The sequence below is a fragment of the Lissotriton helveticus genome, chromosome 2_1 (genome assembly GCF_964261635.1).
Source record: "Lissotriton helveticus chromosome 2_1, aLisHel1.1, whole genome shotgun sequence".
Classification (NCBI taxonomy): Eukaryota; Metazoa; Chordata; class Amphibia; order Caudata; family Salamandridae; genus Lissotriton; species Lissotriton helveticus.
The window spans coordinates 6,031,950-6,153,845 of record NC_136059.1 but is presented as its reverse complement, the minus strand read 5'-3'; the positions used below and the strand labels follow the sequence as shown (position 1 = coordinate 6,153,845).

At 49.0% G+C, this 121,896-nt stretch overlaps 1 protein-coding gene across 2 annotated transcripts; it reads right to left on the bottom strand.

The window, feature by feature from the left end:
* Nucleotides 1-10,354: 10,354 nt before the first annotated feature.
* Nucleotides 10,355-95,435, bottom strand: LOC144817663 (uncharacterized). 2 transcript variants are annotated; one of them, XM_078674393.1, is made up of 4 exons: nucleotides 94,570-95,435; nucleotides 26,255-26,560; nucleotides 12,727-19,640; nucleotides 10,355-10,840 (listed from the first exon to the last, which is right to left on the bottom strand). In XM_078674393.1, the coding sequence occupies exons 1-3, from the start codon at nucleotides 95,204-95,206 to the stop codon at nucleotides 18,880-18,882; spliced, it is 1,704 nt and encodes a 567-aa protein (XP_078530519.1). In that variant the 5' UTR covers nucleotides 95,207-95,435; the 3' UTR covers nucleotides 10,355-10,840; nucleotides 12,727-18,879. The 2 variants fall into 2 exon arrangements, with proteins under 2 accessions (XP_078530519.1, XP_078530517.1); XM_078674391.1 differs by lacking the exons at nucleotides 26,255-26,560; nucleotides 94,570-95,435 and having other exon boundaries at nucleotides 12,727-18,874.
* Between the last annotated feature and the right edge of the window lie 26,461 nt (nucleotides 95,436-121,896).

Below are 121,896 nucleotides of genomic sequence, written 5' to 3'. Positions count from 1 at the left end.
AGAGCTAGTTTATCTAGCCCGCATATCCTGAGGCGCTGCAGGAGTAGTGGAAGGGCTACAGTGTCAAATGCGGCACTGAGGTCCAAGAGAACTAGCGCAACCGTCTGGCCCTCGCCGACCTGTTTACGAATCATTTCAGTTGACAGGAGCAATGTTGATTCAGTCGAGTAAATTGCTCGAAAACCCAATTGCATAGGGTGCAATACGATGTGCCGGTTAAAGTGGTCCGTCAGTTGTATATTGACCACTTTTTCGGCTACTTTCGCAAAATATGGCAGGAGTGAGACTAGTTGAAGGTTCTCCAGTTGACTCTCACTCAGATTCGGCTTTTTTATGGGGAGGACAATCGCTTCTTTCCATCTTTTTGGGACCACTCCCGACTCAAAGGAGAGTTCAAGGCGTTGCCTAATATAAGGTACTAAGATATCCAGGCTGTCGCTTAGAACTTTAGGAGTAGTGGGGTCCCTACATGAGCCGGATTTTATACTTGAGGCTATGCCTTGGAGGTCATCACAGGAGGGAGCTCAAATCTGGTGAGGCAATCTGCCTCATCCACAATGGCCCTCCCCTCGCTATCGGAACTCCCCTTACGTGCCTCATCCGGGAAGGTAGTGTAAATCCTTGCTACCTTCTCTGTAAAGAAGTCTGCCACCAGATTGCACGACTCAACTGATCCGCCTTTGGAGGCCGAGGTTCTAGCTAGTGACGAGATGTCTTTGAAATTTTAGAAACGTTCTCTAGAAGAGTTCTCAGCTTGTTCTATCTTAGCACTGTTATAGGCAGCACACGTTTTTCTTATGAGGGAGTGATAGTGCTTAAGACTGGTTTTGTATGCAGCCTTCCTGTAGTCTGAGAAGTCTCTCCTCCATACTCGTTCTAGCCTCTTGCAGGAAGTCTTATCTGCTTTGTGTTCTACATTAAACCATGGGGCCAATTTTAACTGTCTCCCAGGCGCTCTAGAGGACGAAGGGGACACTCTGTCTAGTGCCTCAGTAATTCACTCATCTAATAAGCTACAGGCTGCCTCCATGTCTTTACCACCCGCTGGGCCGCCCTGTTGGAGTGCGCGATTGAAGTTTGCTGTTGAGATTCTAGCCTACTTCCTCAGCCTCGTCACAGCACCCAACGACTTTGGCATAGGGGTATTAGGTATCAAAACGCTAAAGGGCACCAAATAATGATCAGTCCAAGGAATTGCAACAGGGCTTTCAGTTATTAGATCCCCCAGTTGTGCGAAAACTGGGTCTAGTAGGTGGCCTAGTTGGTGGGTTGGGAGAGGAGATTGTCAGGAACTGGCCGCCTTACAGCTGGTGTTGCAAAGTCCTTGTGCTCCGGTATTAGCCATCACATCCAGGTGTAGGTTCATGTCCCCAATACCAGCACTTTATTATACCTAAGAGCGGGTTGTATCACCTGTTCCATTAGGCTCGATACAAACTGGGTGTTGGGACCTGGTTTTCTGTAGATTAAGATGTCTCTGATAATCTATTTAGTGGCAGCTGTGATTGTAAAAATACCAGCTTCGCACGCATCAATGTTAGCTAACTCTAAATCGCATTGAACTGATAACTTATGAATAAGGCTCCCGGTTTTCCGTTTTTACGGATTTTTACAGATAATTACAGACAGAAAACAAAGTGTTTCCTGGCTGTATTTATTTTTAGAAGTGGAAAAATGCAGGAAAGTGTGCTTCTTGTGGGTGACTCTCCATGCTGTTTTTCGTGATTTCTAGGACAATAGCTGAGCAGATAGGCAGCATAGAAAGTTAAAAATATGTTGAGATTTTCCTAAATGCAGGTATATGGTAACATATATTTGTTTTATAATGCTCATATTTACCCGACTGTACTGTTTTGCTATATTTGGCTGCTTAATGTGCTTAAACGCGACAGGTAGCAGAGTGTGAGTGCATGTTTAGAAGTTAAATAAATGAGGAAATATATACTATTTTATGACTCCATATATTCACAAAACACTAAATAAATATGGATTAATACCAATACGTTGGGAAAAAAATAAATATGGATAAATACAGACAGAAATGTTAAAAAATTAAATACCATAAAACCGGGAGTCCTACTTATGAATAATGGCACACTCCTAAATGAATCAATTCACCTCATACTCCCTTTGTGCACTACGATAATCAATGCCTCGCACTCCCAGGGCAACCTACCAGACTGCCTAAAAACTGGCCAAGTTACCCCGGTTTAAAAAAAAAAAAAAACTCTGACCTGTTCGATTCCAACAGGTAATGCCCCATCTCCAACATACCTACTCTGGCCAAACTCCTAGACAAATGTGTGCAGTTACAGCTCCTCAATCACATTGAACCCTTCCAACTCCCCGACCTTTACCAATCCGGAGTCCGTTCAGGTCACAGCACTGAACCGGTATGGTCCATATTGTCGATGATGCCCCACGCTCGCTTGACTGGAGTGAATCTTGTCTCTTGATCCTATTGGATCTGTCGGCAGCCTTTGACCCCATCAACCACGCTACCCTCCTCGACATCCTAGAACACAGGATGGGCCTCTCCGGCACTGAGCTAAAATGGTTCACCCCCTGTCTACAGAACATGTCTCCGTGCTTCCTTATTATTCACACTCGATCCGAGCAGGCCCCACGATCGCTGAGCATCCCCCAAGGCTCTATGCTCTACACAACATTGCTCAATCACTGCATGGAGCCCCTAACTGATATCCTCAAATGCTCCCACATCTCCTACCGCATGTATGCAGATGACACAACTCTATATGAAAATAACCATCCACACCCACAATAACACCCTAACATTAACACAGCAATGGCTGACTCTGCAATCACCTCAAACTCAATGCCATTAAAACAGAATTCTTCCTGATCGCTCCATCCCCTCCGCTACTAACATCAAAGATTGGCTTCCTCGTCTCTCTGACTTGAATTGCACCCCACACATCGCCATCTCTGCCAAATCCCTAGGCATCACCCTCTCCATGCAAAAACACAGTAGTGCCAGCACTAGAGGAGCCAACCTTTAGCTGCATATCCTTAGGAAAATTAAACCTTTTCTACCCAAGGCTGACCTCAAAATTGCAACTCAGGCACTTGTGCTTCCGAAGCTAGACTAGGGTGGTGCTACCTTTGTGGGCTTCCCGAAAGTCTCACTTGTCCCTCTTAAGGCTACTCTCAATGCAGCAGCCAGGCTCATCACAGGATAAAAAAATGTGAGGACATAACCACTGACCTACAATCTGTAAATTGGTTACCACTCGAGGCCAGGATGCATCCTAAAATTGCTTTCATGACACCACAAAACCCCTTCCTACCTGTCCCTGGAACTCTCTCCCTACTGACATCGCATGTAACCCATCCACATCCTTCTTCAAGAAAGACGTAAAAACATTCCAGTCCAACAAATTCCTTTCTCGTTGTGGACCTGGCAATGCCCTCGCTCTCTGGTTGACCCCGCCCTCGATTTGTCAGCTGCTTCCGTCACTCCTTAACATGCTGTAAGTCTTCGACATATGCTTCACTTCACCCCCTCTCGAAACTCTACTCATCGCTACCTCTGGGAATACTCTGCCTCTTGTCTGTACACCATGCAACCCCCTTCCATAACTACTTCAGCTCTCTTATGTGCACTGTTACTCATACTCTTCTGTGATTAATTGTCTATTTGTAGGGCTTTTTACACTTTTATATAACTTGTATAACGCTGCTATTCCGTTTATGTATCCCAATACGCACTGCGTGCTCTATATTCTTCTTTTGCTTTCAATGTACCTCGTATGACTGATATTGTTCTACTTTGTAAAGTGCCACGCTGCCGTGCACGTTAGCTCTAAGATGCCATATGCGTTCATCTGTTTGGGTGAATCTATGCAGCTACTCTGCCTACCCTTGGCCACATTTTTTATACAATTGTTGTTGTGTATTATTATTATTTTTATTGGCACTTTGCGTAACACCTGTATGTGCTGCTAATTTGTTGCATATCCCACTATACGTGCTTTGCTTTTTTTTAACCATTTTATATAGATATAGATATATATGTACCTCATGCTATTACTGTTGTGCTTACTCTGTAAAGTGCTCCGATACCTTCGGGTCATGTTCGCGCGAAACAAAACTCTCAAATGAATAAAGAGGTGTGAGCAGTCTGCTCCTGAAGATCAACAGTCTATCAGCAGCCACACTTGATGGCGATTAAGAAAAGAGACAACAGCCGCTCCCCTACTAGAGGATACTTTGCACCCCGACACAGACACTGCAGGCCCACTCCTCACCCCGGCCATCCCCCAAATGTCACTTGTTAGAAAGGCAGTCCCTGGGGAGGCAGAAGATGTCTGACTGACCACCCCGAGACCCACCTCTCCGTATGGAGTTGGCCGAGCGCCGTCGAGAGGCCTCCTGGGTGAGGCTCCTCTCCTAGAATCGTAACAGCAGAGCAATCACACCACTACAAAGGGATACCACACAAGAGGATGACTTCTTAGAATCTTTATCAGCAATAACGATTGGTTCTCTCGGCAATATGTACAAGCGGATCGAGGGATCCGTAAAGTCTTGGTAACTGAGGGTAAAGGGTAGCGGGACAGTCTTAGGACCAGCAAGGTTGGGCCGCGGCAGCGCCAGCAGGACTCCAAGATGGTTTCAGCGAGGTTTCAGCAACGAGTTCTTCTTGGGGCCAGCCGCGACAGCGTCAGCAGGGCTTTGACTCCAGGATACAACTGCCGACTCATTGCAGAGCTGCCCCAGATATAGGTCTGGAGTCCTTTGATGTCCGGACCCTCGCGCCTGGGGGTCAGAGGGGCCGGGATGAGAGTGTCCAGACACCCAGCAGGGGGGTGGAGCCAGCGCCCAGGGAGGCCGGAGGGCGATCGAAACCAGGCGTCCGGGGACGGTTGGAGGGCCATCGAAACTCCCCTCCTCCTTGAACCGTCAAGTGGCCGTTTTACCACCTGGTCGGATCTTGGTGCCTCGATGTCGGGGCTTCGCTGGGGTTGCGGCCGAGGACGGTCGAGGCCACGTGGTCCGGACGTGGAGGGTCCAAGATGGAGTCGGGCCTGAGATGGCGCCCCGGTTGGTGCCTGGGCCAGCAGAGAGGGGCGAACAGGGGTCGCCGTGTGCTCGAGGGGGAGAGCCGGGGGTAGCCAGGAGTGGCGGCTCTCGTCGAGGGTTGGAGAGGTAGCTTCGTCGGGGAGGACAGGGGTAGCTGCTGTCCCGGGCCCGCCATGCGGGGAGGCGCGGGACCACGCCACGAGGCCGGGTCCAACACACGTCCCCCAGCTGAAGGCCGGGAAAGTCACCCATCTTCTTGGGGGCTCTCCTCGTCGAGGCGGAAGAAGCGGGACAGGCCGTCGGCATTGGCGTGGTCGTTGTCGGGGCGATGTTCCACAGTGAAGTCCATCCCTTGGAGGGAGATGGACCATCGCAGCAACTTGGGGTTCTCTCCTCGCATCTGCATCAACCACCGCAAGGGCCGGTGGTCCGTTTGCACCCGGAAGTGGGTGCCGAAGAGATAGGGTCGGAATTTCTTGAGGGCCCACACCACTGCGAAGGCCTCTAGTTCAATGGTGCTCCAGCGTTGCTCTCAGGCCAGCAGACGTCGCTGATGAAGGCCACAGGTTGATCAATTCCTTCGGGGTTGAGTTGGGAAAGGACCTCCCCGACACCGTGCTCCGAGGCATCTGTTTGTACTATGAACTCCCGGCTGTAGTCGGGGGTTTGGAGCACGGGGCGGTACACATCGGTGTCTTCAGAGTCTCAAAGGTGGCCTGACACTCGGGGGTCCAGTGCACCTTCTGTGGCTGTCTCTTGGAAGTGAGTTCGGTGAGGGGGCCAACAATGCTCCCATAGTTCTTCACGAAGCGCCGGTAATACCCAGTGAGCCCCAGGAAGGCTCTGACTGCGGTCTGTGTGACCGGGGGCTCCCAGGCCAGGATGGCGTCAATCTTGGGTTGGAGGGGCGCCACCTGGCCGCTCCTCACTTGGTGTCCCAGATAGGTCACGGAACCTTGGCCTATCTGGCACTTGCTGGCTTTTATTGTCAGTCCGGCTCGTCGGAGGGCCGACAGGACCTCCCAGAGGTGCTTAAGGTGCTCAGCCCAGTGGAGGCTGTATACCGCAATATCGTCCAGGTAGGCGGCGCTGAACTCTTCTAGCCCCGCCAGTACCTTGTTCACCAGCCTCTGGAAGGTTGCGGGGGCGTTCTTCATCCCGAAGAGCATCACCCTGAAGTGGTAGTGGCCGTCGGGGGTTGAGAAGGCGGAGCGCTCTTGGGCGCCCGGGGTGAGTCCGATCTGCCAGTAGCCGGAGGTTAGATCGAAGGTGCTCAGGTAGCGGGCCGCCCCCAGGCGGTCGATCAGTTCATCAGCCCAGGGAATGGGATGAGCATCGGTCCGGGTGACGGCGTTCAAACCCCGGTATTCTACACAAAACCTCATTTCAGGAGGGGCGCCCGGGGCGGCGGCCTTGGGGACCAGGACAACAGGACTGGCCCACGGACTGTCCGAGGGTTCGACTACCCCCAGGGCCAGCATCTTGGAGACCTCGGATTGGATGCAGGTCCGGACTCGGTCGGGAACTCGGTAGGTCTGGTGCCGCACCGGTGGGCTGTCCCCGGTGTCGACATCGTGGACAAACCACTGGGTGACTCCGGGGGTGAGAGAAAACAAGTCCGCAAATTGACTCAACAGCTCCTGGCAGTCTTGGCGCTGTGCGGGGGTCAGGGCAGAGGAGAGGGTGACCCCCCTCGACAGAGCCGTCCTTCTCGGAGGGGCTCAGGAGGTCCAGTAGGGGCTCGGAGTCGTCTTCGGCCCCGTCATCAGTAGCCATCAGCAGGCTAAGCTCTGTTCTGACAAAGTGGGGTTTGAGCCGGTTGGTGTGGAGGTCCCGGAGGGGGTTCCTGGGGGACTCCATGTCCACCAGGTAGGTGACAGGGCTCTTGCGCTCCACCCCCTTGAAGGGCCCCGTCCATTTGTCCTGGAGGGCACAGGGTTCGACTGGGGACATGACCCAGACTGTTGTCTCGGCTCGAACTCAATAGAGGAGGCGTTTTGATCGTACCAGCGTTTCATCTCCTCCTGGCTGGCGTCGAGGTTGGCTTCGGCAAGTTCCCGGAACTTCCGCGTCTGATTGCGAAGGGTCAGGAGGTATCGGTAGACGTCGGGGGGAGCATCTTGGACTGCAACCTCCCAGCCTTCCTTGACCAGGCTGAGGGGACCCCGGACGGGGTGTCCGTACAATAGTTCAAAGGGGATGAATCCCAGGGACTTCTGGGGGGGCCTCCCGATAGGCGAAGAGGAGGCAGGGCAGCAGCACGTCCCACTGGCGTCGCAAGGGCTCCTCCAGGCCAATGATCATCCCCTTGAGAGTTCGAATGAAATGCTCCACCAGCCCATTCCCTTGGGGGTGGTAGGGGGTCGTAAACTTATACGTGACCCCGCACTGTTGCCACAGGGACTTCATGTATCGAGAAATAAAGTTCGTACCCCGGTCACTGATGACCTCTCGAGGGAAGCCCACCCTGGAGAAGATCCCCATCAGCGCTCGACCCACCACGGGGGCTGTTACAGTCCGGAGAGGGATGGCTTCGGGATAGCGGGTGGCATGGTCCACCAGGACGAGAATAAACCGGTGTCATTGGGAGGTGCGAGGCTCCAGAGGCCCCACAATGTCTATCCCGACCCGCTCGAAGGTGGTGTTGGCGACTGGGAAGGGCTGGAGGGGGGCCTTGTGCTTCCCTCCACTCTTCCCGTGGCTTGGCAGGTGGGGCAAGTCCGGCAGTGATTGTTCACATCGTTTCTCATCTTTGGCCAGTAGAAATGGGTCACCAGGCGGCTGTAGGTTTTGTCCTGCCCCAGGTGCCCGGTGAGAGGCACATCGTGTGCCAGGTTCAGGAGGAAGTCCCGGAATCGGAGGGGGACCACCAGCACACGGCCGGCCCCCAGTTCGGCGATCTTTTATTCGCTATAGAGGAGGTCGTGGTCCCAGTAGACCCAGTGGGACCCCGATGGGTCTCCGGCGGCTTGAGTGGCGGCTTGCTGTCGGATTCCCTCGAGGGAGGGACAGGTTTTCTGCTCTTGCCGGAACTGTTCTCGAGTGGGGCCGCCTTCTTGGCGCCATTGGGCTAGTTCTGGGAGGTGGCCGAGCTCAGCAATTTCTCCACCGTCGGGCCCCAGGGGCTCTGGCTCGGGGTCTTCGGACACGGCGGCCGGCCGAGGGGCGGGCCACTCCGGTTCTTCAGTCGGGGTGTCTTCCGTCGGAGCGGTGGTTCGGGTGGCCATGGAGCGGGTGGTTGCGCAAACCCACTCGGGAAGGCGTAGCATCCCCAGATCCTCTCTCCGCTCTACGTGGGCCCAGGGGGAACTTTCTAGGTCGTTCCCGAGGAGGCAATCTACAGGGGCATCGTCCCGGACGGTCACTTTCAGCATGCCCGACACCCCTCCCCACTCGAAGGGGATACGGGCCATTTGGCACAGGCTCTCCGAATTGTCCGCAGACCGCACTGGGCACAGCACATTGGGCAGGATTTGGTCGGGGGTCACCAAGTGGCCACGGGCGGCCGTTACGCTGGCTCCGGTGTCGCGGAGGGCTTCCGCCCGGCGTCCATTAATGGTGACCCACTGGCGGTACTTTTGGGTGTTGCCCGGGATCGGGCCCGGGGGATCATGTCTCTTTCTCCTAGGCACACTAGGGACATAGCGGCGGGCTCCCACTCGGTCTGCTCGTGGTCATAGTTCTCTTCTTCGCCCCTTTCTTCTCCCAGGGCGGCGGCGGCGAGCTGGCGGAGTGGAGGACCGGTGGTGCCGGGTCGTTGGTTCATTGGGCAGAGGGGGTCATTGGCATAGTGATCGGGCCGCTGACATCTGTGGCAGGTCACGTTCGGGCGGGGCCCCGGCCGTGCAGGGGGGGGGGCCCTCTCCTGGCCAGGGATGGCGATGTAGAGGTCGGGGTGGCCCCGCGGGGGAGTCTCTGGTCCGGTTCTGGCCCCACCCGCCGCCTCGCGGGCGGTGGTTCCCCGGGGAACCTTGGCCGGAGTCCCCCATCGGGCTCCGGGGGACCCGGGCGCTCACCCATCGATCGGCCTCGACGGCGAGTTTACGTGGCTCGGTCAGTTTGCTGTCGAGGAGATGCTGCCTGAGTTCGATAAAACAGTTGTTGGAGAGATGCTCCCATACAATGAGGTTGAACAGCTGCTCGTAGGTGGTGACCCGGCTGCCCTTGATCCACCCCTCTAGGGCCCTACTATAGAAGTTCACGTACTCCACCCATGTAGTACCGGGGAGTTTCTTACAGTCTCGGAACCGCTGACGGTACATCTCAGGGGTGAGTCCATAGCGCGTAAGGAGGGCAGCTTTCATGTGTTCATACGAGGTCATTTCGGCGTCGGGGAGCTCCAGCAGGGCGTCTCTCCCTTCGTTGACGAACTTCCCCCACAAGCCGGCGCCCCAGTCTTTGGCGGGTATTCGATGGGAGGCCATGGCCACTTCGCGAGCCTTAAACCATTGCTGGATGTCGTCGTTTTTGTAGTATTCTTTGACGACATCTTTGGGGATGTGGACCTTCGTGTCCGCAGGAGGAGGCGGGCTCGGGTTCCCGGAAGCGCTGGCCTCGCCATTTTTGATCTTGATCTCAAGTTCTTTTAAGCCCTGCTCGTGCTCGAACGTGAGCTTCTTCTCCTCTAAATCTCTCTGCCTTCGTTTCTCCTCTAGGTCGCCTTGTAGTCTTAGTTGCTCAAGAGCTATCTTCTTCTCGGCTAGCTGTAGTTCTCCGTCCAGGCGGAGTCGGGCGAGCTCCAACTCATGGAGCCGGCTCTTTTCTCGCTCTCGGGCGTCTTCGTGGGAGAGGCCCGTGTCTACGTTGGTATTTCATCCTTCCGCTGCGGTTGTGAGGTTACTCCGGTGCCCATCTGGGACCGTGTTTTCTCCGCCCTGGGGTGGCGTCGCTCCTGCCTCCACCCATGTTTGTAGGGCTAGCTTAAAATCTTCCTTGGTGCTTAGTCCAGTGGTAGCGATGCCGAGGTCTTTGCAAAATTGTTTCAGTTCTTTATGATTATAATCTTCTAATCGTTCCTTTTGGACCTCAGTGGTCAGTCCGGTTTCTTTGGTAGTCATGGTTGCGGTGTGTTTCTGTCAGCAGTGGGCGAGTCACTCTCCGTACGATTTGCGTCGGCTCGGATCCCACCGCCTGCCACTAATGTTAGAAAGGCAGTCCCTGGGGAGGCAGAAGATGTCTGACTTCCCTGAGACCCACCTCTCCGTATGGAGTTGGCCGTGCGCCGTCGAGAGGCCTCCTGGGTGAGGCTCCTCTCCTAGAATCGTAACAGCAGAGCAATCACACCACTACAAAGGGATACCACACAAGAGGATGACTTCTTAGAATCTTTATCAGCAATAACGATTGGTTCTCTCGGCAATATGTACAAGCGGATCGAGGTACAGGGTTGTTGTGATTCTAATAAATACACTGTTTATTTTCATAACACTTGTGTGGTGTCCTTTCACGGGGTGTTCAAGGGGTAATGTGATGGTAAAACAGCTGGCTTAACACGCCCTCTAGAGTCTTAGCCTTGGACTGCTCGTATCCATGCTACTAGGATAGCTGGTCTATAAGGTTGACTTACAACTTAAGTATTTTCTCTAAGATCCGTAAAGTCTTGGTAACTGAGGGTAAGGGGTAGCGGGACAGTCTTAGGACCAGCAAGGTTGGGCCGCGGCAGCGCCAGCAGGCTCCGAAGATGGTTTCAGTGAGGTTGGGCCGTGGCAGCGCCAGCAGGACTCCAAGATGGTTTCAGCGAGGTTGGGCCGCGGCAGCGCCAGCAGGCTCCGAAGATGGTTTCAGCGAGGTTGGGCCGCTGCAGCGCCAGCAGGCTCCGAAGATGGTTTCAGCAACGAGTTCTTCTCGGGGCCAGCCGCGACAGTGTCAGCAGGGCTTCGACTCCAGGATACAACTGCCGACTCATTCCAGAGCTGCCCCAGATATAGGTCTGGAGTCCTTTGATGTCCGGACCCTCGCGCCTGGGGGTCAGAGAGGCCGGGATGAGAGTGTCCAGACACCCAGCAGGGGGTGGAGCCAGCGCCCAGGGAGGCCGGAGGGCGATCGAAACCAGGCGTCCGGGGACGGTTGGAGGGCCATCGAAACTCCCCTCATTGAACCGTCAAGTGGCCGTTTTACCACCTGGTCGGATCTTGGTGCCTCGATGTCGGGGCTTCGCTGGGGTTGCGGCCGAGGACGGTCGAGGCCACGTGGTCCGGACGTGGAGGGTCCAAGATGGAGTCGGGCCTGAGATGGCGGCCCGGGTAGTGCCTGGGCCAGCAGAGTGGGGCGAACAGGGGTCGCCGTGTTCTCGAGGGTGAGAGCCGGGGGTCGCCAGGAGTGGCGGCTCTCGTCGAGGGTTGGCGAGGTAGCTTCGTCCGGGAGGACAGGGGTCGCTGCTGTCCCGGGCCCGCCATGCGGGGAGGCGCGGGACCACGCCACGAGGCCGGGTCCAACATCACTCAGGAACAGTAATCCGCAGTCCTCTTTATCATAAAGGACCTGGTTGAATTTCTAACCGGAAGCCCGCCTCCTCCTTCCTCACACAGTGTCTGGGTTCCCCCCCTCTAGTCTGAGGAATGTCAGCCGGCACTTTCACTCTGTGGGAAAGCAACCGGACCTCCATCTTGTGCACATGAATGGGCCAGAGGCTTCCAAGATGGATCCCGCGGTTCCAGGGGCATGGATCTTGGTGCAAGGATCCGGGCCCACGGCTAATAGACCTTTCGATGCATGGGCCAGTAGGCTACCATTCACCCAACATAAGCAAAGAGGCCATGTCATACTTTAAACTAGGACCCCAGATACTTGGAGTCAGGCCGCAAGCAGGGGAAACGACTGGACACCATCAGGGGACATTCCGGTCGCAACATCCAGCATGGCAATTTAAGGGATTTATGAAAAAGCTGTCGGATAATAATAGCTACTGTGCATGTGTTGGAACTGCAAGTCCCCAATGAAGCCTTCACTCTCGAACTGTCTCTGGGTTTTAAAATTGAGCCATATGAATCTTCGCACACAATTTTTAATGTTCGGCATTCAGTCCGTGTTCAGGATTTAGACTTGTTGGGTTAAATACATGATCTAGATGCCACTGCTACATTGGGAATATTTTTAATTTATTTTACAAAAAGGACAGTTTTTTAGATATTTCCAATTGATGTGTTCTACTCTAAAATGCCGCATGTTTTAGGGATTTGCTAATGAAAACATTTGAGTAAACGTGAAGTTGAAGTGAGTTTGTCAGGGATATCTTCTTTTCAATTGTTCCATATCCATTTGACCAGGGCCTGTAAATTGTTCCTGTTGAAAATTCTCTGAGTAACTTCTTAGGTTTTAAATATGCAACAAAGAAAAGTCTCGACCACATGAAACCGGCAGGGTTTGTGTCCCGCCCTCAGGGTCTCCTGTGTGACCTACTCAAACTGGAACCAAGAACTACATTGTCCATTGGCCAACTCCAGCTCACACCGTTGTCATAGACGGGGTCCACCACGCGCTCCTTATGGTGTCGGCCATCGGGCCACATGCAAGGAACCATCCTTGAGAGAGAAGGGAGCGAGTCTGACGTTTGTGTGCGCCAGTCAGCGACATTGGAATCAGCAAAGGTAAAGTACATCACCTTCAAATCTTATTCCAAAGACCAACATCCCGAGAAAATGAAAAACTTGACGAAAAGACAGAAGATGCATCAGAACACTTGACAGGAAGTGCATCTCTTCAGCGAGAGAATGTATTACTGCTGCTACCACCAAGGGGACTGTGCAGGTGGGCACAGCTCAGGAACTAGCACGATGAGTTAACTACAAAAACATCTTTTGAAACACTAAGAGCTATCTTTAAAATGTATGTAACACTGCTATTATCTAAACTCCTTATAAACTGAAATAACCTCCAGTTAGCTTTGCTTGGTAACTTCAGCTAGTCCTCGGCTAAGGGGCTATTTTCCATCTCCATTTGTCTTTTTGTAGCAGATTTGAGTTCAGTGTGGGGAGGGCTGGGTCAGGGAGGGAGTTATGGTCAACACGAGGAGTAGGGACGTCGCTCGGGTCCCGCTGCTGCGGTGGTAAAGGAGTAGGTTACGGGCCAGAGAGCGGACAAGGGTTGGGTAAGTGAAGAGGGTTGTGGTCAATGCAAGGGATAGGGTGATGGATCAGATGTAGCTGGGGTACGGATTAAGGTGAGGATGAAAGGTCAGTGTGGTGAAGGCTTGGGTTAGGGGTATGGTTGTCGTTATGGTTAACATGAGGATTAGGGTTATGGGTCGTTATGGCTTGGGTAAGTATTAAAAAGAGGGTTAAAAGTTAGATGATGTTGAAGGGCTGGGTTAGGCGTACAGTTTACATGAGGGTCAGGGTTATGAAAAGGTTATGGTTAAGATTAATGTGAAAGTTAGAGCATGATGAAAGGCTGGGATAAGGATAAGGTTTTGGTTAATAAGATGATTGTTTATGAATGGTTCATGGATAAGGTGCGGATTAATATGAGGGTTGGAATATTGTGAAGGATTGGGTTAGGAAGAGGGTTATTGTTACCATGAGGGCTAGGGTTAAGAATAGGTTATGATATGGATGAATGTGAAGGCTAGAGTACGATGAAAGGCTGGAATATGGATAAGGTTATGGATAATATGAGGGTTGTTTATGAATAATTCATGGATTAATGTGAGGGTTGAATAATGTGAAAGACTGGGTTGGGAAGCGGGCTATGGTGAAAATAAAGGCTAAGGTTATGAATAGGTTATGGTATGGATTCATGTGAAGGTTCGAGTACGGTGAAAGGCTGGGATATGGATAAGGTTATGGATGACAGTAGGGGTAGGGTTATGAATAGGTTACGGTAAGGATAATGACGGGTGGGAGTATTGTGAAAGGTTGGGTTAGGAAGAAAGTTATGGTTAACATGAGTGTTAGAAACGGGGTCTCTGGCTGGCCAAGGCTTGCGCCAACGCCAGTCAGAGACCACCACTTCCAAGTCAGGGCAAGGGAGTCACACACCAAGATAACCCCCGCTCACCCTCTAGGTAACGTGGCGCGAGCAGCAAGGCTAATCTCGGAGGCGATGTGTAAAGCGTTTGCGCACGCACTTTCACTCTGGGACACAGGGAAAAAAGTGCGCAGAGACCCAAAAATCACTACACAGGGCCATAAATAAAAGCGAAAAGATTAGGGGTGAACCTGCCCTAAGGCCCAAGTCCAACACAACCCCCTTCCAGCCAAAACGCAGGGCAGACCAATCACCACCGTGATGGACTTCCCTGCTTGGGGCGATAAAACAAGGACGCGGGCCCACAACTGCAGGGACACCCTCCTGTTTTACGCCACGGTGAACCCCTAGGGTTCCTTCTAAAACTACTGTAGGGACTAACTGGGCTACCCCACTGGTACTCTCCAGCTGCCCTCGGCGAGGACCAGGCCCTAGGCCACCCAGGTACCACTGGATCCTGCCTACTCACAAAGTGGGGGGTAGTAACCCCTGGCACATAATAGCCATGCTCCACTCTTCCTGTCTGCAAGACAAGGCTAGACTGCCACTGGTTCTCCAGCCTAGGGTCTACAACCTCAGGCGGACCAGGAGTCTCAGGGAAGGCTCTCCTCCCCCTACCTCTTCTTCTAGGGTTGCTCCTCCTCCTGCGAGGGGTCCCCTCAAAACACTCTTCTCCCAACCTAGGGTTTAACCCCTCAGGTGGTACCGGGGTCAGAGGTGGGCTCTCCCACCCTCTGCACCCCCTTCCAGAGTCCTGCTCCCTCCCAACCGGGGCGGTACCTCTGGAAAAAGAACTGGTCAGGACACTGATTACAGTAGTCCCACCCTTCAGGTCAGGCGGATCCTGAACCTGGCCTTCCAACCTCTGGTCTAAAACCTTTGGTGCAACCAATGCCTGGCACTCCAGGACTTCTGGGGACTCACATACTATTCCCCAATCACTCCTTTTGCTGGACTCCTGTACCATCCCCACTGGAGCGGTACTGCCAGACTCTAGAACCATAGAAGCTCCGCTTACAGATGCTCCAGGTCCTCTACACACTAGGAGATCTCCCTCAAGTGAACTAACAGGCAAGCTTAGGTTCCCATCCTGGTGTTCCCTAAAGGAACCATCCAGGCTCTGTGACAGGGCTTCGGGCATCTGGGGACTCTCGGTCACACACTCACTCCCGCTCCACTGAGACAGGCAGTCAGCCCCTACACCCTCCTCACTAACCTGGGACCTAGCTGGGCTACTCTCACCCTCCTCCACCACACTGGGCTGGAAGACACCTGACCCACTATTGTTGGAATCACTCACTAGTGACTCAAAAGAACCTCTCGCACTGTCCCAGCGTTCTGCTTCCTTTGCGAGGGTGTCTGGATCAGTCAACCCATATTCCAACAGGTGTTGGCGCAACCCTGGCAAACAACTATTGAGCACCTGCTCTCTTAGAACCAGATCAAATAGCTTGGTAAACTCAGTTCCCATGTGAACCTCTAGCCAATCAGACAGTGCATCTTGACATTCATCCACAAACTCTTCCCAAGACTGGCGAGACAGTTTCCTAAGGTTCCTGAACCTCAACCTATTCTCCTCCTCTGGGGAAACAGGTACCATACTCGGGGAACTGGGAGTGGGACTGTCTACACTAACACTTAAATAGCTGCCACCACTGGATTCAACCCTCCCTGGGGAATCCAGAAAACCACAACTGCACTCAGGGGATAACCTACCCTCTAGGGTTACCTTCTCCCTGAACAAGGCCCTTTCAGCCTCTAGCTTGGCGTGCTCCAACCTGAGCTGTTCCATCGCTAGCTGATGCTCCCGCTCTTCCCTCCTATCTAACCACTCCTCTGGGGACAGGACAAGGGATGGGGCGCTGGTACGGACACTGGGCTCAGCAAGGGACTCCCTACCTATGCGGTCCTCACTATCTGCTGATATCCATCCACTGTCATCATCATACAACTCACATTCTTCAGGGCTCTCCACAGACTCACCACCCTCATGGCGTGCGGCCCGGGCCCTATCTCTCTCACTGCGCTCAAGATCCCATTGACCCTTTTGCCATAGGATCAGGCTGCTCCTAAGTTCGGACTGAGTATCTGACTCATCCACCCCTATGTCTCTCTCTTCACAGAATCTGACCAACTCCAACATACTGTATCTAAACAGATCACAGAAATCAAAATTAGGCTCCATTTTGGCGGACGTTCTCAAGAAGAGTTTGACACAGAGAACCTGGGGGTCTGAGCTAAACAGGAGTATACAATTAACACAATTCAGCAAGATTCCTATCTCAGAGAACTTGCACTCCACTGTCCAGTGTAACACAACACTCATTCACACACACCCTCCCCTCGGACTGGTAAGGCAGTTTCTACCACCCCTGATTTTCTCAACATGACCACAAGTGACACAGGTACCAAACTCTGGAAGCAGGGCGGGGAACAAATGTACTGAACAGAAATTACAAAATGACACCTTTCAGAAGAAGCAAAACTGAACTTCCCTAAAAAACAATAATCCCCAAAATGCGGTTATCTAAAACTATAGAGCTTTGTAGTGTGGCCTGTCGCCACTGTGGTACAACGCAAACGCAAGTCCAATCCCACCGCTAGCCACCAATGTTAGAAACGGGGTCTCTGGCTGGCCAAGGCTTGCGCCAACGCCAGTCAGAGACCACCACTTCCAAGTCAGGGCAAGGGAGTCACACACCAAGATAACCCCCGTTCACCCTCTAGGTAACGTGGCGCGAGCAGCAAGGCTAATCTCGGAGGCGATGTGTAAAGCGTTTGCGCACGCACTTTCACTCTGGGACACAGGGAAAAAAGTGCGCAGAGACCCAAAAATCACTACACAGGGCCATACATAAAAGCGAAACGATTAGGGGTGAACCTGCCCTAAGGCCCAAGTCCAACAATGAGGATTTAGGTGATGTGTCAAATATGGCTAGGTTAAGGATTAAGGAGAAGGTTAAAGATTAGCGGTTAAGGTTGGTGGATGCTGAAAGGCTGGGTGATGGTCGGCGGATGGTCAATGGGAGGGTTAGGGTAATGTACTGGTTATGGCTGGGGTAGGGGTGATGGTGTAGGTTGCTGGTTAGAGAGTGTTCGATGGTTGGGTCAGTGAGAGGGTTATGGTCAACACGCGGGTTAAGGTTATGTCTGGAGTTAGGTTTAAGGTGTAGGTTACTTGTGTTTGTGTCATGTTTAGGGTTAAGCAGGGAGTTGGAGACAGTAGATGTGGGTGAGTAAAAACCATTTTCTTCAAGATCATTTTGCGGGATTATTGCGTCACATGAAGCAAAGGTAGTTTTGGTTGCGGTGAATTCTCTATAATGTTAGAATCTCTAAAAAACAAATCACTCTTAGAATACACAGTATTTAAATTAATTCTGAGCTGGAATATTACCTTAAAAGAGGTATCTAAAACATGGTTTAAGATATTGACATGTCTTTTGTTTGCCAAAATACAAGCTTGGCTTCAGCCATGGGGGTGGGCTTGACCAGTCTCGAAGAGAATAATCTGTCAAATGGAATCAACAGCGTTTTGCGAAGGGTTCAAAAAGGAGGTCCAAGCTGACAGCGCGTTTCCCATCAATCCTAATAATCTAAGAAGTCCCCTCCAGCTGGATTCTGCAGGTGAAAGTCCGTCTAGGTCCCTGTTAACTGAAGGCAGCGCACATTTGAATGAAAGTTTTGGAAACTGCAGCAAATTCCTAAAGGCAGCAGGCGATGTTTAACCCATCTCTCTTGGTACGTTTTAAAGCTTTCAAGCAACGCAGTGCTGTGCAGTACCTGGGGCTACAATGCCAAGGGAGTGGGAGGGATAGGGCAGGAACTGGTACAACACAGCAAGGGGGGAAGGGTCCCAAAAGAGCCTGGTCTTCAGGTGAGGAGATCAGAGCGTTGGGTGAACGTCGTCAGCTGAAGCAAAGTGCGGATCAGTCTCAGAAGCGTTTACCCTTCCACCAGGTCGCCTTTGATGATGACCACAGAGCAGCCCTTCCTCCCATTCGCGGGTCTGAGGTCGCATCGGTGAGGAAACACCAAGGAGATGCTGCAGCGGGGTGGATTTGCTCTCTTACTTTCAGACAGGTTCACTGGTTGAAAAGCGGCATTCATTATTGCTAATTCAGCTCTTTTTGTGCCACCCACAAGCATTTCAACATTGTTTATGTGTGCAGCACAGTTGGCAGGTACCAACAGTAGATACTTTAAAAGATCAATTTCTTTGCCTGATTATTCATTTTTTTAAATTATAATTAAATTAAATGTATAAGGCGCTCAGCTACCCGGAGGTTGCCCGGCGCCTTGGGCACTATCTTCTGTGGCGGCTGTCAAACCCTTGCATCATCCTGTAGACAGGTCTGGTCGGGGCCCCTGTGCAGCGTCCTTGGGCGAGCTAGGCACTCCAGTTCTGAATACACGGCTCTTGGGTGCTGAGCACATTATACCCACAGGGCACGGGCGCCCATGGCTTTTACCGTTAGTCTCTCAAGCACAGGTGTGTTTATTGCACATGGCACCCTTCCTTCTTAGGCAAATAACTGAGTAGCTTCTAAAACAGCCAGAAAACACAAGTCTGCAATGCACCACCTTCAGCATTTGCACACACACATACATTTGGGTTTTGTGGTAGACCCTAGTGTAGCGTAAACAATGCAGATGACTTGCATGTACTTTTCTCCAGTTGCATCTCTTCCCATGTGATAATCATCTGCTTTCCCCCGCAGGGACTGACACCGACATAAGGGTACTCTACTGCGATCAGCCTAACCATAGGTGCATATCCATCTTCAACTACTGTTCTCTGGTACAGAGCTAGCCTAGTGGATAAAAGGACTCCTCGGGCCGGTCCAGCTACTCTGCCAAGCCCCTGTGAGCTCATTCTTTCTGCCACTGGCACATTGCACCAAGAAAGGAGGTCGGGGAATGTCTCCAACGCTGCATGGCGGAGCCTTCCATCGGCGGCTTCGTTGTCGGGCTTTTCTTGCCAGTGTGCAATCTCTGGTGAGTTGCTAAGTGTGATGACTGGCTGAAGTTTTTCCCACACACATTACAAACAAATGGTCTCTCGCCAGTATGTATTCGATGGTGTCGAACTAGAAGTGAAGGCCACCGAAAGCTCTTGCCACATTCATAGCATGTGTGTCGTTTATCTCCCATTTGGATCTGGTCATGCGTGACCTGGAGTGTTGAATTGTTGGTGCTCTTATCAAAGACATGGTACATGTATGGTTTTGTTCTTGAGTGCATCTGCTGGTGCATGATCAGAGTCGATGTTCGGCTAAAACCCGTCTCGTGTTGGCTGTACGCCAAAGGCACTTGCTGATATGGAACCGGATTGGATAAATTGTTCAAATTATTACCAGAGTCACCAAAATCCTGTTCTTGTTTGTGTGTGCATGTCCCTTTTTGTTCACAGCAGTCATCTGATCTACTGATATCACTTGCACATTCAGGGGGCTCGGCTGGTCCTTCTCCACCAGATGCCACCTGCTTTCTTCGTGCTGCACCCAGACGCTTGTTGGATTCCCCCATCTCCAGACTCAAGGGAACATTTCCTTTGAATCTTCCCATAATTCTCTCGCCTGATTCTTGTGTTACAGTAAATCCTTCAATATTGTTCTGATAGATGTCGTGCTCTGTGGATTGAAAGAAATACACAAACCATCTATTAACCAAAGCGCTATTCAACAATCATATGACAATTCCAGAGTATAGGGAATTGAATACGCTCGTTTGCAGCGGGCAGCCAGGCTTCAGACCGCCACCAGAAACAACTGGCAATGGAAGACATGAGAAAAGAAAGTGGAGACAGGAACAGCACCAACACATCCACACCTCAAGGAGAACACTACTGTCACACACCAGGGAACAGGAGCAGTGTCAATACTCTCAAATATTAGGTTTAAGGAACACGGGCAACTCTGTCACACCTCACAGAGGAGGAAGAGATGGAAACCTTTCACACATCACGAAGAAGGACGACAGAGAAGGCTTTGAAACATCACAGAGATGGAAGAGACATAACACTGTCCCACCTCACAGAGGAATAGATACAAACCTTTCACACATCATGGTGTAGGAAGACACAACACGCTGTAACATATCACGGTGGAGGAAAAGAAACAAGGCTGTGACACTTCACGGACGCGGAAGAGATACAAGGATGTCATACATTATGGAGGAGAAATAGCGACAAGACTGGCAAAAATCATCAAAGCCTCCTTCTCAGCTGAAGGCCGAGGTCATCCCTCTTCGCTGTGCACACCTCGCAGATCACAATGCCGAGAGCACGCTAGGACCCTCATGCACTCCCTGCAGTGGATCCATAGATTCCCCTAGGACAAGGGCCAACAAACAGGACATGAGCTGCCACAATAAATCTGGCACAGGAGTCCGGGTGACATAAAGCAGGACTCACTGCACGTACTTTTGCAACATTGTAATGCACCCAGGGTCAGGGGTGAGAGATCAAAACTAGCGGCCATTCTAGGTGCGCATTGAAGATACAGGATCCGCATCCAAACCAGAAGAGCATCAGGAAGCAGTGGGATCGTACGCATGCTCCTGGGTGGGATCATACGCGTGCTCCTGGGTGGGATCGTACGCGTGCTCCTGGGTGGGATCGTACGCGTGCTCCTGGGTGGGATCGTACGCGTGCTCCTGGGTGGGATCGTACGCGTGCTCCTGGGTTGGGTGGGATCGTATTCGTGCTCCTGGGTTGGGTGGGATCGTACGCGTGCTCCTGGGTTGGGTGGGATCGTACGCGTGCTCCTGGGTTGGGTGGGATCGTACGCGTGCTCCTGGGTTGGGTGGGATCGTACGCGTGCTCCTGGGTTGGGTGGGATCGTACGCGTGCTCCTGGGTTGGGTGGGATCGTACGCGTGCTCCTGGGTTGGGTGGGATCGTACGCGTGCTCCTGGGTTGGGTGGGATCGTACGCGTGCTCCTGGGTTGGGTGGGATCGTACGCGTGCTCCTGGGTTGGGTGGGATCGTACGCGTGCTCCTGGGTTGGGTGGGATCGTACGCGTGCTCCTGGGTGGGATCGTACGCGTGCTCCTGGGTGGGATCGTTCGCGTGCTCCTGGGTGGGATCGTTCGCGTGCTCCTGGGTGGGATCGTTCGCGTGCTCCTGGGTGGGATCGTTCGCGTGCTCCTGGGTGGGATCGTACGCGTGCTTCTGGGTGGGATCATACGCATGCTCCTGGGTGGGATCATACGCATGCTCCTGGGTGGGATCATACGCATGCTCCTGGGTGGGATCATACGCATGCTCCTGGGTGGGATCATACGCATGCTCCTGGGTGGGATCATACGCATGCTCCTGGGTGGGATCATACGCATGCCTCTGGGTGGGATCGTACGCATGCTCCTGGGTGGGATCGTACGCATGCTCCTGGGTGGGATCGTACGCATGCTCCTGGGTGGGATCGTACGCATGCTCCTGGGTGGGATCATACGCATGCTCCTGGGTGGGATCATACGCATGCTCCTGGGTGGGATCATACGCATGCTTCTGGGTGGGATCATACGCATGCTTCTGGGTGAATATGAACCCCCTCGGTCTTACTGCAAGTACAAAAGAATCTTGGTAAGAAGGCGCAGGGATGAAGCCTTCCTTTCAAGTAACCATTACCTATGGGGACAGCACCAAGCTCAAAACAAAAAGCAAATAAGCTGGGTAAGAACTCTCAATATTATTCTACTTAGGGTCCCTACTGTTTGCGCGATAAACACACTTAAATAGGATACATAAAGTTGAGAAACAAGAAGTAGCAACAGGACGTAATGGACCAAGTATCCCTCCCCAAGATTACTGCGGTCATTTTCCTGTTTTCCAACTCACAATCCTCTTTAGCCGGTTTATAACCCAACATTGCTGTTGGCCGACTGTTAAACACAACATACTGATCAATTCAGTAAACTCAGATGTATCCCATTGCTCAGAAGTGGGGTGAGGGGGGCCTGATCTGCTCTACAGAAGAGTATCTACCTCCATATTTCAATAAATGAGAGAAGATACACGCAGTAGAGACTTTCATGAGAAGATGTGCATAGAGCTCTATAATCAGGGCTATGGGTCCCCTTCCTCCGGGTGGTCGTCGTGCCAGGCCTGTCCTCTAAGTATCTATCACCCTCTATGGGTGTAGCTAAAGATCTGAGCTGAAGTCCTACCAGTGTGGTATTGCTCCAGTGGGGAGCACTGGTAACAGCGTTACCGAAAGCGGCAGCTGGACCCTACCCCTGGTTTCCGATTTCCAGTCTGAAGTGGCAGAAGTTGTCTTTCCTGTGTGTGCCATCCCTGCTCTGTGCTCCTCCACCAATCAAAGATCATGGCAATGACTGGCGAGTTTAAAAATAAGGGCAGCAGAATTTGGTACATCCGGGGGACAACCTTTGAGTGCAGCCTCTTTCCAGCACCTGTAGCCCCTGAACATGCACCGTGATAAAGTCAGGACTTTGTAAACCAGCCGTTTTCACCCAACGTCTTGTCTTCTACTGCATCTCAGGTGGTAGATGTTTGGGCATATTTGTTTTTGGAGAGTTTTGCTGGAAACTCATCTGGGTTTGTCCAGGGATGTTGAGAAAATTGGTCAGAGGGCAGACATTTTGAACCCAGCAGGATACATTGCATTCTGCCTGGAGCCTCCGCCCAGTGACTGGCACCAAGAGACAAACATGGTGAATTCACTAGGGCAGCCAAGGACAGACAAACCTTTCCTCAAAGACTAAGAGTACTGTTAGACCTGGCACCATTGGCGTGGGTCTCCCTACCATTTTTGTTGTTGCCTCATGTATTTTTCCTGGTGTTAGATGCTTTGGGCACTGTGCCACTGTGCAAGTACGCCCTACTGTAAATTATTGTATTAATCAGTAGTTCCATGTTTGGCTATATGGTTTACTTGTCAGACCCTAGTCGAGTGCACTGAGTGTGCCCAGGGCGTGTAAAACCAAATGCTGCTGGTGGGCCTGCAGCACTGGTTGTGCCACCCACAGACACAGTCTTGTAAATTATGTCTAAGGTCTGCCATACCAGAGATTGCGTGCAGTGTGGTACTGTCATGCTGACTGGGCAAGTGAACCCACTTCCCAGTCCCTAAAAGGTCCCTTTTTTTCATATCAATCACCCCTATGGTAGGCCCAAGAGCAGGGTGTATTGTAAGTATAAGGTAGGACAAGCCCTGATGTGTGTGGCATGTCCTAATAGTGAATTACAGCCATTTTCGTTTTTCACTATTGCAAGGCTACCTGTTCTCCATAGGCCAGAATGGGCTGGTAGAGTAATTACATTTTATAATCCTAACTGTCTCAGAGAAAATGGTAGAAATTCGAGTTTAGTATGCCGGAACTCAGAATAATAAAATGCATCTTTTAGTAAAGTTTATTTTAATATTCTGTGTTTGCAAATACCACTTTTAGAAAGTAGGTATTTGCTTGTCTAACCATTCAAACCTGCCCCTGCTAGGTTGTGTACTCCTATGTCTGGTTTTGTCAGTGACTGGGCTGGGGAATTCCAGGAGACAGGCAGAGTCCCCCAGTGGTGAATAGAGAGATCTGCATCTTGATGGGAGGGAGGAGTGCACCTGAACTCTGAATAGGGCTGTGCCTGCCTTCCACAATGCTGGCTCCACCCCCTGGGGAGCGGACGATGTCTCTGCCCTGCACACTGAAAGAAGAGAAGGAGTCCTGTAAACAGAGTGCTCCAGGACTGTACATGGCTTCCACAATGCTGGCTCCACCTCTTGTGGGGCGTCTGATGTGCCTGCCCTGCACTGTGAAAGGAAAGGAGAAGTCTGGTAAACAGAGTGCTTCAGAACTGGTTTGGACTGGGCAAAGGCCCCTCTCCCCTCAGAAAACAAAGAATTATGGGGTATAAATATTGGGACCCTGATCCCATGAAATTAAATCACTTTTGGACTACAAGAATAAACCTTTACTGAGGAGAGGAACCTGAAGAAACTGAGGAGAGACTATTCCCAAGCTGAATTGCTGCTTGGGGGATTGGCCTGCAGTGGTTGCCTTACTGCCAAAGGAAGGAGAAAGGAACTTTGTAACTTTGCTTTCAACTTGTGAAGGATCTCCAAGGGCGTGGAAAAGTGATTGCCTCCTGCTGAAGTCTCAGGAACAACAGACTTCAGCCCCAGCTCCCCAGAGTTCTTTTGGAAGTGCCTTCTGCTGTTTTGGGCCTTCTGAGGAACTGCGTGTCGCAAGGAGCTGGAAGCGCGACTCAACGAGAAGAAGCGTGTCGCCATTGCTGGGCCTGCCGTCGCATCTCCAAAGGAGGGTGTCGCCACTGGAACTGTCGCACTGCACCGCATCGGGGAGAAGCGTGCCACAACGAAGAGGAAGCAGGTAGCTGTAGCTGCTGCTGCCGTCGCAACTCTGAAGGAGGGTGTCGCCGCTGGAGCTGTCGCACTGCACCGCATCAGGAGAAGAATCTCGCAACGAGATCGGAGCGTGTCGCTGTCGCTGGGCCTGCCGTCGCAACTCCGAAGGAGGGTGTCGCCGCTGGAACTGTCGCACTGCACCGCATCGACCAAGAGCACCTTGCATCCCGGAGAAGCGCGCCACCGTTGGACCTGCTGCCGTCGCATCTTGGATGTCGCCGCTGTAGTTGTCGCATCGAGCGGAAGCTTCCCGCATCGTGGGAGAAGAGCTTCGCCGCTGGAGCTGTTGCCGTAAGGGTGTCGCCCTGCAGTCTATGCATCGAACCGTGAACTTCTTGCATCCCCGAGAAGCGTGCCGCATCTGGAAGTTCTTCACTTCTTTATTTCTTTGTATCTGAACTTTGCCGCATTTCCCATCGCTGCGACATTGCTTGTCGTGGAAGCGCAACGTAACTTAAGGTATATTGACGCAGAGTGTCGCATCTAAGAACTGAACTGAACTAAGCTTAAATCTAAATCTACTATCTTAAAGTAATCATAGTGGTATTTTTGTTGTTTATGGTCTTGTGGTAACTCTATATAAAGTCTACTTATTTTTTATATAAAACCTGTGTGGTGTCCATTTTTAGTGTTGTCACTGGGTTACTGTATGTGGTCACAACTGCTTAACTTACAACGCCTCTGAAGTAAAGCCCTTCTGCTCGTGTCAAGCTACCAAGGGGGTGAGCAGGGGTTATTTTGGGAGTGTAATCCCCTTATCCTGACTAGAGGAGAGGGTCCCTATTTGTCACAAGTGCCTACCTGTGCCAGCTAGAGACCCCTAAATCTAACAAGTACCCACAGGTACCCAGGTTGTTAGTAATATAGCACATTATCGTTTCATTGCTGCAAGTGTGTACAGTTGTATCGCGCTATTTACATGATCTTCATGTTAAACGACCATCTCCCGTAAAAGCAAACACAGATAGAAACATTATAAAGTTATACCTTTGACTAAGAGGGTAACTGCTGCAGTCACCCGTCTTCCGAGATTCAAACCTTCCCATACCTGTAGCAATCCTTGAATGCTTGAGTGATTACCACACCCACACACCTCTCACACCCCTCTGATGATCACTGGAGAGTCAAGTGTATAAGGGACCATGGCAACAACCCAACTAAAGTGGAACAGTCCCAAAGGCACGTTGACGTGGGCGATACAGGACATTGCACAGTATGCAGAGACAGCGCCTGTTCTCGGACACAACAGAACCTATTGCACTGGTGGCTTCTCATCTCGATAACTTTAAGGCCCTTTATCTTGGCCTATCGGGTACCCACTCCAGCATCACTAAGTGGTGCAGACCTGTGCTGCCCCTTTGTTACTCTGTCTACCACCCAAAGCCCCCAACTCCAACCACCTCTTTAGCGCCAAGTGGAGCAACACATTCTTTACAGAAGACTTTGCCACCCTTTAAATGCCTTGTACGACCCAGACCCAGCATTCAACAAACAACTGTTTACTTGGTATATTCCATCAAGCAATCTAAGCTCCTCTTCAACCACCTCTTTCCGATTCCCAAGAACAAGAAAGCACATCCGGTAAATTGCTTGCTTCCTGGCCAACTGAGGAGCCAGACCGAATGGATTAGAAACAGACAACTTGTTTTTTTCCTCAGTATCTTCCTGTGCTTAACTTTGCCAGATCACGGCTGGTGCAAGAACACCTTCTGGTAATCACGTGCTTAACAAATTCCATGAATTAAAGAAATAAATACACAAACAAACAAATATACAACAGAAGGGCATGCCATGAGTGTCTTAAACCAAGAGGTACACAGGATACCTCACTCTGACAGCACCCTTAATTAAATACCTATATCTCACCATTAAAGGAGTTTTGAATGCTTTCCTTGGAGTCAAAGTCATTCTCTTCTTTAATCCGCAAATTCCCTGTATCCAGGTGATCGCAGGCCGACAGCGCCTCGTGGCGCTTTATTTTCAGCCGTTTGGGGTCCGGGGGATCGCAGGCAGAGTGCGACTTCTTGACTACTGGGCAACTCTGGTGTTCACTGAAGAATGAGGTGTCTTCTTCCTCAGTTCGTAAGACATCAGAAGAATAGTGACTGCTGATGGACAGTTCCACCTCCTCCTTAATCTTTGGAGTCAACTCAGGAATCACAGGAAGCACCCCTGAAAAAGAAGCAGAGCATGTGTGACTGTGCACAGCCAGGGCCTGCCTGCTGAACACTAGCATTCGGTATCACCGCACATCTAGAGTATTCATCTTAACAAGCACTCCCGGTGTGACTCAACACAAAGCTTCTTCTGAATAGTCACATCCTGCGTCACTGCCCCGCCTCTGAATAGTCACATCCTGTGTCACTGCCCCGCCTCTGAACATTCACATCCTGTGTCACTGCCCCTAATGCTTCCTATGAACATTCACATCCTGTGTCACTGCCCCTAATGCTTCCTCTGAACATTCACATCCTGTGTCACTGCCCCTAATGCTTCCTCTGAACATTCACATCCTGTGTCACTGCCCCTAATGCTTCCTCTGAACATTCACATCCTGTGTCACTGCCCCGCCTCTGAACATTCACATCCTGTGTCACTGCCCCGCCTCTGAACATTCACATCCTGTGTCACTGCCCCGCCTCTGAACATTCACATCCAGTGTCACTGCCCCGCCTCTGAACATTCACATCCTGTGTCACTGAACAAAATGCTTACACTGAACATTCACATCCTGTGTCACTGCCCCTAATGCTTCCTCTGAACATTCACATCCTGTGTCACTGCCCCGCCTCTGAACATTCACATCCTGTGTCACTGCCCCTAATGCTTCCTCTGAACATTCACATCCTGCGTCACTGCCCCTAATGCTTCCTCTGAACATTCACATCTTGTGACACTGCCCCTAATGCTTCCTCTGAACATTCACATCCTGTGACACTGCCCCTAATGCTTCCTCTGAACATTCACATCCTGTGTCACTGAACAAAAAGCTTCCTCTGAACATTCACATCCTGTGTCACTGAACAAAAAGCTTCCTCTGAACATTCACATCCTGTGTCACTGCCCCTAATGCTTCCTCTGAACATTCACATCCTGTGTCACTGCCCCTAATGCTTCCTCTGAACATTCACATCCTGTGTCACTGCCCCTAATGCTTCCTCTGAACATTCACATCCTGTGACACTGAACAAAATGCTTATACTGAACATTCACATCCTGTGTCACTGAACAAAAAGCTTACACTGAACAAAATGCTTACACTGAACATTCACATCCTGTGTCACTGCCCCTAATGCTTCCTCTGAACATTCACATCTTGTGACACTGCCCCTAATGCTTCCTCTGAACATTCACATCCTGTGTCACTGAACAAAAAGCTTACACTGAACATTCACATCCTGTGTCACTGCCCCTAATGCTTCCTCTGAACATTCACATCCTGTGACACTGAACAAAATGCTTACACTGAACATTCACATCCTGTGTCACTGCCCCTAATGCTTCCTCTGAACATTCACATCTTGTGACACTGCCCCTAATGCTTCCTCTGAACATTCACATCCTGTGACACTGCCCCTAATGCTTCCTCTGAACATTCACATCCTGTGTCACTGAACAAAAAGCTTACACTGAACACTCACATCCTGTGTCACTGAACAAAAAGCTTACACTGAACATTCACATCCTGTGTCACTGCCCCTAATGCTTCCTCTGGACATTCACATCCTGTGTCACTGCCCCTAATGCTTCTTCTGAATAGTCACATCCTGTGTCACTGCCCCGCCTCTGAACATTCACATCCTGTGTCACTGCCCCTAATGCTTCCTCTGAACATTCACATCCTGTGTCACTGAACAAAAAGCTTTCTCTGAACATTCACATCTTGTGTCACTGCCCCGCCTCTGAACATTCACATCCTGTGTCACTGCCCCTAATGCTTCCTCTGAACATTCACATCCTGTGTCACTGCCCCTAATGCTTCCTCTGAACATTCACATCCTGTGTCACTGAACAAAAAGCTTACACTGAACATTCACATCCTGTGTCACTGCCCCGAATGCTTCGTATAAACATTCACATCCTGTGTCACTGCCCCTAATGCTTCCTCTGAACATTCACATCCTGTGACACTGCCCCTAATGCTTCCTCTGAACATTCACATCCTGTGTCACTGCCCCTAATGCTTCCTCTGAACATTCACATCCTGGGTAACTGCCCCTAATGCTTCCTCTGAACATTCATATCCTGTGTCACTGCCCCTAATGCTTCCTCTGAACATTCACATCCTGTGTCACTGCCCCTAATGCTTCCTCTGAACATTCATATCCTGTGTCACTGCCCATAATGCTTCCTCTGAACATTCACATCCTGTGTCACTGCCCCTAATGCTTCCTCTGAACATTCACATCCTGCGTCACTGAACAAAAAGCTTACACTGAACATTCACATCCTGTGTCACTGCCCCTAATGCTTCCTCTGAACATTCACATCCTGTGTCACTGAACAAAAAGCTTACACTGAACATTCACATCCTGTGTCACTGCCCCTACTGCTTCCTCTGAACATTCACATCCTGTGTCACTGCCCCTAATGCTTCCTCTGAACATTCACATCCTGTGCCACTGCCCCTAATGCTTCCTCTGAACATTCCCATCCTGTGTCACTGCCCCTAATGCTTCCTCTGAACATTCACATCCTGTGACACTGAACAAAATGCTTACACTGAACATTCACATCCTGTGTCACTGCCCCTAATGCTTCCTCTGAACATTCACATCTTGTGACACTGCCCCTAATGCTTCCTCTGAACATTCACATCCTGTGACACTGCCCCTAATGCTTCCTCTGAACATTCACATCCTGTGTCACTGAACAAAAAGCTTCCTCTGAACATTCACATCCTGTGTCACTGAACAAAAAGCTTCCTCTGAACATTCACATCCTGTGTCACTGCCCCTAATGCTTCCTCTGAACATTCACATCCTGTGTCACTGCCCCTAATGCTTCCTCTGAACATTCACATCCTGTGTCACTGAACAAAAAGCTTCCTCTGAACATTCACATCCTGTGTCACTGAACAAAAAGCATCCTCTGAACATTCACACCCAGTGTCACTGCCCCTAATGCTTCCTCTGAACATTCACATCCTGTGACACTGAACAAAATGCTTACACTGAACATTCACATCCTGTGTCACTGCCCCTAATGCTTCCTCTGAACATTAACATCCTGTGACACTGAACAAAATGCTTACACTGAACATTCACATCCTGTGACACTGCCCCTAATGCTTCCTCTGAACATTCACATCCTGTGTCACTGAACAAAAAGCTTCCTCTGAACATTCACATCCTGTGTCACTGAACAAAAAGCTTCCTCTGAACATTCACATCCTGTGTCACTGCCCCTAATGCTTCCTCTGAACATTCACATCCTGTGTCACTGAACAAAAAGCTTCCTCTGAACATTCACATCCTGTGTCACTGAACAAAAAGCTTCCTCTGAACATTCACATCCTGTGTCACTGCCCCTAATGCTTCCTCTGAACATTCACATCCTGTGTCACTGAACAAAAAGCTTCCTCTGAACATTCACATCCTGTGTCACTGAACAAAAAGCTTCCTCTGAACATTCACATCCTGTGTCAGTGTCCACAAAGCTTCCTCTGAACATTCACACCCAGTGTCAGTGTCCATAAAGCTTCCTCCTGCAGAGTTACACATTTTGTCACTTCACAGAAATCTGCGTTCTTGTACATCCACTCCCTGCATCACTAGGATCACAGACCTTTCTAGTGAACATTTTAACACCTGGTTTCTCTGACACAGATATTGTTAATTTAGATATTCACACCCTGCGTCACATCACACAGCGATTTCCCACCTGAAGATTCACATCCTCTGTCTCTGTACACAAAGCTGCTTCCTGAATACGTTAATGCACAGAGTTTTCTTGTAAATCCATGCCCCGTGTTACTATACATACACATACACATCCACCATATTTGCATCCAAAGTCAATGTACAAAGACAACAGCTCCTCGACAACCAAACCCACAGTGAATACAACGAGACATGGATATGTACCTGTGTCACTGCACAACAGAGACAAGAACATTCATATCTCATGTCACATATTTAGAATGTCCCCATGAACATACACATCTCGTGTCATTGTATAGAGTGAGCAAGACCACTGACTCATTGTCAGTGAAATTGCTCTCCCACCCTCGCAGCTCCACCATTAAGTGAGGTGCCCCTGCCCCTGCACTCTTGAGTGTTGGTGATCGAGGCCCTCCTCCACCCACAGGTTTCTCTGTGCCTCATTCCTGGTGGTCCAGTGGACCTCTGTCTCCTTTCTCTCACTCTGCTCCTCCACTCGGTTTTCTACTCTTTCTATCTTTCACCTTTCTGCACCTCTGCTCTTTTGTGCCTTATTTCTGCCCATTTTCCCTTTCTCTCCCTCTGCTCCTTCACTCATTTTTCTACCCTTTCTACCCTTTCTATCGTTCACCTTTCTGCTCTTTTCTGCATCTCTGCTCTTTTGTGCCTTATTTCTGCTTATTTTCCCTTTTTCTTTATCCCTTCTTTCCTCCCTTTACCTTTCCCCGCCGCTGCTGCCCCCCGCGACCCCTCCCCCCCAGCGCGACCGGCCCAATCCAGCTCCTCTCCCCGCTCCCGCCTCCCAGCTGTCCAGCCCTCCCCGACCCCTACTTAATGCCGGCCACTGCGCGGTCGGCAGCGGCCGCGGGTTGCGGGCGCGCCGCTGGTGCACCGAAGGCGCGTCAAAGTCAAGCACATCTGCGCCCGTCTGCGACCCGTCCGCGACCAGCACCAGGAACCCTGGACCTCCGCCCCGCCAACGCTACGACCCAGCAGCACTCCACACACTCAACCTAGGCTGCAATAACAACTGCAAGCTAGCATCACCAGCCGACACCCATGGACCCTTCAGCTGTCACCGCTGCCGGCACACCTGCAGCATCGCCAAGAACACAGATCCAGCACAACCCGCACACAAGAACACAACCGAACCGAAGACCCTGCAATGCATCCTCCTCAACGTCCGATCCCTCCACAAACACGCCACAGAAATCTGGGACCTACTTGACAGCACCACCCCGGACGTAGCATTCTTCACCGAAACCTGGACCAACACCACCTCGGGACCGGACATCGCCATCTCCATCCCCCAAGGATACAGGATCTCCAGGAAGGACCGCCCCGCCCACCCAGGAGGAGGAGGAATCGCCATCGTCCACAAATCCAGCCTCCGCCTGAGCACACTCCCTGACGAGTCCACAGAACTGATGGAACACCTTCACTTCAAGATACTGGCCAGCCCCACCGCCGCCCTCCGAGGAACCCTCATCTACCGAGCCCCTGGACCCTGCGGACCCTTCACCAACTCCATCACGGACATTATCTCCCCGCAGGCCATCACATCCACCAACTACACCCTGCTGGGAGACCTCAACTTCCACCTCGACAATCAACTGGACCCCAACACCACATGCCTCCTGGACAACCTTCACAACAGATTGTGACCGAGCCCACGCACTCAGCAGGACACACCCTCGACCCCCTCTTCACTACAGGAAACTCCATCACCTTCAGCCACACCACCGAACTCCCATGAACCGACCATCGTTGCGTCCACTTCACCTTCAGAACACCCACCATCCACAGACACCAGCACCTGCTTCCACAAAGAAACTGGACCAAAATCACCGACGACCAGCTCACCTCCTCACTCAACAACTCCACCCCAACCATCGTGGAAAACGACGACCCCAACACCGCAGCCCAAACCCTGCATAGATGGATCTCGGACAGCACCAACACCATAGCCCCCCTCAAGAAAAACAACAATACCCGTGCCAAGAAAGCCAGATGGTTTACCACCGAACTTCGAGAATCCAGGCGCACATGCCGCCGCCTCGAAAAGACCTGGAGAAACACCAAATCCACAGAAGCCCACAGCAACTTCAGAGCCGCCACCAACGCCCACCATCAACTCATCAGAGAAACGAGGAAAAAAGCGATTGAAGACAGAATCTCCACCCACGCACACAACAGCAAGAAACTCTTCAGCATCATCAAGGAGTTCGCCCAACCCACCAGCGAGTCTACCGACATCCCTCCATCACAAGACCTCTGCGACAAACTCAGCACCTTTTTCCACCACAAAATCAAGAGCATCTACGACAACTTCGACGAAGACAACCAACACACTGAACCCTCACCAACCACTCCAGACACCCGGAAACCAGCGATTGATGACTGGACAGCCCTCACCACCGAAGACAATGAAGTCAATCTACTCAGGGGTCCCCACGGACCCCTGCCCCCACCACATCTTCAACAGAGCCGCCGACACCATCGCACCCATGCTCCGCCACACCATCAACCGCTCCCTGGCGACTGCCTCGTTCCCCGACGACTGGAAATATGCCGAGGTGAACCCCCTCCTAAAGAAACCCTCAGCGGACCCCACCGACCTCAAAAACTACAGACCCATCTCCCTGCTCTCGTTCCCAGCGAAAGTCATCGAGAAAGCCATCAACAGCCAACTCGCCACATTCATTGAAGAACACAACATCCTCGACTCCTCCCAATCCGGCTTCAGAAAAAACCACAGTACGGAAACCGCCCTCCTCGCCGCAACAGACGACATCCGCACCCTACTGGACAAAGGAGAAACAGTAGCCCTCATCCTCCTCGACCTATCAGCGACGTTCGACACAGTCTCCCACCGCACCCTAATACGCAGACTCTATGACGCAGGAATCCAGGACAAGGCCCTCGACTGGATCTGCTCCTTTGTCTCCGGCAGGACGCAGGGGGTCAGACTCCCCCCTTTCCTCTCGGACCCCACACATACCACCTGCGGAGTCCCCCAGGGCTCCTCCCTCAGCCTGACGCTCTTCAACGTCTACATGGCTCCACTTGCCCCCATCGTCAGAACCTACGGACTCAACATCGTGTCATACGCAGACGACACCCAGCTCATCCTCTCCCTATGCAACGAGCCCAACACCGCCAGACGCAACTTTCGAGAAGGCATGGAAGCCGTCGCCAAATGGATGAAAAACAGCTGCCTACAACTAAACACCAACAAAACAGAAGTACTCATCATGGGCCCAAACCCCGACCTCTGGAGCGACACCTGGTGGCCCACCGCCCTCGGAAACCCGCCAACCCCCACAGACCACGCACGCAACCTGGGAATCATCCTGGACTCCGAGCTCAAAATGGACCGCCAGATCAACTCTATCTCATCTTCCTGCTTCCACACCCTCCGCCTCCTTCGTAAGACCTTCAAATGGATCCCCCTCGAACACCGAAAGACAGTCACTCACGCCCTGGTCACCAGCAGACTCGACTACGGTAACGCACTCTACGCCGGAATAAACAAAAACCTCATCCGCAAGCTACAGAACATCCAGAACGCCGCCGCAAGACTGGTCCTCAACCTGCCAAAACACTGCCACATCTCCCAGCACCTGCGCACACTCCACTGGCTCCCCGTCGAGGCGAGAATCACCTTTAAGATGCTCACCCACGCACACAAGGCCCTCCACGACACCGGACCAGCATACCTGAACAGCCGACTCAAATTCCACGCACCCCAAAGGACCCTACGATCAGCCCAGCTCTCCTACGCCGTGGTCCCCCGCACCAGAAAGATCAAATCGGGAGGCCGCTCCTTCTCCTTCCTCGCTGCAAAAGCATGGAACGCCCTTCCGCTCCACCTCAGACAGACAACATCGCTCCCCATCTTCGCAAGAAACCTCAAAACCTGGCTCTTCGACAGGCCCCCTCCTTGATGGAATGGAACCTGCACCCCTCCCCCCCCCCACCCCTAGTGCCTTAAGACCCTTACGGGTGAGTAGTTGCGCTTTACCCCCGATTGATTGATTGAGTGAGCCTTCACCTTAAAACTCATTCTGTGTCACAACACAAAAAAGGGACCTCCTGAAGATTCACATCTTGTGTTACTGCACACTGGCCTGGGCATTACCCATATGTGTTACACACACAGACAGTGTGTGGTCTTCTACATGCAATGTCACTGCACACAAACAACATGATTCAGGCATACACATCCTGTGTAATTGCACAGACAGCCGTCTTCTGGGCATACACACCCTGTGTCAAAGCACAGATAGCCGTCTTCTGGCATACACACCCTGTGTCAATGCACAGACAGCCGTCTTCTGGCATACACACCCTGTGTCAATGCACAGACAGCCGTCTTCTGGCATAAACACCCTGTGTCAATGCACAGAAAGACGTCTTCTGGCATACACACCCTGTGTCAATGCACAGACAGCCGTCTTCTGGGCATACACACCCTGTGTCAATGCACAGACAGCCGTCTTCTGGCATACACACTCTGTGTCAACGCAAAGGCAGCCGTCTTCTGGCATACACACTCTGTGTCAATGCACAGACAGCCGTCTTCTAGGCATACACACCCTGTGTCAATGCACAGACACACTCTGTGTCAATGAACAAGCAGCCGTCTTCTGGCATACACACCCTGTGTCAATGCACAGACAGCCGTCTTCTGGCATACACACTCTGTGTCAATGCACAGACAGCCGTCTTCTGGGCATACACACCCTGTGTCAATGCACAGACAGCCGTCTTCTGGCATACACACTCTGTGTCAATGCACAGACAGCCGTCTTCTGGCATACACACCCTGTGTCAATGCACAGACAGCCGTCTTCTGGCATAAACACCCTGTGTCAATGCACAGACAGCCGTCTTCTGGTATACACACCCTGTGTCAATGCACAGACAGCCGTCTTCTGGGCATACACACCCTGTGTCAATGCACAGACAGCCGTCTTCTGGCATACACACTCTGTGTCAACGCAAAGGCAGCCGTCTTCTGGCATACACACTCTGTGTCAATGCACAGACAGCCGTCTTCTAGGCATACACACCCTGTGTCAATGCACAGACACACTCTGTGTCAATGAACAAGCAGCCGTCTTCTGGCATACACACCCTGTGTCAATGCACAGACAGCCGTCTTCTGGCATACACACTCTGTGTCAATGCACAGACAGCCGTCTTCTGGGCATACACACCCTGTGTCAATGCACTGACAGCCGTCTTCTGGCATACACACCCTGTGTCAATGCACAGACAGCCGTCTTCTGGCATATACACCCTGTGTCAATGCACAGACAGGCGTCTTCTGGCATACACACTCTGTGTCAATGCACAGACAGCAGTCTTCTGGCATACACACTCTGTGTCAATGCACAGACAGCCGTCTTCTGGCATACACACCCTGTGTCAATGCACAGACAGCAGTCTTCTGGCATACACACTCTGTGTCAATGCACAGACAGCCGTCTTCTGGCATACACACCCTGTGTCAATGCACAGACAGCCGTCTTCTGGGCATACACACCCTGTGTCAATGCACAGACAGCAGTCTTCTGGCATAAACACCCTGTGTCAATGCACAGACAGCCGTCTTCTGGAATACACACGCTGTGTCAATGCACAGACAGCCGTCCTCTGGGCATACACACTCTGTGTCAATGCACAGACAGCAGTCTTCTGGCATACACACTCTGTGTCAATGCACAGACAGTCGTCTTCTGGCATATACACCCTGTGTCAATGCACAGACAGCCGTCTTCTGGCATACACACTCTGTGTCAATGCACAGACAGCCGTCTTCTGGGCATACACACCCTGTGTCAATGCACAGACAGCCGTCTTCTGGCATACACACTGTGTCAATGCACAGACAGCCGTCTTCTGGCATACACACCCGGTGTCAATGCACAGACAGCCGCCTTCTGGGCATACACACTCTGTGTCAATGCACAAACAGACGTCTTCTGGCATACACACTCTGTGTCAATGCACAGACAGCCGTCTTCTCGGCATACACACCCTGTGTCAATGCACAGACACACTCTGTGTCAATGAACAAGCAGCCGTCTTCTGGCATACACACCCTGTGTCAATGCACAGACAGCCGTCTTCTGGGCATACACACTCTGTGTCAATGCACAAACAGACGTCTTCTGGCATACACACCCTGTGTCAATGCACAGACAGGCGTCTTCTGGGCATACACACTCTGTGTCAATGCACAAACAGACGTCTTCTGGCATACACACCCTGTGTCAATGCACAGACAGGCGTCTTCTGGGCATACACACTCTGTGTCAATGCACAGACAGCCGTCTTCCGGCATACACACCCTGTGTCAATGCACAGACAGCCGTCTTCTGGGCATACACACTCTGTGTCAATGCACAGACAGCCGTCTTCCGGCATACACACCCTGTGTCAATGCACAGACAGGCGTCTTCTGGCATACACGCTCTGTGTCAATGCACAGACAGGCGTCTTCTGGCATACACACCCTGTGTCAATGCACAGACACACTCTGTGTCAATGAACAAGCAGCCGTCTTCTGGCATACACACCCTGTTTCAATGCACAGACAGGCGTCTTCTGGGCATACACACTCTGTGTCAATGCACAAACAGACGTCTTCTGGCATACACACCCTGTGTCAATGCACAGACAGGCGTCTTCTGGGCATACACACTCTGTGTCAATGCACAGACAGCCGTCTTCCGGCATACACACCCTGTGTCAATGCACAGACAGCCGTCTTCTGGGCATACACACTCTGTGTCAATGCACAGACAGCCGTCTTCCGGCATACACACCCTGTGTCAATGCACAGACAGGCGTCTTCTGGCATACACGCTCTGTGTCAATGCACAGACAGGCGTCTTCTGGCATACACACCCTGTGTCAATGCACAGACACACTCTGTGTCAATGAACAAGCAGCCGTCTTCTGGCATACACACCCTGTTTCAATGCACAGACAGGCGTCTTCTGGGCATACACACTCTGTGTCAATGCACAAACAGACGTCTTCTGGCATACACACCCTGTGTCAATGCACAGACAGGCGTCTTCTGGGCATACACACTCTGTGTCAATGCACAGACAGCCGTCTTCCGGCATACACACCCTGTGTCAATGCACAGACAGGCGTCTTCTGGCATACACACTCCGTGTCAATGCACAGACAGGCGTCTTCTGGCATACACACTCTGTGTCAATGCACAGACAGGCGTCTTCTGGCATACACACCCTGTGTCAATGCACAGACAGGCGTCTTCTGGCATACACACCCTGTGTCAATGCACAGACAGCCGTCTTCTGGCATACACACCCGGTGTCAATGCACAGACAGCCGCCTTCTGGGCATACACACTCTGTGTCAATGCACAAACAGACGTCTTCTGGCATACACACTCTGTGTCAATGCACAGACAGCCGTCTTCTCGGCATACACACCCTGTGTCAATGCACAGACACACTCTGTGTCAATGAACAAGCAGCCGTCTTCTGGCATACACACCCTGTGTCAATGCACAGACAGCCGTCTTCTGGGCATACACACTCTGTGTCAATGCACAAACAGACGTCTTCTGGCATACACACCCTGTGTCAATGCACAGACAGGCGTCTTCTGGGCATACACACTCTGTGTCAATGCACAAACAGACGTCTTCTGGCATACACACCCTGTGTCAATGCACAGACAGGCGTCTTCTGGGCATACACACTCTGTGTCAATGCACAGACAGCCGTCTTCCGGCATACACACCCTGTGTCAATGCACAGACAGCCGTCTTCTGGGCATACACACTCTGTGTCAATGCACAGACAGCCGTCTTCCGGCATACACACCCTGTGTCAATGCACAGACAGGCGTCTTCTGGCATACACGCTCTGTGTCAATGCACAGACAGGCGTCTTCTGGCATACACACCCTGTGTCAATGCACAGACACACTCTGTGTCAATGAACAAGCAGCCGTCTTCTGGCATACACACCCTGTTTCAATGCACAGACAGGCGTCTTCTGGGCATACACACTCTGTGTCAATGCACAAACAGACGTCTTCTGGCATACACACCCTGTGTCAATGCACAGACAGGCGTCTTCTGGGCATACACACTCTGTGTCAATGCACAGACAGCCGTCTTCCGGCATACACACCCTGTGTCAATGCACAGACAGCCGTCTTCTGGGCATACACACTCTGTGTCAATGCACAGACAGCCGTCTTCCGGCATACACACCCTGTGTCAATGCACAGACAGGCGTCTTCTGGCATACACGCTCTGTGTCAATGCACAGACAGGCGTCTTCTGGCATACACACCCTGTGTCAATGCACAGACACACTCTGTGTCAATGAACAAGCAGCCGTCTTCTGGCATACACACCCTGTTTCAATGCACAGACAGGCGTCTTCTGGGCATACACACTCTGTGTCAATGCACAAACAGACGTCTTCTGGCATACACACCCTGTGTCAATGCACAGACAGGCGTCTTCTGGGCATACACACTCTGTGTCAATGCACAGACAGCCGTCTTCCGGCATACACACCCTGTGTCAATGCACAGACAGGCGTCTTCTGGCATACACACTCCGTGTCAATGCACAGACAGGCGTCTTCTGGCATACACACTCTGTGTCAATGCACAGACAGGCGTCTTCTGGCATACACACCCTGTGTCAATGCACAGACAGCCGTCTTCTGGCATACACACCCTGTGTCAATGTACAGACAGCCGTCTTCCGGCATACACACCCTGTGTCAATGCACAGACAGGCGTCTTCTGGGCATAACCACCCTGTGTCAATGCACAGACACACTCTGTGTCAATGAACAAGCAGCCGTCTTCTGGCATACACACCCTGTGTCACTGAATAAAGACAAGAACATTTGTATTTAGGGTACAAAATGTAGAGTTTCCCCTGAACACACACAGTCTGCGTCACATATGGCGCTTTCTCCTGAGTATCCATATCTTGTGTCACTGACACAAGCACACACAAGCACACACACACACACACACACACACACACACACACACACACACACACACAGCATTGTTCTATATATTTTTATCGTGAGCCACTGAACACACGCACACTGTCATTCTGGACATTCACTTTCTGTGTCATTTCACACACACAATGTCACCCTGGTCGCTCACATTCTGTGTCCCTCCACAAAGACAGCTTCCCCATGGACCGCCACCCCCTGTGTGCTTGCTTTGTACCGGTGCTTCGGTTCGCTCACAGTACTACTTAGGCGCATGGGGAGCTTAGAATAGTGCAGGACTCCGTTTCCCAGAACACGAGCAAGGTACTGCAGGGTTAACTGCACTGTAGCATCAATCTGCATCGAATCCCAGGGCAGGTCTGAGAGCTGCGGAGCATGGGGAGGCAACATTCTCCAGAGCAGAAGAAGGGGACAGATCAAACATGAGTGCTAATGCTCTCAACAGTGGAACTTCAGAGAGTGAGCGCTCAGGTGCCACATGGTGATTTATTGTGCCTAGAGGTGCTCTTGGGACCCAGCCCTTACTGCCTGTGAGAAGCAAAGAAGAGTAGAAGTGTGCAACATGGAAAAGTACTTGGAAGGACAGATGATGCACAAGGAAAGGTCTAGATGGTCCTTGAGAAAGAAGGTGCTCCATGGGAGAGCAGCCAGGGTTTTGTGGTTATAAGTCTGCACCCCTTACATGTGGTCCAAGGTGCGGCTGCCACTCCTGAGGGTGCATAGCCAGGAAAAGCTAGACGTATGTCTGCACAACAAAAGAAGCAAGGCAACACAACACCAAACTAAGCAGGAATCAAGCATTGAGAGAACCAAGATGGCCCGGTGCCAGCCCTATGAAAGAAAGTGAAGCAGGTCCTCCCAGAAAAAAAATTGAGACTTACCATGGAAGGCTCATACACCCTGCCCCATGGTCTCCAAGATGCCACCCTGATCCCTCCGAAGGGTATCCTATTGTGGAAGCTCTCATACACCCTGCCCAATGAGACGCCACACTGGTCCCTCCGAAGGGTATCCTTCTGTGGAAGCCCTCATACACCCTGCCCTATGGTCTCCGAGACGCCACACTGGTCCCTCTGAAGGGTATCCCATTGTGGAAGGCCTCAGACACCCTGCTCCATGAGACGCCACACTGGTCCCTCTGAAGGGTATCCTACGGTGGAAGCCATCAGACACCCCGCCCCAAGAGACGCCACACTGGTCCCTCCAAAGGGTATCCTACTGTGAAAGCCCTCAGACACCCTGCCCCATGAGACGCCACACTGGTCCCTCTGAAGGGTACCTGATCGGGTATTCCTATCCCCCTGGGCACCGATTTGTGCTGAATATCCTGCTCCGGGTTTTTAAATTCAAAATTATAAATCCAATGATAAACAAATGATGCCTCTTCTAAATAATTTGTTATGCCATACTCTCGTTTTATTTCACTTTGTTCCAATGCATTTCGGCAGTATGTACTGCCTTCATCAGGGAAATGAGTTCTACAAAAATCAAACAATGAATGATAATCAGCATCAATAATTTCATTAAATTCATGACTTGTTACTGGTAATGCAAAAACTATACTCAATTTCATAAATACATTCAACTCGTACCAAAGTTAAATTGTGCGCAAGGAGTACAGTTAGTGACTTTCACGGTTAACCCTCATTGGTAAGTGCTGGGCTTGTCTCGAGTCAAACTATTTAGCGGGTTTCACTATGGCGGCGTTTAAACAATGCTGGTGGGTTCTCCTCGCTACGCGCGCTGGATGGTGGGTTACAACGCTCCCCGTGCTGGAAGTTGCTAGGTTAAAGAAACAACTACGTGCTTTCTATGCTTTGCCTAGCTATTGCTCGCGCTTACCTTCGCGCGTATGGCGCCCTGTATTGCGGTCCACCCGCGAGTTCGTTTCTCTTCCGGTATGGGTACTCGGAAGTTCACGCATGCGCACTAATAATGCCTTCGCGTTTTTTTTCTTTTTCTACAACTTTATAGGCAGCTGAGTGTTAAGGATGATCTACCCTAGTGCTCGCTTCCCATATGAATCAAAGGGGACACATACATAATGTCCTAGTATATCAAATATGCAATTAGTGTTATTGAAATAACGAATAATATTTCAAATATGTAATGAGTGTTGCAGAGATAACCAATAATAAGAATTAAAGGTAACAAAGAAATTCAGTTCGTTCATTTAATCCGCCCGGTTTCAAGCTGCACAAATTATAAATCCAGTAATTCTCCTGTTTTAGAATGCTCGTTTTATTGGAAGATCCTTCTTTTTTAGGTAGAATTTCCAAAACACATACTCTTAGTTGACTGACGTTGTGTTGTTTTTGTGTGAAATGTTCTGCTATACTGGTCTTGGATGATTTCAGTCTGATGGTACTTTTATGTTCATTTATGCGTGTTTTCAGTTTTCTTTCAGTGTGGCCAACGTAAACATCACCACATGGGCACTTTATCATGTAGATTAAGTTGGTTGAATCGCACGTTGCATTTACTTTTAATGAAATGGGGTACCCCTTTTGAGCATTACCAGTAAAGCCATCATGACCACCTATCTGACCGACGGGCTCACCAGGGCTGTTCTAGACACCATCAGTTCTGGAAACGAAAAAGAACAAAAACTAAAAAACTAAAACCAGGTCTTCTCCATTTAACTCCCAGCACCTCCAAGGTGGTGAGATGAAGGCTGAAAGTACTGGAAGTAACTCAGAAGACCAGTATTTATTCTCCTCTGTTATCCTAGACCAGGTCACGAGGATGTTTCACTCTTAGAATATCTGGTGGACCTCCAATCCTGGAGATGCATGCGTCTCCTCCTGGCATGGGCATGCAACCAGGCTGTCCCTCTCTGCCCAGTATAAGTTGATCCAGGTTGACGAAGGAGGGCTTCAAGTGGCGAGGCTGTCTTTAAAGGACATGAAAGTAACAAACAGGTAAATGAGCTACGGCCGCATCATAGAAATATTACAGACTATCTCCTCCCACCTGTCAAAGACAACTGGTAGTGTGGAGGAAGAGGTGCATGAGCAGGTTCTAATGTCCAATACTGACAGGGGCAATTCAGCATCTTTTGCACTCACACGCAAGACCAAAAGACTTCCGCACGCACCCGTCTAGGCACACATGAAACCACACACGCACAAACACACACAACTAGGTACACTCAGAGGGCTCTCCATGTTTATGTTAAGGATTTGTTGAGCGCGTGGCTACCCGAGGGCATCCCCACGCTAGCGAGTGCTGGACTGCGTGACTATGCTTGGTAGACCGGTTACTGGGGAACCAAGCAGGTCTTCAGATTTTTCCTAAAGGTGAGTTCATCTTCCAGTAGTCTAATTCCGCCTGGCAGACCATTCCATAACTTTGGGACCAGGTGTGCCAGTGATCTCCCGCCCCATCATGTCTTTTAATTCTAGTGGTGCTAAGGTGGTGTTCTTGGGACGTTCCTAGGTGTCTGGCTGGGGCATAAGGGGAGACTAGACCTCTAAGCTTAGCTGGGTCTTTATTCTTTATAGCTGTATATGCAATAAAAAGAGATTTAAATGTAATCCTTGCTTCTATAGGCAGCCAGTGGCGCAGTTTCAAAGACTCCGTTACTGGATCATTATTATTATTACTATTATATTTAAATTTATAGAGCGCACAGCTACCAGGAGGTTTCCCGGCGCTAGGAGCAGGACGATTGAAGGACAAAGCAGAAAAGGAACACATGGCCAAGTAATTAGGAAGCCTATTGATTGAACAACCAACTCTTAAGATCTTTGCGAAATTTGGGGTAGCTAGATTCAGTACGAAGGTGAAAGGGGAGAGAATTCCAGAGTGCTGGCGCCAGGTACGAGAAGGAGCGGCCGCCCATTCTAGCTCTTTTTATCCTTGGTATCTGGAACTTGTACTGATTGGAAGAACGAAGGACGCGAGGGGGACAGTAGTGGTGAACTAGGGTTCTTAGATAGAGGGGAGCAGTGCCAGAATTGATTCTGTGCATATAGCACATGGCTTTGAACTTAGTGCGATTTTCAATTCTGAGCCAATGGAGGTTTCTTAAGGAGGCTGAAGTAGGGGATTTATTGGGTAGTTTGCATAGTAATCTGACCACGGCATTTTGTACTGCCTGAAGTTTGCGAATGACTTCCTTACTGGAACCTAAGTGCAGAACGTTACCGTCGTCCAGTCTAGATGTTATTAGAGCTTGGACTACGGTTTTATGTGTGTCCAGGGGAAGCCTCCATATAATCTTTCTGAGCCACTTGAGGATGACAAAACAGGTAGAGGCAACTCGGACAGCGTGTTGCTTCATAGTCAAGAGGTCGTCAAAAATTATGCAGAGATTGCGAGCAGATTTGGAGGGAGCGGGTAGAGGACCCATCTGAGGAGGCCAATGTTGGGGGCCCCACAGTGTGGTGTTATTGCCAAAGAGAAGGAATTCGGTCTTTCCCCCGATAAGTTTGAGTTTGTTGTCGTGCATCCATTTGGCAATGTCATTGAGTCTAGAACGTAATGAGGATGAAGTGGAGTGTGAGTTCGCGGAGAGTGAGTAGATAAGCTGGGTATCATCCGCGTAAGAGTAAATTGTAAGCCCAGCTTGTTCCGCAATGGTGGCTAACGGGCTGATGTACAGATTAAAGAGTAAGGGACTCAAGATCGAGCCTTGGGGGACACCATATTGCGATTTGTGAATTTCAGAAGTGGATGTAGGAGAAAAAACTTGAAAAGTTCTGTACGAGAGAAAGCTCGAGAGCCATTTGAGGGCTAGACCTGTGATGCTGCAGGAGTGGAGAGTATTGAGAAGGATGGAGTGGAAAACCGTATCAAATGCGGCACTTAGGTCTAACAAAATAAGTGCCACGGTTTCCCCTTTGTCGACCTGTCGACGAATGATCTCAGAAACACCTAAGAGTGTAGATTCTGTAGAGAATCCTGCCCCAAACCCAGATTGGGAGGAATGTAGAAGGTTTCTTGACTCAGTGTAGCTGGTGAGTTGCGTGTTAATGTGTTTTTCTAAGATTTTAGAAAAAACCGGGAGAAGGGAAATGGGACGGAAATTGGAGAGATTTTCCGGATCAGCATTTGCCTTTTTTAACAAAGGAACTATCATAGCATGTTTCCATGACATAGGTACCTCGGCTTCCCTAAGGGACATATTGAGCAATTCTACAATGAGATTGAGGCTTGTGGTGTCCAAAGCATGTAGGATTTGCGGGGTATGGGATCCATAGGAGACCCAGATTTGATAGTACTGATAATATTGCATAGCGAAGTTATATAGAGGGGGTTCCAAATTGATAAGTGCCAATTTGTATTACTGGAAATGAGCTCTGGTGAGCCATGGTCAGGGTGGGTGACAGGTTCGGGATGTGCAGGAGGAGCAAGAGTAGGATTCATATCATCAAAGTCAGCATAAATATTATCAATCTTATTGATGAAAAATTGCGCTAGAGCATTACATTGTGTGGAATTCAGACATGGGGTTTTTGGCTGGCATGTGGTTCCAGAAAGTTCTTGCCCCGCTTTGAAAAGTGCTTTGGGGCGATTTTGAGCATTCAAAATGGTAAAGTTGACATAGTCGGCCCTAGCCGTATTACAGAGCGCATGGTATTTAGTAAGGGCTAATTTGTACAAGCGCTTAATGCAGGGGTCATACTGGGTGCGCCACCGTCGCTCTAAGTTTTTACATTTGGTTTTTTCCCTTTTTAGCGAGTCGGAGAACCAGGGGGTGGGGGGGGTGATGCTGGTTATACTTCTTTTTATTCTGGGGTAGACATGCATTAACGGCAGAGCCGAGCCAACTATTGATTGCTGCTTCCTCCTCAATGTTAGTTATAGTGGTGAGAGGCTTGGTGTTGTCAAGATACTGGTTAAGTTTACACAAGTCCAAATTTTTCCAATTTCTGCCCATTTTGGAACCGGTGGGAAGTGCTTGAGTGGTGGGGAAATGTTGTATGGGAATAGAGAATTCCACCAAGTAATGGTCAGACCAGGGGATAGGAACGGGAGGTTTACATGTGATAGTGTCAAGATTAGAAAAGATGGGGTCAAGTAGACTTCCTGCTTTGTGTGTAGGGACGGAATTATGGAGGAGGACATTCATCGCAGCTAAATCAGAAATGAGATTTGCGCTGGTAGGGCAGGAAGTATCATTCAGATGAATGTTCAGATCTCCCACAATCAAAAAGTTGGTGGCCTCTAACAGATAGGGCGCAATGAACTCAGGTAGGGAAGCTGCCCATGAGCTGGCAGGTCGAGGGGCAAGGTAGATCAGAATTCCTGAAAGGGTGAAATTAGGGGACAGTAGAAGTTTGAACAAACTAGATTCACTGTTCGGTATGTCCAAATGAACCCATTTGCATTTGTAGTTTTTTTTTTTAATGATTGCTATCGCTCCACCCTCTTTACCCACCCTGTTTCTGCCCAGGTAAGTGTAGTTATCAGGGAGGGCTATCGCAATGCCTGGGCCAGAGCGGTCGTTCATCCAAGTTTCAGTGAGAAATAAGGCAGCTGGTTGGGTGGTAGTGAGTAGATCAAAAATGTCTCTCTTGTGTTTAGACAGAGATCTGCAATTTAGACTAATGAAAGTGGGTACCTGGTTGCGGGCTGTAAGTTTGCACGTCGACGACGGTGTCGGAAAATCAGAACTATTAAAATTTATTGTGGAAGGCAAGGATAAAAGGGTAAAATTACCCATGATTTGGGAATTTGCGGGAAGTTTTGCTGCAGGGTATTGCATGACCCAGAGCCTTTTTATAACATATTTTGGTGAGCCCACATAGAGAGAGTTACCATAATCCAAACGAGAAACTATCAGGACTTGAATCACAGTTTCTTAAATGCTCCAATTCAGTGCTAGTATGGTCCTGATCATTTTAAGTAGACTGAAGCAGGAGCCAGTCAGTTGTTTGGCTTGTGGTCCATTGTCAGGGCTCTATCCAACCACATTCCCAGATTCTTAAGGGGGTTTGGGATCTGGTGGGTTGCCCATGCAGTTCGGACAGCTGTCCAATGGTCTGGGTTTGACCATGTTCCCTGGAATCATCAGTTCCGTCTTTTCACCTTTCAGTTTCAAGCAGCAGTTCGTCATCCAATTGGCCACTGTTTCCAGACAGGGTACCAGCTGCTGATGTTGAAGGTTCAGCCCATTTGCCAAGGAAACCACCAACTGAGTATTGTCTGCATAAGAGACGGCGGGGATACCGAACTCCTGCACAGTCGCTGCCAACTGTCGTATGTAAACATTAAAGAGGGTGGGGCCGAGCGACGATCCCTGCGGCACTCCATATCTGGATGGCCATACATAAAGGTAAAGGAACCCAGTTATGGTAGGGCTGGAATATTTTTACCAAAGAATAGTCAGCAGGCTGTCTTACCAAAGGGTCTCAGCCCATTTGTAGACTATGTTGCCACAACAAGGTTGGAGGTTATCGCCCTTCACACAAAAAATGGTCGCTCTGGAGGCCTCCTTCAGATAAGAGGGCAAAATTGATGTCCCACAGTACTTAAAATCCTACTTACACTAGTGAATTTGCATGAATGTCAAGATCACTGGGGGAAAATAAACGTAGATAAAATAAACATGGCTGATGTTAGAAAATGGGCTCCTTTGCAGATCCCCCCCACCCTGACTGTTTGCCCCATTTTTGAATGCCAGGTGCTGGTTTTGGTGTCCGATGGTGTACTGGGACCTGCTAAGCAGGCTCCAGTGCCCGTTCGCCTTCTTCTAAAAGTAATGTTAATTTGTACATCCAACTGGCAAGGTACTTTGTCCCCCGCCCCCTCCCCGATAAGTCCATAGTAGATGATACCAGGAGTACCCAGGGCAAGGGTGATGAATGGGTTACAAAGGCTGCAGCACTGTATTGTGCCACCCTGTGTGACGCAAGTAAAAGTGTGTCTGCAGGTCTGCCATTGCAGCCCTGCAGGTGCAGCTAGTCTGTTCGAGAGTTACTCGGCACACACCATGAGCTGCAGAGCCACACCACTGCCTTAATGTGAGTAAATCCCTCTTAAGGTTGTCCTAAGCTCAGGAGGTAGAGTGCATTATGTTAAAGGTGTGGATATATATGTTTGTACATATATAGCACTACAGTAAGCCTGTAAAGCAAAGTTTTACTGTAGGTGACCAGCGGTCCATTGAGAAACATGAGCTGGCGACTGTGCAAAGTCGAGATAGCCAGCTTTATTATGGAACCACGGAATTGTGTCGTGTTTGGTGCTGAACACCATGCTTTTTCACCCCCAACATGATTATTGTGTTGAGGGTGAGCTGGTATGAACAGGGGTGCCAACCTGCGTGGGTGCCCCCACAGGATACCAAAGCTCCAGTGCGTTGGCGGGCTTACCTGAGCCGTTTGCCGCCAAAACAAGTCTGCCATCCTGCTGGTCTTTCCTGCACGTCCCCAGGATGCGAGACAAAGCCTGGGCCGGAAGGAGGTCCCACCTCCTCCCTCCCAGGAAGGCTAGTGTTTACAGCAGTCAAGGCGGTGATCCTCAAAGGCTTCACTGCCCTTGATGTGCAGATGTACCAGTCCCCCACTCGAGGACAAACTCCTTCCCACCCTGTCCAGCCCAATAGGTGTGAGAATGTGTTATTCAGGAGGCGTACATATCTACAAGGGTAGCCACACCTTGAGTCGTGAGCTAAAAGGCCTAATCAGCCAAGGGAGGGATCTGCCATGTTGGAAGACCCGATCGTAGAGGACTCTGGTTAGAAAGGTGACGTACAGAGGATGTTGTAACCCCAGGGGTGGTTTAGCCACAGGGACCAGTAACCCATTGGCCACTGTCCCTTAAGCCCTTACAACCCCCTAAACTAGGATTTAAGGGGCTTCCCTGACACCAGAACCTCCATTCTGAATTTGAATCCGAGATAGGGCACACAGAAAACACCATCACCGAACACAGGGTCTTGGACTCTGCCACAGCGCAAGAGACCATATACTGGAACCGTGTGTTCGACGTGTGTCCGTGGCAAAAGCTCATTGCTCCCAGTAAGAGGGACTCCAGTGGACACCAGAAACCGAAGCAGACTCCCAAGAATTGGTGGGTCCAGTCCCCTGCAAGCTGCAGGAAAATCGGCGTGCTGTAGACAAGAATTGCAACCCGGGGGCGTGTTCAGCAGTCGAACATGACGGATGCACCTTAAGAGGGCTCCCGGGCCCACGTTGCCTTCCCCCGCTTTTATCCCGAAAATATCAATTTCCATTTGGTGGGGGCACCCATCACCGTGCTCTGGAGCAGCTTGGCCGTCCCGCTGATGAGGGAATCCATATGATTCACTGGACTGTGATTGGGTCGGGTGGCATCGGAGGCCTGGAGACACGGCCTGCAGACACGGCCTGCCTCGCCTGAGCGGCCTTCTGGGATCAGCCGGGGCTTTGGCAGGGCGGAGGGCAGCAGACGGTGCTGGCCTACGCCTCAAGATAAAGGGACTGTGGCCGCATTCTGAGTGGCAAGAGATCCTGTGGGTGCGCCCGTCTATTGGAACCACCCGCCTACCAGCCCTGATGAGGTGCGGTCAAGTCAAGTCAAGTCAGAATTTATATAGCGCACTACATACCCAGAGGGTCTCAAGGCGCTTGAGGAAGGGGGGGGGAGGTTTACTTATCAAATATCCAGGTTTTAAGCTGTTTTCTGAAGGCTAGGTGGTTTTGAGTAAGGCGGAGGTGGGTGGGAAGGGAATTCCAGGTTTTGGCCGCTAGGTAGGAGAAGGATCTTCCCCCCATAGTGGCTCTGTGGATGCGCAGAACAGCGGCGAGGGCTTGGTTGGACGAGCGCAGCTGGCGGGTGGGGGTGTAAAAGGAAAGGCACGTGTTGAGACAATCAGGTCCAAGTTCGTATAGGGCTTTGTGTGCGTGGGTGAGGAGACGGAACGTTATTCTCTTGTTGACGGGGAGCCAGTGAAGGTCTTTCAGGTGAACGGAAATGTGGTCTGTGCGGGGGATGTCTAGTAGGAGTCTGGCTGAAGCATTTTGGATGCGTTGGAGTTTTTTCTGCATTTTTGCGGTGGTACTGGCGTAAAGGGTGTTTCCGTAGTCCAGACGGCTTGTAACCAGTGCGTGGGTGACCGTTTTTCTTGTTTCGGTGGGGATCCAGCTAAATGTTTTTTGAGCATGCGTAGGATGTTGAAGCATGATGATGAGACGGCGTTGACTTGTCTGGTCATCGAGAGTGAGGAGTCCAGGATGATGCCCAGGTTCCGTGCGTGGTCCGTCGGTATGGGGGCTTTACCTAGGGCAGTTGGCCACCAAGAGTCGCCCCAGGCGGAAGGGGATGAACCTAAAATGAGGACTTCCGTTTTGTCCGAGTTCAGTTTCAGACGGCTGTGCTTCATCCACTCGGCTACTTCTTTCATCCCTTCATGTAGGTTGGTTTTGGCGGTGGTTGGGTCTCTGGTGAGGGAGAGGATCAGCTGGGTGTCATCAGCGTAGGAGATAATGTTGAGGTTGTGTTGACGTGCGATGGTTGCAAGGGGGCTCATGTAGACGTTGAAGAGGGTGGGGCTGAGTGATGATCCTTGCGGGACGCCGCAGATGACTTCGGTGGCCTCTGACTTAAAAGGGGGGAGGCGGACTCTGAGTTCTTCCAGCGAGGAACGAGATGATCCAGTCCACTGCTTTTCCTTGAATTCCGATGTTTCTGAGGCGCTGTATCAGGGTGCTGTGACAGACTGTGTCGAAGGCTGCGGAGAGGTCAAGGAGGATGAGGGCGACTGTGTCTCCGTTGTCCAGTAGTGTTCGAATGTCGTCTGTTGCTGCGATGAGGGCGGTCTCGGTGCTGTGTTTGGCTCGGAAGCCAGATTGTGATGAGTCGAGTGATTTGTTGGTTTCGAGGAAGGCGGCGAGCTGATTGTTGATGGCTTTCTCAATGACTTTGGCAGGGAATGGGAGGAGCGAGATGGGGCGGTAGTTTTTGAGTTCGGTGGGGTCAGCTGTGGGTTTCTTCAGAAGGGCGCTGAGTTCGGCGTGTTTCCAGCTTTCTGGGAATGTGGCGGAGTTGAGGGAGCAGTTGATGACGTCTCGGAGATAGGGTGCGATAATGGAGTCTGCTTTGTTGAAGATGTGATGGGGGCATGGGTCTGTAGGGGATCCTGAGTGGATGGAGTTCATTAGGTGAATGGTGTCTTCTGTGGTGATTGGGTTCCAGTCGAAAAGGTTATTCGGAGGAGGTACAGGTTCGGAGGTGAGTGAGGTAGACTGGTTTACGGGTTGGTTGTCAAAGCTGTTATGAATGTCGGCGATTTTGTCATGGAAGAATGAGGCGAGGGAGTCGCAGAGGACTTGAGAGGGGGTGATGTCGTTAGAGCTGGCGGTGGGGTTGGTGAATTCTTTGATGATGTTGAATAGTTCCTTGCTGTTGTGGGCGTTGTGGTCTAGTCGGTCTTTGAGTGCTGATTTCTTGGCTGTCCGGATTAGTTGGTGGTGTTTGCGGGTGGCGTTTTTGAAGGCGGCTTGGGTGATAGTGTTTGGGTCTTTTTTCCAAGTTTTCTCAAGGGAACGACAGAGCTTCTTGGATTTCTTAAGGTCATCGTTGAACCAGGGGGCGTTCTTGCTTCCTTGTTTGATTTGATGTTTTTTCAAGGGTGCTAGTTTGTCTGCGGTTTGGGTTTACCATTGTGTGAGGTTGATGGCGGCTTGGTTAAGGTTCGTTGAATAGGCAGGGGGTTTTTGAAGAAGCGATGTGGAGATCTGGTCTATGGTGATTTTGTTCCAATTTCTTCACATAGTTGGTTGAGGGTGGTTGTGGATCGTGGTCTTATTGTAGATGAAGTGGATGCAACTGTGGTCCGTCCAGTGGAGGGGTGTGGTGTGAGTGAAGGAGATATGCTTGCTGGAAGTGAAGATAGGGTCGAGTGTGTGTCCTGCATAGTGTGTGGGGGTGTTAACAAGTTGTTTGAGTCCGAGATTGGCGAGATTGTCCAGAAGGGTGGTAGTGTTACTGTCGTTGCGCTTTTCCAGATGGAAATTGAGGTCTCCCAGTAGAATGTATTCTTCCGAGGGGAGGGCGTGTGGGGTGATGAAGTCAGTGATGTCTTCGCTAAATTTTGTACGGGGTCCTGGTGGCCTGTAGAGGAGGGTGCCTCTGATTGTGGTCTTGGGGTCGGTGTGGATCTGGAAGTGAAGGTGTTCGGTGATAGCGAGATTGTCTTCTGAGCTGGTTGAGACGCGGATGGTGTTCTTGTGGACGATGGCGATGCCTTCTCCTGTTTGAATGGTGCGGTCCTTACGGATGATCTTGTAGCCGTCCGGGATGGCTATGGTGATGTGTAGAGCTGAAGAGGCATTCATCCAGGTTTCTGTTAGGAAGGCGATGTCCGGAGAAATGGTGTTGAGTAGATTCCAAAGGTCGATGGCGTGTTTGTGAACCGAGCGGGTGTTGAGAAGGATGCATTTAAGGTGGTTGGTGTTGGATCTCTGTTTGGTGTTTGTTAGTTTGGTGTGGGTCTTGATGCAGGTGAATTTGCAGGAGTGGCAGCTGAAGGGTCCATGGGTGTGTCCTGGTGCTGCTTGGGCGCGGTTAGGGAGTCGGCCGGGGTTAATTGCTAAGAGGGTGGAGGCTTCGTATGTAATGCGGGAGGGATGGGTGATGCGGGGACCAGGGGGTCTGGCGCTGGGCGCGGTCCAGACGCGGACGGGCGTAGACGGGCTTACCTTTGGCGCACCTTCGGCTTGCTGCGCGTGAACGCTGCGCGCAAAGACATCTCTCATATGTGGATAGTGGAAGGGGAGAGGCGTGGGAGGGGCAGCTGGGAGGCGGGAGCGAGGTGGAGGGAGGGTCTGGGACGGGTCAACAAGCTAGACAAAATGGCAGTATCAACACCAAATACTGCGAGGGTGAAGGAATTATTTATGCAATGGAGCGCTGTGTGGGAATTATTCACAGGCAGCAGTGGGAAAGCGCTACGCGCTCTGCAGCAGGCAAGCACAGATAAGCATACAATTAAATAAACAAAATTCAGAGAAATGCCCAGCAGTGTCGAGCGCTTCAAAGCGCTACACAGAGTCAATGGCAGAGAGCTGAAATACGCAAAATAGGCAGACAATTTCAATAAGCAGTAATCAGGCAGGCAGAGATAAGCATACAGTTAGGCAGACAAAAATTCAGAGAAATGCCCAGCAGTGTCGAGCGCTTCGAAGCGCTACACAGAGTCAATGGCAGAGAGCTGAAATGCGCAAAATAGGCAGACAATTTCAATAAGCAGTAATCAGGTAGGCAGGCAGGCGCAATGAGCACGATACCGGAGGTGAGGAGCTGAGGGGAGCGACCGCTTCTGTTGAGTCTCCCACGGTCAGCTTGGCAGAGGAGAGGACGACCTGCAGGCTGTGGTGATGTGGAAAGGGCACCATTGAGTGTGTGCGGCACGGAGGCCAACCGAGGTGAATAGTTCAGCACAAAGTGGCAGCCGGGGGGCCACGAGTGAGCTCATCCAGGCCCCCTCCCCCCTTCCTTGAAACATTGGCGATCCTGGGCTGGGCCCACATATTCCTCCACATCCAGCCTGCCCGGTGGATCTGGTGCTGTGCTACCTTCAAGACAGACTCGTGTTGGGCCCAGCAGCTGGTAGTAATGCCGGGGGGTCCACTCACAAAGCAGCCATGCAGATAGGCTACGGGTGGGGCATATCTGGGAAAGCAAGGTCACGTGCCCTACCTCTTTGCTCCCTGGGTCCTCAGCCCAGCAAGCGGAGGTAAGTGGCATTGCAGAGTGGTTTCCGACCCTGGCAGGGGGCCAAGCAACCTCGGGGATGCGTCCATTCACCATGCCAGGAGGCAAAGAAGGGAAGAAAATGGCACTCTGGAACCAAAACTAGATTCCATGGCGGCGGGGATGTCACTGATGAGGGCAGAGTACAACAAAAAAAAGGCCGCCCGCCTACACAACACGAGAGAGACAGTCATGGACATTAGCAAGGCCACTACACAGCTCCATAAACAGGTCACTTCCCCACTTAATGACAAAGCCACCATGCAGGCACATCTGTGGGACATGGAAGGAAGATCCAGACGAAATAATATCTGCCTTGTGGGGGTTCCAGAGAGAGCGGAGGAACCATGCACGGACCTTTTTGTTGAGAACATCACTACTGTGCGCCAACCCAAGGGACTATCAACATTTTTCTCAGTTGAGAGAGTGTCAATGACTGCCCCCAGGCCGGGATGCCTACTCGCACTTTTATTGCTCGCATATTCAATCATTGAGATAGGGATGAAATCTTGCAAGCAGCAAGGCACACTCTACACCTGAAGTTCGAGGGGGCAAGGATCAGCCTCTATCCTTACTTCACACTCAGGGTCCAAGAGCTGCGGGGGAGCTTCATGGAAGTGCAACATCAAGTACATGAGGCTTTTCCTGGCCAAAATTAGGGTAATAGCTGAGGAGAAAATGTGGTTTTAAGAATCTCTGGAGCCAGCGTGGCAGTGGCTGGAGGGCTGGCACCCTGCAGCGAGTGGCAAGAGACAAAGGAACCAGCAGCCAAAACGCACCAACAGAGGTGGGGCCCCCGATGACCGCTCGCCTCAGCGTGGCAGGGTGAGCTCGGAAGATGCAGAGGTGTGGCAGGACCAGGCCACGTCTGCGCCGAGCCCCTGAGGCAGGTCAAGCAGGCCTGCAGGTCCACTAGCAACAGACAAAGAGGCTCCACGGGGGATTGGATTTCCCGTAGTGGGGGTGTATGGGAAGGCAGTCCAGCCTGCGGGGACATTGATATCCAAGACTGAGGCGCACCGAACTGTGACTATGTTCGAATACATCCTGCAGGTCATGGGGGTAAGGGTCCCTCCACATGGCGGTATCTTAGGGGTTATGCTTGCACGGGGCCACATTCGCCACTTTCACTCCCCAGTTGTAAATTACTTAACATATTTCTTTCATTCAGGGGCAACAGGTACCTTGCCAGTAAGGGTTGGGTGGGCAATTCAGTTTCCATCGGGCAGGGTTGCAGGGAGCTGGTTTTTTTTATTCACACAGGGTAGTTATAGTTGTGTTACAGAGCAGCAACAGTCTATTGTTTAATGTCGCCATATGGGGCCTCCTTCTCATGTGGGTGGTGCACGACTTGACTCTCTACCCACACTATGCCATTGACCCGAGTTCCCGAGCATGTTTAACGATACTGTTGTGGAACATAAACGGCCTCTTAATAGGATCAAGCGAGAAGGGTTCACCAATTTATTAGGAAACACTTGCCCGACTTGGTGCTGCTGCAGGAAACACACCTCATAGGCAATTCTTGCAAAGCTGTGTCCAGAGGGGGCTACACCATGGTGGCATACTCAGGCTACACAGGCCACTCATGGGGGTGGGTATCCTTATCAAGAATTTGTCTCCCTATATCCCGCATAGATAATGGATCAACCCCCGGGGGAATTACGCGGCCTAGTCGGGCCCCTGGGAAGGGAACCTGATCAACCTATGTTCAGGCTATGTCCCGCCCCGGTATCTTCGTCAGACCCTGCTGGGTCTAAGTGAGCATTTGCTCCAGTTGCCAGAGGGGCTCTTGCTCCTAGGGGTGGGACTTCAATACCATCCTCTCACCTGATCTGGATAGACATTCCCGGCTCGTACTGCGATTGGGACCCCACTCTGGCCGACTTCGTCACTGCGCTGGGTCTCGCTGACATCTGGCATATGTAGCACCCGGAATAGCGTCAATACACCTTTCTATCAGAGGTCCACCATCGCTTCTCTAGACTGGACCACATATTTACTCAATCTACCCACTTTGCACGAGAGGGCGAGTGTGAGAAAGTGACCTGGCATATGCTGTCCACTATTCTAGTGGGCACCTTGCACCAGTCCAAACGACACTTATTGATGGTATGTTTAAGGACAACCTATATAGAAAGCTATCCAGTAGTAGCTGTGGAGAGCAGCCTTCAGGCTAAGTCTTGGCTTGTTTACCAGTCTATAATCTCATGAATGACCAAATAAAAGGAGAACCACACCAGGTATATATATATAAAATATATGTATTTATTCTAAACACATCCCTCTAGTCTCTTTATGAGGCTAGAGGCAAAAGTACATTAAAAACTTATTTAGCACACAGTAAATTAGCAATATATACGTTGAGCACGTGGGGCGTACCAAACCATATATTAAGAAAGTGGTTTAAGAACCACGACTGACATAGATACAAGTCCTAGAGCCTTTAGAACCGCTGGGGCCACCAGGAACCACCCAAGGTAGTGACACAAGGAACCCACGGGGGACGTGTGCAGTGTATAAACACAGCCGCAAATCGTCATTAACTTCTATGGGGAAAGTCGCGGTTGGAATTTTAAAGATAAAGAACACTTAGAAGAGGACTTGGAGCAAACCCCTTTAGAAATAGGCAGTTCTAGAGTCAATACCCACGGGAGCACCGAAGTACTCGAGTTACCTCACCCAGGGAAGCCGGGTGCATAGGTGTCTTTTGGAGCCGGGTTTCGTCGTCAATTTCAATGGTGATCTGCTTCAAAGTGCTGCTGGTGACCAAGTCGAAAGTGTACTGGTGGACCCGAGGATGGATCGGATATCTGAAGAACCTGAAAGCAGAGGGGACAGAGTCTGGGTCACTAGCCAGTGACCAGGAAGACGATGAGCGGATGCCCACAGATGTCGGGTGCTTTTAGATGAAGAAGGTGAAGCTTGACTCTTCAGCCATGAGGAGCAGTTCCGGATTGGACCCAACAAGCCTTGGCAACAGCAACCCACGCAAAAAGCAAAGATTGGCTTTGGTGCAGACCAGCAAGGTCTGAGGGACTCACCACTTGGTGGGGAGTCAGGGCACGTCTGGAGCTACCAGGAAAGCCCAGGAAACAGAAGAGTTACATTCGCGGGGACCCACCAGTCGACGGACCAGGGATCGCGAAGGAGCCTCGAGCAGAAATGCTAGAAGTGGGCCCACGGAACACTCGTGGAGTGTAGGCTCACAATCTTCGGTGCAAATGGTGCTCGGGGCTTGGACTACAAATAGCCCAACGCACAACTTCGGGAAAGCTTGGGAAGCAGATGCACTTGCAAATGTGCACGGTGTCCAGCAGTTTCGGTTCCATGTTACTCGTGAGGGCTGCGAGTTTCAGCTTTGCTGGGATCTCGTGTCGGCCTCTGACAATTCTGGAAGTCCGTGTCCTGAGTCGCAAATCCAGCGGGATCCGGCGGGAGCCTTGGCAATGCAGACCGGCAAGATGCTTCTTCGGTGCCGGTTTGAACAGGGGAGTCACTCCTTGACCCCAAGGGAGATTCTTCCGTCTTCTAGTCGTGTAGAATGTCGAAGTTCCAGGATATATGTTGCAGAGTTTCGTCCAGGTGTAATCTAAAGTCCTAAGTACTGGGGTCCCATACTTAGGCTAAGATAGGGGATTGGACATACTCTGGGGACCCACATACGGGAGGGTCTGGGAAGAGGGGTGGTTACACCCATTCTCTTTGTCCAGTTTCGCGACAGAGCAGGGGCTGAGTGCCCCTGCAACCGGTTTGAACTGGGGTATGCACAGGGACACCAAGTGTGCCCCCAGCACTGTCTGAAAAGCTTTCTCTGAATGCACCCAGCCTGCCCCAATACACTAAAGACTGTCTGGGAGGTGGTTACACCTTCCTGTGACAGGAAACCTATTGTCCAGTCCTCCCCTGTAGGAGTTTCATCCAGCAGCAGGAGGTCAGACCCGTGTCTGTGGCATCCATATTGTGATGCCAGGGCTCTTTTAAACTATTACTGGTTAGACCAGTGTGTACATGTGTCTCCCTCTAGAAGGGTGGAATTCTACCCCCTCTGCCAGGACTGGCGGGGGGGTAGGATTCATAAGTGTTTGACACCAAACACAATATGTTTCCATGCAGCCATTCCAAAGTTAGCATTTACAGCGAGGTTATAATGCACTTAAGAGTATATGGTCTGGCTGCATCACAGAACAGCCTCAGAGAATAGATTCCGAAAGCTGCAGAGGTCCTGCTCATGCATGGGCACCCTCTCACACAAAACCAAGCACTCTGCCTTCAGGATTGATAAGGTCTGCCATAAGAGTGACTTATAGGTGTATATGTGTCAGTGATTAAAGGTAGATATAGTGAACCTATATCTCAGTAAGGGGTGCATGCCAGTCAGTCATAAGGCTTTATTTCGATATAAAAGATATCATAAAAGCATCACACATTTATAAAAACACACTTATGCATAAAAAGGGATTTTCATTAATACATTTACACCAAATTTTAAATTTAAGAACAAGAAGGTAAGGCAATAAATAAGAATTTTTAATATACAAATTAAACACATTGAATGAGCCTTTTAGCTCTAATGCACCATGACCATGATAAAAACTTTGAGAGACCACAAACGAACAATGAGCGTGTGTCTGACATTAAAATACGAAGTTAAAGTGCCTTGTGCCCAACAGCCGGCATATAGGTTTAAGCCACCTTTTCCTCGGATTCACGTATGCCGGGCAGGCAAACAGGATATGGGCTACAGATTCAATTTTGGTTGGACAGATAGGGCAAAATGGTATTGTTCGGGACGGGGGTTTCCATCGAGCAGTTAAGGCGCGCACTGGAAGGACCCCCACCCTAAACCTGAAATACAGAGCCCTATCTGCTGATTTGCAAACAATATCTAGGTAGGGTTCCCGAAATGGCACATCTTTAAACCTCAGGAACTCTTCCGTTAACCTGCCAAGAGTTGGATCGGTACTAATTCTAGAAGCAGCCCATTTCCAATAGAGAATCTTTAGGGTTGCCTTCGGGGGGAAAGACCGGTTATCCCAGGCTTCATTAAGGCCTAATTTACCAAGCAGGGATCTCACATCTTTTAACCACTTTATTTTATGCCATCCCGTCATCGCCATGACTTCTGCTAGCCCCTTCGCATACTTAGCAAGCTCTGGTACTCGCTACAGCCGGGCCCATAAGAGCAACGGCCGAAGTGTTGCCAGATCCTTGATAGGACGACAACCTAAGTCAAGCAGCAAGGGTAACATTGGGGTGCTCTGTGGGAGTGACATTAAGTCCCTTAAAAACTTATTTTCGGACTTTGTCAAGTGATCTACATTGGAAGTGCCCCACAGCTCTGCCCCGTAGAGGGCTGAGCTGACACCCTTCGCTTTCTAAATGTCGATGACAGGGGCGATCGGTGTAACCGAAGAGGACCGCTGTTCCTTAAGGAGCGCCCCCGTAACCCTCTTGTGGCTTAACAACATTTTACAAAGATGTGGGGTCCACTGCATGGTATCTGACATTCAGATACCCAAGTAGTCGAAGACAGCGACCCTTTCCAGGGATACATGATTTAGTACCGGAGGTCGGCCAAGTACTTAGTTTTGTCTGTGTTTATTACTAAGCGTCGTTGGATACAGAAAACCAGGAAGTTGTCTAGAAGGCTTTGGAGACCCGCTGGGGTCTTAGATATTAAAAGCATGTCGTCGGCGAATAAGAGGGTAGGAATCCGCTCCCCCACCAGGGATGGGCATCTGATGGTTTTTTTAGGAGGTGCTCGACCACACCATTCACATAAAGTGAGAAGAGAGTGGGAGCAAGGACACATCCCTGGCGGACCCCTCTCTCCACCGGAATTCTGTTGGTTTTCTGTCCCTCAGCACCCCACCTCACTTGCGCAAAGTTTCCTTCATGAAGCCTCACTAGGATGGACAGAATATTGGGAGGGATCCCCATATCAGCCAACACTCCCCAAAGGCGTTCTCTAGCCACAAGGTCAAAGGCAGTCTTTAGATCTATAAACGCCAAATAGAGACTGCCTTTGCCTATGACAACCACTTTCCAATAAATTAGCAATAATCTAAAGGCCTGCTCTATTGTCCCGGTGCCTGCCCTTGTAGTGTAGCTCCTATCTTCCCAATAGGCTCTGCGCATTGGAATAATACCTACAGCAGTAAAGGCCTAGGCCAGACGTTAACTAGGTCTACTACTGTCGATACTAGACTTAAGTTTTGGGTTTGCCAGCGTAGCTCAGAGTTCGCTAGAAACTTTCTCGAATGTTCAAGGAGGAATTAACTTCCCTGATTAGACAAGAAGGGATTTAGTTTCTGACAACCATAGAACATGACAACTTTGCTCTCCCCTAATCAAGAGTCAATCTCGAGAGTCGTGTGAGCACAGGGCAATTATTTTACTCAGTCAGTACGTGCATTCTTAGTCTCATCAGATTGTAGAGAAAAGGAAGAGACGGGCGTGTTCAATAAAAAGGTGTTATTTATTGATCAGTCTCTTTTCTCGTACAAGAGAAATGGATCGATATTATTGCAATACTTATAGTTAAGTAAAGTGCATACATTAAAAGCAATAGTATAAAATAATACTGTAAAAACATTGATATGGTTTCTGAGCCATATGATGTTTAAAATGATTAAAATATATTTACATACACATATACATTTGACTAAACGTACTCAACTGGTGTTTCTAAATACGCCTACCCCGTGTACCGGACCTAAGTCTAATGCGTGGGCGGGAATAGAAAGTTACAGTTTAAGTTAAGTTTGTTTTTGCCAAGTGAATAACTAAAGGAATTCTCTGTGAGGGGTTATTCAGTTCTGTACCTGGAATTTAGGATGAATGAGGAATGGTATCTCTTTCTCTGCTCTCGATATTCCAGGCCGCCTGCGAGGGCTGCCCGAAAGCGCCGGTGCTGGGTCTCTCGGCTTGAGATAGCAGCGCGTCTCTCAGCGCGTCAGGAAGGCGGGGCTGCGCCAGCGGGGTCTGCTCTGCTTCTGGGCTTCGGCAAGTATGGCTGCTCCGTCTCGTCACCACGCGTGTGTTTGCATAGGGCAAGATCGGCAATATTTATACCTTAAAGGTGCAGAGATTGACGTAAGGATGGACATAGATACGTCAATAAAGATGTCATACGACTTGCTCGTTAGCACATTCTTTACTAAAGTTCTCTGTGAAATCAAAACAATGGCCGCACGGATTTTCCAGGTTGTCATAGGTTTGATTTGTCATGAGAACGTCGTATGCCTTATCAGGGGCTGGAGGAATGTCGCTTGTCTAATTAGATCTCAAGCGTTATGACCTAATCAGATAACACGTTCCTGTGCCGTAGTGTGACTGCGTCAGATAACGGTATCTGCATCATGGGGGCTTTTCTTGCCTCATGGGCTGACTGTTAGTTAACTTGATAGTTAGTTTAACCAGAACAGGGTCAGGAATAGGGGGATTGATTCAGAACCTATAGGAATACACGACACCCACTCCACGCTAACTATGGTCATATTTACTAATCTATGCATAGTATAACATAGTACAACATACTATAGAGTATAGTGTATACCTTACCACCCCAAAATGCATAAAAGCATTTTGAAATTTTCAAATATACTGAAAAATTGCAGTCATATATATTGTATGCACTTAAGCTATGAATTAAATGCAAAAGTAAACACGCATTTGTATGCATTATTGCTAATTTGGTATTTGAGAAATACACATGAAATGGCTCTTAATATGGCTATACAGAAAGGAAGTCCGAGATCATTTCATCACATAATAAAATATTTATGAACATACCAGCGGGCAACTAAAGTTTATAAAGTATCTAAAAAATAGAAATCTTAGTTCTCTAGGAATAGTTTCTTACTTTAAGCAGAAGATAAGTGTCCCGAAAATTTTGTAAAAAATAATTTGGGGCTGCTAAAAAATTGCTGTCCGTGAACTGGTGGGAAAAATTGTTCATGTGACTTTATTTTTAAAGTTGAAGGCCGAATTCAGGGAACGCCGTGTGCGAGCTTGCTCAAAAGTCTCTATTTCTGTTCTGGAGAGAACATCATATCATTAAGGCTTTCGAAAAAACTGTCAACAGCTTCATGGGAAAGTTCCACTAAGTCGGAAATAGGTGTAACCATGCATTCGTGCGCATGATTGTCTCCATTGACATTCTGATTCGCATTGCTGACAGAAGGTCGTACCTGATCGATGCTGCTTTCATCTTGAACTTCACTACCCCTTAATCGTAGTGGTGAAGATTCCACGAATGCCGTCATCAGGATTGGCAGCCTTTGAGGGCAGCACAAAGCGTGAACCTTGGTAGGAACCAACAATGTATCTGCATCCACTGGCGCATCCGATTGTAGCGTCAGACAGGTGTCTAACACGCATTCTTCTCCGCATAGCAGACACCTTAGTACAGGTAAAACACACCTTTGCCACATTGGTCGAAATGATAGAAACCAAGTCATGTTCAGGTCTCTAAGCCGGGAGAGTCCCAGGATTTTTGATATCCGGTCCCGGTATCCAATGGCTAGGATCGTATCTTCCATTGTCGCGAGAGTTTGATCTGTGACATGGGTTGCCATAACGAAAAATAAGGACTAAGAATAGGATTCCTGCAATTAGTCCCAGGATCAGGGGAAGTCCGCCAAAAATCGAATGAATGAATATGAAATATTTAAGATTTCGCTCAGGATTTCCGCGAAATGTACGGGGGAATTAGTTGATAATAATGTATGTATCTCTGCAGTCGTCCTTGCGACTTGTAGATCATACGTTTCTTTTGATGACGTGAGCCTTGTAGGCGTCTGAAGAAGCACTGTTTTCATTCTGCTTAAAGTATCTATTCGAATAGAAGTAATTTTCAAATTGGGCCATGCCCTTGCCTCCCTGTCTGGAAAGGAGCTGGGGAACAAAGAACGTCCACAGCACTTGACCTTCGCAGTCGTAGTGACTAGATAAGGAGTCCCGGGCATAAGACTACAACATCTGCGGTCTACAATAAGAATGTAACTCCCATTATAGAGTCTTTGAAAGAATGGTTCTATTTCAGTTGCAGGTGCGCCTTGCTGGTGACATGGAAGGTTGTATGAATTCCCTTCACAGGCTCCATGCAAACTAATTCCGTTACACAGAAGCGTGCCGCTTAGTGACATAGCACAATTGTTGCCACTAAGAAACACTTTCTGTCCTTTATTACTGACACATGCATATGAATAGGGCAGGTTCCAAGTTGTTTTAAGGTACCCCTTTCCCAATTTCTCGTACATGCCAGCCTGTATATATTTTTGGCAGTATTGAAACCTGAAGGTTGAGATTGGAATATTTATGATTCCGTGGATTATCCATTCACTGACAGGTCGTTCTGACATTGTCATTGGTAATCTTTCTAGTTTTTCAATGCTCAAGATTGTATAATCAGCACCCCTTTGTGCCATACCGATTTGTCTATCAGTAAGGTTAAAGATTTGGAATAGTGACGTTGTGTTGATTAAACGCCAAGGCACATAGCCTGAACGCAGATTTTGTAACGTCCAGCCAAGCTGTACAATAGAACGCAATTGTGACTGTCCATGTTGTAATAACAGTAAGTCTTGCGATAATATATCGATTGCTGAAGACACAATGCTGTCCAATGAAAAAATTCTGGAGGACAGAGTCATTAACCCATTGTCCACTACAGAAAGTGATTTTTCCAAATTGATACGGTCAATTTCCCGTATTCTTTCTGCTGTTTCAATTTGAGTAACCTTCCAGGCCTCATTGTATGCTGCATATACAGAGGCTGCTATGAAACGCTTTTGACGCTGTTTGCGTGGTCCCATTATGAAATCACGCAAGTCAGCACCATCAGTAAGTAAAGTTAGGTGTTGCTTAATTTCAGGCAGTGTGGAAGTTTGTAGCCATTGAAGGCATAATTTGCCCACACTGTAGGTTGTGATTATCCCTGGGTGATGTCTTTGGGGATATCTAGGGTCTGGCCTGGTCATTTTGAACCCCTGTGTTTTATTCAGGAATCTGTCTTGACAGTTATTTGTATCTGTGGGCCAGATCAACCATTGTTTCCAATCAGGATGTGTTCTGTTTTGGTTTAATATATGGTTTACGTCTATCTCTTCATCTGTATCAGAGCTATTGCTAAACATTGTTGGCTTTGGAATAGACGGTTTATTTAAATCTTTGATTTTGGCTAAGCCAAGACAGGTGGTTTGTTGGACAGTGTCATTTAAAAATTTCATTTGTTCTGGGATCATGCAGGGTCTAAACAAAGATTCTATACCCTGTACTTGCCATTCTTTTGTACCCCAAACACTTTTCAAATCAACATTTTTGTCCCAATAATCAAATCCAAAAGTATTCATTTTTTCGAAGAATGAATCTGAATATATCAACTTTGTGTTGGTTATCATGGTTTTCATCCCTGTCTTGTTTGACAATTTAAAATAAAATGTTTCAGCATTACTTATGTTAAAACCTGAAAAATATGAATATTTGTCATAAACGGTTCTTGAGCTCCCTTTTGGAGGTGTAGCACAATGTTCCCATTGATTATAATTTAAAACATTTCTAGGTTGTGCAGATTTATGCAAAAAATGGTTACCATAGTGGTTATAGCAATACATACTATCATAATTTGTAGAACCTTGCAAATAATCATGTTTTGTAAATTTAGCAGACATTACTAAGTCAGACATCATGTTATTAATGCTTTCGAAGTCCCAATCATCAGCAAATGAGTTTGGTTTTGCAAAGTCACTCAAGGAGATCTTGATTTGGTGTGGATATTTCAGGATCTCGACCGGACCATAAATTTCATAGTCAGTGTTGTCCCAGGCTACCCCACCAGGTATAGGATTGGCTGTGAAGTTGGCTGAAGAAAGTTCTCTTTTCTCGACGTGTGAAGATGTGTGTGGTTTGAGGACCAAGTTGATGTTCTGACTTGCTGTGTCCATTTTAGCATATTTTCCCTCAATGAAGCGTCCCAAAGTAAATACCATGATGAGCCAAAGTATGAGGATAAATGCACCAAAACCCACCCAAAATTCAATCCATGGAGAAATCAGATATGTTTCTTTCAGTTGGTTCAAAAGTTCCTTAGCTTTGTCTTTAAAGGATTTTGATGATGGCTGTGTCTTTGATTCACTGAGGCTTTCAGAGGAATCATCGAAGTTTATGAAGTAGCCGGATGCAGTTCTGTCAATTGTTCCAATTGCTTCAGGATTTTTGTTTCTTGCATTGTCACTCGGTACTTCATTGTAGATTGGTGTGTCTCTGCTAAATGTTTTAATTTGGGTTTTCAGAGGTCTTAGTTCTATTGCATTGTTGCATAGTCCTTGTTGTTCTTCTGTAGGCGTTTCGAATGTGATGAGCCTCTTTGTTAGGTCCTCTGTACTGGTAGCAAACCTTGGTGTTTTGCTACTTATTGGGAGTCCACTTGGCCTACTGTTTGTTATCGGCCACATGTTGTGGTTTTACCAGGTCGATGGATACGACTCGGTTCTCCTTTTTTCCAGCAAGTGGCGGTAGTACAACTGATCTTGTCCCGTTGACAGACAAGACAGGAACTGCTTTTCTGTAAGAAGGCCCAAATTCCTTCTTTACCGCGATCTTCTCCCTGACTAGATCCCCGACTTTTGGAATCCAGACAGGTCTTGCTGGGACAGGTGGTGATTCTTCAGTGGTTGTTGGCTGTTGTTTCAACTGTATGTTGCTCAGGTCTTTTCTTGTTTTGTTTAAGTCCTGCAAAATAGCCAAACGGTCTTTGACATCAAAGCTTTTTTCTTTAACCACTGAAGTCTGACTGTCGAGGTCAGAGATAATCATTCTAGTTCCAAATAATAATTCGTACGGACTGAATCCCTTCAGAGAATTTCTTGGCAAGTTATTTAGACTACGTTGGACACTTATTAGATGTTTGACCCACCCAGCTCCCGAACCTAATACCTTCGCCGTTATAGATTGCTTTATGTCACGGTTTTTTCTTTCAACAATTCCGTTCCCCTCAGGGTGAAATGGACAAGAGTACCGCAATTGCACGCCCATGCTGACCATGGCCTCCTTATAAGCCCGAGAGCTAAAAGCAGGACCATTGTCCGAATGCAGCATGCCAATTGCGTATGTGCCGATAAAGACTCGCAAATCTTTTATAACAGTTCTGGCGTCAGCCGTTCGCTGGGGCCACATCCATATAAATCTCGTGCATGAGTCCACTGCAACCAAGATATATTTATAGTTACCATCCCTTTGTAAGGGACCGCAGTGGTCTAGATAAACACAGGCTAATGGTTTATCCGAGATTAGAAGGGGTGTCTGCGCTGGACGTCTCACCGTTGATACTTTCATTTTTTGACATATTTCACATGCTAGAACATAGTTCCTTGTTTGTCTTCTCATTTGTGGCCACCAGTATCTCTGTTTTAATAATGATACTGTGGCTGAGACGCCAGCATGAATAGAAGCAAGCCCTTCGTGTGCCGCTATTATTAGTCCTAACCTATGTTCCATGTTTGGAATTGCCCTATCCCCCACTCCAGGGATTCGAGCAAAAGGAACATTGTTTGCATCAGTTATGTATGAGTATTTTACTGGAAAGCCTTTAGGGAGTGGTTCTATCGAATCCTTTTCTGAAGCGCTGACAGCTTGTAATATTTCGCTGTCTATTTTTGTTTTTGACCGGGTTACGGCAGCTACGGAAGCCATTTGCACAGCTGCCTTCGCGGCCTCGTCAGCCAATGAATTCCCTGCAACGTGAACGCCATCACGTTGATGACTCAGTGTATGTATCACGTGAGTCTTTGGTAGTTCTTTTTGTAAAAGAGCTACTTGTTCCCAGAGCATTTTATGCTTGATTGTGCCACCTTTAGCATCTTTGAAACCGTTCTGAAGCCAGATCTGCAAATATTCATTATAAGATTGAACGCAATAATACGAATCGCACACTATGAGTGTGGGGAATTCTCGATCGGTATTTTCAAGCGCCATCTTGAATGCTAGTAGTTCAGCTCGCTGAGCTGTACAATCTCCTAGGGATTGTGTTTTAGTGAGGGTTGGTTTAAATTTCCCTTCGTGCCAACGGCCTTTAACAATCGCGCACGCAGCACTGTAAGCTTGTTTACCCCCTACTGCGGGTTGTGCTGATCCGTCTGTATATATTATACAGGCGTAATGTCGTAGAGGCAGAATGTCGATTGGCAGAGGATACGTCTTTTCATATTTTAGATTTTTTAATTCTTCTAGTTCTTTTTTTTTTTTTTTTAAATTGTCAACCAGGCTATACTTGATAATTCATATCCTACGTATAAGACTGTTAAATGAGCAATTCTGGACTTTTTAAAGTTGAATTTGTAACCCTCTGCTGCGAACCCAAGTATTATGGTGTTTACTCTTTTCAAGTGAGTCTCCAAGTCATCATCTGTTAAGTAAATGTAATCGACATAAGATAATGCTTCATCATCATATAGTTGTAGTAATTCTCTTACTCTCGCTGAGAATACCCCCGGGCTGTTCTTGTACCCCTGGGCTAACCGACAGAATTGTTTTTGAGTGCCATTTACTGAGAATGCAGTTAAATATCTGCTCTCTGGTGCTATGTTTTGACAAAAGAATCCATTGGAGATGTCCAAGGTTGTTTTGTATTTTTTGCGCACTATGTTATTCATTAGTGCAGCACTGTGTGAGTTTTGCACTGCAAAGGTTTTGCAACATGTGTTAAGGTGTCGGTAATCCAAAACTAGACGATATGAATTGTCTGGTTTGGAGACCGGAAACAAAGGGTTGTTCATTTGTGAGGTGCAAGTTTCAATCACCCCCTGGTATTCTAGCTGATCTAGTATTTCATTTACCTGTTTTTTAGCTTCTTGCTTAATTGGGTACTGCCATTGTGCAGTAGGTTGTGATTTTAACTGGATTTTGTGAGGAGGAGAATCCTCATCCCATCCTACATGATTTTTATATAAAGCAGGTGCTAAGGCCACTGCCCACTTTCTAGCAAGTGTGTATTTTTTATGAATCGGGATTTGATTCGAGAAGGCAGGCAGAATTACTTCTTCGCCATGAGGGCACTCCCTGACAAACTCTGGTGGCCAGTCTTTTTCAGCTAGAAGGATATCATAGCCCTTGGAGAGATTATCCCAAAATAGTCCCCTTATTTTCCTAGTCTTATCTCCCTCTATACGTAATGTTATCTCGTATATCTTGTGGGGTTTGCTAACTCTGGTGTCTGCAGTTTCCACTTGAAGATATTCATTCGTGTCCACTGTCTCCAGATGATTCATAAGGACTTTGCGAGCTATGCTCACCTCTGCTGCGCTGTCTAGCATTGTCTGAGCCCACTCTCCGTTTTTCAGTTGTGTCCTCAGTATTCTCGGCATTGTTAACTACCTTGATACTGGCTACCTTCTTTTTTGGAAATTGTAATTTCTTTTTTAGCTGAGCAGGTTCCTTGTCTTTGGACTTGGCGTGCTCTTCTCTTTGTTCTGATCGTCCTCTTCTTTCCGATTTCTGCGAGGAATTCTGAAAAGATTGAGAGGGACGTGTATCAATGTCTTGATATCTATCAGGTTTTTTAATATTATCCCTATTTCTAAGGTTATATCTATTCCCAGAGGGGTCACTCTGCGGTGACCTCTGTCTTCGGTTTGGAGATTTTTCTCTTCGCCTAGGAGACCTTCCTCTGGACTGGAATTTCTTTTCTTTTGGATTGGATTGTTTGTTTCCATCCCAGTTCTTTTTTGGTGAATTGTTATTAAAAAATATTTTTTTCTGGACTTTCAGTCAGTTGCGGTTTTACTGGTATTCCACCTAAACTATCTCTACCTAGTTCTTCATAGGATTTTTCTATGATTCTGGCAATTTCAGCTGGTTGGTCTGCTATATCTGTCTCTTTTAACCTCTGGCGGATCGCCACGTTTGCTGCTTCACCTTTTATATTGGCTAATAATATAGCCGAGACCTGCTTGAAGTCTTTCAGTAATTTCATACCAAGAGTTAAAGCTGGTTCTGGACCGTATTCATCTTGAATTTGTTTTAGCACATCTGGTATTACCGAAATGGATGGAACACCGTGCGTTTTTGTGTAGATGGAAGCAAAGACTGTACCCCAAGTGTCACAGTCCTCTATGTGTGGTGCGATTCCCATTGGGAGACATATAGTCAGAATCCTGTGTTTTTCTAGCGGGGTGGTGTCAGGAAACACCGCCTCTATTTGGGTAATTTTCTGTGCCAACCAGAATGGTATTTGTTCCCGTTTAGCCGGAACTTTACCTAGGCAGGATTGGATGTTCTGTGGTGTGATTTTATTTGTGTTCCCCTGGTGAGGGGTCAGCTGTGGAAGTTTAATCGCTGGCTGAATTGTTGAAGTCCGCATTACATACTGAACTAATTGTCTGTGAATTTTTAGTAATTGTTTTAGCTGTATTAACAGCTCTCCTGTAGACATCCCTTCGATGTCTGGGTGTGGTGTGTATCCGGCTAAGACCGGCCACGTTGCTCCTGGTCTACCTAAAGGACCGAGCCTGGTGATGTGATTATTGTGTTTTAGGGCGCCATCAAATAAGAGCAAATGCTCTTGGAATTTGAATGGTACTTCCACCTCCTCGAAAGGAGTGTACTCATTAGGAGGTTCCTCTATTTTGTAATAGTGGAAGTACTTTGTTACAGCATTTGCTGCTGGAAAATGTATCCATGAATAGTATACCTCTGTCTGCCGATATTCGTGTGCCTCAATTACGAATATGACTGTGCCACCTCTAGGTGTCAGTCCATTTTCTATAAGCTTTAGGGTTATAGATCTCCTTTTGATGACCGGAATGAGTATTATATCCGCGTCTGCTGCTTGCATGGTAGCATCAGCATCTGCGAGTTCAGTTGCTAATCTAACTGCCTCTCTTTCATCATCACTCTCTGCCATTTTACCGACAGGAAGCTTATGTCTTTTGTTTGCAGATCAGGTTTCTTATGGATCAAAGATTAGATGCACAATATTTTGGAACAGTGTATCCTTCAACGTTGACTATACCAAGAACCATACATAGGAGTTCCCTCCTGCGAGGTTTTGGAGGATATTACCTTTCACCCACTCCAGACGTCTTTGGAGTTTTTGGGAAAAGGGGTCTGAGTGAGATAGCACGACTGAGTTACTCTAAATGTCTTACGTTAGTTTTATCGCCCTTTCCAAACACGTTGGGCGCCATGTAGTGTAGCTCCTATCTTCCCAATAGGCTCTGCGCATTGGAATAATACCTACAGCAGTAAAGGCCTAGGCCAGACGTTAACTAGGTCTACTACTGTCGATACTAGACTTAAGTTTTGGGTTTGCCAGCGTAGCTCAGAGTTCGCTAGAAACTTTCTCGAATGTTCAAGGAGGAATTAACTTCCCTGATTAGACAAGAAGGGATTTAGTTTCTGACAACCATAGAACATGACAACTTTGCTCTCCCCTAATCAAGAGTCAATCTCGAGAGTCGTGTGAGCACAAGGCAATTATTTTACTCAGTCAGTACGTGCATTCTTAGTCTCATCAGATTGTAGAGAAAAGGAAGAGACGGGCGTGTTCAATAAAAAGGTGTTATTTATTGATCAGTCTCTTTTCTCGTACAAGAGAAATGGATCGATATTATTGCAATACTTATAGTTAAGTAAAGTGCATACATTAAAAGCAATAGTATAAAATAATACTGTAAAAACATTGATATGGTTTCTGAGCCATATGATGTTTAAAATGATTAAAATATATTTACATACACATATACATTTGACTAAACATACTCAACTGGTGTTTCTAAATACGCCTAACCCGTGTACCTGACCTAAGTCTAATGCGTGGGCGGGAATAGAAAGTTACAGTTTAAGTTAAGTTTGTTTTTGCCAAGTGAATAACTAAAGGAATTCTCTGTGAGGGGTTATTCAGTTCTGTACCTGGAATTTAGGATGAATGAGGAATGGTATCTCTTTCTCTGCTCTCGATATTCCAGGCCGCCTGCGAGGGCTGCCCGAAAGCGCCGGTACTGGGTCTCTCGGCTTGAGATAGCAGCGCGTCTCTCAGCGCGTCAGGAAGGCGGGGCTGCGCCAGCGGGGTCTGCTCTGCTTCTGGGCTTCGGCAAGTATGGCTGCTCCGTCTCGTCACCACGCGTGTGTTTGCATAGGGCAAGATCGGCAATATTTATACCTTAAAGGTGCCGAGATTGACGTAAGGATGGACATAGATACGTCAATAAAGATGTCATACGACTTGCTCGTTAGCACATTCTTTACTAAAGTTCTCTGTGAAATCAAAACAATGGCCGCACGGATTTTCCAGGTTGTCATAGGTTTGATTTGTTATGAGAACGTCGTATGCCTTATCAGGGGCTGGAGGAATGTCGCTTGTCTAATTAGATCTCAAGCGTTATGACCTAATCAGATAACACGTTCCTGTGCCGTAGTGTGACTGCGTCAGATAACGGTATCTGCATCATGGGGGCTTTTCTTGCCTCATGGGCTGACTGTTAGTTAACTTGATAGTTAGTTTAACCAGAACAGGGTCAGGAATAGGGGGATTGATTCAGAACCTATAGGAATACACGACACCCTAAAGCCCACTTGGTAATCAGAGAGAATCTCGTTTTCTTTAGCCCATTGCAAGATTCTCTCGAGTACCACCTTTTCCAACAACCTTTTGAGTGGAGTCTATTAAGCTTATTGGACGATAGTTGGAAGGGTCGTCCCTATGCCCCTTTTTAAAGATGGGGACGACCTCAGCCCCTTCCACGATTCAGGGATAGCGGCACCTTTATCGATAGCGATAAGCATAGTATGGATAAGCTTTCCCCATTTTGACAGATTGGAGCGAAGCAGATCCCCGGGAATCCCATCCGGGCCAGCTGCTTTTTGGCTCACAATACAACTAATCGCATACTCAACTTCCTTGATTGTAAACGGGAACAAGGTGTTTTCTCCTGGAAGTATAAGGGGGTTACAATGAGCAAGACCGCTAGTGACTCCTGGCTGGCAGGTATATAATTTGGAAAAATGGTTGAACCATACCTCGCCCGTAATGTTACATGTAATGAGATCGCTATCGGGCCTATTCCTGGCTCTTATAGTGCTCCAGAAGCGACCCGCATCCCTCCTGGCACTGTCCTCTTTTAGCGTTTGCCAGTACAGATCCTCCCACTCCTTTTTGGCATTTACTATCACCTGGTTATACTCTTTCCTAGCGTGCTGAATCAAGAGTTGAGACTTTGCCTTGACTGCCTTAATTAAAGCAGACTTCTTTTGTCTGCATTTGGGTGTATACCAGCCCTGCTTGGCCCTAGGCCTCTGGTGCCCTACTTCCCCACCCCCTCGCATCTGTAGCAAGAATAGATTTCTTATTGACTTGATGGTATCCTGGAACACTGCAGTTGCTCTAGAAGGGTCAAAGTGTTCCAGAAGGATCTTGTCTAGCTCACCCTGTGAGGCTACCAGCAGTGTTCCTATGGTCAGAGCTTTATTTTCATCCAGAGCTACTTTACTCCACTTAAGACGCCTACCACAGTTAGAAGGAAAGACTTTTAGAGTGGACTTAACCGGTCCTGGGACAACTGGGCCATTTTTGCTTGGCCACAAATATTTTGGGCCCAATCAAAGTAAGTTGTGGTCGCTATCAACAGTGGGTAATATTACCATATCCTGGACACTTTGCCATAACGTTATATTAAGGAGGATATAATCAATCCTTGACGTATGGTTAGCCCTATTATATGTGTGAGCGCCCAGGGGATCTGAGGCTGTTCTCCCATTTGCTGCTCTTAGGCCAAACTCCACGGTCAGAGCATTCATTTGAATTGCCCTTTGCGACCATCTTTTTATTGGTTGGCTCGCTAGCGTTGGTATACCCCTCCTTGCATCGTCCTCAGTGAGGTCCAGGATGTCCTCTGTCGCAAGGGGCTCAAATGTACAATTAAAGTCCCCCGCAACCAGTAGCTGCGTGCCATCGCGGCAATCTCTAAGCGTCCCTTCAAGTAATGCAATTGTGGGGGATAGGGAACCACCTTTGGTGCCTCTAGCATATATATTAAATATGTCAAGAGTTCTCCCTTTACCTGGACCTCTTAATGAGATCCCTAGGATGTCTAACGAATTACACTGCTTTTGCGTGATGCTGCAGCCCAAAGAAATGCTCACTCAAATAAGGCGCCCGCCCGAGGGCCGGCCCCTCCCAGACGCCGGCAGAACTGCAGGTAAAAAGTACGTGGTATAGCCAACTCTATGATTTGGTTCCAGGCTCCAGGTCTCCTGGAAAATACAAATCATATGGGACTCCACCAAGGTATTCCAATCTGGGAGAGCTAACTTTCTAGTAATACCTGCTATGTTCCAACTAATGATCTTCATCAGTGGTCCATCAGCCACTACTTGGTCCTGTAAACAAGTTGTCCGTACACTAGATAGAATCTGCTGCTCTCCTGCAGTCTCAGTTGCCAAACGCAATGACGAGAGGACATGCAGCGATGAAGCATTGCTCTGATCAGTAGATAGAGCTGCTGAGGGCATATAAATACCTGTAGGGACAATATATGTGACCTGGCCATTGACTGGATCAGGCATAAGCGTGGAATTATTATCTGTTTCGTCCCCATCAATAGACCGGCAATCAGACTCTTCAATTTGGGATAATAACCCTTGCCTTTCCCCTGGGTATATTGCTTCCGCCGGGGTTAAATTAAGGGGTGTAAGGGAATTCCCAAGAGATATAGTCGAAGACCTGTACCATTGGGGCCTTTTGTTACCACCAGGGGCAGACGAATGGCTAGTATACAGATGAATGCTATGTCAATACCCATTATTAGTTCCATAATAAACAGGACCGCTGCAAAAAGCAGGATTTGGGTAAGCATCGGAGTCACCAGCAAATACTCCCCAAAATGTATTTCCTTTTCTCTGCTCCTGGTGCCAACCTGGTGGCCGTGAGTAGAAATAACCCAAACTATAAGTGCTAATACCACTGTCATCATGTGCATTCTGCTGGTTACAGATAAAACTTGCAACTCGTGGATCCCTGAAATTAACTAAAATGCAGTCGCCTGGGATATCCTTGATCCTGCTTCCCACCCAGCTAACTCGCCTGACGGAAAGGACCTGGCCTTCAAGTTGCCTAGGGAGGGGCCTATTTTTATTTAGCCAGAATGTAGTTTTGTTTTTGAGTTTGGTATATGCCTCTAATTTACCTGGCATTAGCCGCGAAACTCCCACCAAAACAACTACACAAGGCGTACAGGCTGGAGGCAAGTTGACATGAGAGAAACAAATTTCAGTGTTATGAGCTGAATCAGGCTTTAGAGATAGATCTTTACTCTGTGTCCCTGCAATACCATCAGTGCGGTCATCTTTCTGTTTGCATGCGGATGCACTCTCACTGACTCTTTTGTCCCCTTTAGCCGATGGTTGTTTGGTGGGTTTACTGGCCTTTGTTTTTACTGTTGTCGCTGGGGATTTAATTCCAGTCGGGGCCGCTGGGGCACCTTGTTGGTTTAGAGACGCATGTTTACCCTTCTGCAAGGGGTCCACAGATGGAATCTCCTTCTGAGCAGCTATTACAGGGCTTTTTTTTTAGCTTGAAGCTTGATTAGGGCGTTTACAGAAAAAAAGTTATCGAGTGTCCCTTGCTCAAAGCGATCCAGTCTTTCTGATAGAATTTTTATTCTCTCAAGTACTGGTAGTATAAAGGACTTCATGATTTGCTCAATATGAGCGATGAGTGGGGTTTCTGTAGCAGGATTTGAAGAGTGCACTACGTTGGGACTGGTATTGGGTAGCGGGGCAATATTACCGCTAGTTAATCCACTACATACTGGATTATTAAGGGATTTCTCCAGGGGGGCTCCAAGGGGGTCTCCATTCTTTCCCTTGAATGTGCATCAGCTGGTAAGCATATGTCGTTAATTTTAGTAGTTACAATACCAGCTGCGTTATTACTAACATTCTTCTGCTTTGTTGCATTATGCTTACCAGCCACTTTCTTACATTCAGTCCCACCTACATTCCCCTTACTATTTTCTGCGACTGGGCATTCCTTTGTATCGTACCTGGACTTTCGCCTAGCCAACTGCCCTCTAGTTGTTACAGATGGGCCATCGCTGCTTATACTAAGCTGGGAATCCGTGGCCGAATTAATAATTAATGACGTATCACAGCACCCAATGTCATTAAAAGTAACTGCCTGGGAAGAAAAATCCATAATAACCTCATTTTGGAAGATAGAGGGGGTCATTGATAATCTTACTAGCGGCGAGATAGTCACAGGAGATGCATTACCCCCCATCGGGGCTAGATCTTGGGATAATGGGATGTAGCCAACCCCAGGAAGAGCAAGAAGAGATGGCGCCAATAACGAGTCCTGGGAGTTAAGAGTAAGCGCCAATGTATTAGAGGAGGGCAAGGGGAGGAGGGAGCCAGCAGGAAGCAAGAAGCGGCGCTCTGTATTCTCTATGGCATTGGCCACCACGCCAATAGTTTTTTGCAGCATGCAAACCATTGCTGTCAGGCTAGGAAGCTGAGGATTCGCAGCTGCTTTTAACTTTGGGGCAGGAGCGAACAACGCGGGGTTACATTTCCGCATTTTTACCACTATGAGTAGGGAAATAGAAAGACCAGACAAAGATATATACACAAATACTATGTCTGTGGCTGCTACTAGCAGATACCACACAAAATACACCTCAATGGAAAACACTAGAGGATAACAATCTCTATACAATAAAAGCTGTGTGGCTTTAAGTCTTACTGCATCAGAAAACAATCGCCAGATGGACCGGATAACAATCTAGGGGGCACGAGTACATAAGCCCAAGAGGGCAAGCCCAGCCCGGCCTCACCCGGCCACAAACGGCCACAAACGGTCCCGCCCTTGTCCCGGGCTTCTCCCGGGACGGTCCCGCAGCGGGGGCCTGGATCAGTTATGTAGAGCACGCGTTGTCCAGAGGGCAGGGCTGAGCGGCAAGCGCGGACCAGGTGAAATGAAATGAAATGAAAAAGAAATTTCTAGAGCGCACTGCGGCCAAGCGGCTTCCTGGCGCTGAGGAGCACATCTACCAAGCAGACCCGGGGGAGTTTAGCCAGGGAAAGCCTGAAGAAAGAAAAAAGTTTTGAGGGCTTTCCGAAAGTGGGAGAAAATAGGAATGGAGCGAATAGAGAGGGGGAGAGTGTCCCAGATCTGGGGAGCCCGCACCGAGAAACGGGTGCCACCGATGCGGGATTTGCGGAACCGGGGGACGTGAAGAAGAGAGAGGGAAGAAGAGCTGAGAGAGCGGCTGGGGACATGAGAAGAGATTAAGGAGTTGATAAAGAGAGGGGCAGAACGGGCATGCGCCCGAAAGGCCAGACAAGCAAGTTTAAACTGGGACCTGAAATGAACAGGAAGCCAGTGAAGGGTTTTGAGGGCGGGAGTGATATGGGAAAACTTAGGAAGACGGAGAACAAGACGGGCCGCCTGGTTCTGGATGGCCTGGAGACGGCGAGCTTCGTAGGCAGGAATGCCTACGTACAAGCCGTTTCCATAATCTAGGCGGGATGTGATGAGGGCAGTAATGATAACTTTAAGGGCATCAACAGAAAAAAACCGGGAGATTTTGCGAATGAGGCGGAGGGAGAGGAAGCAGGAGGAGACGACGGAACTAATATGCGCATGCATAGAAAGATCATAGCTGATCTTGATGCCCAAAGTCCGGACAGAGGGAACTGGGGAAGGGGGAGGAGCAAAGGAAGGGGGCCAGTGAACTGAAGACCAAGGATTAGAGGGGCCACCGGTGAGAACGAGCTCGGTCTTGTCGGGATTGAGCTTCAAATGATTGAAGCTCATCCACTGGGAAATGAAGACAAGAGTGGAGCTGAGCTTAGGGAGGGAGTGAGTAGGGGAAGATAGATCAAAGACGAGCTGGAGGTCGTCTGCGTAGTTATACACCGAGACCCCCAGCTCAAGAAGCGAAGAAATAAGGGGGCGGATATAAAGATTGAAAAGAAGGGGGGAGAGGGAAGAACCTTGGGGTACCCCACAAGTGACCGGGAGGGGGGGTGCAGAGAAATCAGAAAGGTGAACTGCCTGTGATCTGCCCCGAAGAAAGGACGCGATCCAGGAGAGGGCAGTGCCCTGGATGCCCGCTGCGCTGACACGGTCGAGAAGAATGGCATGATCGACCGTATCAAACGCAGCGGACAAATCCAAAAGGACTAGGGCCTGAGGGAGGTTACTATCGGCCTTTCCTTTCAATTCATCCAGGACCGCAAGGACCACACCCTCGGTAGAGTGGCCAAGACGAAAGCCAGCCTGGTGAGAGGCCAGGATGTTGTTCTCCTCTATGTAAGTAGAGAGGCAAGATGTCACGTAGCTCTCAAGAATCTTCCCAAGATAGGGAAGAAGGGAGATCGGCCTAAAGTTCGATGGAAGGGAGGGGTCCAGGCCAGCTTTCTTCAGGATAGGAAGCACAATGGCAGTTTTAAAGGAAGCGGGGACAGAACCCAGAGCCAAGCAAGAATTGAGAAGGGTTAGGGGGGGGTAGGACAAGTGGTGTAAAGAGTTCTGAGGATCCGTGCAGGTGCACAGTCCGCCGGGGAGCCGGACTTGACCTTAACAAGAAGGTCAAGAAAGAGCTCTGGTGAAATGGGTTTGAAGTGATCCAAAACAGAGGGGGAAGAGGAAGAATGATCCGGCAAGTCAGGGGGAGGCACGATCGGGATGTTGGCCTTGATGGTGATTATTTTATTGATGAAGTAATCATTCAAAGAATGACAAAGAGATTGAGAAGGAGCAGGGGAAAGGCCTGCACGGTCAGAGGTGGCAAGGCTACGAACCAGTGAGAAGATCTCACGAGATTTATTGGCCGAGAGAGCTACGCACTCCGTGAAATATTTAGATTTGGCCGCTAAGATGGCCGATTTATAGTTCTTAAGGTGTTTCAGATCGAGCAGGGACTCCTGGTAGATGGAGTCCCTGCAGCGTTCAGCGCAGCCCGCCTGATGCCCTTCTCAGCCCCACAACAAGAGCAAGAACAACGACAGCTTCCTTGTAGCTGTCACCTCCTCGGGGTCCAAAGTCGAAGCGGCACCCGCATAGCGGGTGCGGCGAGTCATGGGCTGCCTCCTCCTGCAACAACAGGTCAGCAACAGGGCTCCTCGTCAAGCAAAAGCAGAGTTCGTTCCCATAAGATTGACGGTGCGGGGGGAATTTGTGCGCACGCTGTAAAGGGGGCGGGGCTGAGCGGCGAGCGCGGACCAGGTGTTTCAGGTCGAGCAGGGACTCCTGGTAGATGGAGTCCCTGCAGCGTTCAGCGCAGCCCGCCTGATGCCCTTCTCAGCCCAGCAACAAGAGCAAGAACAACGGCAGCTTCCTTGTAGCGGTCACCTCCTCGGGGTCCAAAGTCGAAGCGGCACCCGCATAGCGGGTGCGGCGAGTCGTGGGCTGCCTCCTCCTGCAACAACAGGTCAGCAACAGGGCTCCTCGTCAAGCAAAAGCAGAGTGGCAAAACCCCTGAAGCAAGCCAAAGCAACAGGTAGCAACCTGTAGTATTACAAATGTGAGGGTAGAGGGGGGGAGGGCTTGGCAACAAAAAGATCACTCTAGGCAAAGCATATGCTCAATTATACTGCCAAATGAATATTTAGCTAGATTGGCGTAAAATGGGAGCGTGACACAGGCTGTGGGCAAAGAGCGTTTGAAAAGCGCTGCTCCCGCGCTGCAATAACCCATGCATGCACCACCTTACCCAGGCTGCAGTAGCAGTCATGTGGTGCCGTTTTGGAAGGCTTCCCGGGGTGGCATAATACATGCTTCAGCCCCTGGTAGGCCTCTGGGGTACCTATGCCCTGGGTACATAAGGTACCATATACTAGGGACTCACAAGGGTAACCCAGTAACCAATCTGGAGTGCACCTAAAGTAAATGCAATCAACTGGATAGCAGGGCCCCAACCAGACTAAAGTTGAAAAAAAGAACCACCAGCAAAAAGTGGGGGTAACCATAGTAAGCAGAGCCTACTCTCCTACAACAAGGTCCACCACTGAGCTAGGGAGAGCTCAGAGCACACACAGGTGTGGCTGGCGGTGTGGGGGCATTCCAAAACACCATGGGGCCCGCAACCTATTAGTGCATGGCACCTTAAGAACGCCAAAGTAGTTGTTGACCTGATTCAAGCCACTGCTACATACTTCGAGCTGAATGAGGGGTCGTTTGATTCTCACTTAACTCTGTGGGAGGCATATAAGGTGGTCGTCTGGCGCCAAGCATACTCCCTGATAGTCGGATGGAAAAGGGACAAGCAGGCATAACTCCTGGTGCTGGAAAATGAAATGACGGCCCTGCATCATCTGGGGCGGCAGGGGACGAGCGAGGAGAACTTGCCTGCCCTCCGCCTCAAACAGAATGTTGCAGGGATTCTGCACAAACACAGATCTATGCACAGGATTATGGGACCTTGGTGTTTGGGGACTGGGTCTTCCGATCACCTTAGTACCCACGAGCCCAGGACCAAGTAGCTATAGAGTCTCACTTGCTCTCCTACTCACTCACAGAGAAGCAAACGATTAGACACCCCAGAAAACAACACTCCCAGATCTCTCAGGAATTGCGGTAACAAGACACACCCTTTCATTCGAACTCTTGTACTTGTCCACAATAAGATTAGACAGAGACACAAACAGTTATTTATTTTAACTAACGTGCCCTAACATGCAGTATACGTGCCACAACAAGCAGGAAAATGCATTGTAAAAATATTGACAGCATAGCAGCTAGTCCATAAACCATGAAGGGAGATGTCATTGTAGAAAGATAGTCGAGCTTATCCTCCCTCCCCTTGGTGAGAAGAGTATTATTATACATTAGAAGGTCTCTGGGCTTTGTCAGCAGACCCCGTACCTAAGCCTATAGATTGGAGATTGTAAGGACGCGGAATGGGAGGCGGCACTGGGAGCCTTTTGTGAGGTGGTCATTAATAAATGGTTTCACCTGGTTCACCTACGTATCCTACATTGCTCATATTACTCCAGGACTGTGGTCCGGGCCATGGGCCGCTGTCGGACGGACCTCTGCCTTTGGGGTTTTGGTGAAAGAGGCACCTTCTTCCATACTCTGTGGTCTTGTCCGGCGGTGAAAGCCTATTGGCTGGAGTTGCATTGGGTCATTGGGGAGGTCATGGGAATGGCACCCCCGACACAGCGAAGATATGCCCTTCTACACATTTGGGGGGAGGATGTTCCACCGCCAAGATATAGCAAATTATGGTAGCTAAGCAAAACATTGCACGTTTATGGGGCGCTAGAGAGGCGCCAACAGTGGTGGGGTGGGAGGCGTACGCTGACATAGCAAGAAAGAGAATCTATAGTTGAGCTGTGGCTGGTGTCTGCAGGTGTCTGCAGGTGGCGCTGGAGAGCTGTAGAGCTGGGAATCGACAGAACGCCAGAACGCTTAAGCACAATCCTCGGGACGGACGCAGTCAACATCGCTGCTGCTGCGGCCGCGGGGGAATCGGAAAGACGGAAAAAACGGCTGGCTCCGTCTACTGCCTGCCTGCCCGTCTGCCGAGGCTGCTTGCGGCTCCACTGGGAGCAGCCGTACAGCCGTACAGCCGACTAGCCACGTCTACAGAGGACGCCAGAAAACTTAAGAACCGCCGCCGCCATCGGACACGGCCGTTGCTCCTCCCGCTGTTTCCACTTGACGCTCCCACTGCTTCTGCTGCCCCCCTCCCCCGCAATAGATAAGCGGGGGAGAACAGACCCGCCATTGGATGCGGTCGCCGTTGCTGCCTCTGCTGCTGCTGTCCCTCCCCACCCCCCCCCCCGGTCCCCCCCATCCCCCCCCCCCCCGGCGAGAGAGAGAAAAGCAGAACGGGCGAAAGTAACAACTGTGTTAAAGGGAGGGCAAAAGCGGTATAAAGCGGTCTCCAACTACTGTTCTAACTACTCCTCACTGTCCTTCACTGCCCGAGGCTGCGGGAACCAATATAGTATTTATTTATTTATTTATTTGTTGAGATTTATAGAGCGCAACGATTACCCTAGGGCGTCTTGGCGCTAGTAAATTCCACCAGTCCACACTCGTTGCATGAGGCTCATTGGTTGAATAACCATGTTTTTAGGAGTTTCCGGAATTGATAAAGGGACGAGCTCGTCCTGATGTTGTGCGGGAGGGTGTTCCAAAGTTTGGGGGCAGCCACTGTGAAGCGACGGTCACCCCAGGAAACTTTCTTTGATCGTGGAATAACTAGGTGATGCAAAGAGGAAGAACGGAGCTGTCTTGAAGGTACATAAAGTTTCAGTTGGTCTTTAAGCGAATGTGGTCCTTGATTGTTTAAAGCCTTGTAAACTATACACAAAGACTTGAACTTAATTCTATTTTCGATTGTGAGCCAATGATACTGCCTGATTATTGCTGATATGGATTCAAATTTTGAAGTTCCTGAGAGCAGACGTGCCGCCGCATTTTGAATTGATTGTAATTTGTTTTTGACCCTAACCTGAGCGTTGAGGAAAAGACCGTTACAATAATTCAACGCTGTTAGAACTAAGGAACTCACCAAGGTTTTGATTAAGGTCTCCGGAAGAAAGGGTCGAATCTTTCTGATCATTTTCAATCTAAAGTGTGCCGTTGAAGCCACTTTGTTTGCGTGGTCCATGAAACTAAGTCCATCATCGAAAATGACGCCTAAATTCCTAACTTTTGATGTAGGGGTGGGAGGGGAACCAAAGGCAGCTGGCCACCAGTAGGAGGACCATGCTGGAAGAAGCGGACCAAAAATAACTACCTCGGTCTTCTCCGAATTAAGTTTGAGGCAGTTGATTGCCATCCACTCTCCAATTGCGAGCAGACCGTTTTTAAAGTTTTGCGCTACTTCTCCTCCATCACCCTTGATAGCCAACACCAACTGCGTGTCATCCGCGTACGATGTTAGGCTCATCCCATAAGCCCTGATGACATTGGCAAGGTCCGACACATAGATATTGAATAGTGTCGGACTAAGGGATGAGCCTTGGGGGACACCGCATGGCAGCGAGAGTTGGGCAGATCGAAAAGGTCCAAGGGTGACCGCTTGCGTTCTATCTGCAAGGAAGGAGGCAAGGAGATTTCTGGCTGAATGACAAATGCCCAGTTTTTCGACACGGTCGATCAGGATGTTATGGTCGACCGTGTCGAAAGCTGCTGATAGATCTAGCAGTACTAAAATTGCAGTCCCGCCTTGGTCACGAATGGCCCTGACATCATCGGCGGCCTTTATAAGGGCGGTTTCAGTCCCATGATGTCTACGAAAGCCAAATTGAGAGTCGTCTAGCAGTCGGTGTTTCTCGATAAAGTCTGAAAGTTGGAAATTCATGGCTTTCTCGACTACTTTAGCTAAAAACGGTAGGCTCGCAATTGGCCTATAATTTTTAAGCTCGCTTTTATCCAAGCCGGATTTTTTTAATAAAGGTTTCAGCAATGTTTTTTTTAAGGCATTTGGGTAGGTCCCTGAGGACAGGATGGCGTTACAAACTTCAGTCAGCACCGGTATAATGGAATCCATGACTGAGGTTAGTGCTGAAACTGGACAGGGATCAAAGGCGGAGCCTGATTTAATGGTTGAGACAATGGTCTTCGTTTGGTCGTCTGTAAGTTTGTGGAAACTTGACAGTGTCGTGGCTAGGGATGGACAAGGAGAGATGGTGTTCGTCCTGGATGTTTTGGAGGTAAAGGCTTGATAAATGTCATCCACTTTGGTAAAAAAGAAATTCGCCAGTTCATCACAGAATTCTTGGGAGGGAACCGGGGCAAGGTCAGAGATATTACCTGCCAAGATTTTAGTTATTTCATATAGGCGTTTACATGAATTTATGGCTTGGTCAATTTGGTTAGAGTAATATGATTTTTTTGCCTTGGTGATCATAGCTTTATAACGTGCCAAAGCTTCTTTATATTCTTTCTTACTGGCCAGGTCATAATTTTTTCTCCAAATCCTTTCCAGATTCCTATTACTACGGACAATTATGGACTATGGATTGCTATGGTCGCAGCGTTCGTGAGGAGGAGCTATAATCGAGGAGACAGCCATTGCAGGTTGTGCCAGTGCTGATGCTACTGCGCTCCCCCCTCTACTTCACCACTACCGCTGGTAGCAACGCAGGAAAAGCAGAGCCTGCTTTCAGAGGTTAGTCGCCGCATTTCTTCGCGTACCTAAAAACTTAAACTTATACTGGTGAATTGAATCTGTGACTCGCGACTTGTGACCTGCGACAACCAGCCACATTGACAGCTCCACACCGGTAAAAGTTACCCCGGGGGCGCCGGTGCACTGGTGGGAGACAGTGAGCTCAGCTGCCGTTAGAGGCAGCTGTAAAGTAAGAGCCCGGGGGTGGAAGGCCAGGCTGTTCCGACTAGGTCTGATCCTGCCGGTGGCCTCCCCCTGTGTGATCCGCTCACTCTCGCATCAGCTTTAGGTACCACGTACCGACTAAAATGCGCACTAGGAGCTGCCTTCTACTGCAATCAACACACCGTCCTCACAAGTCTGCCAAGCGCCAGAAATCAAAACTGCTATATTCTCAGGCGACGGGTTGCAGTCGTCAATCTCCTTCGCGATTCTGCCCAAAGCGAGCGGAACAAATGGAAGAGGCTTCAGGAATTCTTCCTAGTGCTTCAATGGGAATTACTGAGGATAAAAAGGTCAAAAACAGTCCCAGCAGAGGCTTTGCACAAATGGCGTTAACGGCCCACCTTCCGCACACATTAAAAGGGAAAATTAGTGGAATAACTGATATTCGAGATCATTTCTACAAGATTGGCCATGGAAATAGTGCAACACCCCAATTAGCATGCAATAAGACAGTGAAAATACACCAAAAATTTATAAATTCGTCTGACCCTTTCAACCTACCGTCTCTGTACCCAGAAATAACTTTAGCGTCAAGCCACTGCCTTGGTCCCCGGCACAAAACTGGGGAATGTACAGGACAGCCTTCCCCCTTCTCCCCCGTTAATACCCATTCCTCCCCTTACCCCAAACGAACATTGGATGCAGTCAAGTATGACTAAATTACCATCTGTGCTATCACCCAGGTCAATGCCTGCTGTCTTTGTTACATCGCACGCTAATAGTCTTACCATTGCAAATGACCCCGAGAAAGAAACTACATCGACCCAGTGCGGAAAAGGGAAAGTCAATGTTAAAACAGCGGCGCCCCCCTCACCTGATCCAGCCGACTCAATAATCTGGATTTCATCGTCTTGCTCCTTACATCACTCACCAAAAATATTATGTCAGCATGAAGTGCAATCACATGAAAAAACGATAAATATGACAGAGGGCGTTCCAAATGATTATTCTAAAAAATGTAGTCCTCTCTTCCTATCTCATACATCTACCCCAATTCCAAATGGACCTTCCCATTTCATGCCTTTTAGCAATATCGACTCATTTGAGGCACCGCCCAAAGTTCTGTCTGCAAACCCCACCAACAGTAAAATTGCAAACAAAGATAAAGATAAAGACGAGTGCTCCAACTTCGATTCTAAGAAAAATGGAAGAAATTCCCAGGCGGCAAACACTACACAAAGGTCTCCTCAAGCAAGCCCAGGAACATCTAAAACTGAAATGCTGCTTGTAGCAACCAACCAGGCCCTGAATTCTATGGCTATTGCTGCCCATATGCATGCCGATAAACTTGAGACGCAGATAGCCATCCTCCAAATTCTAGCAGATTCTATAATGGGCATTGATAAAAAACTTGAACAGTTAAACTCACTGATTCGAAGGGTCCAAAATAACGTAGGTGAAAATCACACCTACGCAGCACACCTAAACCAGGAATTGCTAGCAAACATCACCCCACATTTAAACAATATGCATACCAATTGCATTTGTGAGCCTCTGATTAAAAAACTCGAGACTCTGCCTGAAATAATGTCCGAGCTAATTGAAGACTTAAGGTCAAGGCCATAAACAAAATCGCAGAAAGTATGCACTTCAATCCAGCAGAAAACTAGTTTAGCTTCCAATCCCCAAATCCATGAAACACCACTGAAATCTAGATCAACTCCTAACATCCTAGCTAGCCCTAGTAATAATAACAACAGCTCTAAACAGGATCAGCAACAACTAAATATCGTAATAAGCCTCCCTCCTGATCAAGCTCCCGCCGTAATAAACCCCTCTAAGCTTTTAAGTGAGCCTAAGCAAGTCCTGAAGGAAGGAACAATGTTGTCAAGAAAAAATAAGAAAAAACTGAAGAAACTAAATAAAGCTAATAAAAAGAACACTGCACTAATACAATGGCTCGGAACAAATGGGAGGAACACTTCGTCAAACCAGGTGGAGGAGCTAGACGAATCAACAGACCCCAATAAAGGCTTTGCTGAAAAATCAAAACCAATTCAATATCTCACACAGAAAACAATTAACCTAAAGGAGGAAAAAGCATCCACAAGTAATAGCAATAAGAAAATGCCATGTTGCAACCATCTGATTCAAAGTGAAAAGTCCATTAAACCTGCATCTAAAAATTCTTCAACTGCTATAAACAGAACAAACATGCCCACTGCAGAAGGCCTGGGGCAAATAAAAAGAGTCTCTAACATAGAAACACCAACATTAAGAGGAGACGAAAGTCAAACTAACAAAGGGGCCGCACAAGAGGAGGTCGGACCTAACAATAAAACACCTTCCCCTCAAAAACCCGCCACGAGCGCCCAGTTATTAAGCTCACACTCCTTGACTTTAAAGCATACTGTCTTAGAACACCTAGAACATCATGTCAGGGAAAAGCCCCAAACAGATTCTCTTATTGGTGCCCCAAATTGTCCACAACTGCATAAAGCTATTACTAATATTCAGGAACTCAGCCTTTCGCAGCAACAGAATAAAAAAGTTTTACTCTATCCAGAATATGAATCGCAGGGTCAATGGGACATCCTCAATAGGGGAAATGTTCTAAAACTATGCCGGAATTTGCCAGGCTTAGAAAACATCAACACAGCAGACATCGAAACAGTGGCTTTTATTGACCCAGCCTGGGGCCAAAAAAATGAGTCAACTTTGGTAATTTTTACCAATCCAGAGCCAGCGGCAATATTAGCTAAAAACTCAAAACAACTGAGTGAATGGGGTATCCGAGTAAGTTGCTATACGTCCCTTAACTACCCGACCTTCTTAAAAAATACCCTTGAAACCCCGTTGCCCAACAATACGGGCCCTGATTTAAACGTGGAAGGGAGAAGACATCAACAACAGCCGAGGTTACGGGGCCTAAGACAGGAATTAAAAGCAGCACCCTGGATGGACACTCCACTCCAAGTAATCACCGCAGCTGCAGGCGGCCCACGCAAGTGCACATTTAAATTAAATAAATCTCATGATTGGTCCTGGCTTTCCAAGGCCTTAGGGTAGTACACAGGCAAGTCAGTCAGAAGGTAAACCAAAGTCTGACAAAGCTCGATGCTTAAATATTTGCTCGTGGAACATTAGGGGCCTAACCAAAGAGAAAATGGGTCGCACAATTAAGGACCTCCAGGAGCTAAATGACATCCTTGCGATCCAAGAGACTTGGGCAATGGAGAATAGCATCTGGGAAGATTTCACTACAATCGAATCCTTTGCAATTCCCTCTGCAGTAGGCGGCCATGCATCCGGGGGCGTGTTGATCGCCGTAAAAAACTCACTGGATGCAAAACTAGTGACACTCTATAATGGGAAGGGCGATTATATTTTCCTCAATATTGAGATCAAGAGCCACGATAAGGGGAAATTAAGGCAAAAATCATCCTCGGTTGCATTTATCTACACCCTGTAAAAACTCGCCGGGAGGCAACTTTAAACACTTTGATTCCCATAATAGAGGATCTGGAATCTCAATTCCCAAATGATTTATGGCTGCTAATGGGAGACTTCAACTGTAACCTAATGGACCTGGACCCAAGTCAATCCTTCCAAATAGCACTAGGAAATGAAGAGTGGGCAATACCGGAGGTAAAGTCTCAATACCAACGGAAGGAAGTTAGCGGAATGAGACTTGCAACAAAACTAAATCAATCTGGTTTGCGTGCCCTTAATGGAAGATTTACCACCGATAATCCTGCAGCCTATACTCATATATCCCCTTTCCGCATGGCTACTTTAGATTACATCTGGATATGTCTTTTCGCCTTCCATCTGGTGCGCCAGTTCTCGGTAACGCCATCTGCAGACAGCGATCATGCCATTTTAGTGTGTAATATCGCCCTCTGCCCTCAACATCGCCCAATAATTCCCCTGGCTGGACGGGAATTAAACCTCCAGAAGGTAAAACAAGCATTAGAAATGCAATCGGGCTCGGATTTATTTGAGTTTGAGCTAATGGCATTGTAAATGCCAATGTATTGTTGCTATGTGTTATGGAGTGTGTTCATGTGGTGTGTACTGCCAGTGATCTCCTTGTGAGTGTGAGAATATTGCACCGTTACTGCCTGTGATGTCCTTCTTGTGAGTGTGAGGAGCTTGCACCTCTGCTGCCTGTGGTCTCCTTGTGAGTGCAAGAAGATTGCACTGCTGCTGCCTGTGATGTCGTTCTTGTGAGTGTGAGAAGCTTGCACCACTGCTGCTTGTGATGTCCTTGTGAGTGGGATAAGCTTGCACCTCAGCTGCCTGTGGTCTCCTTGTGAGTGTAAGAAGCTTGCACAGCTGCTGCCTGTGATGTCCTTCGTGCGAGTGTGAGAAGCTTGCACCGCTGCTGCCTGTGAGTATGAGAAGATTGCATTGAGCATCTCTGTGCTGTGCCTGTCCTTTGTAAGGGACTCTTGCTCTGTTGCTGCTGCTGCCTTGGCACAGTACCTGCTGTGAGTGTGTAAGGGAAGCTTGCACCACTGCTGCTTGTGATGTCGTTCTTGCGAGTGTGAGAAGCTTGCACCTCTGCTGCCTGTGGTCTCCTTGTGAGTGTAAGAAGCTTGCACTGCTGCTGCCTGTGATGTCGTTCTTGTGAGTGTGAGAAGCTTGCACCGCTGCTGCTTGTGATGTCCTTCTTGTGAGTGGGAGAAGCTTGCACCTCAGCTGCCTGTGGTCTCCTTGTGAGTGTAAGAAGCTTGCACAGCTGCTGCCTGTGATGTCCTTCTTGTGAGTGTGAGAAACTTGCACCGCTGCTGCCTGTGAGTATGAGAAGATTGCATTGTGCATCTCTGTGCTGTTCCTGTTCTTTGTAAGGGACTCTTGCTCTGTTGCTGCTGCTGCCTTGGCACAGTACCTGCTGTCAGTGTGTAAGGGAAGCTTGCACCACTGCTGCTTGTGATGTATTTCTTGCGAGTGTGAGAAGCTTGTACCTCTGCTGCTTGTGGTCTCCTTGTGAGTGTAAGAAGCTTGCACTGCTGCTGCCTGTGATGTCGTTCTTGTGAGTGTGAGAAGCTTGCACCGCTGCTGCTTGTGATGTCCTTCTTGTGAGTGGGAGAAGCTTGCACCTCAGCTGCCTGTGGTCTCCTTGTGAGTGTAAGATGCTTGCACAGCTGCTGCCTGTGATGTACTACTCACTACTCTACTCTACTCACTACTCTGCACTCACTACTCTGCACTCACTACTCACTACTCTACTCACTACTCTGCACTCACTACTCTACTCACTACTCTACTCACTACTCTACTCACTACTCTACTCACTACTCACTACTCTACTCACTACTCTACTGACTACTCTACTCACTAGTCTACTCACTAGTCTACTCACTAGTCTACTCACTAGTCTACTCACTACTCACTACTCACTACACAATTGACACATCGAAGATCTAAGTATTCTCAGAAGTCTAAATAACACAAAGTAAAATCAACAGATATACATCATATCACGTCACTGGTGCTTGAAAAGAGAAACGAATGCAAAAACAACAGTTGATGGACAGAATGCAGAACAATGTCATACATTCACCCCAGTACAGAGATCTGGGCCTAAATCCATCCATCACCCCCTTTGGTATCGCTTTGAAAAGAGAAACGAAGCATGCCCGAGGACTGCATACACGTACTACTTGAACGAAGGACAAGAGTGAAATCCAGGGGGCAAGGAATTTCTGTCTGGGGTCCTAAACGTGTCTCTAAATGGTTAAAGTTACAAACTGAAGCCATGACAATTTTCATTATGATGGAACCCAGAACACAACAGGTGCTACCACCAAGGCAGAGATTCATCCCAGAGGCCCCTGCGCCACAGCGGTTCTGCTCGGTGGGAGTTTTTACTGTGGAATTTGAGCCGACTATGCCTCACATCTACCACCCCAGGCGTCCAGCAGGTTCTTCCAGGGTCCATAACAACCGCGCCAGGCTGTCCCAGCGTTGGTTCCCATACTTATTATGCCCCATAAACCTGCAGGCTCTTTCTCGCATTTGTGCTGTCCCAGCGATAATCTTGCTTCTGGTCATACAGTGCTAGCTGTGGGATTCTATGGGAACAGTGCACACACTTACGTTAGGATACTGGGGTCTTCATATGAGGAAGGATGTAGGAATTAAGTCGTGTGGCCGAAATAGACATTGAAAGTGTCCCTAATCCCCATTTGGCACTTAAGATGTCCCATAACCTGGGTGCAGAAGAGGCGTGTGCTGCTGCACCTGCTGTACTACTGAGAGCTATGCCCCTGGGTACGAAGCTACCGGTCCCTGGTCGTGCGGGTCTCACCGTCCTGCAGCGTTAGGCTGCACCCGCTGCCCTACCCTAGCTGTTGTGGCTTCGGTATCCAGGGAGGTGCCACCACCCACACGCTTCGGCCAGTCGTCAGTTTAGGGGCAGCAGGCAATAGTTTCTGGACTTCAAACAACCAAGCTGTCAAGGACTCTTCTAGACAGCCCAAGCAGATGCCAAGGATGCCAGGCTGGCGCAGGGTGCCTGTGGAACCGCAGGGCTGTGCCCGCCGCTGCACCTGCAGTCCACCGCCCTCGCCCTTTCGTGTACTCGCTCCTGGGTGCCAGGCACCTGCCAGCGCCGAGCCCGCCCTCACGTGGAGAGGACTGCGAGAAGAGGGGGGGCGGGGGCATGAGCCGGGATTGAGGGGGGGGGGGACGCAAAGGCAGCACCCACCTTGCTCTTCACCTCCACTGCACTGAGCGCCCTGCTGCTGCCCCCGCCGTCCGGCAACTGGATCTTGATCATTCTGGCGCCACTGCGGCGGCTGGAGTCCCGGGGCCCCGATCCCTTCACTGGTCGGACTGCGCGAATTGTCGTCGCCGCGATGCCCGGGGAATAGTCCGTGCCTCGGAGAGGGCGGCAAGCTCGTTGTTCGGTAGCAGGCCTCGCTGCTCTCGGACTCCGACGCCGCCCGGCAGCCTCAACCTGCCGCGGCCGCCGCGTCCTCTCGTCTGGCGCTGACCGAGCCGCGGCACCCGCTGACGTCACTCGGGACCAGGGACTGCCAGGGTCAGCCTCGCTCTGGGGAGCGCGCGAGCGCCGCAACACCCGCTCCGTTCAGGCAGGTGCTGGCGCGCGCACCTGACGGGGCCTTGCAGCGCCACTCCCATCGGGGCAGCCTTGCTCTGGGGAGCGCGAGCGCTCTCGCGCACCTGACTGGGCCCCGCTGCTCAAGCTTCCATCAAGACAGGGAGCGCGCGCAGCTGATAGGGATCGCGGCACCCGCTTCTAACAGGGCAGGTGCTCGCGCATGCACGCTCACCATGCAAGGTGTGCGCGCGCGGAAGGAGGAGCCAGCACGCTTGTGTTGGTGAACGCGCGCACACCATCTGGAATGCATTACACGGCCACCCTGACAGCTCCTAATTATAATTAATGTACTTCTTTGCGCGAGCACGAACGAAATATGCCCAAGATGGCGGAACAAAACTACATTTACCCTATCACTTCAAGCCTATTAAAACGACAACACAACGAAGACGAATCACTGGCCAGAAGACAGAACACGCTAAGGAATGTGTGGAATTTGTCTCGCCAAAGCCCTAGGAGATACTTCTTTTTTTTCTTCTTTAACATTAGTTCTCGAAACTCCTCCCACTTTCAGTGGGGAGGAGTCCGAGCCCTAAAAACTGAGATGGTCAGAGGAGAACTGTGAAGTACTTGAAACAGAGATCGATAATCTTCTTTTTGAACATGGCCAAGATGGGGCTGAGAATTTGGCAGGTCCCTCCTGGGAAACAAGACTGATTAAATTCAGAGACCAGTTGGCATTAAAAATAACAAGTAGCCGTCCGCAGGTGCTTCCGGCTTCGACTATCTTGCTGGAGCAAAAACAAGCTGTAACTCTCTCAAAGAGTAAACTAAATAAGTTGCAACGAGCTCACACGTACAGCGAAAGCCAACACAAATCTCTGAAGAACAATATATCAGCAGCTAGAAAAGTCTATAGGAAGGCCAGATTCGCCTTACAAAGACTGGAAGAAGAGCGTCGTTGGGCGGTAGCCTTCGAGATAATTAAAACCAAGGATCAAAGGATGTTTTGGAATTGGGTGAATGAGGCATCCAAAGCTGCCAAACCTCCGACTGCAACTAATATCTCCCCCGCTGATTGGGAGAAGTATGTTAGAGAGCTGTATACAACATCGGGCGCACCAACTGGCAGTAGGGACGTCCAACTAACACCTGACCTGCAAGTCGAGGAGGAAGACACCCCAAGCCCTATTAAGATAGCAACTGAAGAAATAGCTGCGGTAATAAGGAAAATGCGCTCTGGTGGTGCTCCAGGCCCCAATGGAATCCCAACACAGGTTTTTAAAGCTGCTGCACAAAAATGGGCTTTGCTGTTGACCCCTCTATTCGAAGATGCTATACTGGGATGCACCATCCCGCATACGTGGCAAGGATCACTTTTAGTACCTTTCCATAAAAAAGGTTCGCGCTCTGATCCTGATAACTATCGGATGATAGCTCTACTAGATGTGGATGGGAAAGCCTATGCAAGTATACTGTTGAAAGAACTTTCAAAATGGGTGGAATCGAAGAATCTAATCCCCTTTAGCCAAACTGGCTTCCAAAAAGGCTGCCACATCGAAGACAATTTGATTTCGATAGTCCATTTGATAGAGACTACCACAGCTGCAAAAGGCAAATCACTGTACATGGGATTTATTGATTTCCGCAAAGCATTCGACAGCGTTAGTCGATCTAAATTATGGGAAAAACTGTCAAAATGGGGAATTCCGCGGGCACTGTTAAATGCGCTAATAGCCCTTTACACGGACACATGGGTTAAGGTCAGAGTAACATCAAAATGGACCACCTCTAACAAAATTTTTACAAATAGAGGCCTTAAACAAGGGTGCACCCTTGCACCACTACTTTTTAATCTGTACCTCGCTGACCTTCCCGAATGGTTAACTGGATCAAGAGCCTTCCCCCCAGGTATTGGCCAAAATAAAATTCAAATTTTGCAGTATGCGGATGACACGATTCTGTTAGACCAAACTCAGGTGGGCCTCCAAAGGCTGTTCAACTCTCTCGCTCAGTATTGCAAAAACAATATGCTCGAGATAAACGTAGGCAAAACCAAGGCGATGGCAGTATCACCTACGAACACAAAAAAGCTCTTGTGGTTTATAGAGGGGAAGCAATTGGAGACGGTTCCTACATACAAATATTTAGGTGTTTGGATTGACCACAAAGGTAGATGCTCGGTGCACATATCTGAGATGACGACAGTGGCTCGCCGTTTAGAGGGGGTATTTTTGAGAACAAAGAATGCTCTACATTCTCAGGATTTTGTCCCATTAATAAAATTGATTAATGCAAAATTTTTGCCCACAATTACCTTCGGAGCTATCATCTTTAAGGACAAACTGAACAACTGGCTTGATAGAGCGCAATCATCATGCTACCGCCGGGTCTTTCGACTGCCAAACTCAACTTCCCATGCCCAAATACGGAAAGAATTTCCTCTATCCTCCATGCGTTGGATTATGGCTGCAAGATTCGTTATATATTGCCTAAAAGTGAAACAAGCAAACTCTCATACGCTAAAGAGCTGTATATGGCAGGTCCTTAAAAACCCCGCTACATCATGGAATAAATATCTAACGTTCTGCCTCAAATCGCTCGAAGCGGGGGACATATGGTCTTCTTCTCTGCCCAACGAAACGAAAGGAAATCTCTTAATCAAGCAAGCTAAAATCCTTTCAAGCGAATCGGACACACAATTGGTACTTAAGCTCTCTCATGGCACCTGGGCAGCCAAATTATATGCTTCAAAAACTCTTCCATCTTATCTTGCATCAGCAATGAAACCGTTTATTAAACACCAGCTAATGAGATTCCGATTTGGCCTAATTCCGTTGAAAGCATACAAGTTTGGGCAAGGATATAAGATAGGAGCCTCCTCTCAATGCCGGTTTTGTAAATGGGGAGAGGAAAATCTAATTCACATTTTGTGCATCTGTCATCAATTGCGGCAACAAAGAATATTTTGGCTGAGACCAATTTGGCTCCTTCTAGGTATCAGGACATGTCAAGAAGCACTTGAAGAATGTATGAGGGGGGATTCACCTCAAATGGCGACCCGCTTTGTCAAATTTATTTCCGAAATTAATTCCATGGCTTTTCCCTCCGTGTAATGCCTGAATTCAATCCCTTGCAAGTAATCGTTTTTTGACTTTCCTTGTCTTTTTATTTTTCCTTCCTACCCATTTACTGTTTTAGTTCTAGTTTTTAACACCCTCGAATGTCTATACTACCGTCTTTTGTACTCTTGCATATTGCAATGATTTTAAATAATTGTGCAATAAAAACAAACTTTGAAACTTTGAAACAGTGGTGGGGTGGGAACGAGTTATGGACTGGTGTATGGCAAATGAAAAGCTGATTTCTAGAGCAGGAGTACACCCCCGTGGTGCCCGAGCACAAGTACGTTACCCCCAGTGCCCGAGCATCAGTAGACAACCCTCGGTGCGCGCGCATCAGTACAACCCCTGGTGCCCGAGTATCAGTACACCCCCCTGGTGCCCAAACATCAGTACACTACCCCCGGTGCCAGAGCATCAGTACACTACCCCCTGTACCGGATCTTCAGTACACTACCCCCTGTACCAGATCATCAGTACACTACCCCCTGTACCGGATCATCAGTACACTACCCCCGGTGCTGGAGCATCCGTACACTAGCCCCCTGGTGCCCGAGCATCAGTACACCCCCCTGGTGCCCGAGCATCAGTACACGCTCCCAGTACCGGAGCATCAGTACACCCCACTGGTGCTGGAGCATCAGTACACTTCCCCCGGTGCCTGAGCATCAGTACACCCCCCTGGTGCCCGAGCATCAGTGCAACATCCTGGTGCCCGAGGATCAGTACACCCCCTGGTTCCCGAGCATCAGTACACTATCCTGGTGCCCGAGCATTAGTACACCATCCTGGTGCCCGAGCATTAGTACACCATCCTGGTGCCCGAGCATAAGTACACTACCCCCAGTGCCGAAGCATCAGTAGACAACCCCCGGTGCCCGAGCATCAGTAGACAACCCCCGGTGCCCGAGCATCAGTACAGCCCCCTGGTGCCCGAGTGTCAGTACATCCCCCTGGTGCCTGAGCATCAGTACACTACCCCCGGTGCCGGAGCATCAGTATATTCCCCGGTGCATCAGTACACCCCCCCCTGGTTCCCGAGCATCAGTACACCATCCTGGTGCCCGAGCATTAGTACACCATCCTGGTGCCCGAGCATTAGTACACCATCCTGGTGCCCGAGCATAAGTACACTACCCCGTTGCCGGAGCATCAGTACACTACCTCTTGTGCCGGAGCATCAGTATATTCCCCGGTGCCGGAGCATCAGTACATTACCCCCGGTGCTGGAGCATCAGTACACTACCCCCAGTGCACGAGCATCAGTACACCCCCCTGGTTCCCGAGCATCAGTACACCGTATCCTGGTGCCCGAGCATTAGTACACCATCCTGGTGCCCGAGCATAAGTACACTACCTCTGTTGCCGGAGCATCAGTACACTACCCCAGGTGCTGGGGCATCAGTACACTACCCCAGGTGCTGGAGCATCAGTTCACCCCACTGGTGCTGGAGCATCAGTACACTACCCCAGGTGCCGGAGCATCAGTTCACCCCACTGGTGCTGGAGCATCAGTACACTACCCCGGTGCCTGAGCATTAGTACACCCCCCTGGTGCCTGAGCATAAGTATACTACCCCCGGTGCCGGGGCATCACTACACTACTCCCAGTGCCGGAGCATCAGTACACGCTCCCAGTGCCGGAGCATCAGTACACCCCACTGGCACTGGATCATCAGTACACCCCCCTGGTTCCGGAGCATCAGTACATCCCCCCCTTTGTACCTGATAGACAGCTTACCTGCAGGGGGGTGCGTGTCTGTGAGGCCTGGTGCCAAAGCATCAGTACACCCCCCCACCCCCGATGATGGAGCATCAGTACACCTCCTTTGAACCTGCTAGACAACTTATCGGCAAGGGGGTGCGTGTCCATAAGGCCTGGTGCCAAAGCATCAGTACAGCCCCCGGTGCCCCTTTGTATCCGGTAGAGGGTGTGTCAGTGAGGCCTAGTGCCTGAGCATCAGCCTGAGCATCAGTACATCCCCCGCTGACCCCCTGGTGCCACAGCATCAGTACACTGCCCCCCCCGCCCCCTTCGTGCCGGTGCATCTGTACACCTCCTTTGAACTTGATAGACAGCTTACCTGCTGGGGGGGGTGAGTCTGTGACGCCTGGTGCCAGAGGAACACAGGTGGTGTCTGCAGACCTCTCATCTTCTCCCGCCAAGAAGCCTTCGATTAACTGCACAGCGAGGTCCAGGGACTGCACCTGGTGGCGATTCAACCACTCTCCTGCCAGCGGTGGCAACACCCCAATGAACTGCTCCACCACAATCAGCTCCACAATCTCAGCAGCGCTGCGAAGCTCAGGCTTCAGCCACCTCCGGCCCAGGTCTCGCAGCTCACAAGCCACTCTTTGTGGCCCTGAGGTGAAAGCAAGGTTGCGGAACTTCTTCCGGTAGCTTTCTTCACTCAGGTCCAGGTGGTCCAATAAGGAGTCCTTCAGTTGGTCGTAGTCCTCCGCAGTGTAATGCGGCAAGGCTTGGTAAATGGCCAGTGCCTCGCCGGACAGCATGGGGGCAAGCCGAGACGCCCACTGCTCTCTAGGCCACATGGCCTTCTCTGCCACACACTCAAACCTCCGCAGGAAGACTTCCGGGTCATCATCAGGTTTCATCTTCACAAGCTCCATGCTGTTGGCTCGAAGCTGGGGGCACATGAACCGCAGATTGGACTCTCGGTGGTGGTTCTGAATCAGCCCTTGTTTCGAAGACTGCACCATGATCACAGGAATAGGTTTCAGACAGTGATTAATCAATACATTTGTAGATTTCTGTTGACATCACACTTACAATGGACTGGGGACACATAAGGCACATGGGCCAATGACCAGTTCCTTCTCTTCAGGAGCAGCAAGCTGTTGGCCACAGTTGTGACTGCACAGATGCTGTCTGTTGCACATCACATCTGTGTAGATCCAGGAGATGGCTTCCCCTTTATGAACAGCAGTAGACTCTGAAACAAGAAGCAGAGCATGAAGAGGTGTCAGTGGAGGCTAAGGTCATATCTTGATAGGATTCCAAAATAATTTATCGCTCATAAGTTAACTTAACCCTAAAAGACCAAATAGTGAACAGCAGATGCTAATTATACTACAGTCATGGCATCACTCACTACTAGAGTGAAGACGGTAAGTGATGCACTCAGTAGCAGCACTTACTCATCACACCCCAAGCAAGCAAGTTACAATAAGGGGGTACACTCAAGCCATTGCCCGACACAAGGTGATCGCAAAAGTGCACTATCCCATTCTAACGCTGCATAAGAGAGACTGCACGAGGTCGACAGTTCTTCTTCCAAAACAAAGTTATTCCTCAGTACTTCTTATTTTTGTGACTGAGATTTCCAAAATCCAATTCAAATTAGTGAGAGAAGAGGCATGCATCACAAAGATTTTTTAACACGTGTTTCGGGTCTTAAAAAAATCACTTGTTTCTTCACCAGGGCAAGATATTGTCAGTTTTCATTGTAATATAAATCATACATTACATGGTAAATTGTAATTGAAGTAATATTGCTGTTATTTTCCACAGTGATCTATTTAAGGATAAGTTTCAGATTAAGGTGGTCTCACTTTACATTGTTTTAAATGTGAAATTTGGTGATTTTCCAACAAAACTCGGGTTATCTCAGGTATGAAAGCTAATAGCCCCATATTAGCTTCCACTCGTTTTCTGTGCCCTTCTGCCCTCTGTGCCACGCATTTTCCCTTGTTTCTGTGCCCCTTTTTAGGTCTCGGTGAAGCGAGGGAAGCTCGCTCTCGCCAAAGACCTATAGTCAGCGTGTGTGCTTTCCAGGAGGACAGCACTGGCCGCGCGCAGCGATTTGGTAAGGTCACGCGCACGAGAACGCGCTCGCGGCCAGGTGCTGTCCTCCTCGAAAGCTGCCTCCCTTCCCCGTGCAGGGCGGGCCGCCGCGCTGCCTGCGGCGACCCGGAAGCATTGCCGGCCAAAGCGGAACTCCGAGCAGCAGCAGCCCGAGGGCTCCAGGAATGCGGAACCAGAGCAGAGCCGGTGCTTGCAAGCAGTGAGCTGCACTTTGAATGGCTGAGGAGGAGGGCACCGGCTGGGATACACTCCGGAGCTGCAGGTAATGCCGCGCCGCCCGCGATGAGAGAGGAGCCCGCCGCCTGCCCTCAGCCCCTGCGCCCAGAGTCCGCCCGGAGGTAGGAGGCACCGGAGAGGGGAGAGGGGCACCTCCAGCCGCCCGCGGGCACCATGGCAGAGGAGAGGAACAAGAGAGCCCTGCAGGAGCTCATCCAGAGGCCGGGGAACAGCGTGTGCGCCGACTGCCAGGCCCCCGGTAAGTCACCCGCTCCGGCGTGCCCGCCTGGGTCGTCCTGACTGTGTGATCTGCGGCTCCTGTCTGGGCGTGTCCTGCGGATGACTGAGTTAGCTGCCACTGTCTGGGGGGATCCCGCTGCACGTGCCCTGCTCTGCCCGGCCTTATGTCCCACCGATGTCCCTGTGGTGTGCTTGTCCTGGCACGACCCCTGTGGGTGCTTCTAGGGAGCGGGCACCCTGCGTCCTCCTCTTCCGTCTTTCCTGGTGTTTGCTTCTTGTTCCCTTTATCTCAGGGTGTACTTCTGCCTCGATCTTTTCCTCCTCTATCCTGTCTTGTCCGTCCTGTGGCTCCCTGTCGGTCTGTCCTCTCACCTCCTCCCTGTTGTCTACCTGTGAGTGTAAACCCTCCTCTGACTTTTATACCAATGTACCATCACAAGAACGAGGCTAGATGCGGCGTAACCAGAGCCGCCAACTTTGGAATTTGGGGAACCGGGTCTCAGCTGAACTTGAACACCCTGTGAATTTGGGCAAATCACTTAATCTCCCTGTGCCAGCAAAACAGAAATGTGTCCTTGTGTAAGGTAATTGGTGCTCAGGTAAAGCCCTCTAATATCTTTATTATCAGCATATCAACGCATTGTCATACACAATGCCAATAACTCAAACTTTAATGCTGCGAGACCTATTGCATTGTAAATGCTTGTTCCTTCTGTTACCTTCGTTGTCCCTCACTGCCCTCGCCGCTGTGTCCCCTGTGGCCCCGCCCACCTGACTGCCCACTGCCCAGTCGCTGCCCCTGCCTCCCGCCTCCCTGCTGCTCCTCCCTCCCACCTCCCCATATATGCCGGCTGCTGCGCGGCGCGCCTAAGGCAAGCCAGTCTGCGCCCGGACCTCGTCCAGGGTCAGAACCCCTGGCCCCCGCACCCGCCACGACAACCGCTGCCTCTACGACGCCAGCACTCTGCATGCTCTCAACTCCGGACGGAGCCACTTCTGCTTCCAGGCCGCCCCGAAACGCACACACAGCCCCTTCACCTGCCGGAACTGCAGCTACACCAGCCTCACAGCATCAGGGTCTCGACTACGCGCTCAGCACCGCCAAACACATGCATTTCCAGATCCACACAGACCCTAACTCCACCCTCAGAGGCACCCTCGTCTACCGACCACCCGGACCCCGCCCCCAGTTCAGCAACTCCATCGCCGACTTGATCAGCACGCACGCCCTGACCTCCACTGTAGGAGAGTAGGGTCTGCTATCCTATGGTCACCCCAAATTTTTGCTTTTTGTTTCACTGGTTTTCGACTACTGAGGCTGTGGGCCTGCTGATCAGACCCCCAGCCTGCTGTTCTCTCACTAAATTACTGATACATGTGCTATAGGCACATACCACAATTGGAAATGGACTCCTTGTCAGCCCCTGTATAATGCACTATAGGTGCCCAGGGCATAGGGGCCACCAAGGCCTACCAGGGGCTGCAGCATATCTTTTGCCACCCCTGGCTGGTTCTTAAATTGACACAACTGGCTGCTCACTCAGCTGGGGTAAGGTGGTGTAATCACCCCTTACTTAGATATAGTATACCTATATCTAAACCTATATCTGGACACATATAAACCTGTGAGCCACTCCTATGGAAGGCCTCATCAATCCTGGAGGCAGAGTGCGTGGTTTAATGTGAGATGGAGCTCTAGCATGAGCTGAGCCTGTCTGCAGCTGTCGGGAACAACTCCCTAAGCTGTTTCAGGATAATGCCATACCATATACTCTTAAGTGCCTTATAATCCTCGCGGTTATATAGCAACTTTGGTTTGGCTTTATCAAAACATGTCGTGTAAGGTGTCATACGATTTGGAATACTATCCCCTCGCCAGTTCTGGCGACGGGGATAGCATTCCACCCCTCTAGAGGGGTAAGACATGTTACTTTACTTAAATGCGGTTAATTTCTAAAAGGACCTTAGATCCACAAAATGGATGCCTCTGCCACAGACAGAAGTCTGACCCCCTGAAGCTTGTGGTAAATAAATAATTAATTACCGGTTCTATTTTTGACTGGATACAATATAAACAGATAGCTCAATAAATAAGAGTCAAGATACGAGGTAGCTGGAGTTGACAGGCTTTAATTAAGCATAAAGGACTGGAACAGGACAGCCTGTACGGGAATAGGATGGCAGGGCCCAGCAGCTGCCGGGGCAGGATCTGGGAATGGCTAGCAAACTTTAATAACAGTACACAATATTTATAGTTAAACAAATACATTGTATTCAGTACAGTAGGCGTAGCAGTAGGCGGAGTTTGTAGCAGTCGCGAAAGATAAGGCATAAAGTGGGTGTAACAAGAGGTGTGTACAGGGCGTATACATAGACATGTGATGCAAACGTAACAGAATACGTCATAAAAGGGGCGGAAACATGGAGGGGGCTACCTGAGCAGCTGGGACCTCTAACCTAGTGGTGCGCGCAAACTGACAATGACGTGTTACTAGGGAGAACTGGGGGCTATGACTTCTGCGCTAGAAGAGGAGACGAAAGTCTGGAGTGTCAGAGCGACATGTACCTAAAGCCTATCTAGTATCTAATGTTTAGAGAACATGTTGATAGAATCCAAAAGTTATCAGGGCAAAGGCTAACAGACACTAAGACTGGTGCATACATAATTCTACATGTAGTGTGTGTGTGAGGAATATTCTATGAATATTAATACAGTATTTCTCTTACATGGAGACATAAAGGCTAGACCATGACGGAAACTATTGATGCGATTCAGTAGCTTAGGAATGCAGAGAAGGAGAGCTGGACTGATAACTAGAATCATAACATACTCTTGGCAGACTCGGAGGCAGAGCCAGGCCGAGCCGGGCACTGTGAGGCATGAAAGTAAGCTAAGGGTCAGGGATACAGGTGGGGGCTGTATCGCTCCTCGGAGAGGGTTCAGGAAACAGGAGCTGAATCTGAGTCCGGGCCCTTTTGAGGCCTAGAAACGGGGACAATTCAATGAATTAACGTGCACACTGTAAAACGTGGCAACGTAGCTTTACATAGGCCTGATATTCGTTGTATTCACGAAAACTGGAAACTGGCATACTAGAGATGGACACAACTATAATTGCGTCTTTAATCGATCATAGGGAATACATATGCATATTAATCATGCACATATAACATAAGATGGGGAACACGTAGGCACATATAACATGGCAAAATTTACTTTTCCACATTCCCTCCTTGTGCCCTACGTTTCCATCAGGAAACATCAATATTCATGATACCATCTATCATTTCATATAGCATCATTTGCTCGTCTCGAATTGTCTTGGAACGGGACTTAGGACTAGGAATACAAGAGGTAGCACAAATGCCGCAAATCGCAGGGCCACATTGTATACAGAGGCAGCAACTGAAAATGATCATTACTGCAATACCTAGGAATGACAACACTTTCCATCCCCAGGCAGATATGATACTCCAGAGCCAACCGGACCATGTCCAGGTGCCTGGATTCTGGTGTAACTGATGGGCAATTTTATGAAGTCTGGTTATAGCTGAATAAACAGACGGCGCGTTATTAGGAATGAAAATGCAGCAACTAGATCCGATGACTCTACATGCTCCTCCTCTATCGGCCAGTATGACGTCAAGAACGAGACGATTTTGGAGCACCACAAATCTCATAGCAGATTGCTCTTCGGTTAAGTTACCTAGAGCAGAAGTAGTCTCATTCACTACTGCTTCAAGGGTTCTGGTTAGTCTACGTATTAACTTACTATTCTGGACAGGTCCTATAAAGAAGAAGAAACCTTTATTAAAATCTTGATACTGTTCTAGAGTAGTTTCAGTTTGATCGACAATTGGGGACTCGATCTCCCTTCTATGTCTAATGTGTACTAGATGTGTGTTTCTATGATAATCAGATGGGGCTAGGAAAACTGGTGGCAGTAGGAAGGCGATGTAACATGTTCCATCCCAATCGAGGGGCAGACGAACATATGCGGTCTGACCACAAACAAAATAAGAATGACGTGAAGCTTTGAAAATAGATTTCCCACTGTCACTATACTCGACAGTAGTAGTACAATCACTATGTCCTACATGTGCGGAACCATTATTTCGGACACACAATTCGCCTTTGACTGGTAGTACTGAAATAGCAGGTAAGTCTGGAGTAGTATCAGACTGAACATTCAGGACCATAAAATTCGAAGAATAATTACCTAAATCATATACTTCATGTTCTAGATCTAACCCTGTTCTATGGGGGAGACCTTGCTTGTCTGGGAAACATGTTCTGTTCAGAAGAGACATATCATTGGAGGATGACGTTAACGTGGACCATGCTCCACACGAACCATTATGTGAAAACGGATAAGGAAAGAGTGGCAGAACTCCCTTCGGTGTCTGGAAAGGGGGGAGTCGACCACACACCCAACAATTAGTGGCATTGCTGGTCTGGTGTGAATAGTGTAACATTCTGATGAATGTATTATTTCTCATAGCAAGACGATAGGATAACTCGTGAGGAGGCAGATCACTAAATGTGTGCTCTACTGTAGCATTAGAAAACTTATTTACATGAGGAATTGGGAAACATAAATGCAATGCATAACTTGTGCAGGTAACCATCAAACTTAGAAACAATAAGAAACTTAGAAAAACGATACATCTTATAGAGTTTTGACTAACTCTCTCACTATGGGGGTCTATCTCATACATGTCAGATACCTGTCTAACCGTTTCACCCAAGGGGGACTTAGACAATTAAACTGGCTGACTTATTTTACTAGACCGGAGTTTGGATTTATACTCCTGCTGCAGAGTTTTCTCTAACAGAGGAACATTCAGTTCTGGATTTGACTTAATGTCAGGATTAGAGTCTGGTTTCAGGCAGTCTTTGGAAATGGAAATGTCTGTAGAAATGTCATTAAAAGTCTTGTTTCGGAGTCCATGAAATTTCTTGACATGCGACAGATGGACCCAACCCTTACGGCCCTCCAACTTCACGGCCGTACGGGTGGTCAGAAGGACTAGTTGAGGTTGCTTCCAGCGGGGCTCCAGCGGACTTGAATGATCAAAATTCCTGACCAATACGAGGCTTCCTGGAACGATTTCATGCGGTTTCACCTCGGTATTGTCTGGAAATGCGGCGGCAACCTGTGAACGACAAGAGTGTAGGGCAGACATCAAGGAAGCTAGGTAATCTGTCAGCATATTACTTGAAACATCTGTAATACTGCGGGGTCTAGGTGTACCCCACATATTTGGGGGGCGGCCGAATACGACCTCATAAGGGGACAGACCTGATCTGGAGTGTGCAACCATTCGCATGAAGAATAGAGCAACTGGCAGGGCAACTAGCCAGTCTACACCTTTCTCTTTACATGTCTTAGCAATACGGATTTTCAGGGTCTGATTATGTCTCTCTACGAGACCGGCTGCTTCAGGATGGCGCACACAATGGAACTTCCACTGGTACCCTAACAAAAGGGAAACATGCTTCATTAACTCGGATGAGAATGGCTGGCCGTTATCAGAATACACGACCCTAGGGAGTCCATAACGGGGGAAGAATTCACGAACCAACTGCTTGGCAGTGGTCGCGGCTGTGTAATCTGGAACTGGATATGCTTCTGTCCACCTGGACAAAGCGCATACAACTACAAGGACATACTTGAAACCTCGACATCGCTCCATCTGAATATAATCCATCTGGAGGACTTCAAAAGGGTGGTTAGGGGGTTGGAATCCACCTTGTTCCACCGGGACACTTTTACCTGGATTGAACTGGCAACATATCATACAGGTACGGACTTTCTGCTTGGCTGCAGCTCGTAAGTGCTTGTTGAACCAGAGGTTCTGTATACTGTCCAACATGGCTTTTTCTCCTAGATGTGCTGGACTATGTGCGGTATTGATAATGACTTGAACCATAGAGTCGGGGAGAAACCATGTGGCTTTTCCCTTCGTCACCCATCCCTGATCTGTCTGGACCCCTCCTTGTTCAGACCATTTCTTGATTTCTTCAGGAGTAGCATGTAACTGTATGTCTATGACATCTTGTGTAGGGTCCTTAACTGTCATACAAGTAGTCGGATCTGGAGTGGATGTCTGTGTCTTGTTAACTGGAATGTCTGGTGTCTGAGCTGTAAGCTTGGCTGTTCGATCTGCTAGATCATTACCTTGGGAAATAATATCAGTAACTTTCGTGTGTGCCTTGCACTTCATGATAGCGATAGATGTCGGTAAATGTATTGCATCTAACAGAGCTTCAATGAGGAGACCATGCTGAATCTTGGTTCCATGAGAAGTCATGAAACCTCTCTCCTGCCAGAGCACTCCGAAGTCGTGTACAACTCCGAATGCGTAACGTGAATCTGTATATATGTTTACTTTCAGGTTCTTGGCACGTATGCAGGCTTGGGTCAGAGCAACTAGCTCTGCTGCTTGAGCAGACAGGGTGTCAATACGGTGTGTCTCAATAACTTCTGTTTCAGTAGTCACTGCATACGCGGCTACTAGTTCTCCTGTACTGGTTCTCATACATGAACCATCCACATAAAGTGTCAGGTCGGGATCAGGTAATGCAATGTCTGTCAGGTCTTGTCTTGGCTTAGTCATAATGTTAATGACTTCCACGCAGTCATGTGTGGCAGGATTTGAAGTAACTGACGGTAACAGTGTAGCAGGATTTAAAACGTTGCAGCGTCTGATTTCTATGTGTGGCTGGAACAGTGTCAGTTCATAACCTGTTAAACGTGCAATTGTCAAGTGCTGAGTCTGTGTTCGGTTTAAAAGAACTTCCACGGAATGTGGAACTTGTACTGTCAGGGAGTGTCCTAATACTATGGAATCACTTTGTCTGATTGCTAGAGCTGTGGCTGCAACTGACTTGAGGCACGCAGGCAGAGCCTGGGCTACTGGATCTAGTGTGCTCGAAAAATAAGCACAGGGCTTGTACTGTCCTGCTTGATCTTGTGTGAGAACAGATAATGCAGTACCATTACGTTCTGTGACAAAAAGTGTAAAAGGCTTACTGTAGTTCGGTGTAGCTAGAACAGGTGCTTGGCATAAAGCTTTCTTTAACTCATTAAAAACAAGTGTATGTTCCTGGGTCCAAGGGAGGACAGTCGATACGGCTGCCTCCTGTGTCGTTAACTGTATCAGTGGCTTGGCTAGAAATGCATACTGAGGAATCCATTGTCTGCAGTAAGAAGTAAGGCCAATAAAAGCACGTACCTCCTTCTGTGTCTTGGGCTGTGGAAGACTCGCTATTAACTGGATACGGTCTGGTGTCAACTGCCTACCCCACTTGGACAGTAAGTGGCCTAAGTAGATCACTTGCTGGACACAGAATTGAAGCTTCGAAGGGGACACCTTGTGCCCCATCTCGGCTAGGAAATATAGGACTGTAAGTGACGCTCGCTCGCAGTCACGTTCAGAACGGGCTGTGATCAGTAGATCATCGACATACTGGAGCAGGGCAGTGTCAGCTGGCATGTGAATATTGTCTAGTTGTCTTTTAAGTGCTTGACTGTAAATGCTAGGACTTTCTGTGAAACCTTGAGGAGCTCGTGTGAATTTATAGCTCCTTCCATTTAAACAAAAACCGAAAAGGTACTGGCTGTCTGGATGAATGGGAACACTGAAAAATGCATTCTTGAGGTCGATTACAGTAAAAAATACAGCTTCAGAATCAATAGCTGTCAATAGGGATGAAATATCTGGGACTACTGGTTACTGAGGTATGATACATTTATTAAGTTCTCGAAGGTCAATCACTAATCGATATACTGGAGGTGCATTTGGATCAGTACGTTTCATGACTGGAATGATAGGAGAATTACATACATTGGAGTCAGTTTCTACAACCACTCCTTGAGCAATGAGCTCGTCGATAATTTTGGATAAGGCTGCTACAGCCTCAGGTGGCAATTTGTACTGTCTGATTCGTGGCAAGACTATACCTTGCTTGAGGGTCACACGATGGGGTGTGATTCGCATAAAACCTACATCAGTTGAACCTTGCGCCCATAAATGCTGGGGGACATTCAGTAATCTTGGATCAAAATCACGTAATACATAGTGACCTTTATAGTCCCTTAAAAACAAGCGTATTCCTTCTGGGGAACAGCAAATAACTGCACCTAATTCTTTTAATGTTTTAATGCCTAACAAATTTTCTGGACATGATTTCGTAAGTAACAAATCAGTAGTTCGGGACAATGGACCTACTTCTAGAGTAACTGGTTTTGATATCTCGTTTACAATAGGCTTTCCTGAAAATCCAAGGGAAACATTTCTAGAGCCTGAGAGCGGAGCCCCTGGAACCTCGTCATGACTGATAGTAGTCCTACTTGCCCCTGTATCAATCAAAAACTTTCTGTCTTTCCCCAATACTTGACTGTGTACATAGGGACCCTCTTGATCTACAGGTATCTCGATGAGAGGCAAGCCTACCTCCCTCTCTAGGCTGTTTCATGAATACTGTTGATACTCTGGATACTCTGTCTGAGCATACTGGTACATCTGCTGTGTAACATGCTGTGTTGCAGCGATGGGCTGCGATGCTGGAACTGTCTGTTGTGCATTCTGTGATGACGGTGAAGTCTGTGAAACTTGTTCTTGTCTAGGCGGACGTGGTCTTTCTTTAGTTTTACCAGTGGCTATGTTGTGTTTCAGAACTGCACACTCGTTTATAAAATGACCTGGCTGTTTACAATAATTGCATGTCCCTTTAACGGGAACTGCAGGATGACTGGCTTGATTCGGACTCCTCTTCTGACTGTCTTGTGGAACAGATTGTGCAACTAGTACTTTCATTTTCGTGTCTTTCATACGTCTTCTCTCGTGTTCTTGTTCTTCTCTGATTCTATTCTGGTGATACTGGAGCATCTGGAGCATCTGTGACGGGGTACTAGCTTGCCAAGTACTTTCGACTTTCAATACTCGATTTTTAACTTGTGGACTTGAATTCTCGACTAGTTTAGTAACAAAAAGATGAGAGTATGACTCGCTACCTGTCTTCAAACCACTGTTGATGATAAAGCATTTCTCAAATCTAGAATAAAAATCACTAGTGTCTTCATCTGGTTTCTGTTTACATGCTGAGATTGCATCCCAGTCTTCCTTTTTCGTGGCTAATAACCTTGGCAGAACCTGAATCAATAACTCTGGCAATTCTTTACATTTCTCTCCAAGACCGGTACCTGGTACTCGTATCTTATCTTCAGCTTCTAGAACTGCCCAATCGATCTTTTTCTCTCCCACCTCCCATTCTTTTTCCTTGAGTTTTTCATATACCCCTGCGGGCAACAGGACCTTTAGCATTTTAATAATATCTGGATACGTGTATTCTCCCATACGGAGCATGTCTTTTAATTCTCGATGGAACCCTGCTGGATCTTTGTCGTGACAGGGAATTAATTTCTTCATCTCTAAGAGCTCCATCTTTGTAATAGGGGTGTAAACAAATACTCGTTGCATTTCACCATCCGTTGTCCTAACTGGATGTACTTCTCGTAATGGATGCTGTCTATCTATGTAAAACGGTTTACTTTCCGGAGGTGAGACGTGAACAAAATGCGGGTTCAGAAACGTTCTATATTTGTGGCGCTGTTCTAGAATGACACTAATTAAATCGGTACCTAAACCTTTCCATTTATACTGGAGTAACTCGTTCAGGATATCATGTAACGGACCTGGATCAGAATGTTGACCCTCATACAGGGTAATGAGGTGCTGAATCATATACATACCCGCCAGTCGCTGCTCGGCTGGGGGCAGTTTCAGAAACATTTGTGCCACTATTTCGTCTGGAAAAGTGGTAGAATCAGTAATCCATCGGACTGCTGATCGGGCTAGTTCTTGTTCATGCATGGTACTGAGCTCACTATAACCGATTCGTGATTTCAGAATATGATCGGTAGCTTGAAATACTTGTTCTAGAGAACCTTGTTCTGGTGCTGGAAGACGAAAGACTTTCTTGTGTTCTAGGCGTGAATGTCGGTCGGGAAATCTAGATTTACCTACATACGCTATTCTGGTAGGATTCTCGTCGTCTACCTCTTCAGTAGAAGAGTCGTTTTCCTTCTCGCTTACTTGTGCTTCTTTACGATTTTCGTGTAACCTTATTATTTCCTTACGAATTTTCTTGTACATACTCTCTATACTACTGAGGGTCTTGTGTCTACCCTCGGCTATATTATCACTCCACCTTGTCAGGACTTTCATTTCGGTCGGATCTTTAGTCGGACAATCTTGTTCCCTTACTAAACAATTAATTAGAAACTTTAATAGCATGAGCTGGGTCTCAGCTTTCCTTAGAGACATGATTTCGCCAATACTTTCTGGATCGTCTCCTGTACGGATGAAACGATATATTCTGTCTAGATCTTCTTTCATATTCGGTAGGGTGTCCAAATACTCGGTCACCCGTCTTACGCGCAATGAATATATAACCATATTATCATCGCCTGGGACTGGATCATAACGGCATTCGGTAAGAGCTCGTCTGATATCTGCAACGGACTGATATTTGGGCGTACGCTGTAACGCACGTTCATGTAACTCGACTAATGTTACACGTTTGTGTGGCGGCGGGGTACCAGGAGGACCTCCCCCCGCGGCCCCTAAACTGGAATCGTCAACTGATACTCTTCGTGCTGGCAGAGTGACCGATATAGCGGGAACTTGTATTATGGGCTGGACCGGGGGTACCGTAACAGGTGCTGTAACAGGTGCCCCGGTGGCTGGAGGAACAGGAATTACATTATTTACAGGAGCTGGCCGAGCAGGATTCGCATATTCTGGGACTGTGTCGTCCAAATAGGACGAGAGAAAAATATCAGCTGCGGTCGGTTTGTGACGTAGCTTAATCGGAACTAATGGCGGCGGAAAATTACATGGTGCTTCCGGGGTTGCTTTTGGCAAGCCCTCGGCAAGAAGAGGATACATACCCTTAATGAGGGCATTTCTCTGTCTGTCTGACTGTTCGGCTTTAACTCGTTCACCTATTTCTATTAATTCCCTTTCTTGGGCTCTTTCAGAGGATTCTCTACTTAATTCTGACTTTCTGATTTCTTTTTCTGTTCTCCTGTGAGATTCTTTGCGCCATAACTCGATGGCATCTTTCTGTGACTGTCTGGATTTCTTTTTCCATAATGCTTCTTCTACTCGCATGATGCACTCGGCATCCCATGTACCTGATACAGGCCATCTATATTTCTCTTCTAGATCTTTAGTATACTCGACCCATAAATCTAGATATAATATGGCACTTATGCCATGCTTATGATACATAAAATGACCTGGACTGTCCCTAGGCGGGACAGGAACTGCTTCCTCGAGCAGACCTTTTCTAGTTTTTAACTGACGTAACTTAGAGAACAGAGGCATGACTAGACTGGAGTCTAGAAACAATACAATACACAATGAACACAATAATTACTTGAAAAACAACTCATTCATACCACGACATTGAAAACACATGGAATAACATTTAGAATAACAGTTCGGACAAGATACTACCTGAAATACTGAGAACAGAACACATGAATTTCTCGAGAACAGAACTTACTAGAACAGACTAGATGCACTGCTGAAACAGTACGAAACTTACCGGTCCCATAAAGAGACACGTCAGGACCCGCATCCACCTAAGTGGACACTTCGTGTTGGATCTGCGTACCCAAACCCACGGACCAGAGACAAATTAATTGACCCTGTCTAGATACTACCCCAGCAACGGTAATCACCGGGCAGCAAGAACGGAAGGCCTCGGACTGGACTGGACTGCTACGACGACGGACGGACGAACTTCGGACTTCAGTTACAGGTGGGCCTCCGGATACCTCGGACCTTGAACTCTCGGCTTGGGCTCTGGTCGGGACTCGCCGCGTTCCTCCACCGCCTCGTCTGGATGCTGGACCGCAACCTCCGTCTCCTCCGTGGACCTGAGGGATACTTGAAGCAGAAATATCTGCCGCTGCGCAGGATGGTTCCGTCACGGCTGCAGAGGATCAGGGGGCCTGCGTGGCTTCTCCGGCGCGTGGGGAAAGGGCAAGTCCCTATTCGGGCGCCATTATGTGGTAAATAAATAATTAATTACCGGTTCTATTTTTGACTGGATACAATATAAACAGATAGCTCAATAAATAAGAGTCAAGATACGAGGTAGCTGGAGTTGACAGGCTTTAATTAAGCATAAAGGACTGGAACAGGACAGCCTGTACGGGAATAGGATGGCAGGGCCCGGCAGCTGCCGGGGCAGGATCTGGGAATGGCTAGCAAACTTTAATAACAGTACACAATATTTATAGTTAAACAAATACATTGTATTCAGTACAGTAGGCGTAGCAGTAGGCGGAGTTTGTAGCAGTCGCGAAATATAAGGCATAAAGTGGGTGTAACAAGAGGTGTGTACAGGGCGTATACATAGACATGTGATGCAAACGTAAGAGAATACGTCATAAAAGGGGCGGAAACATGGAGGGGGCTACCTGAGCAGCTGGGACCTCTAACCTAGTGGTGCGCGCAAACTGACAATGACGTGTTACTAGGGAGAACTGGGGGCTATGACTTCTGCGCTAGAAGAGGAGACGAAAGTCTGGAGTGTCAGAGCGACATGTACCTAAAGCCTATCTAGTATCTAATGTTTAGAGAACATGTTGATAGAATCCAAAAGTTATCAGGGCAAAGGCTAACAGACACTAAGACTGGTGCATACATAATTCTACATGTAGTGTGTGTGTGAGGAATATTCTATGAATATTAATACAGTATTTCTCTTACATGGAGACATAAAGGCTAGACCATGACGGAAACTATTGATGCGATTCAGTAGCTTAGGGATGCAGAGAAGGAGGGCTGGACTGATAACTAGAATCATAACATACTCTTGGCAGACTCGGAGGCAGAGCCAGGCCGAGCCGGGCACTGTGAGGCATGAAAGTAAGCTAAGGGTCAGGGATACAGGTGGGGGCTGTATCGCTCCTCGGAGAGGGTTCAGGAAACAGGAGCTGAATCTGAGTCCGGGCCCTTTTGAGGCCTAGAAACGGGGACAATTCAATGAATTAACGTGCACACTGTAAAACGTGGCAACGTAGCTTTACATAGGCCTGATATTCGTTGTATTCACGAAAACTGGAAACTGGCATACTAGAGATGGACACAACTATAATTGCGTCTTTAATCGATCATAGGGAATACATATGCATATTAATCATGCACATATAACATAAGATGGGGAACACGTAGGCACATATAACATGGCAAAATTTACTTTTCCACAAGCTGACCGAAACTCAGCCAAATAGGGCCTGGACAAAGGGTTTCCTGTCACAGGGGGGTGTTACCACCCTCCAGACAGGAGATAGTGGATTGTAGCAGGGAGGTTTGAAAGAAACCAGACACTGCTTGGGGCGCACAAGGCTGCCCCTTGCATAATCCGGCCAAACCGGTTCTGGGGCACTCCAGCCCTCGTGCCAGGGTGGCCTGGATCAAAGGAAGGGGGTGTATCCACCCACTTCCTGGGTCCCACCCATAGGAGGGGACCTAGCAGGTAATCACGCCCCCCAGATTCGAATAATAGTGGGAGCAGTGCCAATGCACTTCAGATTTCCTGACGAAACATAAGAAACGAAACTCTGGACCCTTCGACATCCTACTCAACGTGGAAGCCCGAAGAATCTCCCTTGTGGTCAAGGAGTGACCACCCTGTGCAAACAGGCACCATCCAGCCCTCGACGTCTACTTTGTTGCAGTTCCCGCCGGAACTCGAGCGACAGAGATCGACGAGATCAAGCTTGCCTGCCTTCCAACAGCCCGATCCACAGTCCCTGCAGAGCTGAGACCCGTGGAGGCGACCGGAAGCGTGGGGCACGCCATCTTGAATTGACCACGAGACGCTGACCGTGCAGCCCACGAGTGACCCTCGAAGCTGTACACCGGGGTTTGAGAAGCCCCCACCCTGAGCCACTCTTGCACCGAAGTTCAGCCCTCCACACTCGACGAGTGCTGCGTGGGGCCCTTCTGCTCCATTTGGCTCAACGCGTTGGCCCGGTCACTTGCCAGCCGGCTAGTGGTCCCTGTGTCGACGAAACTACGAATACGACTTGTGATTCTGGTTACCCCAGACTTGCACCAGCTCCCCTGAAAAGGAGCCCCCACTCTGACCCTCCTGGTTCGAGTGAGAAGCAATCTCCCGGTTCCGCGTGGATTGCTCTTGCCAAGTGTTGTTTGCTCCAAACTTGAAGCCGACTGCACCGACGGTGAGAGCCTTCGTGGGACAGATCGTGACCCGCTCCTGGACGTCGCAGATGCCCCAGAGCCCACGTGACAGCGGAGAGAAGCTCCTCGACGACCACCTGATTGCGCCCGACATTGCCTGGTTCCGTCCTGGTTCCACCCTGGTCACTGCTGAGTGACCCAGACTCTGTCCCCTCTGCTTTCAGGTACTCTTCGACTTGAGTCCACCCTTGGACTCCACCGGACACTTCGCTTTCACCCCGCCTGCAGCCCTTTCAGCTTCAAGCACCAAGAGCCTGCGTGACGAAACCCGACTCAACTTCGACCCTGTGCACCCGCTTCCTGTGGGTGAGGTAACTTTGCTCCGCCGGTGTTCCCACACTGGTACACATCTCTAGGGTCTGTGTCTTAAGTTTTGTTCCTCTAGGTTCAGCGGAAGTGTCCTTAAACTTTAACTCTACAACTTTTACGCACAATTGGTTAACATTGGTGCATGCGTGCGCTTCCCGCACTGCACCCGAATCCCGCGGGCTTTTCCCGACTTCAGCACTGCTTGTCCTGACTGCTCCCAGCGATTCCCTAGGCCCTAGGCCTAACCACTGTTCGATTGGTATCTCTTATACCACTTGTTTAGTATATGGTTTGAGTGGCCCCCCGCCCTCATCCATAATTGTGCAACTTTGTATGTTTAAACTGTGCTTTTGATTTAACGCTTGTGCCCCTTTATTCATAAAGAATACTGGGGATTGTTTTTAGTAATAAATACATATATTTTTATAATATATACTTGTGTGGTGTCCTTTCATTTGATATTACAGGATTGTATGTGGTAAAACAGCTCGCTTAACACAACCTCTTAAGTTAAGCCTTTAGGCTGCTTAGTCCATGCTACCCCTAGGATAGCTTGTCTAATAAGGTTGACTTACAACCAGACACCATAAGGGATTGTTTGGTCTGATAATAGGTGGTTCCAGAATTGGAAACATCACCTATCAGGCCAACTTCTCACATTGGTGAGCAGCGGTGCGGATTTGAGCTTGCTGTTGTTTTACCATTGCAATCTTTTATCAAATTGAAAGATCACATCAAGTACCTCTAGGTACATATAAATCAAAAGCTTAGCATATTAAGTTCTACTGAACTTAGTAGTTGTAGAGTAAAGGGATTAGCACACCCTGACTACAACTCACTAGCAAGGTATTTATTTATTTATTTATTTTATTTATTTATTTATAGGTTTTTATAGCGCTATGAATAAACTCCCGAAGGAGTATCTCCGCGCTTATGACACCTAGAGTTGAGAGCTTAGATGGAGCTGCGGGGAGATATTTTAACACTTTAATACCAAAGGTCTAGTGAAAACCAGCGGATAAATGCTTAGCATAGGCTAAACAGAAAAGTTTTCAGACATTTTCTGAATTCTAGATGACTCCCACACTGTTTTAAAGAAAGCGGGAGGGAATTCCAAAAGCTTGGGCCTACCACAGACAAGGTCCTACCTCCTTGCCTTGCTTTGGTGATTTTTGGAATGTTCAACAAAAACTGTTCACCAGACCTAAGGGTACGTGTAGGAACGTAGGGAACAAACTTAGTAGCAAGGTACTCAGGTCCTAATTCATTAAGGCCTTTGTGGATTATACAGCCGATCTTAAAATTCACTCGCTGCCTTATTGGTAACCAATGAAGTTTGTGCAATAGAGGTCTAGAAGGAGACCTAGGGGGAGCATTGAGCACCAACCTCGCTGCTGTATTTTGTACCACCTGTAGGCGGTTGAGGACCTCTTCATTAGCTCCTGCCAGGAGGCCGTTGCAGTAATCAAGACGGCTGATAATCAGAGCTTGAACCAGGGTTCTCCTATAAGAATCCGGAAGGAAAGGAAAAATCCTCCGGAGGAGACCTATTACGTGGAAACATGTTCCTACCGTAATGGAGACATGATGTTTCATAGTCAGCTCTGGTTCTAGTCTGACTCCTAGGTTCTTGATCACTGTTTTGGGCTCAGGGACTGGGCCCAGATCAGGAGGCCACCAGTCAGGGGACCATTGGACCTTGACATCACCAAAAAGCATAACCTCCGTTTTTCCAACGTTGCATTGGAGGAAATTGGCGGACATCCATCTTGCAACTGCCTTCATTCCGTCGGAGAAAGATTGTATTATCTCCGGTGTAAGATGTTTAAAAGGGAAGAGCAGCTGCGTATCATCAGCATATGATGGGTGGTACAGTAGGAAAACACTTAGTGTAGGTAGGTGCATCACTTACACCACACTAGAGTCATGTCTGACACAGGAGTAGCCTCAGGGTCCACTCCTGTGACAGTTGACCTTACCAAGGCAACTTCCAGCTATGACAAACTAACCCGAAAGGACTTGATTGCCTTGTGCGTATCAAGAGGGTTAAAAAGGGGCAGAAGTCCCACCTGTCCTATCCTGATAGCCATTCTAGAACAGGATGACTTAGAGAAGGCGAATGAAGTAACCTTAGAATCAGGAGATGGAGTAAACCTACCTGTAACTGATACCCCTCAGGAGGAAGAAGGAGAAGAAGGAGAGGAGGGGGATGAGGACTCAGATGTTGAGGACACAGAAGATCAGGATCAGAGGGGTAGCCAGGTCCAAGTTGCCAGGCTTAACCAGGCCAACTTAGACCTACTGGGGAATGGAGAGGGCCAGCACCTCCCCAGACCCTATAACATTCTCCCAGGCAACAGAAGAGTGAGATCTCCCTCAGGGGACTCTCATATTTTTAGTGCCTCAAGAGAATCTCAGAGAGGCATGACTGCTTCTCAGAAGATAGAGCATAGGGCCAGAATGAGGGCTGTCAAACTCCAAATAGAGAGGGAGGAGGTAGCCTTGGCTCAAGCTAGACTTGCCTTGGCAAGAGAGCAGAAATTAAGTGGCTTAGATGCCACTGGTGGCAGCAATATTCCTAGAGAAAAAGACAGGGGCTATGATAATAGAAACCTGACAAAAATTGTGGCCCCCTACAAGGAAGGGGATGACATCCACAAATGGATGACTGCTCTTGAGAGAGCCTGCATGGTACAGCAGGTTCCTCAGGATCAGTGGGCTGCAATTTTATGGTACTCCTTTTCTGAGAAAGGGAGGGACAGGCTCCTCACAGCTAGACCTGAGGATGCCAAAAACTACACTGTCTTGAAGAGTGCTCTTATTGAAGGGTTTGGCCTAACCACTGAGCAATACAGGTTGTTGTTCAGAGACACCCAAAAAGCACAGACTCAAGACTGGACTGATTTCGTGGATTGTGCCACTAAGGCTCTGGAGGGTTGGTTGCAGGGAAGTAAAGTTTCAGACTATACAGGATTGTACAATCTTATCATGAGAGAACAGATCCTTAATAACTGTACAAACCAGCTGTTGCATCAATACCTTATTGACTCTGATCTGACCTCTCCCCAAGAATTGGGAAAGAAGGCGGACAAATGGGTCAGAACAAGGATTAAGCAGAAACCCCAGAACCAAGGTGGTGACCAGAAGAAAACAGACCAGAAGGGTGGAAATCAGAAAGATAAAGAAAAAGACCAGAAGTCTTCAGGCCCCCAAACTAATAGTAAGGAGGGTGGTTCCCAAAATGGAAACAAAAAGAAGAAGAATAATGGCCCAAAGAAGCCTTGGTGTAATAACTGCAAATCAGTTTCCCACTGGGGCAGTGAATGCACCAAGACAAATCCAGTCCCCACCACTCCAGCTCCTAAAGCAACTGCAACCCCTAGTCCAGTAAGCAGTGGTGGAACACAGTCCAAGGGTGTAGCAGGGTTGACCCTGGGTATTGAAGTAGGATCTGGCCTAGTCAGAACCCCTACTCAGGCAGTTCTCCTATATGATGTGGACCTAGATTTGTCCACTACAGTGAGTCCCAGTAACCTGGGCAAATATAGGCAGACGCCTTTAATCAATGAGAAACTGGCTCAGGCCTACAGGGACACATGTGCCAGTGTCACAATGGTGACACCTGACTTTGTGGACCCTGGACAGATTGTACTAGGTGAAAGTTACCTAGTGACCAATGCAAGCAACTCCACTACTTCCCATAGTGTGGCAGTTGTGAACTTCTCCTGTGGAGGGGTAGATGGCCTAAAGAAAGTTGTTGTGAGTGCAGACCTCCCAGTAGACTGTCTGTTAGGCAATGATCTTGAAAGCTCAGTTTGGTCAGAAGTGGAGTACAGGACTCATGCAGAAATGCTAGGGATTTCAGCTCATGTCCTTGCAGTGACAAGGTCTCAGGCTAAGAAGTGCCTTCCTGAACCAGTGGTGGATCTTGGAACAATAGACCAACCACAACCCAAGAGAAGGAGCAAGAGAGGAAAGGCTGAGCCTTCCACCTTGCCCCAGGTTGAGGATCAAGTTTCAGAGGAAACTGATTCTGCAGTCCAAGAGGAGACTGTCTCTGAGGAACTTGAACCTGACCAGGTTGAGTTTCTGGGGACAGGGGGACCCTCAAGGGCAGACCTGAGGCAGGCTCAATTAGATTGCCCTTCCCTTGAACCCCTCAGACAGCAGGCTGCTGCTGAGGCTGCTGGGGATGCCCAAGGTACCCATACTGTGTATTGGGATGATGGACTCCTTTACTCAGAGGCTAGAGACCCCAAGCCTGGCATGACCAGGAGGTTGGTTATACCTCTGCAGTTTAGGGGGTTCCTTCTTACCTTGGCCCATGATATTCCCCTTGCAGGACACTTAGGCCAGAACAAGACGTGGGACAGGCTTGTTTCACACTTTCACTGGCCTCATATGTCAGAAAATGTCAAGGAGTTTTGTCGCTCCTGTGTCACTTGCCAAGCCAGTGGTAAGTCAGGTGGCACAACAAAGGCCCCCCTAATACCACTACCGTTGGTGGGGGTTCCCTTTGAAAGAGTTGGAATTGATATTGTGGGTCCAATGGACACCCAAACAGCATCTGGGAACAGATTTATACTGGTGGTAGTGGATCATGCCACCAGGTATCCAGAGGCTATTCCCCTGAGGACCACCACAGCACCTGTGGTGGCAAAAGCCCTCATTGCAGTTTTCTCAAGAGTGGGCTTTCCAAAGGAGGTACTATCAGATAGAGGCACAAATTTTATGTCTAGCTATCTGAAAGCAATGTGGAAGGAGTGTGGAGTAAACTACAAGTTTACCACCCCCTACCATCCACAGTGCAATGGGCTTGTGGAGAGATTTAACAAGACCCTAAAAGGCATGATAAAAGGATTACCAGAGAAGCTCAGGCGGAAATGGGACATTCTTTTACCTTGCCTGCTCTTTGCTTACAGAGAGGTCCCACAGAAGGGGGTTGGCTACAGCCCTTTTGAACTTTTGTTTGGCCACCCTGTGAGGGGTCCATTGTGTTTGTGAAGGAAGGATGGGAGTTACCTCTCAAAAAGCCTAAGCTAGACATAGTGGACTATGTACTTGGTCTCCGCTCCAGGATGGCTGAATACATGGAGAGAGCATCCAAAAACCTGGAGGCCAGCCAAGAATTACAAAAAGCTTGGCATGACCAAAAGGCTGTACTGGTAGAGTTCCAACCAGGACAGAAGGTGTGGGTACTGGGGCCAGTGGCCCCAGCAGCACTCCAGGACAAATGGAGTGGACCCTATCCTATCATTGAGAAAAAGGGAGAAGTCACCTATTTGGTTGACTTTGGAACACCCAGGAGCCCTCACAGGGTAATCCATGTGAATCGTTTGAAAGCATTTGTGGACAGGGAGGACATGAGCTTGCTCATGGCCACAGATGGGGATCAGGAGGAAGAGAGTGACCCTCTCCCCGACCTGCTTTCTCAGAACCCCGATGATGGTTCAGTTGATGGAGTAGCCTTGGCAGGCAGCCTCACTGACCAGCAACAGATGGACTGCAGACAAGTTTTGCAGGCCCACAGGCATTTGTTTTCACTCACACCCAGCCAGACTGACTGGTGTACCCATGTGGTGGACACTGGTGACAGTCTGCCTGTGAAGAATAAGATCTACAGGCAACCTGACCATGTCAGGGATTGCATCAAGGCTGAGGTGCAAAAGATGTTGGAGCTTGGAGTGATTGAGCCATCAGAGAGCCCATGGGCCAGCCCAGTAGTCCTTGTGCCAAAACCTCATACCCAAGATGGAAAGAGAGAAATGAGATTTTGCGTGGACTACAGGGGTCTCAACGATGTCACTAGGACAGATGCTCACCCCATTCCAAGAGCAGATGAGCTCATTGACAGATTGGCTTCTGCCAAGTTTCTGAGCACATTTGATTTGACAGCTGGCTACTGGCAAATCAGACTAGCTGAGGAGTCAAAAGCCAAAACAGAATTCTCTACCCCTAGTGGACATTATCAGTTTGTGGTAATGCCCTTTGGTTTGAAGAATGCACCTGCCACTTTCCAAAGGTTGGTGAACCAAGTCCTTGCTGGGTTGGATGACTTTTGTGCAGCATATCTACATGATATTGCTGTCTTTAGCTCCACCTGGGAGGATCACCTGATCCACCTGAAGAAAGTTTTGGAGGCCCTGCAAAAGGCAGGCCTGACTATCAAGGCCACCAAGTGCCAGATAGGGCAGAGTAAGGTTGTATACCTGGGCCACCTAGTAGGTGGAGGTCAGGTTCAGCCACTGGAGAGCAAAATCCAGACCATACAGGACTGGGCTCCTCCAGTTACCCAGACACAAGTCAGAGCCTTCTTGGGCCTGACTGGGTATTACAGAAAGTTTGTGAAAAACTATGGGTCTATAGTGACACCATTAAATGACTTGACATCCAAGAAGATGCCAAAAAAGGTTCAGTGGACAGTTAGCTGTCAAAAGGCATTTGATGACCTGAAGAAGGCCATGTGCTCTGCACCTATCCTGAAGAGTCCTGACTACTCCAAACAGTGCATTGTACAGACAGATGCTTCTGAGTTGGGGGTGGGAGCTGTGCTCTCACAACTTAATCAAGATGGTCAAGACCAGCCCATTGCTTTCATTAGCAGAAGGCTGACCCCTAGAGAGAAACGTTGGTCAGCCATTGAGAGGGAGGCCTTTGCTGTGGTTTGGGCCCTGAAGAAGTTGAGGTCCTACTTGTTTGGAACTCACTTCCTAGTTCAGACAGACCATAAGCCCCTCTTGTGGCTCAATCAGATGAAGGGTGAAAATCCCAAACTGCTCAGGTGGTCCATTTCCCTACAGGGGATGGACTTTACAGTGGAGCACCGCCCAGGGACTGACCATGGTAATGCAGATGGTCTCTCCAGGTACTTCCACTTAGAACATGAAGACTTATCTGGTCAAGGTTAGTTTAATGTCCCTGCGTTTGGGGGGGGGGGGGGTTGTGTAGGAGAGTAGGGTCTGCTATCCTATGGTCACCCCAAATTTTTGCTTTTTGCTTCACTGGTTTTCGACTACTGAGGCTGTGGGCCTGCTGATCAGACCCCCAGCCTGCTGTTCTCTCACTAAATTACTGATACATGTGCTATAGGCACATACCACAATTGGAAATGGACTCCTTGTCAGCCCCTGTATAATGCACTATAGGTGCCCAGGGCATAGGGGCCACCAAGGCCTACCAGGGGCTGCAGCATATCTTTTGCCACCCCTGGCTGGTTCTTAAATTGACACAACTGGCTGATCACTCAGCTGGGGTAAGGTGGTGTAATCACCCCTTACTTAGATATAGTATACCTATATCTAAACCTATATCTGGACACATATAAACCTGTGAGCCACTCCTATGGAAGGCCTCATCAATCCTGGAGGCAGAGTGCGTGGTTTAATGTGAGATGGAGCTCTAGCATGAGCTGAGCCTGTCTGCAGCTGTCGGGAACAACTCCCTAAGCTGTTTCAGGATAATGCCATACCATATACTCTTAAGTGCCTTATAATCCTCGCGGTTATATAGCAACTTTGGTTTGGCTTTATCAAAACATGTCGTGTAAGGTGTCATACGATTTGGAATACTATCCCCTCGCCAGTTCTGGCGACGGGGATAGCATTCCACCCCTCTAGAGGGGTAAGACATGTTACTTTACTTAAATGCGGTTAATTTCTAAAAAGGACCTTAGATCCACAAAATGGATGCCTCTGCCACAGACAGAAGTCTGACCCCCTGAAGCTGACCGAAACTCAGCCAAATGGGGCCTGGACAAAGGGTTTCCTGTCACAGAGGGGTGTTACCACCCTCCAGACAGGAGATAGTGGATTGTAGCAGGGAGGTTTGAAAGAAACCAGACACTGCTTGGGGCGCACAAGGCTGCCCCTTGCATAATCCGGCCAAACCGGTTCTGGGGCACTCCAGCCCTCGTGCCAGGGCGGCCTGGATCAAAGGAAGGGGGTGTATCCACCCACTTCCTGGGTCCCACCCATAGGAGGGGACCTAGCAGGTAATCACGCCCCCCAGATTCGAATAAGAGTGGGAGCAGTGCCAATGCACTTCAGATTTCCTGACGAAACATAAGAAACGAAACTCTGGACCCTTCGACATCCTACTCAACGTGGAAGCCCGAAGAATCTCCCTTGTGGTCAAGGAGTGACCACCCTGTGCAAACAGGCACCATCCAGCCCTCGACGTCTACTTTGTTGCAGTTCCCGTCGGAACTTGAGCGACAGAGATCGACGAGACCAAGCTTGCCTGCCTTCCAACAGCCCGATCCACAGTCCCTGCAGAGCTGAGACCCGTGGAGGCGACCGGAAGCGTGGGGCACGCCATCTTGAATTGACCACGAGACGCTGACCGTGCAGCCCACGAGTGACCCTCGAAGCTGTACACCGGGGTTTGAGAAGCCCCCACCCTGAGCCACTCTTGCACCGAAGTTCAGCCCTCCACACTCGACGAGTGCTGCGTGGGGCCCTTCTGCTCCATTTGGCTCAACGCGTTGACCCGGTCACTTGCCAGCCGGCTAGTGGTCCCTGTGTCGACGAAACTACGAATACGACTTGTGATTCTGGTTACCCCAGACTTGCACCAGCTCCCCTGAAAAGGAGCCCCCACTCTGACCCTCCTGGTTCGAGTGAGAAGCAATCTCCCGGTTCCGCGTGGATTGCTCTTGCCAAGTGTTGTTTGCTCCAAACTTGAAGCCGACTGCACCGACGGTGAGAGCCCTCGTGGGACAGATCGTGACCCGCTCCTGGACGTCGCAGATGCCCCAGAGCCCACGTGACAGCGGAGAGAAGCTCCTCGACGACCACCTGATTGCGCCCGACATTGCCTGGTTCCGTCCTGGTTCCACCCTGGTCACTGCTGAGTGACCCAGACTCTGTCCCCTCTGCTTTCAGGTACTCTTCGACTTGAGTCCACCCTTGGACTCCACCGGACACTTCTCTTTCACCCCGCCTGCAGCCCTTTCAGCTTCAAGCACCAAGAGCCTGCGTGACGAAACCCGACTCAACTTCGACCCTGTGCACCCGCTTCCTGTGGGTGAGGTAACTTTGCTCCGCCGGTGTTCCCACACTGGTACACATCTCTAGGGTCTGTGTCTTAAGTTTTGTTCCTCTAGGTTCAGCGGAAGTGTCCTTAAACTTTAACTCTACAACTTTTACGCACCATTGGTTAACATTGGTGCATGCGTGCGCTTCCCGCACTGCACCCGAATCCCGCGGGCTTTTCCCGACTTCAGCACTGCTTGTCCTGACTGCTCCCAGCGATTCCCTAGGCCCTAGGCCTAACCACTGTTCGATTGGTATCTCTTATACCACTTGTTTAGTATATGGTTTGAGTGGCCCCCGCCCTCATCCATAATTGTGCAACTTTGTATGTTTAAACTGTGCTTTTGATTTAACGCTTGTGCCCCTTTATTCATAAAGAATACTGGGGATTGTTTTTAGTAATAAATACATATATTTTTATAATATATACTTGTGTGGTGTCCTTTCATTTGATATTACAGGATTGTATGTGGTAAAACAGCTCGCTTAACACGACCTCTTAAGTTAAGCCTTTAGGCTGCTTAGTCAATGCTACCCCTAGGATAGCTTGTCTAATAAGGTTGACTTACAACCAGACACCATAAGGGATTGTTTGGTCTGATAATAGGTGGTTCCAGAATTGGAAACATCACCTATCAGGCCAACTTCTCACATCCACCAACTACATCCTCCTCGGAGACCTGAACTTTCACCTTGAGAACAACAACAACTCCACAACCCTGATCGATAACCTCGCCAACCTCGGACTGAAGCAACTCGTCACAACGCCCATCCACTCCGCCGGCCACACGCTCGACCCAGTCTTCTCCTCAAGCCTGCACGTCTCCGACAGCCACACCACCGAACTCCTCTGGACCGACGACTGCTGCATCCACTTCACCTTCCAGAAACCCACCACACACCACCGAACCCAACAGATCCCCCGCCGCTGCTGGAGCAAAATCACCGAAGACCAACTACATGCAAACCTCGCTCTCAGCCCACCCACTGAACCCTCCGACACCGCCCACAGCCTCAGACGCTGGATCGAGGACTGCGCCAACACCCTCGCCCCGCTGAAGAAACCCCTCCCACAGAGACACCAGCAAGAGGGCCAGCTGGTTCACCCCAGAACTCCTAGCCTCCAAACAAGCCTGCCGGAAACTACAGAAGAAATGCCACAGTGAACAAACTCCGGACAGCCACGCAGCACACAAGGACGCCATCCGCAACCACCACCACCTCATCAGGGCAGCTAAGAGGACCTCCTTCAAAGACCGCCTCGACAACAACGCACACATAGCAAGGTGCTCTTCAACATCGTGAAGGAACTCTTCAACCTCAGCTCCAACACCAACGACATCCTGCCGTCGCAAGCCTTGTGCGACTCCCTCGCCACCTTCTTCCACCGCAAGATAGCAGACATCCATGACAGCTTCAACACCCAGACAGCCCCAACAGACAGCAACACAACAAACCCTCCGCACACCATCGACCAGGACCCCCTGCTAGCCTGGGCC

Bases quoted from the DNA above. Each gene is read 5' to 3' on its own strand.
- LOC144817663 (XM_078674391.1), bottom strand. From the start codon at position 16,333: ATGAGTGTTGTGTTACACTGGACAGTGGAGTGCAAGTTCTCTGAGATA.